The sequence below is a fragment of the Erpetoichthys calabaricus genome, chromosome 12 (assembly GCF_900747795.2).
Source record: "Erpetoichthys calabaricus chromosome 12, fErpCal1.3, whole genome shotgun sequence".
Lineage (NCBI taxonomy): Eukaryota > Metazoa > Chordata > Cladistia > Polypteriformes > Polypteridae > Erpetoichthys > Erpetoichthys calabaricus.
In genome coordinates, this window is record NC_041405.2 from 157,742,165 (window position 1) to 157,886,343 (window position 144,179).

The 144,179-nt window shown below is 42.2% G+C and overlaps 1 protein-coding gene across 2 annotated transcripts; it reads left to right on the plus strand.

Moving 5' to 3' along the window:
* Positions 1-30,803: 30,803 nt before the first annotated feature.
* Positions 30,804-101,766, plus strand: tbxa2r (thromboxane A2 receptor). Of its 2 annotated transcripts, none has more exons than XM_028816608.2 (3): positions 30,804-31,139; positions 66,678-67,523; positions 101,432-101,766. In XM_028816608.2, exons 2-3 carry the CDS (start codon positions 66,735-66,737, stop codon positions 101,672-101,674), a joined length of 1,032 nt encoding a protein of 343 aa, XP_028672441.1. In that variant the 5' UTR covers positions 30,804-31,139; positions 66,678-66,734; the 3' UTR covers positions 101,675-101,766. The 2 variants fall into 2 exon arrangements, with proteins under 2 accessions (XP_028672441.1, XP_051790980.1); XM_051935020.1 differs by lacking the exon at positions 30,804-31,139 and adding an exon at positions 31,156-31,314.
* Positions 101,767-144,179: the final 42,413 nt, after the last annotated feature.

Sequence of the window (144,179 nt, forward strand, 5' to 3'; positions counted from 1 at the left end):
GTGACGCTTACCGGCCCGTTTATTGATAGAACCCATTTTTTCCAATGTGCAGTGGGTTTGAGGCGAAAACCAACCCCGAAAGTGACGTCTGTCTGTCACAAGGCGCTCTCGGGATCGCAGTGCTGATTTAGAGTTGCCGATCTAAACAACGGCAGTGGCCAGGCTGGAATCTGAAACAAGTCCTTAGAATAAAAAAATACACACAGGCAGTGTGCGCAGTGCAGCGAAGTGTCATGCTATTTTATGGGACTTTTCCCCCCTTTGATTACATTTCCTTTGTTTTTAATCCTAGACAACTATGGTGTATTTTTTTTTAACAAATAAGGGCAATGTGTTGGGATTGCTGCCGGCATCTTGCACACAGACAGTTCACTTCGCGCGCTCTGTGGGAGGAATTAGTCACCTAATTATCCTCATTTGTGCGCTATTAAAAATGACGCGGCTTGCTTGAAGCAGTTACCGGCAAAAAAGAAGGAAAAAAAAAAGAAAAAGAAAACTCCATCTGGCAATCACCTGAGGAAAAAGGAGAAATTGAGATTTCTTAAACAGATATGTCATTTTTTTATTTACTTTTTATCTATTTATTTGTTCTGTAGAACCTCAGGAAGTCCATTTATATTGGGACGTGTCCTGTGTGAGAAGCGCCGCTCAGGTAATCTGCCGGCTGTCAGACAGGGCGGAGCCAGCTGGATCAGTCACATGTCAATCTGGCCTGAGGGGCGTGTCTCGTGAAGACTGTAAAGCAGGCACTTATTTGGAGGCGCTTATCTGCTACTACTGTATTGCCCTTTGGCTCTCGGTGTGTCGCTGTCGCTGCCTCGTGAAAGATCTTAGATTAGAGATTAAAGATTAGAGATTAAAGATAGGCATCGTCACTTACTGTACACCGCAAGACAACAGTGAAATTCTTGTGCAGCAGTTTTTAAATACAATAAATATACACGTATAGTTGAAGATAAATAAATGAATAAATCCATCCATTTTCCAACCCGCTGAATCCGAACACAGGGTCACGGTGGTCTGCTGGAGCCAATCCCAGCCAACACAGGGCACAAGGCAGGAACCAATCCTGGGCAGGGTGCCAACTAAATGAATAAATACTTCAGAATATTAGAACACTCCAGCCGAGTACAGGCCATTCAGCCCAACAAAGCTCACCAATCCTATCCACTAATTTCTTCCAGGTTTGAAAGTCCCTAAAGTCTTACCGTCACACTACTTGATCACTTATTCCAAGTGTCTATCATTCTTTGTGTAAAGAAAAACTTCATAATGTTTGTGCGGAATTTACCCTTCACAAGTTTCCAACTGTGTCCCCATGTTCTTGATAAACCCATTTTAAAATAACAGTCTCAATCCACTTCCCTTTATAATTTTAAACACTTCAGTCAGGTCTCCTCTTCATCTCCTTTAAAGGCTCAGCTCTTTGAATCTTTCCTTATAACTCATCCCCTGTAGTCCACTAATCAGCCCAGTCGCTCTTCTCTGGACCTTTTCTAGCTCTGTTATGTCCTTTTTGTAGCCTGGAGACCCAAACTGCACACAAGACTCCTGATGAGGCCTCACCAGTGTGTTATAAAGCTTGAGCAGAACCTCCTGTGACTTGCACTCCACACGTCAAGGCGCTATATAACCCGACATTCTGTTAGCCTTCTTAATGGCTTCTGAACACTGTCGGGAAGTCGATAACTTAGAGTCCATTGTGACTCCTAAATCCTTCTCATAAGGTGGACTCTCGATTTTCGGACCCCCCCATTGTGTATTCAAACCTCACATTTTTACTTCCTTTGTGTAATTCTTTACATTAACTGACATTAAATTTCATCGTTCACAAATCTGCCCAAGCCTGTCTGCTGTCCAAGTCCTTCTGAGATGATATAACGGATTCCAAAATTATCTCCTACTAGCCAACCCGCGGCGTAGCATATGCCGCATAATTATGTATTGCTGGGTGAACACTTCCTGAAAAACACAGTTGTCCAAATGGGGTTGGTTTTGAGGATATGACTGTAGGTGAATGAAAAGATGGAACTCTGGAAAGGGCAACATACAATACAGCATTTTACACGCTGCATACAGTGATTCACATCCACAACAAATATGATTCTTCTTAGATGGTGCTGTCGCATCCACCCTCGCTGTTGAAGCATATACACTGCCTGGTCATGTGCCCACTTGCAAGAGCATCTAAAAGAGACCCGCCCACCAACTGTAAGACCATGGGATACCCCTTGGAAACCGTTATACACGCCGCATACAGCGATTCACATCCGCAACATGATTTTTCTTAGATGGTCCTGTCGCGTCCACCCTCGCACTCGAAGCATACACTCTGCCTGGTCATGTGCCCGCTCGCAAGAGCATCTAAAAGAGACCCGCCCACCAACTCTAAGACCATGGGATACCCCTTGGAAATCGTTATACACGCCGCATACAGCGATTCACATCCGCGACAAACAAACTGTTTTACACGCTGCATACAGCGAGTCACATCCACAACAAATATGATTCTTCTTAGATGGTGCTGTCGTATCCACCCTCGCTCTCGAAGCATACACACCGCCTGGTCATGTGCCCGCTCGCAAGAGCATCTAAAAGAGACCCGCCCACCAACTGTAAGACCATGGGATACCCCTCGGAAACCGTTATACACGCCGCATACAGTGATTCACATCTGCAACAAACAAACTGTTTTACACGCTGCATACAGCGATTCACATCAGCGACATGATTTTTCTTAGATGGTCCTGCCACGTCCATCCTCGCACTCGAAGCATACACACTGCCTGGTCATGTGCCCGCTCGCAAGAGCAACTGACAGAGACCCGCCCACCAACTCTAAGATCATGGGATACCCCTTCGGAAACTGTTTTACACGCTGCATACAGCGATTCACATCAGTGACAAACATGCCTCTTCTTAGATAGTCCTGCCGCGTCCACCCTCGTTCTCGAAGCATACACACCGCCTGGTCATGTGCCCGCTCGCAAGAGAAACTCACGGAGACCCGCCCACCAACTCTAAGACCATGGCGTGTAAAACAGTTTGCGATGGTGGACGCGGTCGTGCGTCATAACCGAAAAGAATACAGTGGAACCTTGGTTCACGACCATAATTCGTTCCAAAACTCTGGTCGTAAACCAATTTCGTCGTGAACCGAAGCAATTTCTCCCATAGGATTGTATGTATATACAATTAATCAGTCATACAGTCAGTTCCAGACTGTATGAACTGTATGTAAATCCATCCATCCATTTTCCAACCCAATGAATCCGAACACAGGGTCACGGGGGTCTGCTGGAGCCAATCCCAGCCAACAAAGGGCACAAGGCAGGAAACAATCCTGGGCAGGGTGCCAGCCCACCGCAGGACACACACAAACACACCCACACACCAAGCACACACTAGGGCCAATTTAGAATCGCCAATCCACCTAACCTGCATGTCTTTGGACTGTGGGAGGAAACCGGAGCGCCCGGAGGAAACCCACGCAGACACGGGGAGAACATGCAAACTCCACGCAGGGAGGACCCGGGAAGCGAACCCAGGTCCCCAGGTCTCCCAACTGCGAGGCAGCAGCGCTACCCACTGCGCCACCGTGCTGCCCCTGTATGTAAATATATATTTTAAGTTTTTAAGCACAAATATAGTTAATTAAACCATAGAATGCACCGCGTAATAGTAAACTAAATGTAAAAACATTGAATAGCACTGAGAAAACCTTGAACAACAGAGAAAACTAACACTGCAATAGTTTGCGCTATAGCGCTACCAACCGCTGGCTAAAAACACTTTTTTTTTAATGAGTTTTAAGCACAGGATAAAAAATGAACATCTGAAAAAATCCGTAATTTAATAAACCACCAAGAAAAGTAACATTGCAACAATGCAGGCTACAAACCGATCGCTGTAAACAGAAGTGAAAACAAAATCAAGCCCAGTGCATTCTTTAACTGCCTTCCTACCTTATGAGTCCAGCCCCCTCTCTCTGGTGGTGCCTGTGTTTGAACCGAGGTTCCACTGAGGTTGACTAATGAAAAGTCAACGTGGCTCAGAGGTGCATGTGGAGTCTAGCAGAGACGAATGTGAATGACGCCCAGTGTTGTGAGTTGCTGCATCCGAGTTGGTGGGCGTGGCTCTGCGAGTTTTCATCGTATCGAATGGTCTTAGAGGTGGTGGGCGTGGCTCCTTCCTGCGTGCTTTCATGGGTGTCTTGCTTGCTCTGGCGGCGGCTTAGTGAATTATATATATATATAGATACGGCGTGTTTTCCGAGGCATCGCGTCCAAGTTGGTGGGCGTGTCTCTGCAAGTTGTCGTCGTATCCAATGGTCTTAAAGTTGGTGGGCGTGGCTGTCTTGCGTGCTTTCCATGGGTAGCTACTTGTCGGTGGCTTAGTGAATTATATATATAGATCTTGGTATTATCTGCAAATTTAACCAGCTAGTTCTGTATTCCAATCTAAATCATTTATAGATATTAAAAATAGCAGTGGCCCCTACACTGACCCCTGCTGGTCACCACTCTTAAAATCACCAAATTCTGATGAGGTTCCTCACACCCTCATCACCCTCTCCTTCCTGTGTCTGAGCCAATTCTGCACCCATCTACACCCCACACCCTGAACTCCCACTTGTTTTAGTCTGATGCAGTAAACAAGATAAGCTACAGTGCAATTCCACATAAACCAGCAGGCGTGTACAGCACACAGTGCAGGGTACATAACATCAGGTGTTCAGTCACATTTTGGATTGGGGGGAGAGGCTGTCTGTGAAGTGATGGAGTGAGTGCTGAGGCTGCGGTGGTGCTTCGTAGAAGGCAGAAGTGAAAACAGGGGGTGAGCTGGATGGCTGTCATCAGAGATGATGGACTCAGCTCTCCTCAGATATCTGGTTAAGCAGATGGCATAAAATTGTCAAAGTTCTGCCCCAATGGTGTTAGAAGCAGTATGGAGATCCTTGTGATCCTTGCGAGTCAGGTTGTTAAACCACACTGTGATGCATCCTGTCAGGATACCTTCAATCTTGTAGCAGTAGAAATTCACTGGTGTTTTGGTTCTTTGGTCTCTTCAGGAAAAAGAGCCTTTGCTGAGCTACTCTGAGTATTCCAGTGGTGTTGATGCACCAGGAAAGGCAGTCAGTGATCTGGACACCCAGAAACCTGAAGCACTAACTGTGTGGACGGAGCACTGACCAGAAAACAGGAGACAGAGCTGGAGGTGGCAGAGTTAAAAATTGCATTGGGTGTGACGAGGATGGATAGGAGTAGAAATAAGGACATTAGAGGGTCAGCTTGGGTTGGACGGTTGGGAGACAAAGTCAGAGAGGCGAGATTATGTTGGTTTGGACATGTGCAGAGGAGAGATGCTGGGTATATTGGGAGAAGGATGCTAAGGATAGAGCTGCCAGGGAATAGGAAAAGAGGAAGGCCTAAGAAGAGGTTTATGGATGTGGTGAGAGAGGACATGCAGGTGATGGGGGTGACAGAGCAAGATGATGAGGACAGGAAGATATGGAAGAAGGTGATCCAATGTGGCAACCCCTAACGGGAGCAGCCGAAAGAAGAAGATTTTAATACAAGGAATGCAGTTTTAAATCCAGTACACCAGGGGTGTCGAACTCCAGGCCTGGAGGGCCGCAGTGGCTTCAGGTTTTCATTCTAACCCTTTTCCTAATCAGTGACCAGTTTTCCCTGCTAATTAACATCTTCTTCCTTCAGTTTAATTGCTCTGTTTTTAAGGATTCAATTCTCTGAATTGATTCGTTTCTTCATGAAACAATAGCCAAACAGAAATGAGGCATGAAATGAGCTAAAAGATGACCATGTAAATTGTAACATCAAACTCCAACCAGTTTCTTAACGAGAAGCCGATTCTTGCTGTTAATTAAACTCGTTATTTAATTCCATGGCCTGTTGCTGCTCTCATTCTGCCACAGCAGACATTTCCAAAACTGTTCATATTTCTGTTTATTCTAAGAACATCGTCAAAATGTTTTGGTGAGCTGAGAGAACCAACTTTACAAAGACTTCCTCCTTCCTTTCTTCGTCTTCTTTCAGCTGTTCCCGTTAGGGGTTGCCACAGTGGGTCATCTTCTACCATATTGTCCTGTCTTCTGCATCTTGCTCTGTTACCCCCATCACCTGCATGTCCTCTCTCACCACATCCATAAACCTTCTCTTAGGCCTTCCTCTTCTCCTCTTCCCTGCCAGCTCTATCCTTAACATCCTTCTCCCAAGATACCCAGCATCTCTCCTATGCACACATCCAAACTAACGCCATCTCTCCTCTCTGACTTTGTCTCCCAACTGTCCAACCTGACCTGACCCTCTAATGTTCTCATTTGCGCCACCACCATCTACTCAAAGCACCATGATGTTCCAACAATGATGGATGGATTAAAAGCCAGAAGTCTGTATGACCATCAGCATCAAGTGACTCCATGAGAACCCTAATTACAAAGAGGACTATTTCATTTATGTTAAGTAGAATGCCCAGAGGGGACTGGGTGGTCTCGTGGCCTGGAACCCCTACAGATTTTATTTTTTTCTCCAGCCGTCTGGAGTTTTTTTTTTTTTGTTTTTTCTGTCCACCCTGGTCATCGGACCTTACTCCTTTCTATGTTAACTAATGTTGTCTTATTTTAATTTCTTATTTTGTCTTTTATTTTTCTTTTCTTCATTATGTAAAGCACTTTGAGCTACTTTTTGTATGAAAATGTGCTTTATAAATAAATGTTGTTGTTTGTTATTTCTAATCCTGTCCATCCTCATCACACCCAATGCAAACCTTAGCATCTTTAACTTTGCCACCTCCAGTTCTGTCTCCTGCTTTCTGGTCAGTGCCACCGTCTCCATCCCATATAACATAGCTGGTCTCATTACCATCCTGTAGACCATCCCTTTCACTCTTGCTGTTACCCGTCTGTCACAAATCACTCCTGACACTCTTCTCCACCCACTCTACCCTGCCTGCACTCTCTTTTTCACTTCTCTTCCACAATCCCCTGTTGATCCCAAGTATTTAAACTCATCCACCTTCACCAACTCTACTCCCTGCATCCTCACCATTCCACTGGCCTCCCTCTCATTCACTCATGTATTCTGTCTTGGTGGTCCTACTGACCTTCATTCCTCTCCTCTCTAGAGCATATCTCCACTAGGGATGGGAATCGAAAACCGGTTCTTGTTGAGAACCGGTTCCCACTCTTTCAATTCCTTGGAATTGTTTTCCATTTTTGCAAACGATTCCCCTATCAATTCCAGTCGCCTCGAATGATGTCACCACGTTGCGTAGCGTCATTTTCCCAGCAGGAAACATGGCGCCTAAGCGACACAAACGCTCAAAAGTTTGGTTATACTTTACGAGAAAGGATGACAACAGGGCAACTTGCAATACTTGCAAAGTAGATATTTCATCAAAGGGAGGAAACTACGAATATGCAAAAGCATTTGCTCACAAAACACGCGATAACCTTAAATGAATGTCGTATTTTTGATCCGCTCCGGACTGGTGAATCTCAACCCAGCAGCAGCGGTAACGTTTGCACTTCCTCTCCCGTTAATACGGCAGGTAACTAATCAACTAACATTGCATATTATGTTAGCGCGATTTGCCTTATTGCAAAACCTGCTATTACTGTGCATTGCATTTAGATGACCATGACGAGAGAGACAGACAGAGTCTGGCTGTCTCAGATGCTGGCAGTTCTCGCTGCAGTCTACCGGTTGCTTCTCCTTTCACAAAGGCGGGGAAAAGTTAAATTTCCTTCCTGAAAAAGCAGATATGCTTATATTTCTGCAAAAGAATTGTTAATTCTCCATATTTGATGGTTGCAGAAATTGTACAGTGCACAGTTCCATTGGACTTGAGTTGATTGTATTTGTTGCTGGCTGATGTAGTTTTATTTTTGAGTGCTCAGCTCATATATACTTTTAAAAAGGAGAGTGTAAATGTTACTGGACATTCTTGTGTAATTGCCACAGAATAATTTATGTTATACTTTGTTATTGCTACAGAAGAATATTTATTTTATTATTATTTTACATTTACAAATTTTTTTCTGGGGACCCCGTGGTACCCCACCGAGGAGCCGTAGGCTGTGGATCTCTTAAGATCTCGCTGTTGGTTTTGTAAGGTCATGCTACTCCTAAATTTCTATCTTGTTCAAAGATAAGATATAAAACAAAGTTCTAAGCTAATCGACCTCTGTGTTCTCCTTTTTTAAAAATAAGAATCGATAAAGAATCGAATTGCTAAACAGAATCGAAAATGGAATCGGAATCGTGAAAATCTTATCAATTCCCATCCCTAATCTCCACCTCTCCAGGGTCTCCTCAACCTGCTCCCTACTCTCACTACAGATCACAATGTCATCAGCAAACATCACAGTCCACAGGGACTCCTGTCTAACCTCACCTGTCAACCTGTCCATCACCATTACAAATAAGAAAGGACTCAGAGTCGATCCCAGATGTAATCCCACCTCCGTCACTCCTACTGCAGACCTCACTACAATCACACTTCCCTTGTACATATCCAGTAAAACTCTTACATACTTCTCTGCCACTCCTGACTTCCTCATACAATACCACAACTCCTCTCAGTCACCCTGTCATATGCTTTCTCCAGGTCCACAAAGACGCAATGCAACTCCTTCTGGCCTTCTCTATTCTTCTATTATTCTTTCCTGGCATGAAGCCACACTGCTGCTCACTAATCATCACCTCACTTCTTAACTGAGCTTCCACTACTCTTTCCCATAACTTCATGCTGTGGCTCATCAATTTTAGCCCCTGTAGTTACTACAGTCCTGCATATCCCCCTTATTCTTAAATATCATAACCAGTACACTTCTTCTCCACTCCTCAGGCATCCTCTCACTTTCCAAGATTCCATTTAACAATCTGGTTAAAAACTCCACTGCCATCTCTCCTAAACACCTCCATGCTTCCAGAGGTGTGTCATCTGGACCAACAGCCTTTCCATTCTTCATCCTCTTCATCTCTGTCCTTACTTCCTCCTTCCTGATTCATTATCTCCACATTATCCAACCTCTTCTCTCTCTCGTTCTCTTCATTCATCAGCCTCTCAAAGTACTCTCACCTTCCTTTATTTTTGGATATTGTGTGGTGGGCACAGGTGAGCTGGTCACGTGGTGGCTTGTTTTATGTCTTATTATTGTTTGGCTGCTCATTAAGGAAGAAGAAACAACACAGGAGTCTGAGTCACGTTAATTAAAATTAAGGCAAAGGAAGTTAATTAGCAGCAAAAGTTGGTCACTAATTAAGAATGAATGAATGGTTAGAATGAAAACCTGCAGCCACTGTGGCCCTCCAGGACCGGAGTTCGACACTCGTATTTTACACAATATAAAAGAAGAGTTACAAGAAAAAAAACAGCATGTTAGAAATAGTTATGCATAACTAAATAATACATAAAAATAATTTACAAAAATCAATATGCAGTTACGTAACAAAGATACACAAGTAGTAGAATCCTAATCTGAAGGTTAGTTATTTTTAAGTCCATTAAGATATGTTCAGATGCCCAGGGAGGACAGAAATGAAAAAACTGCAGGGGTGAGATGCTGGAGAAAGAAAAAAAAAACAAAATCTGCAGGGGTCCCAGGCCAAAAGACCACTCAGTCCCGACCTAACACAATGATGCTAAGGTCAGTCTTGTTATTGTTTAATCTTCATTTTAGACCAGACCTGGGCATTGTATGGGCCACATCCCTGCTCGGCCAGCATGAGGTCAGTGGGTAATTAGGAATTGGACAGTGTGGACACTAGAGGGCACTGTTGCTCCTCAAACCCAGCACAACAGACACAAGGCTGATGTTGAAGGATGTCATGATCTGTTCTTATCTTCAACCGAGTCAGATCCATTACGAAATTGATCAAAGCACTTGGAAACAGTCTTAATTGTCAGGGCAGTGTCACAATAAACCCATTTTAACATCTGATGGGTTTCCTGAGCTTTTTGCAATCTGAAACAAAATTTCATGCTAATGCGTTGCTCGATGTCCATTGTTAACGACAAACTTGAAAACTCAACACTTGAACTCAACAGTGGCTCACAAACGACTGACAGGATCAAACGAGCTGAAACTTGTCACAAACTTGGCTCTAGGATGGACAGGTCAGAACCGGCATTGAATTGTTTGATCTTGGATGGTACTCTTTGATCACACCTCGTTTACTGCTTAAAAATATTAAAGGACCCCTTTTTAATGAGAGTACAGCATCAAGTCAATGACACTTGTGGGCTGTTGATCTGCTCAGTGAAGTAGCAGAGGGGCTTGTTCATCAGTTTCAGCTGCTTTGGTGCACTAGAGGGGCAACACTGAGATGACCCCCAAAACAGGAATGAATGGTTTAACAGGGGGAGGCCACTGACATTTGTCCCTCCTCATCTGTTCTATCACTCGTTTTGCATTTGGCTATGGTCAGTGTCACTACTGGTAGCATGTGGCCATACCTGGGCCCTACAGAAGTGGCACAGGTAGTCGAACATCTCCAGGATGGCACATCAATACCATGTGGCATTGCCAGAAGATTTGCTGTGTCTCCCAGCACAGTCTCAATTGTAGGGAGGAGATTCCAGGAGACAGACAGGCAGTTCCTCTAGGAGAGCTGGACAGGGCCCCTCGTAGAAGGTCCTTAACCCATCAGCAGGACCCACTGGTATCTGTTCCTTTGGGCAAAGAGGAACAGAATCAGCACTGGCACAGCCTACAAAATGACGTCCAGCAGGCAGGCCGGCCACTGGTGTTAATGTCTCTGACCAAACAATCAGAAACTGACTTCATGAGGGTGGCCTGAGGGCACGACATCCTCTAGTGGGCACCGTGGAGCTCGATTGGCATTTGCCATAGAATAGCAGAATTGGCAGGTCCACCACTGGCAGGTGCCCTGTGCATTTCACAGATGAGAGCACATGTGACAGACGTGAAAGGTTCTGGAGAAGCTGTGGAGAACGTTATGCTGCCTGTAACAACGTTCATCATGACCGGTCTGGTGTTGGGTCAGTGATGGTCTGAAGAGGCATATCCATGGAGGGACGCACAGACCTCTACAGGCTAGACAACAGCACCTTGACTGCCATTAGGTATCGGGATGAAATCCTTGGACCCATCGTCAGACCCTGTGCTGGTTCCTCCTGGTGCATGACAATGCCCGTACCCCCACCCCGCTCAATTGCCTGACCTCAATCCAATAGAACACCTATGGGTGGGGCATTATGTTTCAGTCCATCTGACCCCTCAGCCTGTCCAGGACCTCAGAGATGCCCTGGTCCAGATCTGGGAGGAGATCCCCCAGGACACCATCCGCCATCTCATTAGGACGTTGTCAGGCATGGGGGGTTGGGGGGTGGGCATACAAACTACTGAGTACGATTGTGAGTTCCTGCAATGAAATTTCGGCCAAATGGACTCACCTGCCTGTCACTGCACCATTTTGTTCCCTTTGATTTTCGGGGTGTCCCTCTGTCGGTTGATTGTTTTCATTTCCATCCTTTCGTTCCTCACACATCACCATATCAGTCCATAGCAGTAGAGACAGCCAGCAGGATTGTTTTTCCCCATTGAGATCTGATGGGTTTTCAAAGTGGTCCTTTAATTTTTTGGATCAGTTTAAATATTAAAATTTTGTACACCAGTAATAATTCAGTACTAAAGATATAATACAGAGAGACCTCCTAAACCTCCAGCCCGTAGTAGTGCACATTTTGACTGTTTACAGAATTATATGATTTATTTGATTCCGAGTCTATAAGAATACACTGTAAAAAAATTTTTTTTAAATTTACGGTAAAGTACTGGCAGCTAGGTTGCCAGAATTTTACAGTAAAAAAGAAGGTGACAATATTTTTAGGTCTACGGTATAACTTTGTAGTAAATAACTGTTTTGTCTTTACAACACATTCCAACATGTTATGTTTAACCATAACCAGAAATTAATGCAGTGTAATAAATACGCTACTCAATAAACTATTAGAAAGTATTGTCAGGGTCAAACATCGGTGCACAGTTTGCATCAGTAAAGTAACAACAACCAATAGCCAACATGTACCTTTTAATTACACACATTGAAAACAATTCAATTTTTAAGGACATTATGGCACATTGTCTGGTGGGGAAGTAAAGTTTGCATTTGTGGTGTTTGATGTCCTACAGGCGTGCCAGCTTATTGAACACAACCCACCATAAATCAGCTTCCATAACCTCTAAAAACCTTCATCACGCAGAGAAAAATAAGTCTGCTAAGCTTAAGTTTTTTTCCCTACTATTCAAATGTGGGCGGCATGGTGGAGCAGTGCTGCTGCCTCACAGTAAGAAGACCTGGGTTCACTTCCTGGGTCCTCCCTGTGTGGAGTTTGCATGTTCTCTCTGTGTCTGCGTGGGTTTCCACGCACAGTCCAAAGACATGCAGGTTAGGTGCATTGGTGAGCTTAAATTGTCCCTAGTGTGTGCTTTGTGTGTGCCCTGCGGTGGGCTGGCACCCTGCATGGGATTTGTTCCTGCCTTGCGCAATTTCGTTGATCTGTATATGGTTGTGATGACAATAAAGATCGCTTTGACAACTGTCCTTCAAAGTCTTTGAAAGTTTCTGATGAGTTTTTCCATACAATGTAGGTCATTAGACAGGTTGTCTGGGTCAGTCTGAGAGATGCAAACAATCCTCATACTGTATCTGGCCAGAAGACCCATGTCTCTATTCAAACCATGTTGTAAACTATTAAATTTTAGCCTAAGTTCCACTTCCCATTCTTTTCTCTCTTGCTGTGTTCTGAAGTTGCCCATAAGCACTGGGACTTTAAAGTCCTTCTCACAGTGTCCATGGCTATTGACGTGAGCCGCTACAGGAACATCTGTTTTGCCAGGCTTGATAGATAGATAGATAGATAGATAGATAGATAGATAGATAGATAGATAGATAGATAGATAGATAGATAGATAGATAGATAGATAGATAGATAGATAGATAGATAGATAGATAGATAGATAGATAGATACTTTATTAATCCCAATTGGAAATTCATTCAAACCTGTGTAAGTTCATTCTCTGACGGAGTGTTTGTCCAGTTTCTCCCACATAGAGTGCAGTGTCAGGACATTTCATGTAGAAAATTAAGTAGACCACATTAGATGATCTGCGGTGGGCTGACGCCCTGCCTGGGATTTGTTCCTGCCTTGTGCCCTGTGCTGGCTGGGATTGGCTCCAGCAGACCCCCGTGACCCTGTGTTAGGATATAGCGAGTTGGATAATGTCTGACTGACTGACAATTCAAAGGTTCACCTGGAACAATATGGTAAAAGGGGGTGTGTCCTTATGCAAATATCATAACTTCGGTGTTACTGAAACAGCATTTTACATTTTACAGTTGTTTACCATCGCTATTTAACAGTTTTACACTGTGAAATTAATAGATTTTTTCAGTGTAATTGTAATGCATCAGTAAACGGTATTTAGCATATTTTGAAGGTAGAAAAATATCAATTTTACAGAACTTGGCTGTAAAAAATAATGAAATGCATTGTTTAAGATATACAGGTAATTTTCAGCAGAACATAAGGAAATTTTATGTAATGTCCAAACATCCAAGTAGTGTCAGAGTACATTCACCTGAGCCTTTAAGCTGCTTGCCAAGCACACACGCAAAACGGAACAAAAATACCAATGGATCATAAAAATTTGGGGCACCTTCAAGTAATCCCTGTATAAATGAAAAAGAAAAAACAACAAATCAATTTACAGAAAAACACAGTAAAATCTATCTATCTATCTATCTATCTATCTATCTATCTATCTATCTATCTATCTATCTATCTATCTATCTATCTATTATATAGTGCCTTTCACATCTATCTATCTATCTATCTATCTATCTATCTATCTATCTATCTATCTATCTATCTATCTATCTATTATATAGTGCCTTTCACATCTATCTATCTATCTATCTATCTATCTATCTATCTATCTATCTATCTATCTATCTATCTATCTATCTATCTATCTATTATATAGTGCCTTTCACATCTATCTATCTATCTATCTATCTATCTATCTATCTATCTATCTATCTATCTATCTATCTATCTATCTATCTATCTATCTATCTATCTATCTATCTATTATATATAGTGCCTTTCACATCTATCTATCTATCTATCTATCTATCTATCTATCTATCTATCTATCTATCTATCTATCTATCTATCTATCTATCTATCTATCTATCTATCTATCTATCCTGTCTTACTGTTACTCTGTGTGTCGATTGCTTTGGTCTGGAGTGGGAGTGGCCTTTGTGCTAGCAGGAGAGTGAGTGTAGCTTTTCTTTTTCTTTATTTTATTCTTTTTTTTTCTAGTCATTTCTCTTAATTTTTAGCTGTGTTATTTATATATAGTTATTATTTCAAGTTTATATAGTATTTTTTTAAAAAGAAGTGGCTAGGATGGCTGTGTCCCGAGGGATACAGCCAGGCCTTTTGCCACATGGCTTTGAAAACCTTAGCAAAAGAAATGGCATCAAGTTGATTGTTGATCCAGTAGTTTCAGTAGAGAAGTGTGTTACTGAAATTGGAAAAATAATTGGATGTAAAAACATTATTTCTGCTTCACGAATGAATAAGGCAGTTGTGGTATTTCTAAATGAGGAGGCCTTAGTTCACCAACTGGTTCAGGAAGGCCTAGTTATTAATGGAACCCTCATTTCTGTTTTGCCACTTTCAACTTCTGCAAAGAGGATTATAATCTCTAATGTTCCTCCTTTCTTGAAGAATGAACTGCTACGTAATGAATTGCGCAGGTATGGCGAGATTATTTCTGATATTACTATGATTCCTTTGGGGTGTAAACAGCCAGAATTAAAGCATGTGGTTTCATTTAGGAGACAGGTTTTTATGCTCCTCAACAGAGGTTACAATGAGTTAGATGTTTCTCTGAAATTTAAAGTTGATGGATGTGATTATATTGTGTTTATATCTTCTGAATCAATGAAATGTTTTAAATGTGGCCGTGCAGGGCACAAAGCAGTTGATTGTAAGAGAACTGATGGAAGTTATTCTATGGGAGGTAACATACATGTAGTGAGGGAGTCAGATGTAGAGGATGAGTCTGAGGACTGAAGATCAGCAGATTGTTATCTGTGAGGTATCCACAGGTATTCTTAGCTTGACTCCAGGAAGTTCTGAAAATCAGATATCTAGTTATAGCTCCACAGTTGAAAGGAGTGAAATAAAGAAAGCTGAGACAAAAATGCCTGAAGTGGACGGATTGGCTGAGGCCGAGTTGAAGTCCTATAATCTAAATATACATCAGGCTGAAGAAAAGAGTCCAGCTGAGGCTGAGGTTATGCAGCTTATCAGAGAAATGTCACCAACTGAGGTGGATGACATTGAAAATCTAAATGCTGCTGCTGCTGCCTGTGAACCATCTGAGGTGGATGAGCGGGCCGAGGCCAGTCCTGAGTCCACAGTCCACAGTGAAGCTGCTCGCCCTCTCTTGAATCTCAAAGCTGTGGCAGAAACTGAACCAGGCACCACTTCAGGTAGTGCAGTTAGGGAAGAAAAAGCTGGAATTGTTGAGGAAATGACTGTTGCAAAAGAATGGACGACACTCCCCAGAAAGAGGAAAGAAACCTCAAACGGTGGAGTTGGTGCAAAGAGAAGTAACAAAATGAACCTGATAGAGGGGGCTGACGTGTCTTTAAAAAATCGCTTTTTAAATACCAGAGAGGTGACAATTAGCCCAGAGTGTGAGGAGAGTCAGCAGGGTGGTGAGGACAGTGACTCTTGCATGTCAAGTGACAATTTAACTGGTACTCTTGGAAAAACGGAGTACAGCACTGAAAGCATTCTGAGCTTTCTGGATTTTCTTGAAGGCAAAAGGAGGGTCAATGTTGTAGAACATTTTCCTGACCTGGAACTTTTTTTGGTTTCAGCCAAGCGTGTTATGCGTAATGCTGTTCCTTTGGGAATGGAAAGAAAAGAATTTAATCGTTTAAAGAATGTTATCAGTAAAGTTAGAAAGTCTGTCACCTCCAGCACATAATGGCTCCACACCAGTTCCTCTTTGCTTCATTAGTTAAAGTTCTTGTCATTGCTGCTCCATTTCTATTCTTTCTAATGCCTGCTCTCTCTTTGGGCTCTTTGAACGTTAACGGCTGCAGAGACTCCTCTAAGAGAGCCGTACTTTTTCAATATTTAGAACATAAAAAACTTGATGTGATTTTTCTTCAAGAAACTCATACTGACCCAATGAATGAGTCGGAGTGGCAGAGGGACTGGGGTGGCATGACGTTTCTGAGCCACGGCTCCAGTGCCAGCGCAGGGGTGGCAGTGCTCTTCAGTAAAGCATTTCTCCCAGAATCCATCGACTGTATTGAGCAAGTTAAAGGCCGTCTCATGAAGGTTGTTGTTCATATTCAGGGGAAAAATATTATTTTTATAAATGTCTACGCTCCAAATGAGTGCAAACAGAGAATTTCTTTTTTTCTTTTGTTAAAAGACGTACTCGCTGAGTGCAGTTCAGAGGATGTCGTGTTCTTAGCTGGTGATTTTAATTGCACTGACAATGCAGTGATGGACAGGAATGGCGCTGAGCCTCACCCGGGGTCAGTCAAGGTGTTGCAGTCGGTCCTTCATCAGCAAGAACTTGTGGAGGGAGTTGAACCCGACGGTGAGACAGTACACATGGCTCAAGGCCTCCAGTGGCATGTTATCTATGGCACGGCTGGACAGAATTTATACTTTACAGCACAATTTGAACCTCATTTTGGGCTCTTGCCTTCTGCCCACAGGGTTTTCAGACCATAGTTTAGCTCTCACTCGGTTTTCTTTGGGGTCTGAGAGTAATTTTAAATCTTTCTGGCACTTTAACTCTAAACTTCTTAAAGACTCTCTATTTCTTCAACACTTTCGTCTCTTTTGGAATAAATGGAGACTTAGCAAAAGTGAATTCTCATCTCTGAAACAATGGTGGGACGTCTCCAAGGTCCAAATTAAACTCTTTTGCCAGTTTTATTCTGAACATTCTTCTAGAAAGGTCACCATGGCCATTAAAGAACTGGAAGAGGACATTGGGCTAATTCAAGCCAAACTGGATAGCGGTTTTGATGCCACTTTGCTTGAGTCCCTACAAGACAAAAAGGATTCTCTGAGGTCCCTGCTGGATGAACAGGTGAAGGGCGCCATTGTCCGGGGGAGATTCCAGAATATTTCTCACATAGATGCCCCTACGCAGTTTTTCTTTTCTTTGGAGAAAAAGGTTGCTCAGGCAAAAATCATTCACTGTCTGAAAACTGCAGATGGGACTGAAATGACGGAGATCGAGGAGATCAAGGAATTTGCCTTAAAATTTTACAAGGACTTATTCTCTGCAGAAAACGTGGACTTGTCTTCAACCACAGAATTTTTCTTTGATGACTTACCACAGTTGACTCCATCCACTAAGGAAGTACTCGACCTGCCACTATCGCTGGAGGAGCTCACTAGTGCTCTTGGGAGTCTAAATCAAAACAAAGCCCCTGGGATTGATGGACTTCCCATCGAATTCTACAAGTCCTTTTGGGATATCATGGGTAAGGACTTCCTGACTGTGTTCGTGGAGAGCATCAGGGATAAAGAACTTCCTGTGAGTTGTCGGAGAGCTGTTTTGACTCTTTTGCCAAAAACAGGGGATCTTTGCAACATTAAGAACTGGAGACCAATTAGCCTACTCTGCTCGGACTACAAAATCTTTTCCAAAGCGTTGGCTCTTCGTCTGAGGACTTTCATGAACTGCTTGGTGGCTTTCGATCAGTCATACTGTGTCCCTGAACGATGTATTTTTGATAACATTTTCTTTGTGCGGGATTTGGTATCTGCATCTGAGACTCTTGGGTTTAAGGCGGGTCTTATCTCATTGGATCAAGAAAAGGCATTTGACCGGGTAGACCACCAGTATTTATTTAAAGTTCTAGAGAGGTTTGGTTTTGGTGAGACCTTTCTAGGTTATACTAAATTAATGTACACAAATGTGTTTAGTGTTTTAAAAATTAATGGAGGATTGGGAGCCCCATTTTCTGTTACAAGTGGCATCCGTCAGGGGTGTGCACTCTCTGGTATGTTATACTCACTGTCCATAGAGCCCCTGCTCCACAGACTTCGCCAATTACTTCATGGCCTGTCATTGCCTGTGTGTCCCACTGCATCCTTTAAAGTGGTGGCTTATGCTGATGATGTCACAGTTGTCATCACTGAACCCAATGATGTTGTCCTGCTGCAGGACTGTTTACAGGTGTTTCAAACGGTGTCATCTGCCAGGGTCAACTGGTCCAAATGTAACGCCTTTCTGATGGGCAAGTGGGACTGTCCTCCCCCAAGCCTCCCAAGTGGTTTAACATGGAATTCTAAGGTGTTTAAACATCTGGGAATTTACATTGGGAAGTCTGGAGCCACAGCTGATAACTGGGAGGGCTTAATTGATCAAATTCAGGGGAGACTGAAGAAATGGAAATGGGTGGTCACCAAGCTCTCTTTTAGGGGTAGAGTGCTGATTATTAATAATTTAATTGCTTCATTGCTTTGGCATAAATTTAGGTGTGCAGATCCTCCACTTTGGCTATTAAAAGAAATTCAGAGAATTTTGCTGGATTTTTTTTGGGACAGAATTCATTGGGTTAAACGCAGTGTGGTACATCTGCCTGTGGATGAAGGTGGTCAGGACTTGGTGGACATTCTGTGCAGAATTGAAGCTTTTAGGCTGACAGATTTACAGCGTCTTTTGTACGCCCCTCAGCCGTTACTGTGGAGGAGTTTGGCTTTTACTTTTTTTCATAGGGTGGGTAATCTTAATTTTGATTTGCAACTCCTTTTCATTGACGTCAAACAATTGGCGCTGTCTGTACTGCCCGTTTTTTACCGCAATATGTTATTAATTTGGCACAGTAAAGCAAGCAGAGTGGGAATTAATCTGGACTCAGTCTTCTGGTTACTTGAAGAACCAGTAGTATGGAATCCAACCTTGGAGTTTGACTCGGTTAGTTTGAACTCCCTGCTTATGAGCAACGGCTTTACTAAAGTAGCTGACTTTATTGATCCGGTCAGCAACCAGTGGAAGTCTGAGGCAGCTGTGACACATGAGCTCGGGATTAGGTCTGTCCGCTTTGGGGGGCCGATTATTAACAAACTAAAAGTCTCTTTAGTGCAATTGGGTGCAGGTCCCCTGTGTGAGGAGTTTTTCTCTGGTGATCTCATAAAAGAGGCGGAACCTCCTGAATGTGACATTAGAATTAAACCAAATGTAAAAGATTTTATCAGGCCTAAAAACTCAATTTTAAAAATTAATCACATAAATGGAATTTGGTTCCAAGATTTGTCAAAAAAAGATTTGTATGACTGGTGTCTTAAAGTGTCCCATTTTATACATTTGAAGGAGATGACTGATACCCTCTGGAGGAACACTCTGTGTCTGCATGACACGACATCTCCAGCATGGAGGACTTTATATAAACCTCCCATTGAGAAAAGAGTTGGGGACCTGCAGTGGAGGATTCTACATGGAGCAGTGGGCACCAATTCATTCTTAAAAACCACTGGCGCCAGCGCAACAGATCAGTGTCCATTTTGCCTTCAGAAAGAAACAATTTATCATTTATTCCTGTATTGTACCAGATTACAACCATTGTTGAATTTCCTTGATTTATTGTTGTTGAATTTGGGAATTGTACTTAATGAACTCATTTATATTTTTGGAATGTCGGTGTCGAGAATTTGTAAAAGAGAATGTTTACTTGGCAACTTTTTGTTAGGCCAGGCCAAGATGGCAACTTTAAAAACAAGAAGAAATAGAGATAAAGATCTGAAAACCACTGACGCTCTGTTAATGTTTAAGGTCCTCCTTCAAAGGAGATTGAAGATTGAATTTGCATATTTTAAACTAATTAATCAATTAGATGTATTTAGTGAAATCTGGGCTGTAAATGATGTTTTATGTTCCATGGAAAATGAATGTCTGGTACTAAAGTCTGAGTAGGAAAACTTTACTTTTAAATGTTTTTGAATGTTGGCTGTTAATTTGACTGCAGTTGTGTTATAATTGTTAATAAAGGTCATTTTAAAATTAAAAAAATTATCTATCTATCTATCTATCTATCTATCTATCTATCTATCTATCTATCTATCTATCTATCTATCTATCTATTATATAGTGCCTTTCATATCTATCTATCTATCTATCTATCTATCTATCTATCTATCTATCTATCTATCTATCTATCTATCTATCTATCTATCTATCTATCTATCTATCTATCTATCTATCTATCTATCTATCTATCTATCTATCCTGTCTTACTGTTACTCTGTGTGTCGATTGTTTTGGTCTGGAGTGGCCTTTCTGCTAGTAGGAGAGTGAGTGTAGCTTTTCTTTTTCTTTTTCTTTATTTTATTCTTTTTTTTTCTAGTCATTTCTCTTAATTTTTAGCTGTGTTATTTATATATAGTTATTATTTCAAGTTTATATAGTATTGTTTTTAAAAAGAAGTGGCTAGGATGGCTGTGTCCCGAGGGATACAGCCAGGCCTTTTGCCACATGGCTTTGAAAACCTTAGCAAAAGAAATGGCATCAAGTTGATTGTTGATCCAGTAGTTTCAGTAGAGAAGTGTGTTACTGAAATTGGAAAAATAATTGGATGTAAAAACATTATTTCTGCTTCACGAATGAATAAGGCAGTTGTGGTATTTCTAAATGAGGAGGCCTTAGTTCACCAACTGGTTCAGGAAGGCCTAGTTATTAATGGAACCCTCATTTCTGTTTTGCCACTTTCAACTTCTGCAAAGAGGATTATAATCTCTAATGTTCCTCCTTTCTTGAAGAATGAACTGCTACGTAATGAATTGCGCAGGTATGGCGAGATTATTTCTGATATTACTATGATTCCTTTGGGGTGTAAACAGCCAGAATTAAAGCATGTGGTTTCATTTAGGAGACAGGTTTTTATGCTCCTCAACAGAGGTTACAATGAGGTAGATGTTGCTCTGAAATTCAAAGTTGATGGATGTGATTATATTGTGTTTATATCTTCTGAATCAATGAAATGTTTTAAATGTGGCCGTGCAGGGCACAAAGCAGTTGATTGTAAGAGAACTGATGGTAGTTATTCTATGGGAGGTAACATACATGTAGTGAGGGAGTCAGATGTAGAGGATGAGTCTGAGGACTGAAGATCAGCAGATTGTTATCTGTGAGGTATCCACAGGTATTCTTAGCTTGACTCCAGGAAGTTCTGAAAATCAGATATCTAGTTATAGCTCCACAGTTGAAAGGAGTGAAATAAAGAAAGCTGAGACAAAAATGCCTGAAGTGGACGGATTGGCTGAGGCCGAGTTGAAGTCCTATAATCTAAATATACATCAGGCTGAAGAAAAGAGTCCAGCTGAGGCTGAGGTTATGCAGCTTATCAGAGAAATGTCACCAACTGAGGTGGATGACATTGAAAATCTAAATGCTGCTGCTGCTGCCTGTGAACCATCTGAGGTGGATGAGCGGGCCGAGGCCAGTCCTGAGTCCACAGTCCACAGTGAAGCTGCTCGCCCTCTCTTGAATCTCAAAGCTGTGGCAGAAACTGAACCAGGCACCACTTCAGGTAGTGCAGTTAGGGAATAAAAAGCTGGAATTGTTGAGGAAATGACTGTTGCAAAAGAATGGACGACACTCCCCAGAAAGAGGAAAGAAACCTCAAACGGTGGAGTTGGTGCAAAGAGAAGTAACAAAATGAACCTGATAGAGGGGGCTGACGTGTCTTTAAAAAATCGCTTTTTAAATACCAGAGAGGTGACAATTAGCCCAGAGTGTGAGGAGAGTCAGCAGGGTGGTGAGGACAGTGACTCTTGCATGTCAAGTGACACTTTAACTGGTACTCTTGGAAAAACGGAGTACAGCACTGAAAGCATTCTGAGCTTTCTGGATTTTCTTGAAGGCAAAAGGAGGGTCAATGTTGTAGAACATTTTCCTGACCTGGAACTTTTTTTGGTTTCAGCCAAGCGTGTTATGCGTAATGCTGTTCCTTTGGGAATGGAAAGAAAAGAATTTAATCGTTTAAAGAATGTTATCAGTAAAGTTAGAAAGTCTGTCACCTCCAGCACATAATGGCTCCACACCAGTTCCTCTTTGCTTCATTAGTTAAAGTTCTTGTCATTGCTGCTCCATTTCTATTCTTTCTAATGCCTGCTCTCTCTTTGGGCTCTTTGAACGTTAACGGCTGCAGAGACTCCTCTAAGAGAGCCGTACTTTTTCAATATTTAGAACATAAAAAACTTGATGTGATTTTTCTTCAAGAAACTCATACTGACCCAATGAATGAGTCGGAGTGGCAGAGGGACTGGGGTGGCATGACGTTTCTGAGCCACGGCTCCAGTGCCAGCGCAGGGGTGGCAGTGCTCTTCAGTAAAGCAATCCTCCCAGAGTCCATCGACTGTATTGAGCAAGTTAAAGGCCGTCTCATGAAGGTTGTTGTTCATATTCAGGGGAAAAATATTATTTTTATAAATGTCTACGCTCCAAATGAGTGCAAACAGAGAATTTCTTTTTTTCTTTTGTTAAAAGACGTACTCGCTGAGTGCAGTCCAGAGGATGTCGTGTTCTTAGCTGGTGATTTTAATTGCACTGACAATGCAGTGATGGACAGGAATGGCGCTGAGCCTCACCCGGGGTCAGTCAAGGTGTTGCAGTCGGTCCTTCATCAGCAAGAACTTGTGGAGGGAGTTGAACCCGACGGTGAGACAGTACACATGGCTCAAGGCCTCCAGTGGCATGTTATCTATGGCACGGCTGGACAGAATTTATACTTTACAGCACAATTTGAACCTCATTTTGGGCTCTTGCCTTCTGCCCACAGGGTTTTCAGACCATAGTTTAGCTCTCACTCGTTTTTCTTTGGGGTCTGAGAGTAATTTTAAATCTTTCTGGCACTTTAACTCTAAACTTCTTAAAGACTCTCTATTTCTTCAACACTTTCGTCTCTTTTGGAATAAATGGAGATTCAGCAAAAGTGAATTCTCATCTCTGAAACAATGGTGGGACGTCTCCAAGGTCCAAATTAAACTGTTTTGCCAGTTTTATTCTGAACATTCTTCTAGAAAGGTCACCATGGCCATTAAAGAACTGGAAGAGGACATTGGGCTAATTCAAGCCAAACTGGATAGCGGTTTTGATGCCACTTTGCTTGAGTCCCTACAAGACAAAAAGGATTCTCTGAGGTCCCTGCTGGATGAACAGGTGAAGGGCGCCATTGTCCGGGGGAGATTCCAGAATATTTCTCACATAGACGCCCCTACGCAGTTTTTCTTTTCTTTGGAGAAAAAAGGTTGCTCAGGCAAAAATCATTCACTGTCTGAAAACTGCAGATGGGACTGAAATGACGGAGATCGAGGAGATCAAGGAATTTGCCTTAAAATTTTACAAGGACTTATTCTCTGCAGAAAACGTGGACTTGTCTTCAAACACAGAATTTTTCTTTGATGACTTACCACAGTTGACTCCATCCACTAAGGAAGTACTCGACCTGCCACTATCGCTGGAGGAGCTCACTAGTGCTCTTGGGAGTCTAAATCAGAACAAAGCCCCTGGGATTGATGGACTTCCCATCGAATTCTACAAGTCCTTTTGGGATATCATGGGTAAGGACTTCCTGACTGTGTTCGTGGAGAGCATCAGGGATAAAGAACTTCCTGTGAGTTGTCAGAGAGCTGTTTTGACTCTTTTGTCAAAAAAAGGGGATCTTTGCAACATTAAGAACTGGAGACCAATTAGCCTACTCTGCTCGGACTACAAAATCTTTTCCAAAGCGTTGGCTCTTCGTCTGAGGACTGTCATGAACTGCTTGGTGGCTTTCGATCAGTCATACTGTGTCCCTGAACGATGTATTTTTGATAACATTTTCTTTGTGCGGGATTTGGTATCTGCATCTGAGACTCTTGGGTTTAAGGCGGGTCTCATCTCATTGGATCAAGAAAAGGCCTTTGACCGGGTAGACCACCAGTATTTATTTAAAGTTCTAGAGAGGTTTGGTTTTGGTGAGACCTTTCTAGGTTATACTAAATTAATGTACACAAATGTGTTTAGTGTTTTAAAAATTAATGGAGGGTTGGGAGCCCCATTTTCTGTTACAAGTGGCATTCGTCAGGGGTGTGCACTCTCTGGTATGTTATACTCACTGTCCATAGAGCCCCTGCTCCACAGACTTCGCCAATTACTTCATGGCCTGTCATTGCCTGTGTGTCCCACTGCATCCTTTAAAGTGGTGGCTTATGCTGACGATGTCACAGTTGTCATCACTGAACCCAATGATGTTGTCCTGCTGCAGGACTGTTTACAGGTGTTTCAAACGGTGTCATCTGCCAGGGTCAACTGGTCCAAATGTAACGCCTTTCTGATGGGCAAGTGGGACTGTCCTCCCCCAAGCCTCCCAAGTGGTTTAACATGGAATTCTAAGGTGTTTAAACATCTGGGAATTTACATTGGGAAGTCTGGAGCCACAGCTGATAACTGGGAGGGCTTAATTGATCAAATTCAGGGGAGACTGAAGAAATGGAAATGGGTGGTCACCAAGCTCTCTTTTAGGGGTAGAGTGCTGATTATTAATAATTTAATCGCTTCAATGCTTTGGCATAAATTTAGGTGTGCAGATCCTCCTCTTTGGCTATTAAAAGAAATTCAGAGAATTTTGCTGGATTTTTATTGGGACAAAATTCATTGGGTTAAACGCAGTGTGGTACATCTGCCTGTGGATGAAGGTGGTCAGGACTTGGTGGACATTCTGTGCAGAATTGAAGCTTTTAGGCTGACAGATTTACAGTGTCTCTTGTACGCCCCTCTCTGGTGATCTCATAAAAGAGGCGGAACCTCCTGAATGTGACATTAGAATTAAACCAAATGTAAAAGATTTTATCAGGCCTAAAAACTCAATTTTAAAAATTAATCACATAAATGGAATTTTGTTCCAAGATTTGTCAAAAAAAGAATTGTATGACTGGTGTCTTAAAGTGTCCCATTTTATACATTTGAAGGAGATGACTGATACCCTCTGGAGGAACACTCTGTGTCTGCATGACACGACATCTCCAGCATATAACCCTCCCATTGAGAAAAGAGTTGGGGACCTGCAGTGGAGGATTCTACATGGAGCAGTGGGCACCAATTCATTCTTAAAAACCACTGGCGCCAGCGCAACAGATCAGTGTCCATTTTGCCTTCAGAAAGAAACAATTTATCATTTATTCCTGTATTGTACCAGATTACAACCATTGCTGAATTTCCTTGCTTTATTGTTGTTGAATTTGGGAATTGTATTTAATGAACTCATTTATATTTTTGGAATGTTGGTGTCGAGAATTCGTAAAAGAGAATGCTTACTTGGCAACTTTTTGTTAGGCCAGGCCAAGATGGCAACTTTAAAAACAAGAAGAAATGGAGATAAAGATCTGAAAACCACTGACGCACTATTAATGTTTAAGGTCCTCCTTCAAAGGAGATTGAAGATTGAATTTGCATATTTTAAACTAATTAATCAATTAGATGTATTTAGAAAAATCTGGGCTGTAAATGATGTTTTATGTTCCATGGAAAATGAATGTCTGGTACTAAAGTCTGAGTAGGAAAACTTTACTTTTAAATGTTTTTGAATGTTGGCTGTTAATTTGACTGCAGTTGTGTTATAATTGTTAGTAAAGGTCATTTTAAAATTAAAAAAATTATCTATCTATCTATCTATCTATCTATCTATCTATCTATCTATCTATCTATCTATCTATCTATCTATCTATCTATCTATCTATCCTGCCTTTCATGTCTATCTATTATATAGTGCCTTTCATATCTATCTATCTATCTATCTATCTATCTATCTATCTATCTATCTATCTATCTATCTATCTATCTATCTATTATATAGTGCCTTTCATATCTATCTATCTATCTATCTATCTATCTATCTATCTATCTATACTGCCTTTCATGTCTATCTATTATATAGTGCCTTTCATTTCTATCTATCTATCTATCTATCTATCTATCTATCTATCTATCTATCTATCTATCTATCTATCTATCTATCTATCTATCTATAGTGCCTTTCATTTCTATCAATCTATCTTTCTATTACATAGTGCCTTTCATATCTATCTATCTATCTATCTATCTATCTATCTATCTATCTATCTATCATATAGTGCCTTTCATTTCTATCTATCTATCTATCTATCTATCTATCTATCTATCTATCTATCTATCTATCTATCTATCATATAGTGCCTTTCATTTCTATCTATCTATCTATCTATCTATCTATCTATCTATCTATCTATCTATCTATACTGCCTTTCATGTCTATCTATTATATAGTGCCTTTCATTTCTATCTATCTATCTATCTATCTATCTATCTATCTATCTATCTATCTATTATATAGTGCCTTTCATTTCTATCAATCTATCTTTCTATTATATAGTGCCTTTCATATCTATCTATCTATCATATAGTGCCTTTCATTTCTATCTATCTATCTATCTATCTATCTATCTATACTGCCTTTCATGTCTATCTATTATATAGTGCCTTTCATATCTATGTATCTATCTATCTATCTATTATATAGTGCCTTTCATTTCTATCTATCTATCTATCTATCTATCTATCTATCTATCTATCTATCTATCTATCTATCTATCTATCTATTATATAGTGCCTTTCATATCTGTCTATCTATCTGTAGTGCCTTTTTGCGGTGGTATGTGTTTGTGTGTCTTCACCCTGCGCTGAGCTGTTGTCCAGTCTCTTCCCACCTTATTTCTTAAATATTTTCCCCCAGTATGTGGTTTCCTCAGATCGCCGCCCCGCTGTTAGCACAGGCAGCACGTACGTTCAATCGTAAGACGCGGACACTCAGACACATGCACACGACTTGGTGGTCATTAAATGGCTGCTTGAGGACCAGTTTGCAGACGAGATCAGCTATGCGACATGTCAAAGAGGTAAACACTGAATACAAAATTAACAGGTTAGCAGTGACCTTAAGGTGAATTTGAAACAGCAGAGTAATTGATGCAGTTCAGAAGGTCGATTGGTTTGGCGACGTCCAAGTGGAAATCACTAGGATGGATTTAATTAACATTTTTGTAGATAATCAACCTATTTACATTAGCTGTGGCCAAAAATAAATAAATAAATAAAATGAAATGGTCTAGGAATAAAAAAAAACTTTATTTGTTTTAGCAGCTTAGTTCATTCGTTTTAAACTCTGCCAGTGGTTATCTGAGTGCAGATTGATGGGCAAAATATGCATGCAGAAGGTGGAGGGGTCTGGAGACGTCCGATATCCATATAAATTATCCTTCACATGAGAAACTTCTTTTTCCTTTCTATGAACAAAGTGAAAGTTCAGGTCTTACGGTTGTTAAAATGAATGTAAGAATCCTAGCGCAGCGGACCTCCCATCACCCTCATTCTCTGTGTAGTCAGGGCCATCTTAACAGCATCCAAGGTCCTGTAGTGCGCTGGAGCAACACAGAAACACGCATAGGCATCAAAACAAAATAAAAAATCGTGTCCCCTCCAGTGCCCGCTGTGCCCATACTTTAAGACGGACCCGTCTGTAGTTCCTCAGATTAGTGAACTTCAATATGAAGCCTTCATTGGGGTCTCCAAGTCCAATCCCAGGGACAACTGTGGCTGCAGGTTTTCCTTCCTGTGACGTTCTTCTTGACTGACTGACTTCTGTTGTCTTCATTTTCATTGTCGTTTATTTATTTATTTTTTTCTGAATTGCTTTGTTTTCCTTAAACTAGCAGTCAAATAAAACTGAGAGGCGAAGTGAGTCAACAAATGACCAGCTAAGTTGGGGCCTCAAACTCCAACCACTTTCTTAATAAGATGTCCAGCACTCTTGTCATTAATTAAACGTGTTATTTAACTCCCTGTCTCGTCGGTGCAGACATTTCCAGAACTGTTGATTTTCTTTTCTCTCACTGCACCGTCAACATGTTTTGTGGACCTGAGCAGATCAGCATGATGGAGGCCTTCACCTTTCTCTATTATCAGATGTTGCATGATGGACACAGGCTAGCTGGTCACGTGTTTGCTCATTTTATCTCATTATTTTAAGGACAAAATGAAACAATTCAGAGGACGGAGTCTTAAAAATCAAGGCAATTCAAACAAAAGTGAAAAGACTTCAAGTAACAACAAAACTGGTCAATTATGAAGAAAGTGACAGGAAGGAAAACCTGAAGTGCCACTGTCACCCTCTAGAACTGGACTTGGACACCATTGTTCTATAAGAATTAATCCTATGTGAAGACTCCCTGTCACAAACTCACAAATACAGTGGTGTGAAAAACTATTTGCCCCCTTCCTGATTTCTTATTCTTTTGCATGTTTGTCACACAAAATGTTTCTGATCATCAAACACATTTAACCATTAGTCAAATATAACACAAGTAAACACAAAATGCAGTTTGTAAATGGTGGTTTTTATTATTTAGGGAGAAAAAAAAATCCAAACCTACATGGCCCTGTGTGAAAAAGTAATTGCCCCCTGAACCTAATAACTGGTTGGGCCACCCTTAGCAGCAATAACTGCAATCAAGCGTTTGCGATAACTTGCAATGAGTCTTTTACAGCGCTCTGGAGGAATTTTGGCCCACTCATCTTTGCAAAATTGTTGTAATTCAGCTTTATTTGAGGGTTTTCTAGCATGAACCGCCTTTTTAAGGTCATGACATAGCATCTCAATTGGATTCAGGTCAGGACTTTGACTAGGCCACTCCAAAGTCTTCATTTTGTTTTTCTTCAGCCATTCAGAGGTGGATTTGCTGGTGTGTTTTGGGTCATTGTCCTGTTGCAGCACCCAAGATCGCTTCAGCTTGAGTTGACGAACAGATGGCCGGACATTCTCCTTCAGGATTTTTTGGTAGACAGTAGAATTCATGGTTCCATCTATCACAGCAAGCCTTCCAGGTCCTGAAGCAGCAAAACAACCCCAGACCATCACACTACCACCACCATATTTTACTGTTGGTATGATGTTCTTTTTCTGAAATGCTGTGTTCCTTTTACGCCAGATGTAACGGGACATTTGCCTTCCAAAAAGTTCAACTTTTGACTCATCAGTCCACAAGGTATTTTCCCAAAAGTCTTGGCAATCATTGAGATGTTTCTTAGCAAAATTGAGACGAGCCCTAATGTTCTTTTTGCTGAACAGTGGTTTGCGTCTTGGAAATCTGCCATGCAGGCCGTTTTTGCCCAGTCTCTTTCTTATGGTGGAGTTGTGAACACTGACCTTAATTGAGACAAGTGAGGCCTGCAGTTCTTTAGACGTTGTCCTGGGGTCTTTTGTGACCTCTCGGATGAGTCGTCTCTGCGCTCTTGGGGTAATTTTGGTCGGCCGGCCACTCCTGGGAAGGTTCACCACTGTTCCATGTTTTTGCCATTTGTGGATAATGGCTCTCACTGTGGTTCGCTGGAGTCCCAAAGCTTTAGAAATGGCTTTATAACCTTTACCAGACTGATAGATCTCAATTACTTCTGTTCTCATTTGTTCCTGAATTTCTTTGGATCTTGGCATGATGTCTGGCTTTTGAGGTGCTTTTGGTCTACTTCTCTGTGTCAGGCAGCTCCTATTTAAGTGATTTCTTGATTGAAACAGGTGTGGCAGTAATCAGGCCTGGGGGTGGCTACGGAAATTGAACTCAGGTGTGATACACCACATTTAGGTTATTTTTTAACAAGGGGGCAATTACTTTTTCACACAGGGCCATGTAGGTTTGGATTTTTTTTCTCCCTAAATAATAAAAACCATCATTTAAAAACTGCATTTTGTGTTTACTTGTGTTATATTTGACTAATGGTTAAATGTGTTTGATGATCAGAAACATTTTGTGTGACAAACATGCAAAAGAATAAGAAATCAGGAAGGGGGCAAATAGTTTTTCACACCACTGTAACTATAAATTAACATCCATTTTCTAAACTTGCATGCCTATCTAAGGAAGATGGAGCCAACCCCAGCAAGGGCCAAAAAAAAAGCAGGGACATTTCCAGGACAGGGTGCCAGCCCATCACAGGGTGAGCAAGGGCCAGTTTTGTGCAATCCGCACCCAACCTGCATGCGTTTGGACTGAAGACATCCACGAACACGAGGTGGGGTGCAGATTGAATGCTTTGAGCCAGAGGAGGCCTTAGGGGTGTGTAGGGCCAGGGCTGACCAATCCCACGCAGCGCCGGTGACGTCACACGTTGTTACCGTTATGTGTGGACTGTATAAACTTGAGCGCGAATTTAATAAAAAATAATATTCGCATACACCAGATTTTCTCATTGCAGTATTCAGCTACATTTTTGCAAGATAACACGCGGACTTTATCAAAATATAACTGGAGAATATACTCGAACGGACCTCAAAGGTGCGCCCTATACTTGCCACTCTCGTAGTTTGCACTCGGGTTTTGAGCCCCGCGGTCTCCTTTGATGCCAGGCAGCTGTTCCCACCGAGTTTTTTTTTTTATTTTAACTAAATTTACAAGACAAACCACGACAACGCCCTGTCTTCGCGCTGCCCGTGGCGAGGCTGGCACGTTTGCCAGTGTGGGCAGCCGCAGGTTCTGAGAGCGCAGCACAAGCACGCACGCACGCACGCACTCAGACGACTCGTCTTTAAATACAGCGCCGAGTTACCAGTTTGTGAAGTCGGCTCACCCCGGCCATTATGTGGTTTCTAACTGGTAAATTCGTTTTTTTTTTCTTAGGACGGTATAATAAACTGAAATGCGTGACTACGAATAATACAATGAAGTTTCAAACATTGACGATTTGCTTCGGATGCGTGTGTGTCCCCTTGATGTTTGTATGCACGCACACACCACGAGCCCGACAGCTCCAGGAGGAAGTCTGTGGTGTGCTTGTTGAAGAGTGAGAGGGAGGGAGGAAGGAGGGGGGCAGCCCAGAAATGCGAAGGAGGTCAAACGGCGGCTTTCCTTTACAGCTTCTAAAACGGGTCGTGCTTGCTGAGGAGACTAACGGCCGCCGACACCCCTTAAACAGCCGCCTCGCCGTCTGTTCCGGATCTCTTCGCACGGCACTCACTCTCCATGACAGGTAAGTTCACCTTCGGCGGCTGTTCCTTTCGACTTTCTTGTTGCTCTCACGCGATTTCCTGGGTGGGTAACGCTGTAGACTCAGCGGCGGCTCTTTCTTGTCAGTCGGTTAAGCGGTGATGGTGAAGTACCGGACGGGCACTCGAATGACTGGAGGGACCGTCCGGGTTTGACAGGTTTGGTGCGATTTAAATGGGAACTTCGTATATTTCTTCTTTAAAGATTTTCAGCTAATCATTTTTTTATTTCTGTTAATTATGTATTGTATATTATTTTTATTTATTTTATTCGAAAGCTTTAGTTGTGTTGTCACTAAAGTAGAATTTACTACACTACTCATATTCTTATAGGGGGCAAGCAAGCTAGCGCGATCGTAAAACTCGTCCGCAGCCCCGGGGTTCAAATCTTCTGGAAGGAGATGCTAATTATATTTGCACATTTGGTTGACGTCATTAGCCAAGGCGACTTGCAATATTTGAGACAGAATTGGTGGAACACAGGCAGGAAAAGTGACTTGCTCGGGGTCACACCGTATGATTTGAACCCACAGCCTCGGAATTTGAGCTCTAAAGCCTTAATCAGTACGCCCGAGCAGAAGTCTTGACGCCTACTGAAGCTATCAATCCCATTTTTGGCTTGAAAATATGACATTTTGATATTCGTTATTGTGATAACGACTTATTTTGCCACACTCACTCAGAAATAACTAAATGTTTTCTTTATAACGTCATCATCATCATCCATCCCACCCGCTGAATCCGAACACAGGGGTCTGCTGGAGCCAATCCCAGCCAACACAGGGCACAAGGCAGGAACCAATACCGGGCAGGGTGCCAACCCACCGCAGGACACACCAACCACAATTTAGAATCGCCAGTCCACCTAACCTGCATGTCTTTGGACTGTGGGAGGAAACCACGCAGACACGGGGAGAACATGCAAACACCACACAGGGAGGACCCGGGAAGTGAACCCATGTCCCCAAGTCTCCCAACTGTGAGGCAGCAGCGCTACCCACTGCGCCACCGTGCCATCATCATCATCATCATCATCAGTAGTCTAATTTAATGTAATTCAACTTACAATAAACAAGTCTTGTGTGTAGTGTCCTGTATTTGCATAAAGTGCGCTATTTTGCATAACGTACCACCTTTTATTGATGACCACGTGTTGTCGAGTCTTCAATCAGATCCTCGCATCTTTGCATTGGAACGAAAGGTAAAGACTTTTAGTTAACTGATTTTTAAAGTAAGGAGACCTGGGTTCGCTTCCCGAGTCCTCAGTACGCCCGAGCAGAAGTCTAGACGCCTAATGAAACTATCAATGCCATTTTTGGCTTGAAAATATGACATTTTGATATTCGTTATTGTGATAACGACTTATTTTGCCACACTCACTCAGAAATAACTGATTGTTTTCTTTATATCATCATCATCTTCATCATATGTCTAATTTAATGTAATTCAACTTAAAATAAACAAGTCTTGGGTGCTGTGTCCTGTTGGCAGCGCTTTATTATAACGCCACGCAACTCCAACACTCGTTGGTCATTCAAACGTTTTCTCCGTGTGTGTGAATACGCGCGCCGTGCACCCTGCACTTTGGTCCCACGATGTTCTGGCAATATTGCCTACCATGTGTTTAGTCATTCTGACCCCCTAATCATTTCCCGATTCTAATCGGCCATCGTCTCTTGCCCAGTCACCACCTAATAGCTCAGGTGTGGTGAGCGTACTGGCGGAAGAATGGCTGCCGGCGCATCGTCCAGGAGGGTGCAACACAATGGTCTTAACTGACGTTGTTCCTCTGTGTCTGAGTGGAGAGCTCTGAGCAGCGAGAAAAGCACTATATGAATATAACGCATTATTATTAGTAGTAGTAGTAGTATGACACGCTTAAAAACAACGGTTCTAAAATGTCACCGTACTATGTTGTGTGTTTCCCCGTACACCCATTGCTTGTAAAGAAGACTTTAATTCTGCGAAGGCTTCCTTAAGTTGTTTCTTTGGACGTGTCCCTATAATGTGTGGGGCAAAGCCGAAACCTTTAACGTATATAAGAAGCTACCCACTCATTCTTCAAATGCGGGTTCTAAAATGACGCTTTACTGAGTTGTCTGGCTCCATTTTATTCTGCGAGGAGGTCTGTGCTTGTGAAGTGGGCTTTCAAAAGGTTCCTAATGTAAACAGAAACTTCCATCCATTTTCCAACCCGCTGAATCCGAACACAGGGTCATGGGGGTCTGCTGGAGCCAATCCCAGCCAACACAGGGCACAAGGCAGGGACCAATCCCGGGCAGGGTGCCAACCCACCGCAGGACACACACAAACACACCCAGAAACAGAAACTTTGAATGTCCAATCCATTTTGTGTGATAAACTTCTACGTCTTAAATAAATCCGAAAGGTGATTTTTATTAAGCCAATAATAATAATAATAATAATACATTTTATTTATATAGCGCCTTTCCCATGCTCAAGGCAATAAAAGCTGAGTGGTGGCTCTGAGGCTAGGAATCTGCACTGGCGATCGGAAGGTTGTCGGTTCGCATCCCGTAAATGCCAATAGACACTCTGCTCTGTTGGGCCATTGACCTGCAATTGCTGAGCGCTTTGAGTAATGAGAAAAGCACTATATAAATGTAAAGAATTATTATTATTAAAAAACAGGACATGTTAAAGCCCACTGAGGCTTTCTTTGAGTGAATATGGGATATACAGGAGATAAAAAAATGTTATTGTTGTGCTAAGGAATCATATTTTTTTCAGTGCACTGAAGGAGCACATAACATGAACGAAAAATCTTGTGTAAGCCCAACGGGGTACTTGTGTACTAAACGGGCGGCACGCACTGCAGTTCCTACCCATTCTAGTGTTGGGCTCCATGGGGGAGGCGCCCCGGTTGCTTAATTTTTGGAGTTTAAATTATTAGACATGTGGTGGGTTGGCACCCTCCCCGGGGATTCGTTCCTGCCTTGTGCCCTGTGTTGGCTGGGATTGGCTCCAGCAGACCCCCGTGACCCTGCGTTCGGATTCAACGGGTTGGAAAATGGATGGATGGATGGATAAATTATTAGACTTACCCACCCCAACCACAAATACTAACCTTAACGTTAATGGGGGTGGAGCATGCCTATAGGTCCCTAATATTAATGTCAACTTTGCGGGTGCCAAATGTTAAAATCCGATTTGCGTCACGATAATAGAAAAGGGTCGTGCTGTCCGCATTTTTTAAGTTGTCGCGAGTTGGCCACACGCTCATACCAAAGCAGTTTCACCCCTGCGACATTCTGCAGAAGCGGCTGAGCCCGCGAACATCTAAAGGAGGAGAGCGCATATTGGAAAGTCTTCGGGTTTCAGTTAAACATAAAACTACCTTCATTATTTTAGAACCGATTTAATTTATTCATACATTGTTTTGGTATGCGTCTTCAAAAAATGTCTTAACGCCTAATGAAGCTATTAATGCCATTTTTGGTTTGAAAATATTACATTTTTATATTCGTTATTGTGATAACGACTCACTTTCCCACACTCACTCAGAAATAACTGATTGTTTTCTTTATATCATCATCATCATCGTCATATGTCTAATTTAAAGTAATTCAACTTTAAATAAACAAGTCTTGTGTGCAGTGTCCTGTATTTGCATAAAGTGCGCAATTTTGCATAAATTACCACCTTTTATTGTTGACCACGTGTTGTCGAGCCTTCAATCTGATCCCCGCAGCTTTGCACAGTTGGAATGAAAGGTAAAGATTTTTAGTTAACTGATTTTTAAAGTAAAGAGACCTGGGTCCTCCCTGCGTGTATTTTCCACATTCTCCCCGTGTCTGCGTGGGTTTCCTCCGGGGTGCTCCGCTTTCCTCCCACAGTCCAATGACATGCAGGTGATGTGCATTAGCGATCCTAAATTGTCCATAGTGTGTGCTTGGTGTGTGTGTGTGTGTGCCGTGCGGTGGGCTGGTGTCCTGCCCGGGATTTGTTCCTGCCTTGCGCCCTGTGCTGGCTGGGATTGGCTCCAGCAGACCCTCGTGACCCTGTGTTAGGATATAGCGGGTTGAACTGATTTTTTCAAACGCTGTGAAGTTTGTGTGGTTGTGGAAGCTCTAATGCAGAGCCGGTCCTAGAGGTATTTTCCCCTGAGGCAGGAGGATAAATTTGCGCCCCTATGTTTATAGTCTTTTATCATTAACAAGTATTAAATAAAAATAAATAAATGATTTTGAGAACAAAAAACATTTATTAATTTTTAAATAAAAAACCACAGAACGCAGTAATAGTACAATGGTAATAGGAACATAAAATTGCATATATTAAAAATAAAACAGTAAGTAAAACAAAATAAGTATTACACATAAGACGAATTTGAACATTGCAAATTTTTCAGTAATTTAATTTAATAATAGAGACAAAATAATATCGATAATACTTAAGACAAAGCAACATTTAATATAATTACAATGAATAAATAATTAAATAAATTCCCAATATAAAATTTTTTCAACGTTTTACTTTTCTTGCTTTTAGTGAAGCAAATTCATCAGTTTATTTTATCAAAATTAATTTGTTTTGTCAATTCCTGTTCGATTGATAAAGTTGCCATATTTGACCATTTTTCTTGAGCAAGTGACGATTTTAAATATGTTTTGATAATTTTTAGTTTACTAAAGCTTCTTTCACTGGAAGCACAGTAACAGGTAGCGTTAGGAATATTCTCAATGCAACTTCTAAATCTGGAAAGGACTGAACTAAACTACATTCATGAATCGTTTTTAAAAGAGCTAAACCTGTAGCTGCTTTAAGGTCTGGAATTAACGTCATTGCCTGATGTTTGAAACTCTCATTACAAGGAAAAATGGAAAATAACATTCCAATCGTAATATAATGTAACATACAATGAAACATGTTTACAAATTTATATAATTTAAATTTATATAATAGACAGCTTAGGGCAGCACGGTGGCGCAGTGGGTAGCGCTGCTGCCTTGCAGTTAGGAGACCTGGGTTCGCATGTTCTCCACGTATATATTTCCTCCGGGCCCTCCGGTTTCCTCCCACAGTCCAAAGGCATGCAGGGTAGGTGCATTGGCGATCCTAAATTGTCCCGTGTATGTGTGTCCTGCGGTGGGCTGGCCCAGGGATTGTTCCCTGCCTTGCGCCCTGTGTTGGCTGCATTGGCTCCAGCAGACTCCTGTGACCCTGTAGTTAGGATATAGTGGGTTGGATAAAGGATGGATGGATAATAGACAACTTACCTTAAGTTTAACGTATTTAAAATACTACCTTTTTTTGGGCATGTTCATACTATACCGCTTAATAGGGCGATATCATACGAGGAAAAGAGCGAGAACGTCTGATGCATATTGTCAGTTTCCTTAAGATATTTGACGAAAATTGCAGCATACATTTGGCTTTTTTCTATTTTTTATTTTGCTTTTTATTAATTTTCATTTTTCATCAATTTGGCGCCCTTTCCCATTGTTCTCTCAAGGCAAGTGCCTCGTTTGCCTCACCCTTGTCCTGGCCCTGCTGATATGATACTTTTGATAAATATACATACTATATATACAGTACTAGGGTGTTGTACCATGCTAGCCATTATGAATGTAGTGAGAAGTTACATTTCAGCAATGTTTTGTGCACTCATTTTTAAGCACATATAGCTTCAAATTCCAAGCTGGTACTATTTTTAACCGCAGTGAGTCTAAAAAGTATATACTCAGAAAATCAATGTTGGGATTTAATGAATGCGCGCGTGTCAAGTTTCTCCATCTAAATTAAGTCCATCTTATTGAAAAATAATATGATAAATTAAATCACAAGTAGAAGACTCCATTGACGTTGATGTTGAACTCAAGCTCGCTACACACATCGCGTGCAATTAAAGTTAAAACGTGAATTCGGTTTCATTTGTTAAGTGTGAAAGGGTTCAAGCATTTACAGTATGACGGAACGGGATGCGCAGTCATGGCAGCTGTAGTTTATTTCGAGAGCGCTGATAGAAGGGGTGGAGGACATTTGAACAGGAAAAAAGGCGCATTACTTTATAATGTGTAAAAAACAATCACTTTCTAAAAATACCATGTAAAATAAACAAGCTTGATTTTGGTTCATTGAACTTTTTATTTAAACTTAGAACTAATTGCACTGCTGTATTAGAAACAAAGAAAATAGTGTTTTCCTGGTGGGAGGGACGATATAGGTAGCTAAAAATAAAAATTAAATAAATAACAATAATATATATATATATATATATATATATATATATATATATATATATATATATATATATATATATATAATTTTATATATACTGTCAAATAATGCATTAATTTAATGTTGTTTTTTGTATCAGTATGCTGCTGGAGTATGTGAATTTCCCCTTTGGATTAATAAAGTATCTATCTATCTATCTATCTATCTATCTATCTATCTATCTATCTATCTATCTATCTATCTATCTATCTATCTATCTATTATATAGTGTCTTTCATCTATCTATCTATCTATCTATCTATCTATCTATCTATCTATCTATCTATCTATCTATCTATCTATCTATATTATATAGTGCCTTTCATCTATCTATCTATCTATCTATCTATCTATCTATCTATCTATCTATCTATCTATCTATCTATCTATCTATATTATATAGTGCCTTTCATCTATCTATCTATCTATCTATCTATCTATCTATCTATCTATCTATTATATAGTGTCTTTCATCTATCTATCTATCTATCTATCTATCTATCTATCTATCTATCTATCTATCTATCTATTATATAGTGTCTTTCATCTATCTATCTATCTATCTATCTATCTATCTATCTATCTATCTATCTATCTATCTATCTATCTATATTATATAGTGCCTTTCATCTATCTATCTATCTATCTATCTATCTATCTATCTATCTATCTATATTATATAGTGCCTTTCATCTATCTATCTATCTATCTATCTATCTATCTATCTATCTATCTATCTATCTATCTATCTATCTATTATATAGTGCCTTTCATCTATCTATCTATATATCTATCTAAAAATATGCGACACGTGTTTCACCCTAATGTCCGATGTTTGATTCCTGAGAGGGGTGCAGTGAATGAGTACGTCTGATGACCCCAGAATTAGAGCAAAACACATATCGCGTACTCTTTGCATTATTTGACAGTAAACTATGCAACATTCTATGATCTGTTTCTCGCAACTGAAAGAGGGCACTGTGGCGGGTGTTTGCCGACTTGCAGACCAACCACAAGCGTTACCTGGTAGGTAACCACCCACACAATTCAGGTCAGGACTCAGAATACGAATGTCATGATATATATATATTCTGTTATTAAAAAAACGTCTTCTACATGCGCACAGCATTTGGAGAAAACTTCAATTTGCTAAAAGTCCTGACTTTTCTTTCCAACTGGACAAAGCTTTGCGGGTCTTTAGAATGGGTTGTCAACAGGAGGGGCGGGGCTTATGCAAAATATCATACTTTATGCAAATATGGGATAGTCACGTACGTGAAACTTTTTTTTTTTAACTAAATCAATCTAATTAATTTGTGAGGGAATACAACAATACCATGTTTTAATAATTAAAAAATAATAATTTTAAGTAAGATTAACATAAAAAGTGAGCAACGACAGCACTCCCTGAGACTATCTTTTAAAGAAGAATAAATCTGATTTCTTTATTTTAGCACTGATTAATTGTGTCAGTGTGACATGAAACATATTTTGGTGAATGTAAATAGAAAAAGTTAAGTAATTCCAGTCAACATTATTTTCAGTTAAAGTAACATAAATTAAATACATAAAGTGAACACCCCCGTTAGTTCATTTTATTGAGTGAAGAGTCAGCTGGCGGGCATTTCCTATCGTGCCTTATGAGGACATCGCTGCCTTAGTTATGAAGTGTTTTATTTGTTTCTAATACATGTCAGGAGGATGAGCTGCGAAAAAGTCAGACAGAAACTCCGGTGGTAAGCGGACAGGATTATAAAAGCACTTGTTAGTATCAAGCGGTGAAGTGTTAAGTGCAGTTGAGTTTTGCTGTAACACATTTCTTTCTATTAATGACAGGCTAGTAAACTTTTCTACTAAAGTTCACAGTCGCTGAAGAATCATCTGAGCAGAATTGTATTACGCTGTGAAATAAAGCTATTCGGAAAAAGCATTTACCCTCGAGTGGTGGGCTATGATGTGAGTTGGCGCTCTTAGAGTTCAGTTGATATTTCATGTAACGTGATTGGAATTCCTTTATTTGCACTTTTGTCTCATTTAAGAGGCATTATATTAGGAAAATAAAGTGAACGGGATGGAGCGTCGTTATTGATAATCTGACGTAATCACGGACAGTTATTTTTGCCAATACCTCTGGGAGTGCATCCAAATCTCCAGTGAAGTTAAAAACATTAGTTAAGTAAATTAAAGTAAATTAAAAACAATTAAAGGTAGGTGCTAATTTGCGTAAATGGTTAAAATGAAATGTAAGAAAATATTCTCCAGTAAAAATGCCCACCAAAATGTATTTATGCGTCCTGCTCCTGCTAAACTGGATTTTATTTATTTATTTATTTGTTTGCCCTCACTGCCATCTGAACAAATCAATCTTTAAAGACTTACATTATGATTTTGTTGCCAAGCAATATAAATAAACTAATGTTTTAACCTCACAAATGATCAGCTTTATAACCACATTAGACTGTGACACGCCAGAATTCTTGAAAATGCAGATGAAGGCACGGCATACTCTTCTGCAAATTAAGTTACCTTTATTGAAAGAATCTTCATCTTCATCAAGTCTCCAATGGGTCGCTGACTCCTGGCATCAAAGCAGAGACGAAGCTTCCGGGCCATACGTCTGTATGGGATTTGTATTAAATGAGCGTCATCCAGTGGCCCTTACATCACTCTCGGCTAAAGGTCTGGAGCGGCTGGTCCTTGCTCACCTTACTTTACAGGTCGGCTCGTCTTTGAATCCTTTGCAGTTTGCATAAACGCAGAACCTTCCAGTGGAGGATGCGGCGATGACTGTTCTTCTCAAACACATTTGGAGAAACGTTGGTCCTTTGTGAGAATCCAGCTTTATTGACTTTAGTTCGTGCTTTAACTAGATGACATCTAGTGCACTTTCTCCTCAACAGGGGGCACATTATTAAGACTGACAGTTACATTTCTACTCTTCGTCATATTTCAATAGGAGCGTCGCAAGGCACAGTGACCCTTCTCTGCTCTTAATCTGGACTAACAGCCTGAGAGGACCTGACAGCCAACATTTTTGCAGATGATGCCACTTTCATCGACACTTCATTGACAATGTGGTCCATTTCGAAGAAGAGACTGAGAGGTCTGCGGTGGGCTGGTGCCCTGCCCCGGGGGTTTGTTTCCTGCTTTGTGCCCTGTGTTGGCTGGGATTGGCTCCAGCAGACCCCCGTGACCCTGTAGTTAGGACATGGCGGGTTGGATAATGGATGGATGGATGGACTGAGAGGTTGCTGATGTAGTGGTGCTACAAGAATGCGGATGTCTTAAATGTGTTCTGCGCTGAGTCGCGTCTTTTATGACGTTGTCCCGTTTATATGGTCCACGTGTGTCTGTTGAAATGTTGTCCCCTGGAAACAGCAGGGATGAAGGATAACGCTGTGGAACTGTGACCCCTTGTGATAGGTTCCCCTGTCAAATACATCAATTCCATCCGGGCCATTGCTATTTAAACAAAAGAATGAAAGGAAAAAAGGTGAATCGCATACAAACCAACACTTGACCGAAGAGAAAATAACCAAAAGAGACTACCGATACGGATCACTTTACATCTTTTCCTGCTTGCTGCTTTTAACGTCTGACATCAACGACTTCACCATCGCTACACAAAACCCCAGGGTTCCAGATTATATCGACTCGCTAGGATAATACGGTGAGACTGTTTATTGTCGTTTGGGAGAGGAGCAAGTCAACAATTTCATTTGAGTATAATTACCATAGGACACTTTCCAGCTGGGCAGCACAGTGGCGCAGTGGGTAGCACATAATAATAAGTATTTGTTTTTTTGTCTGTGCTGAGTGCGTTTTGCTTTACTCCATGTGTGTATCAGTAAATGTCGGCCCCGTAAGTTAAAAGGGGAAGGATGATGAAGGGAGACCGCAACCCCAAGACGGAAATTACCTGTTGAATCCACCAGTTACTTCCGGGACATTCTGTATTTAAAGAAGAGGAGCGAAAGGCAAAGGAAGAAGGAGAGGAGAGAACGAGAGAAGAAAAAGAATCATTTACACATCCATATTTCAACTCATTTCCATTCATCGTACAAGTCCATTACTTGCTTCTTAAGGATCGGGATCATTACAACGACTGACAGCACCGAGAAACCCCGGGGTTTGGATTCTTATCAACCGTTGCTGAGGACACTTATGCTGAGGTCGTTTTTTGTATTGTCAGGAGGAAGCAAAATATCACATCAGCCAATATTCACCTATCACCGGACTTTATGGGTGGCACGGTGGCACAGTGGTAGTGCTGCTGCCTCGCAGTAAGAAGACCTGGGTGTTCGCTTCCCAGGTCTTCCCTGCGTGGAGTTTGCATGTTCTCCCCGTGTCTGCGTGGGTTTCCTCCCACAGTCCAAAGACATGCAGGTTGGGTGTATTGGTGATTCTAAATTGTCCCTAGTGTGTGTGCCCTGCGGTGGACTGGTGCCCTGCCCGGGCTTTGTTCCTGCCTTACACCCTGGGATTGGCTCCAGCAGACCCCCGTGATCCTGTGTTTGGATATAGTGGGTTGGACGATGACTTACTGACTTTCCAGCTGGACAAGGTTCACATTCACTAATCATCCTCTGCTTAATCTTTTGGACTTTTCTGTGTGTTTTGGGGTTTTCTGTCTGTCATATTTGTTTCATGTTTTGTGTTGGGACAAAAGGAGGGTTTGTGTTGTATATCCATCCATCCATCCATCCATCATCCACCCCGCTATACCCTAACCACAGGGTCACGGGGTCGATGCACTTTTTATTGTTATGTAGTGCCATTCACTGTTGGGGTTGTGTGTTGTGTGGGGGCTTTGGAGGGAGTGAAGTATATATTATTGTGTTGTTTGTTTCTTTTCACTATCAATACATATATTGATATGTATATGTATAGAAAAGAACCCCGCCCCTTTTGAAAAATTCCCATTTTTTTCACTTCATAGCCTTAAATGTAAACACAAAAACTAATTTTTCTTCCCAGCTTTACTTACTCAATGCAACCTCTAACATCCAAGTGAAAGATATCACAGCTACAGTTCAGAAAAATGATAAAAAATCAAAAATAAGACCCACTGAGATTAATAAAGGATCACCCCCCCCCCCCCATGTCAATGTCATTTTGTTGACCCCCCTTTTGCTTTAATGACAGCCTTGAGTCTGTTGAGATTCTTCTCTATCAGCTTTGCACATCTAGATATTTGCCCCCCACTCTTCTTTACAGTTTAACTGTTCAAGTTCACTCACATTGGATGGTGAGCGTTGGTGGTCTGCTATCTTCAGATCTTTCCACAGATTTTCACTGTGATTTAGCTCTGGGCTCTGACTGGCCACACCAGGACTTTCACTTTTTTCTCCTTCAGCCACTGGGTGGTAAGTTTTGCTGTGTGCTTCGGGTCATTGTCGTGAACATTCTGCCCATCTTCAACTTTCTGGCAGAGGGTAGCAGGTTTTCCTTAAGAATTTTACGGGATTTTGCCCCATCCACTTAACCTTCTACCCTAACGAGAGCCCCAGGCCCCCCACAACAGGATGCTGCCGCCTCCATGCTTTACTGTAGGTATGGTGTGTTGTGGATGATGAGCTGCATTGGTGTACCGTTTGGTGTTGAGGCCAAGTAGTTTGATTTTGGTCTTCTCTGACCATAAGACCTTTTTCCACTTGGCATCAGAATCTTCAAGGTGCATTCTGGCAAAGCCCAAACGAGTCTTAGTGTGGCCTTTCTTGAGAAGTGTGACCCTCCCGAACAAGCCACAATGGTGGAGCGCCTGTCAAATTGTTTGCACTTGCACACCATTAATGACCACTCTGTGCCATCAAATCCTGTAACTCCTTCAAAGTGGCCATTGGCCTCTCGGTAGCCTCTCTTACCAGTTTCCTCCTTGCTCTTCCATCCAGTTTGGAGGATCCAGGGAGGGTCCCAGTAGTACCAAACACTTCTTTATGATGGACTTTACTGAGCTCCTTGGGGTTGATAAAGCCTTTGAGATGTTTTTTGTCTCCATCTCCTGCCTTATTTCTGTCCACAACTCTATCCCTGAGATCTTTTGAAAGTGGCCTCCCACCCATAGTCAGTTGTTTGCTGTCAGTTGCACTATCAAGCAAGGGAATGAATGAGCCAGGAATAGCTTCACTAATCACACGAATTACAACTGATCACAGGTGGAAGGAAGCCAGTAACCGCAATGGGAATGGTGGGCACTGACACCTGATTGAGTTTAGGGGGGTGTCCTTTATTAATCTCAGGATTTCTTGTTTATGATTTTTTTAAATTCTTCTGAACTGTAGCTGTGACTGTGGTGGGTTGGCACCCTGCCCAGGATTGGTTCCTGCCTTGTGCCCTGTGTTGGCTGGGATTGGCTCCAGCAGACCCCCGTGAGCCTGTGTTCGGATTCAGCGGGTTGGAAAATGGATGGATGGATGGATGTAGCTGTGATATCTTTCAGATTGCATTGATTGCATTATTATTTTATATACTGTTTGCTTTTTGATTATTTAACCGTCGATTGAGGGAAGTTATTTGGAAGAAGTACGGCTTGTCAGGTCTAACGTTTCCTCAGTTTGCCAGGCCACAGGTCTTGGTGGTGTAGCTGCCGTTCCAGATGAGTGGGTCGGCCATTACACTGAGGTGGTGCCATCTAAATGTGAGGAAGACAGAAGAGGTGCTCATTGACTTTAGGGGGAATGCTGAACAAAGTGCTTCCTCTGGTCCTCAATGGAGAACAAGTTAAGAAGGTCCATTGCTTTAAGTACCTGGGGACCATATTGGATAACAGCTTGAAGTTTAATGAAAACACTCAATACTCCCAACTTCACAGCTGTTGATTGAAAAGGCTGAGGAAAATGAACATCTCAGCTGGCATCCTACAGACCCAGCGTACGTGCCATATTGAGTGCATTCTGACTTTTTCCTTACTGGCCTGGTTTGGGGGTCTGTCAGTTGACTACTAAAAATAAAATATCCTAAAAGGGGTCTATTGGTTTGTGGACAATTGCAACTATGGCTTCAGGAACTGCAGAGCTAAAAGGGCAAAATGAAAAGTGGATAAAAGAGTCAAAGGTGCTTGGATAGTTCATTCCATATGGAGCCGATACGTACTGCCAAAATTTAAGACAAACAGAAGTAGAAATAGTTTTATAGCTGGGGTTCCTCAACCCGGGGTACGAGATGGCATTTCACTGGGCATGATATTTCGCGATTCAGCAAAACCGAGTGAGGTGCGTCATCCGACTTTATGGTGGTGCAGTCGGTGTCTTGCAGTGTGACGGACGTCATTTGAGGGCCTTTTATTATTAGTTGTTGCTCCCGTTGTATGATTTGAAAAGAATCGATCACCACGCGTACATTTGTCACACCTGAAAGAGCCCCAGAAATGTGCCTTTTTTGCGGGTTCCTCGCAGCAAGCCATGCGTTCGTACAATTGAAAAACTTTTATTTTTTCAAAGGGAATGGAATTTGGACATTGCAGTGATCCGTAGAAATAGCTGAGCTCTAGAATCAATTTCTGTGCCAGACAATCTTCACCCACCTGGATTTGGGGATTTTTCTGCCATTCTTCTTTGCAGATCTTCTCAGGCTGAGTCAGGTTGGTTCCCCTATGGTATTGCTCTGAAGGACCAGCCTTTATTTTTAAGAATTCAGGGATGGTTCCTGCCTTATGCCTAATGTTGCCAGAAAACAGTGCATCCCTCAGCATCTCTTTCAGCTGAACTAAACATGTCCTCTTAAAACTTCTGGTTCTTTAATGGCACTTTATGATTCTTTACAGGGTTCTGTGGTTCCTTGTAGAACTTTGGCTTGATCTGCATCATTTAATTCTAGGAAGGGTTCTTAGCATATATTAAATTGAGTCTTTATGCATTGGAGAACTTCTTAATATGTATGAGTGGACTTTAAAGAAGTTTCCTCACTTTTTTTTAACTCTGTTTATTAAAAATTTCATACAGAAAAGATGTAAAACGTGTGCTCACATCTATAATACAGAGCGTATAATTATACAACACTGCTGACTAGAACATCGCATAAAGTGATCATTTTCCTGCAGATCATCTAATGTCCATGCTGCATCCATTATCCACTATATCCTAACACAGGGTCATAGGGGTCTGCTAGAGGCCAATCCCAGCCAGCACAGGACGTAAGGGAGAAACAAACCCCACGCAGAGCGCCAACCCTCCGCAGATCATCTAATGTGGTCTACTTAATTCTCTGCATGAAATGTCCTGACACTGCACTCTATGTGGGAGAAACTGGACAAACACTCCGCCAGAGAATCAATTTACACAGGTGCCACATTAAATATGGCAACACAGATATTCCTGTAGTGGCTCACGTCAACAGCTATGGACACTGTGAGAGGGATTTTAAAGTCCCAGTGCTTATGGACAACTTCAGAACACAGCAAGAGAGAAAAGAATGGGAAGTGGAATTCAGGCTAAAATTTAATACATTACAACATGGTTTGAATAGAGACATTGGTCTTATAGCCAGATATGAGGATTGTTTGCATCTCTCAGACTGACCCAGACAACCTGTCTACTGACCTACATTGTATGGAAAAACTCCTCAAAAACTTCCAAAGGCTTTGTTGGACAGTTGTCAACGCGAACTTTATTGTCATCACAACCATATACACATATACAGATAGACGAAATTGCGCAAGGCAGAAACAAATCACGGGCAGGGCACCAGCCCACCGCACATCATCTAATGTGGTCTGCTTAATTCTCTGCATGAAATGTCCTGACACTGCACTCTATGTGGGAGAAACTGGACAAACACTCCACCAGAGAATCAATTTACACAGGTGCCACATTAAATATGGCAACACAGATATTCCTGTAGCGGCTCACATCAACAGCTATGGACACTGTGAGAGGGACTTTAAAGTCCCAGTGCTTATGGGCAACTTCAGAACACAGCAAGAGAGAAAAGAATGGGAAGTGGAACTCAGGCTAAAATGTAATACTTTACAACATGGTTTGAATAGAGACATGGGTCTTACGGACAGATATGAGGATTGTTTGCATCTCTCAGACTGACTCAGAAAACCTGACTGCAAATCCACATTGTATGGAAAAACTCATCAGAAACTTCCAATGACTTTGTTGGACAGTTATCAAAGTCAAAATGAACTTTATTGTCATCTCAACCATATACAAGTATTCAGAAAGATGAAATTGCGAAGCTCAGGGTCCACAGTGTAACAATATGAAGTGCAAATAAAAAATTAAAATTAATTTAAAAATAGAATTAAAATTTAAATTTAAAATTAAAATAAAAGCACAAATAAGACAAGACATTGTGCAAAGACAAGATTGATGCAATGTATGGTATTATGCAATCTAGATACATAAGTATAGTCAATAAATATGAAATATAATAAATAAATAATAGATATAGTTAGTACAGAAATTATCAGTGTATGATAATAGTTGTTTAAGACGTGTAAACAATGACAGGTTAAAATGTTTCACAGAATGTCAAAGTGCAGTGTGTAAAATCCTTCAAGGTCAGTATGAGATTTTCAGTTCTTCTCTACCTGCACACTCGTCTTTACAGGACAGTGACTTGATGTATAAAAGTTCTGTTTTTAGCGGAGGTTGAGGCCGTGTGGAAGCTCCCAGGGGGCAGCCTGGTGTTAAGGAGTCTGACAGCTTGGGGGTAAAAACTCTCCTGTAGCCTGGCAGATCTGGCTCTGATGCTGCAGTATCTTCTCTTGGATGTCAGAAATGTGAAAAGTCCATGTGAGGGGTGTAAGGGAGTCCTGCTCAATGCTGCAGGCCTTGCGGACACTGCGTTTGTAAAATATGTCCTGTAGTGAAGGGAGAGGCACCCCAATAATGTTCTCTGCTGTCTTCACTATCCTTTGCAGGCGCTTGCAGTTGGATATGTTGCAGTTGCCATACCAGACAGTGATGCAGCTGGTCAGAACACTCTCAATGGTACCTCTGTAGAACATGGTGAGGATGGAAGGGGGAAGACTTGCTCGTCTCAGCCACCTCAGGAAGTGTAGTCTCTTCTGGGCTTTCTTGATTAGTGATGAGGTGTTATGCGTCCACGTAAGTTCCTCAGTTATGTGCACACTGAGGAACTTGGTACTCCTAACAGTCTCTACATCTAAACTGTTGATGCTGAGTGGGATTTGGGCAGGACGTGATTTTCTGAAGTCCACGATTATCTCTTTTGTCTTGTCGACATTGAGATATAAATTGTTGTCTTCACACCATGTGGACAGCTGTTCCACCTCATCTCTGTATGATGTTTCATCATCCCTGCTTATCAGTCCCAGCACCGTCGTATCATCCACAAACTTGATGATGTGGTTGGTGTTGTGTGTGACTGGGTAGTCGTGAGTCAGCAGGGTGAACAGCAGTGGACTAAGCACACAGCCCTGTGGAGCTCCACTGCTCAGTGTGATGATGCTGTAGGTGTTGCAGCCCATCCGAACTGTCAAGAAGTCCAGGATCCAGTTGCAGAGGGTGATGTTCAGGCCCAACCTGCTGTTAAGTTTTACAACCAGCTTTTGAGAGTTGATCTTGACCATACATTGTTCTTCTCTCTTGTTAAAGGAATCTTAGCCTGAAGAGGTCTATTCATTTTTTACATTTAAGATGTCTCACTTAAAGATTTTCCAATGTTGTTATTTGTCCTGGTGTCTATACAAGCAAAGGGAGCTCCAGTTTCTGTATTACAACTCGCCTGAAGAAGGGGCCCGAGTTGCCTTGAAAGCTTGTATATTAGGATTATAATAATAGATATAGATAATACAGAAATTATCAGGGTATGATAATAGTTGTTTAAGACGTGTAAACAATGACAGGTATACAGTATATTGTACAATATTGTATATTGTAATCTTTTTTGTTAGCCAGTTAAAGGGGTCATTTTGCTTGACTTCTCACTACAAAAACAAATGACATCATTTTTCTACACTGTCACCTTCCTGTGCGATGCAATTTTTCCAGCGTCGTACCAACTTTTTAGTACTCCTCCCTCCCTCCTCTCCCGTTTCCAACTACAATATAAAAGTGCGGAAACTTTCTGAACGTCCCTCATAGAAAACAAACTGAAATCCTTCATTTATGGTAGGCCAACTAGCAGGACACTAAAAGATGGAGAAAACCTGAACTGAGCCTGTGCTATTATTTGTCTGCTGCGACAGTCCTAAGAAACATAAGAAATGTGACCAACGAGAGGAGACCTCTCAGTCCATCGAGTCCATTTGTTTAGCTAATAGCTCAGTTGTCCCAACATCTCATCCTGATCCTTCTTTAAGGTTATTAAAGTTTCTCCTTCAACTCCATGTCTCGGTAGTTTGTTCCAGAGTCCCACAACTCTTTGCGTAAAGAAGAGCTTCCTGGCATCAGTTTTAAATTCACTTGCCCTTCATGTCCACTGGGACATGATCCAAAAATGGTTTCCCTATGGCATCGTTCTGTAGAGCCACCATGGCACCCTCATTTTTAAAGAGTGTACTTGATCACTGAAAGGGGGGGATGAAGTGCCAGTCAAAGTCCATTTGAAGCCCTGTGGGGAATTGGCGCCCTTCAGTGCCCATAGTGGGCAGTCTGTATTATTAGATGTAGACCACTGTCCCCCTCAGTGTCGGGCGAGCGCCCCTTCAGTTACATAAATGGTGCCCCTCTGTGTGCATTATATGCCCTATAACTTTACTAATTTATTTTTTTTGGTTCGGGCACCATGTGCCATCCCCAGCAAGATGCCACCCTGCCCATGTCACCCAGTCCTAAATCAACCACTGGGTGGATGGCTGAAATTAGTCTCCTTTAAACCACAACGCTAGACAAACTAACTTATAAGCTCTCAAAAATCCCTTTTTTTCCCTGAAATGCCAGCTTTGGATAATTGAAACATTTCCTGTAACTTCTTCAATTATGCAAAAGTTACATTTTTCATTTGTCCGGGCATTGATTTCTGAGCTGCGAGGCCGTATTCCGATAAATCCTGTTTTATTCATGCCTGACCTTTCTACCTCGGCATGTCGGGCTTCCTGCAGGACGTCATCCCTCCCAGCAAATCCACCCATCCATCAATATGGCAGGAGCGAGACCCATTTTGTATTACAAGAAGTCTTAATGTGGTAAGGGAGCTGGCGGGATTTCACTAATTGTGTGATTTAATTTAGCAGTTGTGGCGAGCGGCTGGGGGAGAAGGACCGGAGGAGGGATTACACCTCCTCCAGACCACGAGGGGGCAACCGTCTTGGTGGCTATGGGGACCACGGGAATGGAGCATGGAAGCTCAACCCTATAGGGGCCCGGGATCACCGCCAGGGGGCGCCCAGATGCCTGAGGAGCCCTGGCCCTCAGCACTTCCACCACACCCGGAAGTGCCGTGGGGAAGAAGACCAGGGAGACCTGGAGTGCTTCTGGGTGCACAGCTGGCACTTCCGCCACACCAAGGAGTGCCGGCAGTAGCGCATTAGGAGGCACCTGGAGCTAGTCCAGGTGAGCATAAAAGGGGCCACCTCCCTCCATTCAATGGCTGGAGTAGGGTGGAAGAAGGACAGAGCTCGGGAGGAGAGGAGTGGAGTGGAGGCAGACCAGAGAGAGAAGCATTGTTGTGAGGCCTGGACTTCGTGGGTGATTGGTGCTGGGGCACTGGGTTGTGTGCTGTCACTTGTGTTTTGGAGCCATCGGTGTCCGCCTATCTGTGTCAGGGCCGTATCCCACACAGTTCACAAATCCAAATGTGGACAAATTTGTTAGTACCCCTCCATGAAAAAAGAAGAACTCCCAATTGTCTCTGTAACAACTTCAAACTGACATCGTCGTTCATTCCGTATTCAACAAAAATCAGACTCTGCTTTAGAGTTTGGATTCAACAGAATATTCCAAATAATAACTCAAATGAAAATGGCACGGACCCTTAACTTAATGTTTTGTTGCACAACCTTTAGAGTTTGCAATCTCTGCCCACAAGCGATACCAGGAGCTCCCCATGAGACTTCTGCCACCTGTCCACAGGTCATGTGGCCCACTCGTCCTGAGCAAACTGCTCCATCTGGGTCAGGTTTGAAGGGTGGTCTTCTCCAGATGGCACACATAGATGTTTGATGGGATTCAAATCAGAGCTCATCGAAGGTCACTTCAGAACAGTCCAGTGTTTCATTCTTAGCCATTCTTTGGTGCTTTTTGCTGTGTGTTTTGGCTCCTTATTCTGTTGGAGGGTCCATGGGCTGTGACTGAGACTGAGCTTTCTGACACCGTGCAGGATGTTTCACTCCAGAATGGCTTGATGGTCTTCAGATTTCATTGTTTCCTGCACAGACTGAAGGCACCCCATGCCAGATGCAGCAAAGCAGCCCCACAACCTCCATGTTTCACAGTAGGTCTGCTGTTCTTTTCTTTGAAAGCTTCATGTATGTCATCTGTGGGCACAGAGCTGATGTGACTTACCAGAAAGCTTCAGTTTTGTCTCATCTGTCCAAAGGACGTTCTCCTAGAAGCATTGTGACTTGTCAATACGCATTTAAGTAAATTCCAGTCTGGATTCTTTGATGTGGAGTACTCCTGGGTCTTCTTTCATTGAGCCCACTGTCACTCAACACGTGACAGATGGTGTGATCAGACCCTGATGGACCTCGACCTTGGAGTTCAGCTTAGACCTCTTTGGAAGTTGTCCTTGGCATTTTTGTCTTCCATTCTCACTCTCCTTCTGCCCATTCTTGGTTAGGGAGGTTGCCTAACACCGGGGTCACCAACTCCTGTCCTGGAGGACCACAGAGGCTGCAGGTTTTCATTCTAAACCTTTTCTTAATGAGTGACCTGTTTTTGCTGCTAATTAACTTTTGAACTAATTTTAATTGATTTGCGCTTGAAGACTCAGACCCCTTAATTGTTTCCTTTGTCTTAAGGGTCTTAAGTAGGAGTGATGGAGGTGGCATTACATCAGGGATCGGCGCTGAGCCCTTTCTTATTTACAATGGTGATGGACAGGTTGACAGACGAGATTAGACAGGAGTCCCCGTCGGCTGTGATGTTTTCTGATGACATTGTGATCTGTAGTGAGACTAGGGAGCAGATTGAGGAAACCCTGGAGAGGTGGAGTTATGAGAGGAGAGGAATGAAGGTCATTGGGACCACCAAGACAGAATACATGTGTGTAAAAGAGAGGGAGATCAGTGGAATGTTGAGGATGAGGGGAGTAGAGTTGGCGAAGGTGGATGAGTTTAAATACTTGGAATCAACAGTACAGAGTAATGGGGATTGTGGAAGAGAAGTGAAGAAGAGAGTGCAGGCAGGGTGGAGTGGGTGGAGAAGAGTGTCAGGAGTGATTTGTGACAGATGGGTATCAGCAAGAGTGAAAGGGAAGGTCTACAGGACGGTAGTGAGACCAGCTGTGTTATATGGGCTGGAGACGGCGGCACAGGAAACAGAGCTGGAGGTGGCAGAGTTAAAGATGCTAAAATTGGCATTGGGTGTGACGAGGATGGACAGGATTAGAAATGAGGACATTAGAGGGTCAGTTCACGTGGGACAGTTGGGAGACAAAGTCAGAGAGGTGAGATTGCGTTGGTTTGGACATGTGCAGAGGAGAGATGAGGGGTATATTGGGAGAAGGGTGCTAAGGATAGAGCTGCCAGAGAAGAGGAAAAGAGGAAGGCCGAAGAGAAGGTTTATGGATGTGGTGAGAGAGGACATGCAGGTGATGGGGGTAACAGAGCAAATGACGAGGTCAGGAGAAGATGATCCGCTATGGCAACCCCTAACGGGAGCAGCAGTTTATTCTGAAAATAAACCTTTTATTTTATTAAGGTTCACCTTGGCCCTTTTTTTAATTCTAGTCAGGGTATTTTGATGGTGTTTCTCCCTCTAGTGGACAACCTTGGAATTGATTTTTTATTTTCTTTTGGTGCCCTGACAGACGCCTCCTTCCAGGACGCCAGGGATTTTATGATGGCTGAACCGGAAGGAGCAGCTGTGGGGAAAACAGGATATGACCGTGTTAGTTGCAGCGCCCCCTCTTGTCTCGGCGGGTTATTACATACCTTGACTGAACCTGCGATGAGGTCCTTCAAGGTGTATGCGTGACAATATTTGTATTAATTGTATAAAAGGAAAAATATACAGTACTGTGCAAAAGTTTTAGGCAGGTGTGAAAAAATGCTGTAAACAAAGAATGCTTTCAACAATGGACGTGTTAATCATTTATTTTCATCAATCAACAAAATGCAGTGAATGAACAAAAGAGAAATCTAAATCAAATCAATATTTGGTGTGACCACCCTTTGCCTTCAAAACAGCATCAATTCTTCTAGGTACACTTGCACACAGTTTTTGAAGGAACTCGGCTGGTAGGTTGTTCCAAACATCTTGGAGAACTAACCCCAGATCTTCTGTGGATGTAGGCTTCCTCACATCCTTCTGTCTCTTCATGTAATCCCAGACACACTCGATGATGTTGAGATCAGGGCTCTGTGGGGGCCATACCATCACTTCCAGGACGTCTTGTTCTTCTTTACGCTGAAGATAGTTCTTAATGACTTTGGCTGTATGTTTGGGGTCGTTGTCCTGCTGCAGAATAAATTTGGGACCAATCATACGCCTCCCTGATGGTATTGTATCTGCCTGTATTTCTCAGCATTGAGAACAGCATTAATCCTGACCAAATCTCCAACTCCATTTGCAGAAATGAAGCCCCAAACGTTCAAGGAACCTCCACCATGCTTCACCATTGCCTGCAGACACTCATTATTGTACCGCTCTCCAGCCCTTCGATGAACAAACTGCCTTCTGCTACAGACAAATATTTCAAATTTTGACTCATCAGTCCAGAGCACCTGCTGCCATTTTTCTGCACCCCAGTTCCTATGTTTTCGTGCATACTTGAGTCGCGTCGCCTTGATCTTGGGGGTGGATGAGATACGCCCGGAGTTCCTCAAGGCCCTGGATGTTGTAGGACTGTCTTGGTTGACACGCCTCTGCAACATCGCATGGACATCAGGGACAGTGCCTCTGGATTGGCAGACCGGGGTGGTGGTCCCCCTCTTTAAGAAAGGGGATCGGAGGGTGTGTTCCAACTACAGAGGGATCACACTCCTCAGCCTCCATGGAAAAATCTATTCGGGGGTCCTGGAGAGAAGGGTCCATCGCATAGTCGAGCCTCGGATTCAGGAGGAACAGTGTGGTTTTCGTCCTGGTCGCGGAAAAGTGGACCAGCTCTACACCCTTAGCAGGGTCCTGGAGGGTGCATGGGAGTTCGCCCAACCAGTCTACATGTGTTTTGTGGACTTGGAAAAGGCATTCGACCGTGTCCCTCGGGGAATACTGTGGGGGTATTCCGAGAGTATGGGGTATCGGATCCCCTGATAAGGGCTATTCGGTCCCTGTACGATCGGTGCCAGAGCTTGGTCCGCATTGCCGGCAGTAAGTCGAACCCGTTTCCAGTGAGAGTTGGACTCCGCCAGGGCTGCCCTTTGTCACCGATTCTGTTCATAACTTTTATGGACAGAACTTCAAGGTGCAGCCAGGGCGTTGAGGGGGTCCGGTTTGGTGGACTCAGGATTGGGTCACTGCTTTTTGCAGATGATGTTGTCCTGTTTGCTTCATCAGGCTGTGATCTTCAGCTCTCTCTGGATCGGTTCGCAGCCGAGTGTGAAGCGGCTGGGATGAGAATCAGCACCTCCAAATCCGAGATCATGGTCCTCAGCCGGAAAAGGGTGGAGTGCCCTCTCAGGGTTGGTAGCGAGATCCTGCCCCAAGTGGAGGAGTTCAAGTATCTCGGGGTCTTGTTCACAAGTGAGGGAAGAATGCAGCGTGAGATCGACAGGCGGATCAGTGTGGCATCCGCAGTAATGCGGGCTCTGCATCGGTCTGTCGTGGTGAAAAAGGAGCTGAGCCGCAAGGCGAAGCTCTCAATTTACCAGTCAATCTATGTTCCTACCCTCACCTATGGTCATGAGCTATGGGTAGTGACCGAAAGAACGAGATCGCAAATACAAGCGGCTGAAATGAGTTTCCTCCGCAGGGTGTCTGGGCTTTCCCTTAAAGATAGGGTGAGAAGCTCAGTCATCCGGGAGGGGCTCAGAGTAGAGCCGCTGCTCCTCTGCATCGAGAGGAGTCAGATGAGGTGGCTCGGGCATCTGATCAGGATGCCTCCTGGACGCCTCCCTGGTGAGGTGTTCCGGGCACGTCCAACCGGGAGGAGGCCCCGGGGAAGACCCAGGACACGCTGGAGGGACTATGTCTCTCGACTGGCCTGGGAACGCCTTGGGATTCTGCCGGAAGAGCTAGAAGAAGTGGCTGGGGAGAGGGAAGTCTGGGCATCTCTGCTCAAGCTGCTGCCCCCGCGACCCGACCTCGGATAAGCGGAAGAGGATGGATGGATGGATGGATGGCTTTGTTTCCACGTCGGAGGTATGGCTTTTTGGCTGCAACTCTTCCATGAAGACCACTTCTGGCCAGACTTCTCCAGACAGTAGATGGGTGTACCTGGGTCCCACTGGTTTCTGCCAATTCTGAGCTGATGGCACTGCTGGACATCTTCTGATTTCGAAGGGTAATAAGCTTGATGTGTCTTTCATCCACTGCACTAAGTTTCCTTGGCTGACCACTGTGTCTACGATCCTCAACGTTGCCCGTTTCTTTGTGCTTCTTCACAAGATCTTGGACAGCACATCTTGAAACCCCAGTCTGCTGTGAAATCTTTGTCTGGGAGAGACCTTGCTGATGCAGTAGAACTACCTTGTGTCTTGTTGCTGTGCTCAATCTCGCCATGACATGAAACTGTCTTCCACAACCTCACCTTGGTAGCAGAGTTTGGCTGTTCCTCACCCAGTTTGAAGCTGTTTCTGTTTCAGTTAATGACTGTGTTTCAACATACGTGTGACATTGATGATCATTAGCACCTGTTTGGTAGAATTGGTTGATCAGACACCTGACTAGAATCCTACAAAATCCCTGACTTTGTGCAAGTGGACCTCTAAGAATTGATGCTGGTTTGAATGCAAAAGGTAGGAACACCAAATATTGATTTGATTTAGAGTTTTCTTTTGTTCGCTCACTTTGCATTTTGTAAATTGATAACAATAAACAATCATTATTTAGATTTCTGAAAGCATTCTTTGTTTACAGCATTTTTTCACACCTGCCTAAATCTTTTGCACAGTACTGTATATTTGAATTAAGATAAAGATGATATTTTAAAATCTCTCCATCATCCCAATCCCCGGTGGTTGGTTGTGTGGTGAATGCTGCAGTGCTCTGTAATTAGCGTATGCTCCCAACATCAATCCCTTATATTTTTGATTGATTTCTGTGATTATTTTAAGGTTAAAGAGAGAAGTTCTGATAGTACTACCAATTTACGTGAGCCATAATACACACTTGCCCCTTTTTCCTTTTAGTTTCCATTATTCGTCAGCTGTTTCATATTGCAAGGTTACAAATCAAGCATCTGAAACAGCAACTTGTATCACGCTGAACTCAATGAGGCATTTTGGAAATAAAAAGTCATCCGTCACCCCAAAGGCTCGCTGCCAAAGGAAAATGGATTTTTATGGCTTCTGGAGGCTGGAGATAAAGGCGCAGACTTGACCGCGGTGAGCGAGCGATAAGCACAGCGGCAGTAAGTGAAAACAGACAGGGGGCTCTTACAGTGCATCCAGAAAGTATTCACAGCGCATCACTTGTTCCACATTTTGTTATGTTACAGCCTTATTCCAAAATGATTCAATTCATTTTTTTCCTCAGAATTCTACACACAACACCGCATAATGACAACGTGAAAAAAGTTTACTTGAGATACTTGCAAATTTAATAAAAATAAAAAAACTGAGAAATCCCAATTATGGTGAGTGTGGACCACCAGGGGGGCGTAGCAGCCACCCTACCCGACACGGACAGGTGGTTACAGTTACTGTTCAGCACACACACTTTTATTTTCTTCTTTTCTGCGTGGGCAACACTTTCTCCCGTTCCCCACCTTCACAGCACAGTCAATACAGCACCAATAAGCAAACAATACAATACAATTTATTTTTGTGTAGCCCAAAATCACAAAAGGAGTGCCACGATGGGCTTTAACAGGCCCTCCCTCTTGACAGACCCCCCCAGCCTTGACTCTCTAAGAAGACAAGGAAAAATAGAAGAAACCTCGGGAAAGGCAGTTCAAAGAGAGACCCCCTTCCAGGTAGGTTGGGTGGGTGTCAATAAAACTGGGATCAATATAATACAATACACAGAACAGAACAGAAGTAATCCTCAATTCAATATAATAGTACAGTGATCACCCACCTATCGCGGAAGTTACGTTCCAGACCCTTCAGCGATAGGTGAAAATCCACGATATAGAAAGACCATAAAAATAAACATTTTTTAATAGTTTAAGCCTTAAAATCCCCCTCCCACACGCTTTAAACACATGTAAACTTATTAAAACACACTGTGTAAACACATATGATATGTGGATGTTGGGCGAAAGATATGAGTAATACAGTAATCCCTCGCTACTTCGCGGTTCACTTTTCGCGGATTCACGACTTCGCGGATTTTATATGTAAGCATATCTAAATATATAACGCAGATTTTTTGCTGCTTCGCGGGTTTCTGCGGACAATGGGTCTTTTTACTTCTGTTATTTGCTTCCTCAGTTGGTTTGCCCAGTTGATTTCATACAAGTGATGCTATTGGCGGATGGCTGAGAAGCTACCCAATCAGAGCACGCAGTTAAGTTCCTGTTTGCTGCTGATTGGCTCAGCGACGGAGTGCTGCATTAACCAGGAAGTCTCATCTCACTCATTCAGCATTAACGTGCTCTTGCTACTGCATTCAGGGGATTATCACCTTCATCGTCATCATTTTTACTGCGCAGCATATTCATCACCATCATCATGTCATATATAGCTACGTGTACTTCGCTATACAGTAAGTGTAAACTTATCTACCAATTTCATATTGCTTAGCAGTTGTCCCTGTTATTAATAGAGTAAAGGATGGGTTGTAAACAATACAGGGAGGGTTTAAAAACGTCCAAATACACGTTAAATAATTAAATAAATATGGTGTCCCTACTTCGCGGAAATTCAGTTATCGTGGTCAGCCTTGGAACCTATCTCCCGCGATAAGTGAGGGATTACTGTATAATAATAACTAGCCAACATGTGGCGTACCATACGCCGCATAATCAGGCCGCTTTTTTAATGATTTTTAAGCACAGGGAGAAAATTAACATTTGAAAAATCGGAAATGTAATAAATCACCAAGAAAAGTAACATTCCATTTGCCCACCCCCAACTCGTCACCTGAGTCATTTTCCTCTTTGCACAGTCCATATGCACGTGTGAGTCACGTAGACTTTTCATTGTTGTTTGCGGTTTTGGCTGCTTTTCTATATATAATCCACCAAGTCATCCGACCATAGTAGTACCGAGGGGGGGTGTACAAAGGGCAGGGACATAATCAGTGTGAGCGTATGAGCCGCTAGCCATGTTTTTGAAAGTTTGGCCCTGTGCATTATCAATTGTCATCGCAAAGGCAAATCTAACAGGAAATTGTCTTTGTGTTAAAGTAAAAGGCAAATTATCCGCGACAAACTGTTTTACACGCTGCATACCAACCCGCGGCGTAGTATACGCCGCATAATCACGCTGCTTTTTTAATGTTTTTTAAGCAGAGGGAAAAAAATTAACATTTGCAAAATCCGTAACGCTGCTTTCAGTAAGTACAATGCACACGCGTTTAATTTGTCAGCCAGTATTTGCCAGCCGTCTTTTCTGGTTTGGGCCGCTTTTGCAGTGTTACCGCTTGTGTATATTAAATCTTGAAATCCTTCGAGTAACTAATTAACTAACTAACACCCACCCACTCAGCTTGTGTGAAAAAAATGCGCCCGTTCTTTCATCATTTTGTTGCAGCCTATCAAAGACTTGCTGATCATGTTTTGTAGACTCAATATATATTGGCTTTTCACTCAGCGCGAGGGCGCGCATTCATCTCGGATTATTACATCCTGCTAGACTAATCTGCTACACGGCTGCGTTTGAAAAACCGACTTATCCCTGATGAGTTTCACCGGCATTAATGATTAGGAATCTGGTTGGAACAAAACTCTGCAGCCGCAGGGATTCACCAGGACCGAGTTTGGCAAACACTGCTGAACACAGACGAAACCGACTCAGGTGAGGAGTTGGGGCGGGCAAAGTAGTTGCAGCTATTGATTATTCAGTGTTGTTTGCCTGGGTGTCTGAACTGCTCAACAGGATCATAAATAAAAGGAAAACAATGTGAAGGCAATGTCACAGGTGATCCTGTGGTATAGCGGGTCCACAGCTCCCCTTCAAAAGGCCATTTTTAATCAGGCGACTGACAGTAGTGGAGTCAGGCACAGAGAAGGTCAGCTGCAGAGAGAGCGTCTCGACTGTTGCAGGGCCTGAAGCAGGTGAGACGCTAATGAAAAAGAGGCACAGGGCTTATTGGTTTTTAAAGACTACTTCCTTCATTGTGTTTTAACTTCAGTTTTAAAGGATTGCGCGACTCTCTCTTGCACTGCCTGTGTGTGCGGCTCTGTCTCTCTTGCGCTGCCTGTGTGCGGCTCTGTCTCTCTCTGGTGCTGCCTCTGTGTGAACCAAGGTTCCACTGAGGTTGACTAATGAAAAGTCAACATGGCTCAGAGCTGCAAGTGGACTGTGGCACAGACAAACAGAAATGATGGCATGTTTTCTGAGGCGTCGCGTTCGAGTTGGTGGGCGTGGCTCTGTGATTTTTTTCGTCGTATCCAATGGTCTAAGAGTTGGTGGGCGTGGCTCCTTCCTGCGTGCACCATTGGCGTCTTACTTGTCGGCGGTTTAGTGAATCCACGCCCCTTCCGGCGTGCTTTCCATGGGTGGCTACTTGTCTCCCGGCTTAGTGAATTATATATATAGATAATAATATACAGTAATAATAATGATGTAGCGTACCATCGATTCATTCAAGCCGTAATGGCAAGCGACGTCCACGTAACCTTTTCCTTCCCAAAGCATATACAGGAGTTTTACCTTCTCCTGAATGGTTAAGGTCTTCCTCTGGCAGGTTAGGCTCACAACTATCAGAAGGCTTTGAAGATGCAGGACGCTCGGGAGCCATCGTAGGGCTTAATACAAAACGAAACGTTCACAAAAAGTTTGCTCACAACAATCGGACCACAAGCAAGATACGCAGAGAACTGAGATGTGTCGGGGACCCACGCTCACTGTTCTTGCGAGATTACACCATGTTAGCAGCAGCCAATCAGAGCCCAAGAGAATGAAAATCCCGCTCTGATTGGTTGAGTCTCCTCTTTCAGCCAATAACGGGCCTTGTAAGAAATCATCTGGGTACTGTAACACGAAACTCCCTCGTCCAGGGATTGCTTCTCACTCGTGCCCAATGCTTGCTGGAATGAACACATCCCTGGATTCCCTCTGATCCTTTTCAGAGATATTGCGGTAAGGTGTCATTGGAATTTAATGGGTGTTCCAGGCAATTCACAACACAGAGAAGCAGAACCTGTTCTCACCGTGATGATATCTCGCACTGCCACCTGGCGGATTCCTCCAGATTTACGTAAAAACAGTATAAACAGTACAACGCTTGCGTAGCAGGAGCGTCCGCTGCAGCATGCATTGCGTTGTGTGAAGTATAAACCCAGCATTAGCAGCACTGAGAGTGACGCGGGGGTGGGACGGAGAGAGAGGAAGTGCGCAGCGGGAGTAACGATTGGGTGAGCGGTGTGGAGGGGCGTGGTCAAGGATGAATAATACTGACACAATGGAAACCTTTTTTAATATAACAGAGTGATAATAATAATATCCTTCATTGTGCAAGTAGCTTTATACAAGTCTCTCAGCCATCAAATTAACCAACGTTAAATAGAACAAAATGAAAACGTACATATTATTATTATTATTATTGTTATTATTATTATTGTTATAAGAAGAAGAAGAAGAATGGAAGTTTCTCTGTCCGTCAGGATCTGGGTTCATTTCACATGTTCCATCACTGGGACATTGAGCCTGTTCAGAGAGCTAAGCTGTAGATGGCATCAGTGACGTAGATAGGGGCGGGCGGAGGAGGCGGTCTGCCCAGGGCGGCACATTTTTGGGGGTGGCATTATTGGCCAAAAGGCTCAGTACAATTCGTGTGTATGCAGCAGGGTTCACAAAAATAATATCACTCATGAATGAAAAAAGTACAATTCTCTCATTTTTATCCACAAACGCTTCATGAAAAATTTTCAGACTGTCCTTCTGTGATGGCATCAGACGGCAATAACAAAAATAAACAGAAACATTACACCGATGCGAATTTCTAGGAAGATAAACAACTCATTTTCAATTTATAATTTCGTTTCGTTATCAATCCGAATGCGTTCTCGCTCATCCCCACCTATCATTTGTTAACTACACTGGTTCAGGTTTTCGCAGTGTAATTATATTAAACTAACAATTAGAACACAGCGTATCAGAGCGTCCATACTATATTCTTGTCTAGTTGATGCTTATAAATAATTATACAGTATGTGAAAAATTATTCCGGTTTCTCTATATATGATTAAAATCTATGCAAAATGTATCTTAATTTTTCTCTGTATGTCATTTTAATTTTCTATTTAAATAGGTTAACATATTCAGATATGTCGGAGGGCGGCAAATTGAAGCAGCGCCCCACTCCGAGCGGCACGAACTTGAGCTAAACCACGGGATGGCATGCCAGTCCACCGCAGGGTACGCTCCCACTTGGCACAGATTTAGATTTGCCCCTGACCCTAAAGCAGCGGTTCTCAAACTGTGGGGCGTGAAGTAACAAAAAAGGGGGCGCAAATGTTGCCATATGTGCCGTGATTTCGCTGTTCATAGGAAAATTTTTAACTTGTAGCGGTGTATCTGAAACAAAAATTATGGGAATAAATTTTATTAGGGTTTCAAAAAAACGTTAGGGGGGCGAGATTAAAACTGTTATGAAAACTCGGGTCGCAAATACTTAAAGGTTGAGAAACGCTGCCCTAAAGCGCCCCTTGTAGATGTGGCAGGACGGCAGAGCCGACACTCAGCGAGCGTTTGGACCCCGCAGAGACCCCTTTGCACGAGGAGGCAGCACTCACCGCCGGGTGTCGTCTCTTACCGTTTGATTGAGTGGCACATAAACAGACGTTTTGGACCTGAGATCACATTCTGCAGCCGAATCCTGTAAACAGGCCCCAAACATAACGTAATTAGCGATGGCGATTACAGCTCGTTAGGCACCAGCAGCTCTGCATTCCAGGCGCCCCTCCAAATAAACTGAGTGGCTTACCAGGTTGTTGCCAGCTGAGGATTTTGGAATTGGATTTGCGTCTTTAGTGTGGGGGGAAAAAAAATCTAAACAAAATCGCCTTTATCAGTGCACTCCTTCATCGGGCCTAAGAGCTCCAGTGTTTACTCAAAAGTTCAAAATCCCAAACAAACAAGGCCTCTGTCAATTTCAGGCCACTTGCGTAAAGCAAAACTTGGCAGATCCAAAATAAACGTCCTGTGGCTTCCAAACGCTTTTCTTACGGGCTGAGGTGGCACAGCGTGACAAACCCGCCTCACACCTCTGAGGACCTGGGTGCAGTTCTCAGTGTGGCACCGGCACGTCCTCCAGGTGTCTTTGTGGCTTTTCTCCTAAAAACATGCAAATGAGGCTAACTGGCATCTCAATAGGCATGCCCGGTGTTGGACTGGCATCTTGTGCATACCTTGTGCCCGATGCTGCCCAGCTTCCCGTGATACCCCAGTAAGCCTGTCTCCTTTTCCATTTCCATTTATCCAAAGCGACTTTATCAACCTTGGGGGCTGACAGGGCAAGGGTCCAAAATTCATCCATCCATCCATTTTCCAACCCGCTGAATCCGAACACAGGGTCACGGGGGTCTTCTGGAGCCAATCCCAGCCAACACAGGGCACAAGGCAGGAACCAATCCCGGGCAGGGTGCCAACCCACCGCAGGACACAAACAAACACACCCACACACCAAGCACACACTAGGGCCAATTTAGAATCGCCAATCCACCTAACCTGCATGTCTTTGGACTGTGGGAGGAAACCCACGCAGACACTGGGAGAACATGCAAACTCCACGCAGGGAGGACCCGGGAAGCGAACCCAGGTCCCCAGGTGTCCCAACTGCGAGGCAGCAGCGCTACCCACTGCGCCACCGTGCCGCCCGGGTCCAAAATTGAGTGGAGGAAATACCCGTGAGCTGTGGTGGGTTGGCGCCCTGCCCGGGATTGGTTCCTGCCTTGTGCCCTGTGCTGGCTGGGATTGGCTCGAGCAGACCCCCGTGACCCTGTGTTCGGATTCAGCGGGTTGGAAAATGGATGGACGGAAAATACCTGTGAGTAACACTTCATTAATGAGAGGAGCTTCTCAAAGCCTTTATCGGGTTACACAGAAATTCACAGAACAAGAGGGTCTTCAAACGCTTCTTAAGCACATTGAGGGGGGTCAGCAGTTTGAATGAAGGTAGGCGGCCTGTTCCAACCACTATGCGCCACACAAGAAAAGGGTCTGGACTGACATTTTAATACCACACCAGGGTGGCATCACTAGACATGGAAGCAGAGGAAAGATCTAGAAGGATGAGGACAGATGACATGTTGGTAGCAACCGTAACGTGTTACTAACAATCAGCAGGGCTGTCTCCGGAGGGCCGGGGGGATTGGCTGCTCTTGATGCCATTCTGATTCCCACCAAGCAGTCTGGTAAGGTAGAGCCTTGTGTTGAGATGGCACGTGTTTTGGATAGAAAGGAGAGGAGCGAGACTTTTGTCTGTGATTCCCTTCTTGAGATGGGTCGATTGTGGGCTTCTTGAAAAGGGGAGTTATTGGGACACTCAGAATAAAGGATGGGTGAGTTGATGGATCCCTGGATAGAGTGGCTTTTCCTACATTTTTTTAGAAGCATCCATCCATTTTCTAATTCAATTCCACAGCATTCAGTGTAATAACACATAACACCTCATCACTAATCAAGAAAGCCCAGCAAAGACTACAACACTTCCTGAGGCAGCTGAAGTGAGTGAGTTGTCTTCCCCTTTCCATCCTCACCATGTTCTACAGAGGCACCATTGAGAGTGTTCTGACCAGCTGCATCACTGTCTGGTATGGCAACTGCAACATATCCGACCGCAAGCGCCTGCATATTTTACAAACGCAGTGTCCGCAAGGCCTGCAGGACCCCCTTACACCCCTCACATGGACTTTACACACTTCTGCCATCCAAGAGAACATACTGCAGCATCAGAGCCAGATCTGCCAGGCTACAGGAGAGTTTTTACCATTAAGCTGTCAGACTCCTTAACACCAGGCTGCCCCCTGGGACCTTCCACACGGCCTCAACCACCTCGAAACTTTTATACATGTGAGCCACTGACCTGTAAAGACGAGTGTGCAGGTAGAGAAGAACTGAAAATCTCATACTGACCTTTAAGGATTTTGCACACTTCACTTTGACATTCCGTGAAACATTCTGTTTACACATCTTAAACAACTATTATCACCCACTGATCATGTCTGTATTATCTATATCTATTATTTATTTATTATATTACATATTTATTGATTATATTTATGTATCTAGATTGCATAATACCATACAGGGCAACACGGTGGCACAATGGGTAGCACTGCTGCCTTGCAATTAGGAGACCTGCTGGGTTCACTTCCCAGGTCCTCCCTGTGTGGAGTTTGCATGTTCTCCCTGTGTCTGCGTGGGTTTCCTCACACAGTCCACAGACATGCAGGTTAGGTGCATTGGTGATCCTAAATTGTCCCAAGTGTGTACTTGGTGTGTGTGTGTACCCTGGCATTGTTTCCTGCCTTGTGCACTGTGTTGACTGGGATTGGCTCCAGCAGACCCTCATGACCCTGTATTTAGGATATAGCAGGCTGGATAATGGATGGATAAATAAAATAGATAGATTGCACTATACATAAAAAAGCATAGTTCTAAAATGGGACTAAATTAGGAATAGACAGTGTAGAAGGAGACAAAGGGTTAGGAGACCACCCTGGTGTCCCTGTGCAATTGAAGGTTTGCGCATGCAACAAGTTCCAGACAGGTGCTCAAAACAGAAGTAACTTGAAGATGGCTGAACTGCTGGTCATATGAATTGGAATGGCTGTCAGTCTTCCATTCTGCAGACGGGAGGAAGAGAAAAGGCGCCAAGCCCAAGCACCAGAGACCTTAAGCTGCCTCACAAGAACACATGTGTGGCAACAGATAGCTAGATATGAAAGGCACTATATAATAGATAGATATGCAAGGTATTATATAATAATGATAGATAGATAGATAGATAGATAGATAGATAGATAGATATGAAAGGCACTATATAATAGATAGATATGCAAGGCATTATATAATAATGATAGATAGATAGATAGATAGATAGATAGATAGATAGATAGATAGATAGATAGATAGATAGATAGATAGATAGATAGATAGTGCCTTTCATATCTATCTATCTATCTATCTATCTATCTATCTATCTATCTATCTATAGATAGATAGATAGATAGATAGATATGAAAGGCACTATCTATCTATCTATCTATCTATCTATCTATCTATCTATCTATCTATCTATCTATCTATCTATCTATCTATCATTATAGATAGATAGATATGAAAGGCACTAAAGTATCATTTTCATATAATGCCTTACCTGTCTATCTATTATATAGTGCCTTTCATATCTATCTATCTATCTATCTATCTATCTATCTAGCTATCTATCTATCTATCTATCATATAGTGCCTTTCATTTCTATCTATCTGTCAGAGGGGGATTTTTTTTGTACACTGGGGGGTGAGAAGTTAAAAGGCTGTCTGCAGGATGTCGGTATTTGTTGTATTGCAAAGGAGTCACCACTTTGAAGTTTCTGGCTGGATGAGATTAAAAACAATGCCAAGTTGTGATAACAGAACTGCTCCTTCCTTGGCGGATGTCTGTATTTACCTGACTTGGAAATATTGGTTTCTAATCAGCAGATCTGTACTCATTAATGGTCGGTAACAATACATTTTTGTTAACTTGTGTTTTCATTAATTGTTAAACCAGGAAATTTAGATGTGCCATTGTTTAATCCGACTGTCCAGAACTGATAATGGCAGGGACTGAAGGAGATTTAAACTTTTGGGCAGGAGATGGCAAGAAGAAGGGACGGTCCACTGAGAATGCTGCCAAGACACTCAGACAGAGCACAGGGGCTCATAGGCAGACGAGGGTACCTGGCTGGCATGACGTGAGGCACAAGGACGGCAACAATTCCAGGGAGGAAGAGACAGCTCCACAAGGGGACGCTGGTTGTGGGTTCAGTGAGAGAGGGAATCTGCATGAAAGGACCAAGCAAAGCTGGCAAATGAGAAATGAGACGTGCCTAGGTCACAGCAACACAAGGAGCCTAGAGTGGGAAAAAAGGAACGACGAACAGACGCCGACAGGGATTCAACAATTTGACACAACTTCTGTTGGGAAACGAGTGTCCGGTGAACAGAGTGCGTCCGGGGACAGTTGAACAATTAAGTGTTGGGGTAACACAGTGCGCAAACTGGACTCTGCACCACTAAAGGTTGCATCCTTCAAACCTTGTTTTGTATGGACTTTTACAGTGTGGACTGTTTGCTTTCCTTTCTAAAAAAGGAATTTTGTTTATGTTCATTTATCTTTTTAATATACTTGTTATTGTCTGGTGTAATAGAAGTTACTGTTGCTTTTCCTGAAATTACTGCTGTGTTTTTCATTGTGTGTTTACTCACCGCCTAATTTTAAAAAACCTGTGTGCTATTATTGGTAAATTTCAGGAGTTCCCAGTCTCTTAATAAAACTGGGTTGTGTAGTCAGATATTTTAATGGTGTCTAAGTTAGAGTACCTGTAAGTGTGACCAGACACCTGTCACATATCTATCTATCATTATCATATAATACCTTGCCTATCTATCTGTTAGATAGATAGATAGATAGATAGATAGATAGATAGATAGATAGATAGATAGATAGATAGATAGATAGATAGATAGATAGATAGATAGATAGATAGATAGATAGATAGATAGATAGATAGATAGATGTGAATGGCACTATATTATAGATAGACAGGTAGATAGATGTGAAAGGCACTATAAGATAGATAGACAGATAAGGCATAATGTCATAAACGGACAGATGTATTCTAGCAGTGTGTTATCTTTTTCTTCATGATCCAGTTGTGAATATCTAAAGACATTTTTTTTTTATTAATTCTGAATTTCATTGTAATTTTGTTTCCTGCTCTTCTTTTAGGTTAAATCAATTTCAAGATTTCCCAACCCAAGCACCTCTTCTTCTCCGCCCACCACCATGAACGTGTCCAGTCTCAGCAGGTGTTTCCTGGTTAATTTACCGCCGTTACCAAAAACCAATTCCACCAGCAGCATCACGTCTCCCTGGTTCTCCACCATTTTCTGCATCATTGGCCTCAGCTCCAATCTCTTTGCATTGTTCGTCCTTCTGAATGCCTACCAACGGACCCAGAGCAGCTCCCGATCTTCTTTCCTCATCTTTCTTTCTGGTCTTGTGGTGACGGATTTCTTGGGCCTGCTGGTGACCGGAGCAATTGTTGTGACGTACCACTTTATGCACTTTAGTTGGGAAACAGTGGACCCCTGGTGCAATCTCTGCAACTATATGGGCATCTCGATGGTCTTTTTTGGGTTGAGCCCGCTGCTTCTGGGAGCCACCATGGCAGTGGAGCGCTACATGGGAATTAACCGACCATTCTCCAGGTCGACCAGCACCTCAAAGCAGCGTGCTGTGCTTACTGTGGGTCTGGTTTGGGCTTTCGCCCTCTTCATTGGCCTCCTGCCCATATTTGGATTGGGCCGCTATGAACTGCACTACCCAAAATCGTGGTGCTTTTTCCGCATTGCGTCTGAGGCTACGGATTTGGCCTTCTCCTTAACGTTCTCCATGGTGGGGCTCCTCTCTGTCGTGATGTCCTTCATCCTTAACACAATCAGCGTGGTGACACTCTTCAGGGTGTGTTGCAATCGTGACACAGTGCAGAGGAGACGCGATCACGAAGTCGAGATGATGGTGCAGCTCGTGGGAATCATGGTGATTGCATCTGTCTGTTGGAGTCCAATGCTGGTGAGTGCTGTCCATGTTGATGATCACTTGAGACCAGGGTGCAGCAGAGTTGTGTGAGCAAACCCACTCGGTCCACCAAGCTAATTTGGTAACCTGGGGCCTCATGTATAAACGGTGCGTACGCACAGAAATGTTGCGTACGAACCTTTCCACGCTCAAATCACGATGTATAAAACCTACACTTGGCGTAAAGCCACGCACATTTCCACGGTAACTCATACCTTGGCGTACGCAATTTCTCCGCTCGGTTTTGCAGACTGGCAGCACCCAGCGTCAAAGCAGTGCTACTGTTCCTGTGTGGTTACTCTTTCTTAGATCCACATACACGGCAGCGGCTTTATCAAATACACTGAAATTAACCGCATATCGTTCATAAATTTAATGCATCTGATTGTAATTAACCTGTAACAATATAATGGTCCACAGAATGGTCAAACTACTGTTCCTGTGTGCTCACCCTTTCTTTCTTAGCTCCACATTCCTGACGCGGCTTTATAAATACACTGAAATTAACTGCATATTGTTTATTAGTGTAATGCATCTGATTGTAATTAACCTGTAGCAATATAATGGTCCAGGGAATAGCCATAGTATTCCAAATACCAGAACTGCTTTAGCGTTGTTACTCTCACTGCATCTTCTTCTTCTTTCAGCTGCTCCCGTTAGGTGTTGCCACAGCAGATCATCTTTTTCCATATTACTCTCACTGCACCACTCGGAGTATTTATATCACTGTATCTGAGTGAGGAATCACAGCAGCAGCTGATCGGAAAGAGAATTATCGGTGTACAGTTTCAAGTACACACTACCTCAACCACGGCAAAAAGCGCCAAAGCCTTTCCTGTACGGACCTCGCGTTTCAGAAACAGTTTCATCCCAAGAACTATAAACGCACTCAATCAGTCCATCAAGTGCTCCTTGTAGAACTGTTTACTTATAAGTACAATCACCTCACTGTAAACTTACACTACAGTTATAATATTGCACAACCTGCGCTACTTTATAAAGCGCGTATAATGACAATATCATTTTTAAGATGAAATGCAGCAAAATATGTTGCTTATAGTATATAGATAAAACTTTAACTTCATTTAAATAATCTGTATTGTTAATAATTAAACATGTGAGGACACGGTGCCGCAGCGTATAGCTAGTTCAAGGATAGCTCCTGCCTTGCGCTGTATTCTTGCTGGTGCTGACGCGACACTGGAAGGATAGACGAATAGAATAATTAAACATGTACTACCAAGATATTTCAATGTTCCTTAAAAGTTTTGAAGAATCGGCGTTCTAAGCTTACAAATGGCTTAACGTCTATTACAGAGCTGATTGTGTGGTGATTGGAGAAAGAAAAGTAAGGACAGGAATTGGAGGTTAGTACGTTTGAAAGAGTCAGTACTTCTATAATAAATTATTTCATCGAAGGTCGCACATGGCGCAGCAAGCCTCTTGCGTGAGACATGACCAATCACTGCACCACCGTGTTCCCATGTTTAATAACATGCTTTCATTCCTATCATCATGAAAAAGATATCACGTATACATCTCAGTATTTTAATTATTCAGAGAGCTGTAATATCACGAATGTAATGGATTCTGTGTCCTGTCGGAGAAAGAGAAAGAACGGAAGCACATAGTGATTCACACACACAGAGCACATAGATGATCAAACATACAAAAAAGCATTTAACGTGCTACTTGAGAAACTAGTAAAATAAACGATTTTAAGATGAAGTTTATGATGTTCTACTTTAATGGCAAAATAAACTACGTGATTAAAGTGGAAATTTCGAGATTAAAGTTGACATTTCGTGCTTTTTTCCCACTGTGTGCCTATGTTTTTTGTTTGTACCCTAATAAGCTTTCATGTGACACTCAGACGGTGGGCTACGACTCGCCTTTTCACGGCGACTTTGATATGTGATTTCTTTTTTATTTCGAGCACTGTGCCACTTTGTGAATTTGATCTTTCAAGTTTTTCCGACACTCTGTCACTTGATCAACTTCCTTTTGTTGATTATACCACTGTTTAAACTAACAAATAGTACGTTTTTCCTTTGCCTCCACTTGGTATTCGCTGAAATTCTTATATTTTCCCCTGTGCTTTTCCCATTGTCTTTTCACAGAAGACTATTTATATTGATTTGCATATTCAAAGAGGCGTAATTCTGGGAGGAGTTGGGACGGGACAGAAGGCGCGTGCACGTGTGTTACTTTTCACGCTGATCGGGATTTATGTAGTGGAAGAACGTGAAAGTATGCGTGCGCACAGATTCCTGCATCTGGATTTTTCTGTGCGTACGCACAATCCCGCTTTTGTGCTTACGCCATGTTATAGTGTGTTATTAGTTTCAGTGTATTTATAACACCGCGTCAGGAATGTGGAGCTAAGAAAGAAAGGGTGACCACACAGGAACAGTAGCACTGCTTTGACGCTGGGTGCCGCCAGTCTGCAAAACCGAGCGGAGAAATTGCGTACGCCAAGGTATGAGGTACCGTGGAAATGCGCGTGGCTTTACGCCAAGTTTAGGTGTTATACATCGCGATTTGAGCGTGGAAAGGATCGTACTCAACATTTCTGTGCGTACGCACCGTTTATACATGAGGCCCCTGATGTTTCAGGTTCTCCAGTCATTCTACAGACCTCTGTTCTCAGACTGCAGTGATATAGTTAGGGACTGGTGAGAAAGGGAAGGGGATAGAATCAGGTGTGAACGATGGGGGGCTCTCCTGACCTGAGTCAATAACGAGAATAAACAACAAGAACATAACAAGTTAGAGAAACAAAAGGAAGGGTAAACAGGGGGTGTGACAGAAAGACCCCAAAAAGAAAAGAGGTCTTAATGTGAGGTTTGGAAATTAGATAGATAGATAGACAGATAGATAGCGTAGTCGGCAGGATTAGATAGATAGATAGATAGATAGATAGATAGATAGATAGATAGATAGATAGATAGATAGATAGATAGATAGATAGATAGATAGATAGATAGATAGATAGATAGATAGATAGATAGATAGATAGATAGATAGATAGATAGATAGCATTAAATAAAACATACATTAGCAGGATGGTTTGTAAAAATGTTTTCACTCATGAGGTGAAGCTGCAGGCCAGTTTTTGACTTTCAGGCTAAAATTAGGACATCACAGCAGCTTCATCTACTTGGATTTCCTTCCTGACCGGAATGGTTTATGACAGAGATGTGAGCCTTACAGCCTCCTCGCCACTTTGTATTCAAGGAACACGGCCTGCTTGGGCCCCACTGATAAGCGTGAGGCTGCTCCTTTATCTGAGCTGAGCAGAGTGCGGTGGGATCACTTAACCCCTCATTCCCCAGTCTTTCTTCAGCTTTGTGTGAGCTGGTTTAACCTTAACCTTCAATCAGTGGTGACTGAGTCAGACATGCAAGTGTAATTTAAATATCTCCAACTGTATACGAGGCTGAGAGCCAATTAGTGGTGGCATCCACTCATGCTTCAGATGTTCTGTTAAAATTTACGTTGACTTGTGTACTGCTGTGTGTGAACTGTTTAATCTGAGTTTCAAATGGTTATCTCGAAAGATGCTAACAACCCTTGGGTGCTGCTTCTGATTATTCAATTACTTTGATATTAAAAAAGTCATTATATCACAAGAAGGACAATTATATGAGATAGGCACCATATATTAGAGGGACAAACCGAAAGGTAAGCTTCTATATGATAGATAGATAGTGTAGTTGGCAGGATTCGATAGATAGATAGATAGATAGATAGATAGATAGATAGATAGATAGATAGATAGATAGATAGATAGATAGATAGATAGATAGATGTGAAAGGCACTATATAATATAATATAATAGATAGATAGATGTGAAAGGCACTATATAATATAATATAATAGATAGATAGATGTGAAAGGCACTATATAATATAATATAATATAATAGATAGATGTGAAAGGCACTATATAATATGATATAATAGATAGATAGATAGATAGATGTGAAAGGCACTGTATAATAGATAGATAGATCGATAGATGTGATAGGCACTATATAATAAATAAAAAGATGTGGGGGCAGCAAGATCGTGCAGTGGTAGCGCTGCTGCCTCGCAGTAAGGAGACCCAGGTTCGTTTCCTGGGTCCTCCCTGTGTGGAGTTTGCATGTTCTCCCCTTGTCTGCGTGGGTTTCCTCCGGGTGCTCCGGTTTCCTTCAATAGTCCAATGACATGCTGGTTAGGTGTATTGGCGATCCTAAAATGTCCCTAGTGCGTGCTTGGGTGCCCTGCCCAGGGTTTTTTCCTGCCTTGTGCCCTGTGTTGGCTGGGATTGGCTCCAGATGACCCCCGTGACCCTGTAGTAAGGATATAGCGTGTTGGATAATAGATGGATGCATATAGATGTGAAAGGCACTATATAATATAATAGATTGATAGATGTGAAAGGCACTATATAATAGATAGATAGATAGATAGATAGATAGATAGATAGATAGATAGATAGATAGATAGATAGATAGATAGATAGATAGATAGATAGATAGGGCCAGGCCAGGTGTCATCTACCAGTGATGGGTCTTTGCTGCGGAGTAAACCAAAGAGACAGCTGGTGGCAGCGCCCCCTCCTGCCCAACAGTGGTATCGTTCAGGTTACCTGAGCCCTTTAGAAGGTCCCTAATTGCAAATGTGTGACAGCAATCATTACGGAAACCGAAGTTTGGTTTCCTTTTTCATTAAACAACAATAATAAGTACCCGCCACATTTCTAATTTCCATCTATTCTTATAATATAACTTTTATTTGAGTTCTCTTCACATGGTCCTATTTTACTTTTACTCAAGCCACTTTCCAGACAGGTAACTCTGTTTTTTACTCAGATTTGATTGTTTGGTACTTCATACAACACAGCCAATGATCTACACCCACTTTGCCAAGGATTAACAAATTAAAACACGTTACCTGCTAGAGCCCACCCCCAAACTTTGACAGAATTCAAGTTGTATTTCATGTTCTGTGCTGTGTAACTGAAATAAATTAATTTAAACTAAGAAAGAAGTAAATATATAAAGAAACTAGCAACAAAATGTCCATTTTCTGACACATTTTTTTTTATTTTTTATTTTTTATATTAGAGAAGTGAAAATCATGAATAATAACAATAAACAGCAGGCAAGTAAATTATAATATGGCAATAATACCCCCCCCCCCCCCAACACACACACACGTAGCACATTTAATCATTTTTACCTCACATATAATAATGCTAATATTTATTTATTTATTTGTTTGTTTGTTTGTTTGTTTATTTAAAGTAATAAGCCATACATTCTTGAAAACACTGAGGTGTAATGAAAAAAAAATAAACAAAACCTTCAGTTTACTTGTATTTTAAACAGGTTGTTGTTTATCAGCTGCCCGTCTGCTCACAGCTGCAGCTCCCGTCTTCTGAGACTTTACTTTAAATGTCGTTTTGTAATTGTTTGTTAATTTAGCAGTTTCCTGATAAACACTCCAACTCTCTGTACATTTTTAGAAGTTGTTTTGAATGAAACTGTCTGCTAAATAAATAATAATAATGAGGAGGAAATACTTCAAGACCTTAGCATTGAGTGCATTCAGTTGTTTCATTTGCAAAACACGCGGTGACTCACAGAGCCTCAGTTTATGTAAAGGAGTGACGTGGAAGGACAGCCGGTCTTCTGGTCCAGAGAAGTAAAAAGAAGCGCGGCTGGGAAAAAGAAAGTTTGCATTTAGTGAATTTGATGAGTCATAAAGCGGGTTTCTTATGTGCATTAAAAATAGAAATCTCCGCTCAAACTCACAAACAGCAAGAAAGTCACAATAAACACCCTAGGAGTGTGTCGTGAGCCGTGAAAAGTCATCATGGAGGGTCTGCAATATCTGCGATTTTGCACTGACACGTTTGCAATGTGGTGGGTTTTACAGCAGGATGAAGTACTAAGTAGAGAGCTCTGAGAGTGCATTTTAAAATAAATGGAAATGCGTTTATGAAACTGTGTTAAAATTACAGACATCTGAAAATCCATCTTCTTTACCCAAGATATCTATGATAGATAGATACATAGATAGATAGACATGAAAGGCACTATATGATAGATGTATAGATAGATAGATGTGAAAAGCACTATAATAGATAGATAGATAGATAGATAGATAGATAGATAGATAGATAGATAGATAGATAGATAGATAGATAGATAGATAGATAGATAGATAGATAGATAGATAGATAGATAGATAGATAGATAGATAGATAGATATGAAAGGCACTATATGATAGATAGATAGATAGATAGATAGATAGATAGATAGATAGATAGATAGATAGATAGATAGATAGATAGATAGATAGATAGATAGATAGATAGATGTGAAAGGCACTATATAATACATCAAAATTTCATTTCATACATTTGGCCTGCAACTTCAGAAGCCAGAGTTTACAGAAAGGGAGCTGCAGCTCACCCGGGCCTCCCCATCTTCTGCGTCATCTCTCAGCCAGGGTTCTGGATCAAATGCTCATTTTGTGTCTTTGTTGTTCATTTCTGATTTATTTGTACGGGTTAGTATTCTTTTGTTTATGAGTTACGATATTCTGTATATCTGTGTTTTGTGGGTGGTCCCCCTAAAATGTGGAGCCACCTGCCAGTCACTGCCAGGTACCACCCTCAGCCCTTTAAATCCTCCCACAGTTCCCGGCTGTTCATTTCCAATGCGCTCCGGAGTTGGTGAGTCTTTTGTGTCTTTGGCTGTGGCTTAGTATTTGTGTGAATTTGTGATATTTTTTGAACATGTTGAACCTGTGAACCCCTCAAGTGGGCCTTTTAGGAAGTGGTTTTGAGACTCGCAGGCTTCGGAACTCCTATTTCGTGACACTCTATCTTGGACTTTACTGGCTCGACTCTAAGGATTCTCCTTAAAAGTCACAAACTTTCTCAGACGGCCATAAAACAGAAGTCAGAATAACAAGTCGGTGTAAAAATATCTCGTGTGTATAACCCCAGCGCTCCGCCGCCAAAATTCCTAAAGTCTCCTGGGAAGTGTGTGGCTTGTTGTTGTGGGGGTTTGTCGGGGTGGAGGGGCTGCCGTGTGTTAATCTGCACTTTGACTGCTTTTATACAAATTCTCATTACAACTTGCATCTCCTGTATTTGATGCACATGTGAACCCAGAAAACGGTTTACCTGGTGGGCTTCTTATATTTCATAATCGATGCAACACAACACAAGTTATCCCTTTCGGCCCTGACATCCTATTACTAGTACATACTGTATATGCAGCCATTTTTGTAAAGCACAGGTACGTTTGCAGCCATTGGAGCTGGGCACGCTACAATGAACGCAGAATGGAGAGAGGTGGCAGTTGCTTTGGGTGCCGCCTGGTGGCATACAGTCCGCAAAACAAGAAAGTGAAAAATGGACCACATAGTAAGTTAGCTCCACTTTCAATTTTATTTTCCTCAAGAAGATGGAAGTATTTGGCAGCTATTGTACAGTGTGAGATATGGCCAGCCGTTCATACCCCCAGGCCATCAGATGGAGCCCTCCCTGCAACATGGAGGTGCCCCGAATTCCAGAAGGGCCTCATGGACAGTGGAGTTTTAATGCACAGCCCTGCTGGATACCATGGGGGCCGCCAGGAGTCGCTGCAGGGAGGCCCAGGGATTTATATTTTCCGTATAGCCCAGAAGTATTTCCAAGTCACAGGAACGGAAGAAATGATATACTTCCGGGCTGAAGAAAAAAGAGAAGTTTTCACCTGACCCGGAAGTGCTGGATAATCACATGGACTGAGGGCTCAGAAGCACTTCCGGGTTGAGGACTATAAAGGACTGTGGGAAATCCCAGATGGATTGAGCTGAGCTGGGTGGAAGGGTGGCAATGCGTCTGGGAGAGTGGAGGATTGTGATTATTGATTTATAAAGTATTGTGGAGTGGAGGGTGCTTTGTGCACACTTATTATTATAATAAATTCATTTTGGACTTTTATCTGGTGTCTGACATCTGGTCTGAGGGTTCAAGGGGTCGACAGTGCTTCTATATTGTCACAACAGTCATATGAAAAAGTTTGGGACCCCCTCTCAGCCTGCATCATAATTGACTCTCCTTTCAACAGTAAAGATATCAGTGGTATGTCCTTCATTTCCTAGGAACATCTGAGTACTGCGGTGTTTTCAGAACAAAGATTTTTAGTGACGCAGTATTTAGTTGTAGGAAATGAAATCAAATGTGAAAAACTGGCTGTGCACAAATGTGGGTCCCCTTGTCATTGTGCTGATTTGAATGCCTGTCACTGCTCAATGCTGATTACTTGGTGTGATGAGCTCATTAAGCCTTGAACTTCATAGACAGGTGTGTCCATCATGAGATATAAAGGGATTTAAGGTGGTCAATTACAAGTTGTGCTTCCTTCCCTTTGACTCTCCTCTGAAGAGTGACAGCATGGGATCCTCAAAGCAACTCTCCAAAGATCTGAAAACAAAGATTGTTGAGTCTCCTAGTTTAGGGGAAGGCTACAAAAAGCCATCTCAGAGGTCTAAACTGTCAGTTTCTGTAACTGTAAGGAACGGAATCAGGAAATGGAAGGCCACAGGCACAGTTGCTGTTAAACCAGCAGGTCTGTCAGGCCAAGAAAAATACAGGAGCGGCATAAGAGCAGGATTGTGAGAATGGTGACAGACAACCCACAGATCACCTCCAAAGACCTGCAAGAACATCTGGCTGCAGATAGTGTATCTGTACATCGTTCTACAATTCAGAACATCTGTATGGTAGGGTGATGAGACAGAAGCCCTTTCTGCACTCACGCCACAAACAGAGTCGCTTGTTGTATGCCAATGCTCATTTAGACAAGTCAGATTCATTTGGGAACAAAGTGCTTTGGACTGATGAGACACAAATTGAGTTATTTGGTCAGAACAAAAAGCGCTTTGCATGGCGGAAGAAGAACACGGCATTCCAAGAAAAACACCTGCTACCTACTGTCAAATTTGGTGGAGGTTCCATCATGCTGTGGGGCTGTGTGGCCAGTTCAGGGACTGGGGCCCTTGTTAAAGTCGAGGGTCGGATGAATTCAACCCAATATCAACAAATTCTTCAGGATAATGTTCAAGCATCAGTCACAAAGTTGAAGTTACACAGGAGTTGGATATTCCAACAAGACAATGACCCAAAACACAGTTGGAAATCTACAAAGGCATTCATGCAGAGGGAGAAGTACAATGTTCTGGAATGGCCGTCACAGTCCCCTGACTTGAATATCAGTGAAAATCTATGGGATGATTTGAAGCAGGCTGTCCATCAAATTGAACTGAACTGGAGAGATTTTGTATGAAGAATGGTGAACAAGACCTCCATCCAGAATCAGACACTCATCAGAGGCTATAGGAGGACAGCGTCTAGAGGCTGTTACATTTACAAAAGGAGGCTCAACTAAGTATTGATGTCATATCTCTGTTGGGGTGCCCACATTTATGCACCTGTCTAATTTTGTTATGATGCATATTGCATATTTTCTGTTAATCCAATAAACTTAATGTCACTGCTGTAATCCTACTGTGTCCATAAGGCATGTCAGATATTAAAAGGAAGTTGCTGCTTTGAAAGCTCAGCCAATGAGAAACAAAATTCCAAAGAATTAAGAAGGGCTCCCAAACTTTTTCATATGACTGTATAATAATACTGATCAATTTTTTTTTTTGTTTTTTCATTTTTGACCTTCCTAGACACCCACAAGGTAGAATATCTCACAACATAATTTTTCCCATAAAAAACAGAAAATACAGGACAGAAAGGGTTAACACAAACAGATGTTTACAATTAGATAAAGAGAGCCCACCTTTGCCCAGCTGGCACCTTGTAGCCTCCCCTTGTGTATGATCGCCCCGTGCCTCCTAAACTTGAAGAAACACACACAGGCAACATTACACACAACGGGTCAAAGTGTGAGTGTGAACTGGATTAAGCTGCTCATTGGCTCAGTTTTGAAGCCGCTCGATTCGCTTCAGGGTCATTGGGGGAGGAGCCTATCTGGGTGGCACTGGGCGAGAGGCAGGAAGTGGTACAAGATCAAGTATTAGTCCACTGCAGGGCTCACTCCTCTGCACACCCACACTTGCACTGGAGCTGCTTTGAAATCGCCAGTCAACCCACCCTTTGGAGATGTGGGAGGAAGGCTGGTGGAACTGAAGGAAAGTCCATTACAGAGCACACTCACACCTGGAGCCGATTTGGAACTGCCAAGTAAAGGATACGTTTGGTATTTTTCTAGGGGAGGTTAGTTCTACACAATCATGGTGTACAAGTAAGGCGCCTCAATGCCCATGATGCACCAACATGGCGCATTGACATACTCTCTACATCACGGACCATCCCAGGATCCCAAATTTGAACCTGTGCTCTGTAAAAATAGGATGTTATTTGATTTGGATTATTAAAGCTATATGGGATACTGTAGTGAACCTAAATTCAGAGAGATTACCCCACAACACTCCAGAGAAATGCACGATACATGAGACTCGGTGCTGCAGTCAACACCTACATTGTTCTACGGTAAACTCTTTTTATTTGTAAGTCGGGAAAGCTCTCATTAAAATATCAATAGAAAATACAGTACGGTACTGGCAGCACAATTGCTTTGTATACAAGAGACATGAGATCTGAACATTGCAAGCAGGAAGCTGTTGCCTCATCCGTCTCTCTTACGGGGAATTCTGAACTCTGTTATAACGTATCGGACCCAGAATGTAAAAGCCAGGGGTGGTCAGTGCCGATCCTGGGGAGCCACACTGGTTTTCTTAGTTAGTGACTAGTTTTGGCTACTCATTAACTTCATTTAATTTATTTGCTGTTTAAGATGCAGACCCTTTAAATCAGGGCTAAGCAATGTTGGTGGTCCTGGAGGGCTGCAGTGGCTTTGGGTTTTTGTTCCAACTCAATTGCTTTCTGAGAAATCATTCAGTGCTGATGAGGACCTTATTGCTCAAGTGACATTTTTCTGCTTCATTTTAGTGGTCTCGCTGGTAGAGATTTTGAACACTGAATGGGTTATTTTGGTCTTAAACAGCTGCAGTCATTGATTTAATGGCTCCTTATTAGCAAAAAGACAAAAGAACTGGCATTTCTCCATCTAGCTTGTTTCCATTTCCACCTGGATATAGTCATTACTCACAATTTGGATTAATTAAATACTCAGAAGGAAAGTGAAGAGAATGCGAACAACTGTAGATTACTAATCCATTTCAGGGTTCTAATGACTTAGATAGATAGATAGAGTGAAAGGCACTATATGATAGATAGATAGATAGATAGATAGATAGATAGATAGATAGATAGATAGATAGATAGATAGATAGATAGATAGATAGATAGATAGATATGGAAGGCATTATATAATAGATAGATTGATATAGACTTGAAAGGCACTATATGATAGATAGATAGATAGATAGATAGATAGATAGATAGATAGATAGATAGATAGATATGGAAGGCATTATATAATAGATAGATAGATTGATATAGACTTGAAAGGCACTATATGATAGATAGATAGATAGATAGATAGATAGATAGATAGATAGATAGATAGATAGATAGATAGATAGATAGATAGATAGATAGATAGATAGATAGATAGATAGATAGATAGATAGATAGATAGATATGGAAGGCATTATATAATAGATAGATTGATATAGACTTGCTTGAAAGGCACTATATGATAGATAGATAGATAGATAGATAGATATGGAAGGCATTATATAATAGATAGATAGATTGATATAGACTTGAAAGGCACTATATGACAGACAGACAGACAGACAGACAGACAGACAGACAGACAGACAGACAGACAGATAGATAGATAGATAGATAGATACTTTATTAATCCCAAGGGGAAATTCACAATCTTACAATACAATCTATTTTTGTATAGCCCAAAATCACACAAGAAGTGCCGCAATGGGCTTTAACAGGCCCTGCCTCTTGACAGCCCCCCCTCCCGGCCTTGACTCCCTAAGAAGACAAGGAAAAACCTCCCAAAAAAAAAATGGAAGAAACCTCGGGAAAGGCAGTTCAAAGAGAGACCCCTTTCCAGGTAGGTTGGGCGTGCAGCGGGTGTCATAAAAAGGGGGTCAATACAATACAACACAATACAATACAAAGAACAGGGCGGAGTGGTGGCTCTGAGGCTAAGGATCTCTGCTGGTATCCAGAAGGTTTGCCAGTTTGAATACCCATCACTGCCAAAAGAGGTCCTACTCTGCTGGGCCCTTGAGCAAGACCCTTAACCTATAATTGCTCTTGGGGTGCTGTACAATGGCTGACCCTGCGCTTTGACCCCAAGGGGTATGCGAAAACTAACAAATTCCTACTACAAGAAATTGCATAAGGCGAAATAAAGAACAAGGACCCGGGTTCCCTGCGTGGAGTTTGCATGTTCTCCCCATGTCTACGTGGGTTTCCTCCTACAGTCCAAAAACATGCAGGTTAGGTGGATTGGCGATTCTAAATTGGCCCTAGTGTGTGCTTGGTGTGTTTGTGTGTGTCCTGCGGTGGGTTGGCACCCTGCCCGGGATTGGTTCCTGCCTTGCACCATGTGTTGGCTGGGATTGGCTCCAGCAGACCCCCATGACCCTGTGTTCGGATTCAGCGGGTTGGAAAATGGATGGAAATAAAGAACAAGAACAGAACACAAGTAATCCTCAATACAATACAATCGTAAAATAAAAATATTACAAGTACGGAGCAGAATTCAACAGTAGATGACATCCCATAATTCGATTTGGATTTGTTCAGAGAGTCCTGGAGACCTCGGCTATCAAGCTGTCTTCCCCTATTGGCCATTCCACAGCTGAGTCAGCGCTGGGCCAGCAAATCTGATGAAAGGGCCTGATGATTCCTGTGATCCTCCATCAGAGATGACTTTACCTTAGGCAGGCAAAACAACTTGGCAGGTGGGCAATGGGCATCGAGTGCCACATTTGAGTACCGAGAATAGGTGAGGGTTAGTAACAAATTCTAACTATCATATTACTTATGTTTTAGTGCTAATGACTAACAACAGAGATGGAGTCTGTACAGTTATTCAGCAGCTCTAGTCAGGGTGTGCTAAACTGAAGTCGGGATTTGAAAGCTGAGAGTGAAGGGGCATCTCTTATAATAGTAGGCAGCCCACTCCACAGTTTAGGGGGGGTCCTGTATCTAAAACTAAAACTATTTAACAAATTAGAAGTGGTCTCCCCTCGACTTTCTCATATACTCAGATATGGTGATGGATATTTGAGGAGTAAACCACAAGACAATGATTCTATTTTTATATTATGTACATTAAAGAACCCATCCGTACATCCGTTATCCAACCCACTATATACTAACTACAGGGTCACGGGGTTCTGCTGGAGCCAATCCAGGCCAACACATGGTGCAAGGCAGGAAACAAACCCCGGGCAGGGTGCCAGCCCACCGCAGGGCACACACACCCACACAGCAAGCCCAATTTAGAGTCGCCAATCCACCTAACCTGCATGTCTTTGGTCTGTGTGAGGAAACCCACGCAGACACCGGGAGAACATGCAAGCTCCACGCAGGGAAGAACCGGGAAGCGAACCCAGGTCTACTTATTGTGAGGCAGCAGCGCTACCACTGCACCACCGTGCTGCCCACATTAAACAACCATCAACAACAAATCAAATCAAATTAACAATACATTGAACAATTATTATAAAAGTAAAGTTGAATAAATTGGACTCTGCAGCTTCATGAATAAAAGGTAAAGTACCACTTCCGGTTAGCGGAAATAGCTGAAAAGTGGATAGAAATGTACATTTTGTACCTAATTCTTGTGTGTAAAATTTGGTTGACTTACAGTAAGTGAAAGCGTACTCAGGTTATCGTGTTTACACACTGTAACAAAGGCGCTATATTTTGTGCCCGACCCGGCACAGATGCACACGGAGGCACACGTATAACACAAAGAAAGTTTTATTTTCTTCACCTGTGGGGCACGTCTTCCCCGTGACCCCCACAGGCACAACACAGTCCCCAGTACAAATAAAGCATCCAAAACACACTCTTCTCCTTTCTTCTTCTTCTTCCACCACTTGTCCTCCTCCTCCTCCCGACTCTGGCCATTGAGTGGTGGTTGCTGGGCTCTTTTATAGTCTCACTCCGATGTGCTCCAGGTGGTTGATTGCCGAGTTCTGGCTGCACTTCCGGGTGTGGTGAATACGCTGTCCATAAAGGCTCAGGAGTTCCAGCTGCAGCACCCCCTGGCGGAGCCTGCAGGACCCAACTGGGCTACACCCAACTCCAATTCCCATGGAGCCCTGCGGGAATCCGAGGCACGCGCTCCAAACCAGAGAGGGCGGCCATCTAGCATCCAGGGGGAAGTATTGCACCATCCAGGGCTGCTCCCCCTGAATACACAGGGAAGGGGCGTCCCGGCCAGGGTCGTGCCACAACACACACACACACACAGACATAATTCCAAATATGGTATTTTTGGATTCGGGGAAGTCTAAAACGTTGAGATTCATCAAAAATTTTGAAATGGAATTTTTGGAGGATTCCAATACTAACCCCATTCTTCGTATATGAGAAAATCAGGGAGGTCTAAACCATCGAGATTCATCAAAATCTCGATATCGAATCTTTGGACGATTCCAATACTTTCCCTATACTTCGTATATGAGAAAGTTAAAAAAAAAACTATTCAACTGCATAAGAGGGAGTATCCAGCAGGGGGCGCTCTTTCTCCCCTGGGGATGTGTTTCTCGATGCAGAACTGACTAGAACCGATACCAATCCCTTTAGCACCCATGGCGGAAAATAAATACAAGAGAGAAATCCGGTTCAAAAAGAGATATATGTATTAAACTTGCTTTAAAAGGTAACATTCATTCCCAGAATACATTGCATAATCCTGTATACAGACATAGTCAGGCCTGAGAGAAGCAAAGGGACATCGCAGCCAAGTGGGAGAACGCTGACACACGGATGTCCCATCCAGCAGCGAGGAATGTCGGTGGCACAGTGAGACGCTTCTCTATTGGTATTATTACTATTATTTTTAGAGAGAAAACATTCTGCCATATTTTATCATCCTCAACTTCACTATGGGATGTTCTATTCCCCTTTGGTTTCATAATTCAATATCGCAGGTTATGAATGATGCCCGTCCTCATACCCCTGTGCCCCTCTTATAATACTTTCAAATATTTATTTGTCTAAACTTACTATACATGCCTTGTCTAACCCAGTGGCTTGTAGATAGAGTCTTTGTAGATTTCTCTCCGAAGCGGATTCTTCATTAAGTGATGTGGCGGTCACAGGAACTAAACAGTCTGATGGCCGTCACAGAGCGAGGAGATGAACACACACACGGTGACTTTTCCATTCAGCACAGGGACACTTCTCGTCCTGCACTTGATACAGCAGTCAGTCATCAGAGTCCAGAGGGAGTTTGGGAAATGCATGACATGCAGCTCCTACGTTACGTATGTACGTCATAAAGTTGCTCCTCCGTCGCTAAGACGTGTCATTTTCTGGAAGCTCAGGTGTTTGGATGAGCCTCTATGTATTGTCCGTTTTTTTGCTGCTGCTCTGAGGGGTGAAGGCGTATAATCATTCCACGTCCCGATAATTCCAAGGGATTGGTGCACCTTCTTGTGTGGATCCTTCTGACATTTCCACACGTGGCATCCCTACCAGGAATTGTTCCTAAAGGCCTACCCTCCAGGATGGAATATACAGGCTGCTGCCATCCTGAACCTGACCACCCTTATTTGGAGAATTTCTGCCCTTTACTGGGCCATGAGGCCCGTCCTCGCAAGATCAAAATTCATCCCGGGCTGGGATGCCATCTTCACGTCGTCACTTTATATTGTTTGTGTCTGTTGGGTGACAAGCAGACACTTGAACTCCACACAGACAGTGGCTAACCGCTGTGCCGCCTTGGGCATGGCCCATATGGTATAATTTATTTTTTATAAAGTGTTAAAATTTTATAACTAAAAACATGTTTTTTTAGAAGCAAATCATAAGTCTCAAATTGTTTTGTGGTTCAGGAGGAACACGCCATGCTTGGAAAAAAAACAATTTTATTGTACTCAGTTTGGGACCTGAGTGTGTTCTTCTGAACTGGCCGCACTGGGTGACTGGAGTGATGACACAAAGACAAGCGTTGTGACAAGAAAGAGGAGGAGAACTGCCATCCCGTTCTAGTGCCAATCACTAAATGTAGACTACCTACCAGGATAAAGAAGGTGCAAAGACATTGACATAGAAACGTTAATATGCTGCAATTCAGCAAAACAAAACAGAACAGAAACAACATACTTTTATAAAGAAATAATCCACTTGAATAAAAGGATAAGTGTCTCACTATCTGTGTATGTTGCTATGTCTCTGTCATTCCAACAGGTGGCGCATCACAAACATCTGCAGTAACAAAATTCAGTGCATTTGTCATTCCGACTGAAAGAACATCACAAAACATTAACGATGCTTTTATGAATTCCATACCAAATGGCACATAACAGAGTCATATGCGATACAGTAATTATTCAAAACAAATGGTGCATGACAAAAATTTGTAGTTTTATATATGTGTATATACAGGGTAGCCCATATTTATGTATATTATTGAAAAGGCGTTATTGTCAAGAAAGTACCAATGTTATTATCAAGTAACATGATGGAACATGAACATTAGAACCTTAAATGTGTTTTCATCCTCTGTTCTCCATGGCGTGGTCCACCAATGTGCCATCCAGATCAATACGTGCCTGAAGAAGAACCCAGCTTTGAAAGGCATTCGTCACAAGAGCTGTGTTGGCATCGGTACACACACTCCTGGGCCTACTTGCTCCCTTTGCTTGCTGATGTCGAATTTTGTGTTTATTATTATGATGGTTGGCACACTAGGGCCACTGCCTCCAAACTCAACTGCCATCCTCCGTTTCACCACCGCATAGTTGTTTGTTGCAAAGTATAAAAGCACACAACTTACACGCTGCTCTAGCGACAATCGATTCACCGTCATTCTGTATTGGAACACAGCAGGGGTTGCCCGTTCCAAGACATCGTTACTACCATTGTCAGGCTACACAGTGATGCCATTTTCAATACTTTTTGCGCAGTAGTTTAAATGTTACAGCCTGTGAAACGTCATATACGTAAATATAGGCCACCCTGTATGTATATATATATATATATATATATATATATATATATATATATACTGCGGTGGGTTGGCACCCTGCCCAGGATTGTTTCCTGCCTTGTGCCCTGTGTTGGCTGGGATTGGCTCCAGCAGACCCCCGTGACCCTGTGTTCGGATTCAGCGGGTTGGAAAATGGATGGATGGATGGATGGATATATATATATATATATACAGTAATCCCTCACTTATCGCGGGAGATAGGTTCCAAGGCCGACCGCAATAACTGAATTTCCGCGAAGTAGGGACACCATATTTATTTAATTATTTAACGTGTATTTGGACGTTTTTAAACCCTCCCTGTATTGTTTACAACCCATCCTTTACTCTATTAAAAACAGGGACAACTGCTAAGCAATATGAAATCGGTAGATAAGTTTACACTTACTGTATAGCGAAGTACACGTAGCTATATATGACATGATGATGGTGATGAATATGCTGCGCAGTAAAAATGATGACGATGAAGGTGATAATCCCCTGAATGCAGTAGCAAGAGCACATTAATGGTGAATGAGTGAGATGAGACTTCCTGGTTAATGCAGCACTCCGTCGCTGAGCCAATCAGCAGCACACAGGAACTTAACTGCGTGCTCTGATTGGGTAGCTTCTCAGCCATCCGCCAATAGCATCTCTTGTATGAAATCAACTGGGCAAACTAACTGAGGAAGCAAATACCAGAAGTAAAAAGACCGATTGTCCGCAGAAACCCACGAAGCAGCGAAAAATCCGCATTATATATTTAGATATGCTTACATATAAAATCCGCAAAGTCGTGAATCCGCGAAAAGTGAACCGCGAAGTAGCGAGGGATTACTGTATATATATATATATATATATATATATATATATATATATATATATACATCTTATATATAAACTTCTATGTGTGGAAGTGTGTGTGCCTGTCTGTCCGGCCCGGAAGTGCAAGGATACAGCACGAAACTTAAAGAGCCAGCAAGGAGGCTTCAAGTTAACAAGTCGGAAGGAGAAAGAAGTACAAGGCTACAGCATGAAGCTGAAAGAAAGCGACTCAAAGTGAGCCAAAGTGAAACCTCCAAGAGGGGAGAGAAACTTGTTGGCCGCTGACAGAGAACGGGGGCGAGCACATCCGCAAAAAACAAAACCTCCAACTCTGCATTTCAATTTTCTTTGTGACGATTTCAATAGTTTCTAGGAATCCGGGCTTTTTATATACAAGTCAAGTCAAGTTGGGGAGCCTGCACTGGTACAGCGTGTTGTCACACCCACCACACAACAAAACAACTCGGAATCCCGGTTGGCAACCCCCCAGGCAGACACACGGTCCAGTCCCACCCTCCGGAAATGACCCTCTGTCTGCCGCAGCCAGGTGTTACGTGGGAGACCCCTTGGCCTGGTACAGCCACTCGGGTCCCCAACAATGAGGATTTTACGAGCCGGATCACCCTCGGGGGAAACGCGCCACATGGCTGTAGTGCCGTAACTGACGCTCCCTCACAATGCAGGTCATGTGCCTCATAGGGCTTAATACAAAATGAAACGTTCAGAAAAAGTTTGCTCACAACGATTGGACCACAAGCAAGGTACGCAAGAGAACTGAGCTGCGTCGGGGACCCACGCTCGCTGTTCTTGCGAGATTACACCACGTTAGCAGCAGCCAATCAGAGCCCAAGAGAATGAAAATCCCTCTGTGATTGGTTGAGTCTACTCTTTCAGCCAATAACGGGCCTTGTAAGAAATCATCTGTGTACTGTAACGCGAAACTCTTTGTCTACCATATTGTACAATGTATGTATATTTAATGATTTACTGTATTGCTTAAATGTTAGATATGTTCCACAGAAAAATCCGCGATATAGCGGGGGCGCGATAGCTGAACCGCGATATAGCAGGGGATCACTGTACAATACAAATATTACAAGTACAGAGCAGAATACAACAGTCGATGATATCACATAATAGAATTTGGATTTGTTCAGAGAGTCCTGGAGACCTCGGCCATCAAGCTGCCTCCCCCATTTGGCCATTCCACAGCTGAGCCAGTGCTGGGCCAACCAATCCGATGAAAGGACCCCTCTTTCCCATGATTCCTGTGATCCTCCATTAGGGATGACTTTACCTTAGGCAGGCAAAACAACTTGGTAGGTGGGCCGTGGCACCAAGTACCACATTTGAGTACCAAGAAGAGAAACAGAATAGGTGAGGGTGAGTAACAAATTCTAACTGTCAGGTTACTTATGTTTTAGTGCTAATGACTAACCACAGAGTTGCAGTCTGTACAGTTAATCAGCAGCTCTAGTCAGGTGTTTTGTCTTGGTAGAGTTCTCTATTCCTCTACTTTCCCCTTTTGTATCATTAGTGTGTAGCCTCTTACAGAAGGCCTCATATCTCACAGACTTACCACCGTTTATAAGGTACAAGGGGGCTCCGCCCCCTGCTCGCTTCGCTCGCCTACCCCTGGCGTTGGATATCCTGAAATACATTAGTCGAGCTCGTTCGTTTTGGAGCCGTGCCCGCTTTGCTTGCGTGATTTCAGACGCGTGTTGTAGGCGCCTGCGTTCATTGATTTTATCCAGGCGGGCTCGTGTTTGTATGTCCGTCAGTCGAGCGGATATTCATCTAAAGGAGGCAGTCTAACCTGACCCTTTTGACAACAACGTGTAAACTCATTAGTTGTATTGCCAGTTGTTTCTTCAGGGAAGTTAAGTGAATGACAATGACTGCAAATGACAATCATTAATCCTAATGAATTTTCATTAATAGTGGACTCATTACAGAAGTTGAGATGTTTCGTTTTGGAGCCGTGACTCCTGTGGTTGCGATGTTTGAGAAACGCGTTGTAGGCACCTGCGTTCATTGTTTTTATCCAGGCGGGCTCGTTTTTCGTTTTTGTAGCTCCGTTAGTTGAGTTGGATCGTTTTGGAGCCGTGACCGTGACTCCATTAGTTATCCGTTGTCTACCGTTAATAATATGGATAATTGCACTTACTGTTAATACGGAGCGTTTTCTGTGGTTGTACTGTTAATAATGCATCACTGTAATGTGATTCACATATGCTATATGGTTTGGACGTGTGAGGATGCCGTACGTTTAATACGGAGAGTTCGTTTATTCTTATTACCCGAACCATGCTGTGTAGTGTGGACGTTTAGTTCAGAAGCACGTTGTAGGCACCTGCGCCTTTCGTACTTTCCCGCAGCCTCCATACTATCTTTGTGGACCTTTGGGGCCTCCGTAGCCTGTTCCGTTTGACTCTGGGGTGCAGCGCAGTATCCTCTTTTCTGTGTGGCTGTGTCATTAGTCGTTAGCTTTGGGTGCATTGTTGCTTCATGTCTTATTTACGTTATTTGAGCTCTTTCATTTTTCAGCCGTGACTCCTTCGTTCGCGGTGGATCAGTCTTCGCTTGCGGTTTATGAGACGCGCGCTGTAGACGCCTGCGCACTATGTCTCCTGCGTCCAACGCCGTGTACCTGCGTCCATGCCATCCGGTTTTTATAACTTCTCCCCATCTTCCCTTCTGCATTTATAACCTCAGGCAATTACACAGAGTTAAAAACAAGCAGGAGTTAAATTACACTTTAAATAATGTATTATTGATAATATTCATAAATAAAAAGCAAAGTACAAGTGAATACTGGTAACCATACAACCTGATAAATGCTGATGTGTCGTTTCAGGAGGCACACAGACTTATTTGCTACTTAAAATGTCTCCAGTTAAGGCCTCATTGGTGGTCAGCTTTCTTCAGAACGGGCCGCATGCCCGTCTCAATATGGCTGCCGAGCTGTGCTCTTCGTTGTGTTGTCCTTTTCAGTCCATGGTGCGCCTTCATGATGATGGTGTGAGAGAGAGAGAGAGAGGGAGGAGTAAAGCAAGCAACTTTATAGACTCTCATATCCAAACCCTACAGCCAATAGGGCGTCATGGTACTTAACTCTTTCAGGGCTGATGTCGACTTTTGTCAAAATTCAGTGGTAGAGGACAGTAATCAGCTGTAAACGGCGACAAAACCCGCCCTTATATTTTAGTTCGACTGTCTTTGCTAGAAGGACAGTTACGTAGCTTTGTTGATTCAACCTCGATTCCCTACGCGTGTATGAGTAGCGAAGAGCAAACAACCGCTAAAATGGCATCAACATCTGGCAGGAGACCGAAGCGAATGTGCAAAGCAAAATACTCCATGGACCTTTTACACAATTTTGTTGAATAGGACTCTTACTTGTCGGACTCCGAGTTTGATGCAAGTGATCTGGAGATGGAGATCGAAAACGAAAGTGAGGTACCAGCATCATCTGATCGTTGTCAAGCTGATCGTGGTGCTCAACAATTTCGTGTAGCTGATGTGCCTACAAAAGTATTTGCCTGGGAGGACCACCACTTATGATGACAAAAGGTATAAACCCCCGCCACCGGCACACACCTGCTGTGCGAAGACAGCCAGGCAGCCGGCCCACCATGGTGCAAAGTTCTGCTCAGCCAATGCTGCCAGAGATACTGAACATGCAACAACAGGAGCCACAGCACATAGCAACAGACATTTTATGTTGACTTATGTGTGAAACCATTGCTTTGTGTGCTTTTCAGAAAACTGAGTTTTTTGGAAAAATATTCAGTCCTCAAAGAGTTAATGGCTTCAGGCAACTTTAGACCAATAGAATTCTGGTGCAACACAATGGGTTTCACACCTGACCCCCCAATACCATTCATTAAGGTGAAGCTTGCCAGTTAGGTAGTTGGCCTCCATGCAGGGGTTGATTGAAAGAGTCCTGCAGAGAATCACCGGCCAAACTGGCTTTAGACCCTTCCCTCTGACCCTGTCATAAAATTACAAAGACTGGTGGTGGTGGGTTCTTAACCATCAAACCATTACTGTTCTTATTAATAACGTAACATTAATATTACATTTGCTTTTTCTAAGTTACAAATAAAGACATACAAAATATTTATCAACTGAAGTCATCAACGGTGCTGGAACTGGAAGTGATGTCATCAGGACTGGAAGTGACATCATCATAGGTGCCAGTACCAGAAGTGACGTCATCATAGGCGCTGGAAGCGAGTGGGATTTCCCGTGAATGTTCTGCAGAGGATTGAGAGAGAAAACGTCGAGTGCAGCTCGCCACCCCCTGGTCTGGCGTGGTACTGCTATTATTCAGGCCGTCTAGCTGCCTCCCAGTCGCACGTGTGTGACACGACTTATATACAAAATTTCACACCACAACAAGTGCTTTGGAGCAGCTGTTCAGAATGGGCCTCACTCAGAGCTCAGAGGGCAGACTGGAGACCCTGCCGTACCCCATATGTTGTGGGCTCGATGGAACAGCTCATGTGATGATAGCTGTTGTGGTGGTGGCAATGGTCTGTTTGCAGGGACCAAGCTTGAAGGACATTCGGTTCTGTGTGTCCACCCTCTCCACCGTACTCCATTTCTCCCACTCCTGCCTCGTCCACGCACTCCATTGTTTCTTTCCTCTTTCTCTTTTTCTCTTTTCCTTTATGGTCGCCAAGTTCTTGGACACTTTCTGGAATGTTACTTCTTTCCTCGATTATCATCGATTGTGCTCACCATCTGTTCTCCATTCTGTTTGCGGTTCACATCCACCTCTGGTTTGAACTCCTTCCAGTTGATTCTTTGTAATCCACGCTATGTTTACGTCACATCGCTCCTCTGTCCCACGACTCTTCGCTCTTTGAGATTTTCCCATCGAAATGTTTTTTTTTTTCCACTGCATCCAGTTTCGTTTTCTGTTCTACCATTTATCTGTTCTTATTTGCTTAAATCTTCATACTTTATGCCGGGGGCATAGCTATGGATGGGTCTGGTTGGGCGAAAGGTCCACCTTGATTGATCTTTCCCAATCCATCCTGCAGCATGTTTGTATTTTACTTTGTCTGAAAATGTATTTTTTAAATGATGCCATGTGATCATAACTTTATATTTTTTTAATTATGTAGTGCAATTCAAAGGCATTTGGCATAGCAGTGCTTGACAGCCGAGGTTAATCCTGTTAAAACCGTATGTGTGCGTGAGAGACAACGAGAGACAGCAGACTTAGGTGGACTTTTTTGTTATCCCAGAGGGAAATTTGTTTGCATCGGGAAAGCACAAAACAAAGGACTTTGTTGCACAGATGCAAGAAAATAATCCAACTGACAACATATGGCATCCATTTTTAACAACTAGCACACACACCCATATGATTTCTATGAATAGACAGGAAAGATCCCCCTTAAGAATTTTGAAACACTTTGAGCGCCGCCAATCAACAAATACTTAAGATTTTTAAGATCATGTAGTAAGTGTGGAAGTAAGATCCCTACCCACACATATAATCAATAGAGATCCACTGCTCTAACTTACACAATTAAAAAAAATAATAATGTGTGGGTTTTGGGATCTTTTAGTAACTGACAAGCAGGGCCAGTGTGTTAAATAATGTCACCTGAGGCACGGCACACACCTCCCTCCTTTAACACATTCATCAACAGGATGCTGCAGTGCAGGTCTATGCATGTGTAATAAATAATAAACCCTATTAAAAGTGGTAAACAATGTAAAGAAATGTCAGTGTTACAAGAGATGACATACATAGAGATAGATAGATAGCGTAGTTGGCAGGATTAGACAGACAGACAGACAGACAGACAGACAGACAGACAGACAGACAGACAGACAGACAGACAGACAGACAGACAGATAGATAGATAGATAGATAGCGTGGTTGGCAGAATTGGATAGATAGATAGATAGATAGATAGATAGATAGATAGATAGATAGATAGATAGATAGCATAGTTGGCAGGATTAGATACATAGATAGGTAGATAGATAGATAGCGTGGTTGGCAGGATTAGATAGATAGATATTCACCCTCACACTTTGGTCTGAACACACCCCATTAGATAGATAGATAGATAGCATAGCTGGCAGGATTAGATAGATAGATAGATAGATAGATAGATAGATAGATAGATAGATAGATAGATAGATAGATAGATAGATAGCGTGGTTGGCAGGATTAGATAGATAGATATTCACCCTCACACTTTGGTCTGAACACACTCCATTAGATAGATAGATAGATAGATAGATAGATAGATAGATAGATAGATAGATAGATAGATAGATAGATAGATAGATAGATAGATAGATAGATAGATAGCGTAGTTGGCAGGATTAGATAGATAGATATTCACCCTCACACTTTGGTCTGAACACACTCCATTAGATAGATAGATAGATAGATAGATAGATAGATAGATAGATAGATAGATAGATAGATAGATAGATAGATAGATAGATAGATAGATAGCGTAGTTGGCAGGATTAGATAGATAGATATTCACCCTCACACTTTGGTCTGAACACACCCCATTAGATAGATAGATAGATAGATAGCGTGGTTGGCAGGATTAGATAGATAGATATTCACCCTCACACTTTGGTCTGAACACACTCCATTAGATAGATAGATAGATAGATAGATAGATAGATAGATAGATAGATAGATAGATAGATAGATAGATAGATAGATAGATAGATAGACAGCATAGTTGGCAGGATTAGATAGATAGATAGATAGATAGATAGATAGATAGATAGATAGATAGATAGATAGATAGATAGATAGATAGATAGATAGATAGATAGATAGATAGATAGATAGATAGATAGCATAGTTGGCAGGATTAGATAGATAGATATTCACCCTCACACTTTGGTCTGAACACACCCCATTAGATAGATAGATAGATAGATAGATAGATAGATAGATAGATAGATAGATAGATAGACAGCATAGTTGGCAGGATTAGATAGATAGATAGATAGATAGATAGATAGATAGATAGATAGATAGATAGATAGATAGATAGATAGATAGATAGATAGATAGATAGATAGATAGCGTGGTTGGCAGGATTAGATAGATAGATATTCACCCTCACACTTTGGTCTGAACACACTCCATTAGATAGATAGATAGATAGATAGATAGCGTAGTTGGCAGGATTAGATAGATAGATAGATAGATAGATAGATAGATAGATAGATAGATAGATAGATAGATAGATAGATAGATAGATAGACAGCATAGTTGGCAGGATTAGATAGATAGATAGATAGATAGATAGATAGATAGATAGATAGATAGATAGATAGATAGATAGATAGATAGATAGATAGATAGATAGCGTGGTTGGCAGGATTAGATAGATAGATATTCACCCTCACACTTTGGTCTGAACACACTCCATTAGATAGATAGATAGATAGATAGATAGCGTAGTTGGCAGGATTAGATAGATAGATAGATAGATAGATAGATAGATAGATAGATAGATAGCGTGGTTGGCAGGATTAGATAGATAGATATTCACCCTCACACTTTGGTCTGAACACACTCCATTAGATAGATAGATAGATAGATAGATAGATAGATAGATAGATAGATAGATAGATAGATAGATAGATAGATAGATAGATAGATAGCGTGGTTGGCAGGATTAGATAGATAGATATTCACCCTCACACTTTGGTCTGAACACACTCCATTAGATAGATAGATAGATAGATAGATAGATAGATAGATAGATAGATAGATAGATAGATAGATAGATAGATAGATAGATAGATAGATAGATAGATAGACAGCATAGTTGGCAGGATTAGATAGATAGATAGATAGATAGATAGATAGATAGATAGATAGATAGATAGATAGATAGATAGATAGATAGATAGATAGATAGATAGATAGATAGATAGCATAGTTGGCAGGATTAGATAGATAGATATTCACCCTCACACTTTGGTCTGAACACACCCCATTAGATAGATAGATAGATAGATAGATAGATAGATAGATAGATAGATAGATAGATAGATAGATAGATAGATAGATAGATAGATAGATAGATAGATAGATAGACAGCATAGTTGGCAGGATTAGATAGATAGATAGATAGATAGATAGATAGATAGATAGATAGATAGATAGATAGATAGATAGATAGATAGATAGATAGATAGATAGATAGATAGATAGCGTGGTTGGCAGGATTAGATAGATAGATATTCACCCTCACACTTTGGTCTGAACACACTCCATTAGATAGATAGATAGATAGATAGATAGCGTAGTTGGCAGGATTAGATAGATAGATAGATAGATAGATAGATAGATAGATAGATAGATAGATAGATAGATAGATAGATAGATAGATAGATAGCGTGGTTGGCAGGATTAGATAGATAGATATTCACCCTCACACTTTGGTCTGAACACACTCCATTAGATAGATAGATAGATAGATAGATAGATAGATAGATAGATAGATAGATAGATAGATAGATAGATAGATAGATAGATAGACAGCATAGTTGGCAGGAATAGATAGATAGATAGATAGATAGATAGATAGATAGATAGATAGATAGATAGATAGATAGATAGATAGATAGATAGATAGATAGATAGCATAGTTGGCAGGATTAGATAGATAGATATTCACCCTCACACTTTGGTCTGAACACACCCCATTAGATAGATAGATAGATAGATAGATAGATAGATAGATAGATAGATAGATAGATAGATAGATAGATAGATAGATAGATAGATAGATAGATAGACAGCATAGTTGGCAGGATTAGATAGATAGATAGATAGATAGATAGATAGATAGATAGATAGATAGATAGATAGATAGATAGATAGATAGATAGATAGATAGATAGCGTGGTTGGCAGGATTAGATAGATAGATATTCACCCTCACACTTTGGTCTGAACACACTCCATTAGATAGATAGATAGATAGATAGATAGCGTAGTTGGCAGGATTAGATAGATAGATAGATAGATAGATAGATAGATAGATAGATAGATAGATAGATAGATAGATAGATAGATAGATAGATAGATAGCGTGGTTGGCAGGATTAGATAGATAGATATTCACCCTCACACTTTGGTCTGAACACACTCCATTAGATAGATAGATAGATAGATAGATAGATAGATAGATAGATAGATAGATAGATAGATAGATAGATAGATAGATAGATAGATAGATAGATAGCGTGGTTGGCAGGATTAGATAGATAGATATTCACCCTCACACTTTGGTCTGAACACACTCCATTAGATAGATAGATAGATAGATAGATAGATAGATAGATAGATAGATAGATAGATAGATAGATAGATAGAAAGATAGCGTAGTTGGCAGGATTAGATAGATAGATAGATAGATAGCGTGGTTGGCAGGATTAGATAGATAGATAGATAGATAGATAGATAGATAGATAGATAGATAGATAGATAGATAGATAGATAGATAGCATAGTTGGCAGGATTAGATAGATAGATAGATAGATAGCGTGGTTGGCAGGATTAGATAGATAGATAGATAGATAGATAGATAGATAGATAGATAGATAGATAGATAGATAGATAGATAGATAGATGTGTGGTCATGAGTGAGCATGATAGGACCAAGAAGAGATGGAAGGGGTGCTCTGAAAAGCATTTGGGAATGGAGACCCATGTGAAGGGCTAGTACTGAGAATAAAAAGGGAGGAAGTAAAGGGGGCACTGAAAAGAATGAAAAGTGAAAAGCTAACATGACCAGATGAAATACCAGAAGAAGCAGTGAAGAGTTTAGGAGAAGATGGAGAAGATGTGTTGAAGGATCTAATGCAGAAGATCTATGAACAGGAGAGAATACCAAATGGAGTGGAGGAACAGTGGAATTGTACCCATTTATAAGGAAAAGGGAGATTGTCAGGATTGTAGAAACTATAGTGGGATAAAGCTGATGACAAACACAATGAAAATCTGGCTATGGGTTTTAGAGAGAAGGCTCAGGAAAGAGAACACCATAAGGGAGGAGCAGTTTGGTTTAATGCCAGGGAGAGGAACAACTGATTGAGTGTTCGCATTGAGGCAGCCCATTGAAGAAGCACAGAGAAAAAGAGAAAGGATTGCATGTGGTGTTGTACCGATGTGGAGAAGGCTTATGATAGACTGTCATGTCAAGAGCTCTGAAGGTGCATGAGAGTGAAAGAGAAGAGGACCAGAGAAGAATGTAAAGATTTTCTAGGATGTGTATGAGGGAGCGAGGACTCTGGTTAAAAGCAGTGTTGGAGTAAGAGACAAGATCCCAGCTAGAGGAGGTCTGCACTGAGGATCATCTCATCATCAGTCCATGCCTCTTTGATCTGCTTATGGATGTGTTGAGTAATGAGATGAAAGACCAGTCCCCACCTAGCGCAGGCTTTTTTTAACATTGGGTAGCACCAGTTAGAAGTTAGAAGAATGGAGAAGAGCATTGAAAGATAGAGAGTTTAAGATAAATAGGAAGATGATGACAGAATACATGAGGTTTAATGATGATCACAATTCAGAAGTTAGTCTGCAGGGACAGCAACTGGAAAGACTGGATAAATTTAAATATCTAGGATCAGTAATAGCACGGGATGGAAAACCACTTGCAGATGGGTTGCTGAGATAACCCACAGAGTGCAGTGTGGATGGAACAATTGGAAGAAGGTATCAGGAGAATCGCGCGATTAAAGAATTAAAATGAAAGTTTAAAGGCAAGGGTTTTAAGACCAGCAGTGATGTACGGAGCTGAAGCATGGGCAGTAAAGGGGCACAGGAGAAGAAGTTGGAGGTGGCAGAAATGAGAATGTTGAGTTACAAAAAAGGACAGAATACGAAATGAAACCACCAGAGGTACAACAAAAGTGGCAGAGACTTCTAAGATCATACAGGAAAGTAGGTTGAGGTGGTATGGACATGTGACGAGGAGAGACAAGGAATGTGAGGGCAAAAGAGTGATGGGAATGGAAGTCCAGGAAAAGAGAAAGTGAGCAAGGCCAAAGAGGAGGTGGATGGATAAAGTAAAAGATGATCTGAAGGAAAAGGGTCTGACTTGGGAGGAGGTGTTGTAGTTCCGAGCTATTTGGAAAAAGGTTGATCAAGCACATCGACCCCAACATAGAAGTGGGAAAAGATGAAGAATAATAAGAAGAAGAAGAATCTCCTAATATACATTGCAGTAATAATCGTACATTCAAATACAGCCAAAGAGAAGCCACTGGAATCAGTACCAATTGTCTTGAAGTTCTTCAGTAGGATATTTGGACAGATGAAGCTCCATCATTCAGCAGGAGCACAAAAGCATCTGTGCCAATGGGGCTTCTATGGCTGCCGGGCACACTTTTTATAGACCAGCTTTCCACGCTGTACAGATTGGGGGTCTAATTTAGCACAGTTCATTGATCTATTTGAAGGTTGATGGCCACGTATGGTTTAGGCTCTCTGAGAACATTCTGCCTTTTTCTGTCAGATTGGAGCAATGCAACTGTTTCGATCACTAGGCTTCATTTACAGCCCTTATTGTAGTTTGCTACAAAAGAAATGTTCTTTCAGTTAAAGAAACACAATACAATACAATTTATTTGTTGTATAGCCCAAAATCACACAAGAGGAGCCGCAATGGGCTTTAACAGGCCCTGCCTCTTGACAACCCCCCAGCCTTGACTCTCTAAGAAGATAAGGAAAAACTCCCAAAAAAAAGGGAAGAAATGGAAGAAACCACGGGACAGGCAGTTCAAAGAGAGACCTCTTTTCTTGGTAGGTTCTGGGGCAAAAAAAGGGGGTCAATACAATACACAAAACAGAACAAATCCTCAGTACAGTATAAAAATAAAAATTTTACAAATACGAAGCAGAATTTAACAGAAGATGATAATGCGCGTATGCTAAAGATAAGTAACAAAAGCCGTGCTCACAAATCAATTTTCATTTTTCAACTCAGGTCACACACACACAATTTTGGAATCGCGCAACGCACTAAAAGATTTTCGGCCACCAAACTAATCCGCCAGACTCTGGGGAGGTTAGAGATCAATTTTTGATATTTTGGCTTTCAGGCTTTTAGGAGGCACAACACATCAGGAGACGTCTGGAGACTGACCTACTGCTCATTATCAGCCTTTATCCCTCCGCTCTTCCTACCTTTAATAGCCAACATAATTGAGTTGATGTTTGTCTTTTATGCTAAGAGGTTTCCAAAGCAATTACATCAATGACCTCTTTTGTGCCCACAGCCTGTTTTGTTGAGTGAGGATCCTCAACCCGAGTATCTGCTGGCTGCAAGATGCCAACGCGTAATTAGGAAGTCATAAATAATGCACACACGCTAATTAGCCATCAGCGACAAATGAGTATTTTTTCCCCATTTCCTCACATCATAAGACTATTGCTTTATTATATTCATAAATGTCTGGCTCAGTAGTTAGCAACCCTCCCTCACAGCACCAAAGACCTGGGTTCAAATCTCAGCCTGGTCAATGCCTCTGTGTGATTCTTCTAAGGTCTCCTATATCAAATTAAGGCAAGTTCAGAAGCCATTTGAATTCCCACGCCTTTTAGTTTGATGCCCAACCTCACATGTGGGATCTTATCAGAGTGTGAGTGTGAAGGTGCATGCAGAATTGGATACAACACAGGAAACAGAAGGTGATGGTGAGAGGAACCTTATCAGAATTGAACATTAGACCATTAGGACAATCTGAACAAGAACAGGCCATTTGGCCCAACAACACTCACCAGTCCTATTGACTTAATTTTTACAAAATTACAGCCATGGCCAAACCTTTTGAGAATGACACAAATACGAATTTTGCTGCTTCAGTGCTTTTAGATCTTTTTGTCAGATGTTTCTCTGGTGTACTGAAGTAGAATTACAGGCATTTCAGAAGTTTCAAAGGCTTTTATTGACAATGACATGAAGTTTATGCAAAGAATCGATATTTGCAGTGTTGGCCCTTCTTTTCTTTTTTAAGACTTCTGCAATTCGCTCTGGCAGGCTGGCAGTCAACTTCTGGGCCCAATCCTGACTGATGGCAGCCCCCCATTCTTGCAGAATCAGAATTTGTAAGTTTTTGTTTGTCCACCTGTTTCTTGAGAACTGACCACAAGTTCTCAATGGGATTAAGATCTGGGGAGTTTCCTGGCCATGGAATCCAAATTGTGAAGTTTTGTTCCCCGAGCCACTTAGTTCTCACTTTTGCCTTGTGGCCCAGTGCTCCATCATGTCACCAAACTGTTCTTGGATGGTTGGGAGAAGTTGCTCTCTAAGGATGTTTTGGTCCCACTCTTTATTCATGGCTCAGGGTCAGGGGGGGCACCACCAGTGCAGAGCTTGCTCAGGAATGGCAGCAGGCAGGTGGGAGTGAGGCAAAGACTTTTGAAGCAATGCCTGGTGGGGGTCAAGAAGGCAGCAAAGAAGCCATGAAAAACATCAGGGACAGACTGCCATTCTAGACAAAATTTACTCTACGCTACTCACGCACATGCAGGGATTTGATGTTAAGTCAACAAGTTTAACAGTCCTCCAAGCAAAGAGGGTCTACCTATAACGTAACAGTCAGATTTATCAACGTTTGCAGCTTTTATAAATACAGTAGCATCCACTTGCAGAGCCAGAGCACCATACGTCACCGCAGTTGTAGACCCGAAAGTGACGTCACCGCCGTTTCAGGACTTACTTCGTAAAATTACTTTTGGAAGGTTTCGGCAGGTCTCAGCAAAGCCCGGAAAGTAACGTCGGGTCAAGGACTCGTTCAATTTAGAATGAACATTTAAGACAATCTAATATTTTAAACATGTATGTGAAGAAAACGGCAATACATATTCTACACCATCTATCTAAATTGATTTAGAACAATATTGCACACATGCATTGTACATTTTAAAAAAAAAAAATCACTTTTATTATTAACGTTTTACTAAACTCCAACGTGGTGTAAACATTGCAGTTATATTGTAAACGAGAAACTCTTTTCAATTAACACAAATCTTATGATTTTAATTTTGTCGACATGTTACATGGTTCCCACAGACCCGAACACAACGTAAATGTTAATAGTGTATTTCACAGAAACGATCTGTATTTTTTAGATAGATAGATAGATAGATAGATAGATAGATAGATAGATAGATAGATAGATAGATAGATAGATAGATATGAAAGGCACTATATAATAGATAGATAGATAGATATAACAGGCACTATATAATAGATAGATAGATAGATAGATAGATAGATAGATAGATAGATAGATAGATAGATAGATAGATAGATAGATAGATAGATAGATAGATGTGAAAGGCACTATATAATAGATAGATAGATAGATAGATAGATAGATAGATAGATAGATAGATAGATAGATAGATAGATAGATAGATAGATAGATAGATAGATAGATAGATAGATAGATAGATAGATAGATAGATAGATAGATAGATAGATAAAGAGTGATAACAATGCAGGTATACAGACAATAACTTTGTTTAATGTTAACGTTTACCCCCCCGGGTGGAATTGAAGAGTCGCAAAGTGTGGGGGAGGAGTGATCTCCTCAGTCTGTCAGTGGAGCAGGACGGTGACAGCAGTCTGTCACTGAAGCCGCTCCTCTGTCTGGAGATGATCCTATTTAGTGGATGCAGTGGATTCTCCATGATTGACAGGAGTCTGCTCAGCGCCCATCGCTCTGCCACGGATGTCAAACTGTCCAGCTCCATGCCAACAATAGAGCCTGCCTTCCTCACCAGTTTGTCCAGGCGTGAGGCGTCTTTCTTCTTAATGCTGCCTCCCCAGCACACCACCGCGTAGAAGAGGGCGCTTGCCACAAACGTCTGATAGAACATCTGCAGCATCTTATTGCAGATGTTGAAGGACGCCAGCCTTCTAAGGAAGTATAGTCAGCTCTGTCCTCTCTTGCAAAGATCATCAGTATTGGCAGTCCAGTCTAATTTATCATCCAGCTTCACTCCCAGGTATTTATAGGTCTGCACCATCTGCACACAGTCACCTCTGATCATCACGGTGTCCATGAGGGGTCTGGGCCTCCTAAAATCCACCACCAGCTCCTTGGTTTTTCTGGTGTTCAGGTGTAGGTGGTTTGAGTCGCACCATTTAACAAAGTCCTTGATTAGGTTCCTATACTCCTCCTCCTGCCCACTCCTGATGCAGCCCACTTTTGGCAGGACTCCGAGTTGTATTGGAAGTCTGATGTATGTTGGCTGAACAGGACCGGAGAAAGTACAGTCCCCTGCGGCACTCCTGTGTTGCTGACCACAATGTCAGACCTGCAGTTCCTGAGACGCACATACTGAGGTCTGTCTATAAGATAGTCCACAATCCATTTTAATTTTAATATTTAAATTTTAATTCTATTTTTAATGTTAATTTTTTATTTGCCCTTCATGTTGTTACACTGTGGACCCTGAGCTTCACAATTTCGTCTATCTGTGTACTTGTATCTGGTTGAGATGACAATAAAGTTTGCTTAGACTTTGACTTTTCCAGCTGAATAATCCTGAAAATGTGTGTTTTAGGAATTGTTTAGTTAACACATTATGGCGTCCTGCTCGGGGTTTATTTCCTGCCATGTGTCCTGTGTTGGCTGAGATTGGCTCCAGCAGACCCCTGTGACCCTGTAGTTAGGATATAGCAGGTTGGATAATGGACGGATGGATGGATTATGGAAAGGCTCCTAAAAAACACATTTTTTTCTGATTAAGGAAATGAAAGTCAAATGCATTGTGTTGAGATTTGGTCATAACAATTGAAGTTATCAGTACTAATGTAATCTCCCGTTTCCATCTCTTTAGATCTTTATTGCACAGACTGTGCTATCAAACAAGCCTGTACAGATCCGTTTCCTTCTCATCTACCTTCGAATTGCCACCTGGAACCAAATCTTGGACCCCTGGGTGTACATTCTTTTCAGACGATCAGTCCTCAAAAGGATTTACCCCAAAATTGGAATTTCACGTTCTTCCATCATGACGTTATATCCGACCCTCACCACGTCACTACGGAGGAAACTGACCCAAGAGTCCGTGCTGGCATGAACTGAACGACGGGTTTGGGAATCGAAGTCAAGCCAGAGGGGAACGAGTTCTGGTGGCTTCTTAGACGAAGAAAAAGAGAATACTTGTGAGCCGTCAGCTCTGTCTACCATGAAGAGGGAAGGCAATGCTTCAACCGACAGAAAAAGTACGCAAACAATTGCCAATAAACTGTGAAACTATTGTGGAAAACAAAACCTTGAAAGACGTGGATTTACTTCTGCATCACTGTCACACGTAACGTACCCAGAACGGAAAATTGTGCATAAATGTTCCCAATTTTCAAGTGAAAAGAAATTCTGAATTTTTGAGCAAAAGTTATTTTACGAGAATAGGTTATAGTCGTTGTTATGCATCAATTTACGGTAACAGTTGGCACAAAATTGATTATTATACTATGAATATATGACCTAAAAGGAAGCCATTTCTTTATTGCAGAAAGAAAGGACACAAACCCATATAGAAGTGGAATTTCACATTTTCAAGTGGATATTTTTGGGCAAAAGTCATTTCATCGGACTCAAACCCCCTTTTAGTCATCAATTTGTGGTAACAGTAATTAAAAATGACCACTACGGGGTGAAATGAGGACAAAGGAGGCCATTCTTTCGGTGTAAAAATAAAGGAGAGGAAACTTCAAGGAGTTCGGATTTCCATTTTTGAAAACAAAAATCTTTTTGTACACCACTGTCACAAATAACATGCCCAGAATGTGAAATTGTGCGTAAAGGTTACCGATTTTCAAGTGAAAACACATTTAGAATTTTTTAACAAAAGTCATTTTGTTAGATTCAAGGATAAATTTTAGTCTTCGGTATGCATCTGTTTAGGGTAACAGGCAGCGAAAATTGCTCTAATACTGTGAAATTATTCCTTAAAAGAAAGCCATTCCGTTATTGTAATAAGACAGGACACAAACCCCCTTAAAGTCTGGATTTCCAATTTTCAAGTGGTAATGATTTCTAATATTTTGAGCAAAAGTCACTTCATCAGACCCAAACTTTATAGTGTTTGTGATCAATCAAAGTCATTCTGGGCCGCCACACCGCTGAACTCGTCTCATTAAATGGACTCCAGGTATGCGAAATTTGGACTGCAATGAGCTTTTTAAAAAGTCATTAGTTTAGGGTTGGGCGGCACGGTGGCACAGTGGGTAGCGCTGCTGCCTCGCAGTTGGGAGACCTGGGGACCTGGGTTCACTTCCCGGGTCCTCCCTGTGTGGAGTTTGCATGTTCTCCCCGTGTCTGCGTGGGTTTCCTCCCACAGTCCAAAGACATGCAGGTTAGGTGGATTGGTGATTCTAAATTGTCCCTAGTGTGTGCTTGGTGTGTGGGTGTGTTTGTGTGTGTCCTGCAGTGGGTTGGCACCCTGCCCGGGATTGGTTCCTGCCTTGTGCCCTGTGTTGGCTGGGATTGGCTCCAGCAGACCCCCGTGACCCTGTGTTCGGATTCAGCGGGTTGGAAAATGGATGGATAGTTTAGGGCTCACTTACTTTATCCAACCTTCAGTTTCACAGTTTGAATGATTTATTCAATATGCTCACAAATTCTCTGAAAATCTGTGTATCTTTAGTTATAGGAGACTGTGTTTGTTCATTATTGGGACTGACATGAAGATATGACCATGTTTTATATGGGCATTAGACATAAATATCGATAATTCCTAGGGGTTCACACACTTTTTACTTTGACTGTATTTTGGACAAAATTCACTTCATCAGACTCAAATCCTTTTTATGCCCCAATTTACAGTAACAGTGTGAAATGAATATGCAAAGTATAAAAAGAAAGAACATGAGACCTTCGAGAATCTGGATTTCCGTTTTTGAAGCCAAAAGTCTACTCGTACGCCACTGTCACGTATAACATGCCCAGGATGTGACAATGTGCATAAAGGTTACCGATTTTCAAGTGAAAACAAATTTTGAATTTTTGAACAAAAGTAATTTTGTTAGATTCAAGGAAAACTTTTAGTCTTCATTATGCATCAATTTAGGGTAACAGGCAGCAAAAATTGCTTTAATACTGTGAAATTATCCCTTGAAAGAAAGCCATTCATTTATTACAATAATAATAATAATAATAATAATACATTTTATTTATATAGCGCCTTTTCCATGCTCAAAACATTATTGTAAAAAGACAGGAAACAAACCCCCCCTTTAAGTCTGCATTTCCAATTTTCAAGTGGTAATGATTTCTAACATTTTGAGCCAACGTCACTTCATCAGACCTAAACGCTTATCATGCCTCAATTTACGGTAACAGTAAGCAAAAATGGCCACTACAGTGTTAAATGAATATGCAAGGTATAAAAAAAAAGGACATGAGGCCTTCGAGAATCTGGATTTCCGTTTTTGAAGCCAAACGTCTACTTGTAAGCCACTGTCACGAATAACATGGCCAGGATGTGACAATGTGCATAAAGGTTACCGATTTTCAAGTGAAAACAAATTTTGAATTTTTGAACAAAAGTAATTTTGTTAGATTCAAGGATAACTTTTAGTCTTCGGTATGCATCAATTTAGGGTAAGAGGCAGCAAAAATTGCTTTAATACTGTGAAATTATCCCTTGAAAGAAAGCCATTCATTTATAATAATAATAATAATAATAATAATACATTTTATTTATATAGCGCCTTTCCCATGCTCAAAACATTATTGTAAAAAGACAGGAAACAAACCCCCCCCCCCTTTAAGTCTGCATTTCCAATTTTCAAGTGGTAATAATTTCTAACATTTTGAGCCAAAGTCACTTCATTAGACTCAAACCCTTGTTATGCCTCAATTTACGGTAACAGTAAGCAAAAATGGCCACTACGGTGTGAAATGAATATGCAAAGGTATAAAAAGAAAGGACATGAGACCTTCGAGAATTTGGATTTCCGTTTTTGAGGCCAAAAGCCTACTTGTACGCCACTGTCACGAATAACGTGTCCAGAATGTGAAATTGTTTATAACATTTTTTGAATTTTCCAGTGAAAACAAATTCAAAACATTTTTGGAGCTGAAGTAATTTTATCGGACACAATGATACATTTTAGTCTTTGTTATGCATTTATTTACGGTAACACTGGGCACAAATTGCTGCTATACTGTGAAATTATTACCTTAAAGGAGACAATTCCTTTATTACAAAAAGAACGGACACAAACCCCTTAAAGAATTGGGATTTTCAGTTTTCAAGTGGAAAAGATTTCTCCAGTTTTGGTCAAGTCAGTTTGTCGGACTCATAACTCTTTGTTATGCCTCAGTTTACGGTAACAGTAAGCAAAAATGACCACTGCAGTGTTAAATCAAATTGTAAGGAAGTCGTTCCTTCAGCATAAAAAGAAAGGACATGAAACCTCAAAGAATTTGGATTTCCATTTTTGATTCCAAAAATCTACTTATCCACCACTGTCACGTATAACGTGTCCAGAAAAGAGAAAATTTGCTCAAACGTTACCAATTTTCAATTGAAAACATGTAAAAGAGTAATTTTTACTAATTCAAAGAGGAATTTTAGTCTTCATTGTGCACCAATATACGGTAACAGTGGGCAAAAATTGCCGTTATACAGTGGAACCTCGGGTCATGACCATAATTCGTTTCAAAACTCTGGTTGCAACCCGATTTGGTCGTGTCCTGAAGTAATTTCCCCCATAGGATAAATACAATTAATCCGTTCCGGCCAAAACACCCTACTTGGGCTCTTTCTCGTGCTCTCTCGTGCTCTCTCGCGCACGTGCTCTCGCTCTCTCTCTCTCTCACTCGCTTGCTCATGCTCTCTCTTTCTCTCTCGTGCGCTCTCGCTCTCTCTCTCTCGCGCGCATGTGTGCTCTCTCTCTCTCACGCGCTCTCGCTCTCTCGTGTTCTCTCGCTCTCTCACTTTCTTGCTCTCTCTCTCTCGCATGCACGCGTGCTCTCCCTCTCTCTCACTCGCGCACTCATGCTCTCTCTCACGCGCTCTCGCTCTCTCACTTTCTTGCTCTCTCTCACTCGCTCGGTCATGCTCTTTCTCTCTCGCGCGCTCTCGCTCTCTCACGTTCTCTCGCGCATGCGCACTCTCTCTCTTTCATTCGCTCGCTCATGCTCTCTCTCTCTCTCTCTCTCTCTTGCTCGCTCACGTCACCCGAGTGTGTGGTCGTGAACAGATGCAAAAGTTTGGCAAACTTTTTTTGGTCGTAACCCGATTTGTACGTGTTCAGAGACGTTTGTGACCTGAGGTTCCACTGTATTGTGAAATTATTACATAAAAGGAGGCCATATCTTCAATGAAAAAAGGACATGAACGACTGAAAAAATTAACAGAGCCAAAAATTTACCCATACACCATTGTCACGTATAATTTGACCAAAATGTGCAATTGTGTATGAAGGTTTCCGATTTTCAGGTAATAATAATTATTTTTTTGGCCAAAAGTTAAAAGGTTTATCGGACTTGAGGAAAATTTTCAGTCTTTGTTAGGCATTCATTCAAATGTTGATATTATTAACCCGTAAACAATTGGATTTCCATTTTTTCAAATGAAAATGAATTCAGATTTTTCGGAAAGGAGAAAAGGTACTCTTTGCTGTGCATCAATTTATAATAACAGTGGACAAAAATTATCATTATCCTGTAAAATTGTTACGCAAATGTGTGTCTTTCCTTTATTGCAGAAAGGAAGGTCATTACCAGTTAAACAAAAGGGAATTGGAAATTTTCAAGTGGAGGTAAATTCACATTTTTTGGGCAAAAACCTTCTTGGACAAAAATTATTTTTCATTGTGCATCAATTTATGGTAAAATGATATCAAAAACCGTGGTGGGCTGCCGCCCTGCCCGGGGTTTGTTTCCTGCCTTGCGCCCTGTGTTGGCTGGGATTGGCTCCAGCAGACCCCCGTGACCCTGTAGTTAGGATATAGCAGGTTGGATAATGGATGATATCAAAAAACGAGAGCTAAACTGTGAAATTATTATGTAAAAGGAGGTCATTTCTTCATTGTATTAAAAAAAAACACACAAACACTTCAAAAAATTGGACTGCTATTTAGGAAGTGAAAAATTGACCTGTACGCTTTTGTCACGTATAAAGTGACCAAGATGTGAAATTGTACGTAAAAGTTTCCAGTTTTCAAATGAAAATGAATTCTGATTTTTTGGGGGGGCAAAATTCATTTTGTTTTACTTAAGGAGAAATTTACTCCAAGTTACATAATCCGGAAGTGAGAAAGGAACAAACGTGAATGTTCCGTGATGAATATCTAAAGGGTGTTTAACTCCCTCTATGCTGAACAGCCCTGCTCTCGTTTATCTGGATTATTACGTACGGTTAGATATTTTAGAAAGCACTCACTGAGCATGACGATGTATAAAATGAAGCCTATTTATAGATTTGCTGGTATTTGTATATTCAGCCGTTACTTAGAGGAGTTTAGAGTTGTCCCTCTCACTGCACCGGGGCAAAGGTTCATCATAGCTGAGATGCCATCAGTCACTCTGTTTGTGTGGGTTGGCATGAAGTTGGCTCAAATGGCAATTATTCCAGTACAGAGTGGTGAAAATGTAAGGGGCAGACAGATATTATGAGAATTACAATCCCGTTGCCCTCAGTGGACCCATCATGCCAAGTCTTGTTCACAGGTTGACACCCCGATTGGCGCCAGTCTCCCATGGGACCAGACTCGCCAGCTGTAGTTTTAATGACAGGAAGTCTCCGTCTGGGAAAGATTTTATGTATCATTACTAAATCAGTTTCAAGCTCTTTAATAATGCAGCAGGCTGGATGGCATGTAGGACCGGTTAATGGCTGCCTAAGCAGATGGAGTCAAACTCTGGAGGGATTTTTTTCCCAAAAATGGCCAATATGCTGAATGGAAAGATTGACTACAATAGAATCTTGAAAATGTGAGCAGTGGAAATCAACAGAAGGATTGTGGAGAGGTGACAGCATGATGAAGTGGTTAGCTCTGCTGCTTGACATCTTCGGCTGACTGGTTTCAATTCTCCACATCCAAAAGGTGTCACTCCGGAATAACTGATAACTCCAAACCAAACTGAGGAGCCAACTGTGCCTCCTTTAGGATTAGTTTCTGCATTGCACCCCACGCTGCCAGATTATATCACCATATGACTTTGAAATTTATGAATCAGCTCAGTCAATGGATGGTGGAGTAGGGGCAGAGGAGTTGAATTGGGAGCTGGGAGGAGACGGACTTCACCCTCCACATCATCACCTTGTGTGAGAAAACTTTAAAAGGCAGAAGAACTGGTGACACTGAAATATGCCAGTCAAACACAAGGCGCCTCCATCCAGTTGGTGGCAGTGGCCAACGAAAATGAACGAAAAACGATTGGTGGGTCACCTTAGCACTCTGGAATGAAGTGTGAGGAGTGCAGAAAGACCCGGAACAGAGGCGGAGACTGTTAATGATTGGACGATGCAGAGAAGGATGACGATACTACAGTGAAGGGATGGCCATGATGAGGCTCAAACGATGTCAGTGATGGCAGGCCATGCCACGCCACAGCCAGACTTTAAGGGGACAAAAGGTCAACTCAGTATGGGACAGATTGTGTCTGCCATTAGATTTAACTTTTAAATGAAGGATGGACAACATGTGGGCCTAACATGGGTTGTTCAATGGTAATGGCTGACAGGGGCAGCTCTTAGGGATTTTTAAACAAACGGCCTGTATATTAATGGTCACTGAATAAAATGTTCTTAATGAAATAAAATCTCAAATATTAAGAGGAAAATAGTTCTGTGTGATTCATTGTGTGGAAGTATAGTGTCCATAGATAGATAGATAGATGTGAAAGGCACTATATAATAGATAGATAGATAGATAGATAGATAGATAGATAGATAGATAGATAGATAGATAGATAGATAGATAGTAAAGGCATTATGATAGATAGAAGACAGGAAGCACCAGGACTCTAAAGACTTGGACCTTCGTCCTTTTTTATAGATATTGGGAGCACCACACACCCCTTTCCAGCAACCTCATGACCCCCCCCCCCCCCCCCCCCCCCCCCCCCCACACCCATACTCTTATAATCCCTCTACTGACTTCACAGGAAGAGTTACCAGAGACATGAATGTCACTGACGAGGTAAGTAAACCTCTCAATAAGGTCGACACTCTCTCCGCAGACAGACACACTGCTGATGGCCGTGCCCAAGAGGTCATTAAAGGCCTGGCTCTTTGGTTTTTATCAGGACCCTCACAAGCCCAGACACTCAGACTCATCACTCGAGACCCCCAATCAGAGCCTCCATTGACTCTGCGAAGATCACAGCATCGTCAGCAAAGTCAAGATCAGTGAATCTTTCTTCACCAACAGATGTCCCACCGCTGCTGGACCCCATGACCCTGACCAAAAACCCAGTCCATACAAGCACTGAACAGAGCAGTTGCTTAAAAATATACACAGAGTGTGTTTAACATGGAATTAAAAAGTCCAGAGTTAAAAAGTCCAAGGAGACTCCAAGTGTTCAAATCAAGTCCAAAGGTGCAGGTTTTCTAATGGCTGGCTATTCACTCTGGGGTCCTTATTATTAACAGGTTAGCTCACACAGTTCACATTCCGAGTTCTTTTCTCTGTTTTAAATCCATTTTTAAATTTTAAATATTGATTAAAGGACAGGTCAGTAGTGTGAGTTTGGATCTTTAAAATGGCTTATTTTTTATACCACTTCAGCCAGTGACCTGCATCATCACCAGAGTCTACAGGTTCCACATCACCCAATTGATTGTCACTATCATCATCAGGAAAATGTTTATCTTGCAGCAAATCTAGATGTTTCAAAACATTGCCAGCGTTGTAAGAGATGATAGATAGATAGATAGATAGATAGATAGATAGATAGATAGATAGATAGATAGATAGATAGATAGATAGATAGCATAGTTGGCAGGATTAGATAGATAGATAGATAGATAGATAGATAGATAGATAGATAGATAGATAGATAGATAGATAGATAGATAGATAGATAGATAGCGTAGTTGGCAGGATTAGATAGATAGATAGATAGCGTAGTTTGCAGGATTAGATAGATAGATAGATAGCATAGTTGGCAGGATTAGATAGATAGATAGATAGATAGATAGATAGATAGATAGATAGATAGCGTAGTTGGCAGGATTAGATAGATAGATAGATAGATAGATAGATAGATAGATAGATAGCGTAGTTGGCAGGATTAGATAGATAGATAGATAGATAGATAGCGTAGTTGGCAGGATTAGATAGATAGATAGCATAGTTGGCAGGATTAGATAGATAGATAGATAGATAGATAGATAGATAGATAGCGTAGTTGGCAGGATTAGATAGATAGATAGATAGATAGATAGATAGATAGATAGTGTAGTTGGCAGGATTAGATAGATAGTGTAGTTGGCAGGATTAGATAGATAGCGTAGTTGGCAGGATTAGATAGATAGATAGATAGATAGCGTAGTTGGCAGGATTAGATAGATAGATAGTGTAGTTGGCAGGATTAGATAGATAGATAGATAGATAGATAGATAGATAGATAGATAGTGTAGTTGGCAGGATTAGATAGATAGTGTAGTTGGCAGGATTAGATAGATAGATAGATAGCGTAGTTGGCAGGATTAGATAGATAGATAGATAGATAGATAGATAGATAGATAGATAGATAGCGTAGTTGGCAGGATTAGATAGATAGATAGATAGATAGATAGATAGATAGTGTAGTTGGCAGGATTAGATAGATAGATAGATCGATCGATCCACGGTTTTCAAACTGTGGTACGTGTATCGATGTTGCTAGAATGCCAATATGTTGCTTAAAATCATATATAGTATAAATATACTACTGTAAATGCATGGAAGACTCCAAGCCGGCTTTTATTAGCACGGGCACCCATTTCCTTAATTAGTTTAATATCACTTTAACGTCATAATTATAGTCATTAGTGATTATAGTGACTTTTTCTTCAAAACAACACGGGCGTAAATTAACGATTCATTGACAGGGGTACTTCAGTTTACTGCTCCTCGCGGAGTGGTACTTGTTCAAAAAAGTTTGAAAACCGTGGAGATAGATAGATAGATATGAAAGGCACTATATAATAGATAGATAGATATGAAAGGCACTATATAATAGATAGATAGATAGATATGAAAGGCACTATATAATAGATAGATAGATCGATCAGGTGTATTGCTGTTGGTATAAAGTCGTTCCTGCGGCTTTTCCTGACACACTTTTGCTGAATGAATTGTTGCCTGAAAGTCCTCAGTTGTTGGTGTGTCACAGAGAGGATGTTAAGCGTTGTTTCTAATGTCCTTCACTAGCATCTTTATTCTCTCCTTCCCTACTCTTAGTGCCAGAGGGTGTCCCATAACTGAACCTGCACTTGTAATCAGGCTGCTGCTTCAGTGGGCCTCTGCACACCACACTGGCCCAAAACACTGTGAAGTAACCCTGAACAGTGACCAGACATGAGGGCTCTGGGGTGTGGCAAAAGTCAACAAGCAGTTCCTCGGTTCTACAGATGTTAAGCCGCAGACAGTTCCCAAAGGTCTACACTGGATGTCAGCAGACAGCAGAGCCAGATTAAGACCTTTAGAAAACCTAAGCACTTAAAAGATTTTGGTGCCCCCAATATATACGAGCTGCACTGACTCTCAGTAGATGACTGAACTGGACAGCCGACATGACCGAGACAAGAATGATATACGTGAACCTTGATGGACTGCGTGGCAGTTACCAGATTCTAATTTTGTTGTATTCCCAAGATTAATGTGTATCATTAACCTCAATTTTTATTATTATTATTATTGCATACTAGCCGTCCCTCGTGGCTTTGCCCACTTAGAAGTGAAACAGGACAGTGAGGAGGCCGCTGCCAGGCTCCCCACTCCTGACGTCACACTTCTCACTCCCCTCAGCCCACAGCCTCTCTCTCGGATTAGCACGACTATATCGCTCCTGCAAGCGAACTCTGAGTCTTAGTGTGATGAGAGAAGTCGCAAAATCAACTGAAATGTTTAAGCAAATTGTAGAAAAAAACCCGATCTAAATCTGTTAAGTAGTTCTCTTCTGAAAAGCGGACAGACATACAGACAGACAGATAGACAGATGTTGGATTTTATATATAGAGAGATATATGTATATATTTTTTTTTTCATTTAATGTGAGAGCCCCATTTTTGTGGAACCTGGTTCAGCTTCACCATTTGCAGTTTTGCACCATATAGTCCACATTAAATCTGGCAATGCAAAATTTCTGTGGTGCCCCCCCCCCTTCCCTTGTTATCCTATGCACTTGCTTCTAGTGCTTAATGGTTAATCCAGCCCTGGCAGACAGACTAGCATGTTAAGGCAGCTGCTCCCTGTCCTCATCTTCAGAACATTGGGTCTTGAGGGGCTTGCCTGCACTCACAGCCCTTGATTATTTTGTGGTGATTTTTTGATCTCCTTCAGCCTCACGCCCATTCACACAGAACCCAGCAGGCATGTGACACCCCGTAGATCATTTTTGTCCCACGGCGCTCCACACAGCCAACTGGCTTAGCTCCTGAATTACATCTGGGGGGATTTTCAAATCAGTTTTCCGGTAACTGTTTACTAGTAAAAAAAATACATTTTAAAGTGCTCATGGGTCTTCTAGTTGGCCCACAAGAACGTGACATCGATAATACAGTGTTGGATGATTCACCACAAAGACAAATGCATCAAGAATGACAAGCACTTTCAAAAAAGCATTCCTATTAGAATGAGGGATTATGTTTTTTCACAATGAAAATATTTTCCAGCCATTACTCACTGAATTCCAGAGTCAGCAGAGGCTGGTGGAACAAAAAGGTGTGGAGCACACCGCCCCCTGCTGGAGGATGGAGAGAGCTCAACAGGTCATTCAACAGCAATACATTCATCACCACCATGGGGACCCTGAACCGGGTGAAGATGGCTCAGTCATGGATGGATGGTTGTGTCTTACATACAGACAGAAATCAATGGAAGGAGCTATGGAAAATGAAAATTAATGCCCTGCAGTGATTTTCTGGTTAAGGGCCTTGTTCAAGGGCCCAACTGAGTAGGATCCCTTCAGTAACGGGTTTTGAACTGGCAACCTTGCAGATACCACCCCAGACCCTTCACCTCAGAGCCCCCAGTCCACCTTATTCTCATCCTTATGTACAGTGCATCACTTTTTCCACATTTTGTTATGTTACAGCCTTATTCCAAAATGGATTCAATTCATTTTTTTCCTCAGAATTCTGCACAAAACACCCCATAATGACAACATGAAAAAAGTTTACTTGAGATTTTTGCAAATTTTTTAAAAATAAAAAAATTGAGAACACACATGTACATAAGCATTCAAAGCCTTTGCCATGAAGCTCGAAATTGAGCTCAGGTACATCCTGTTTCCCCTGATCATCCTTGAGATGTTTCTGCAGCTTCATTGGAGTCCACCTGTGGTAAATTCAGTTGACTGGACATGATTTGGAAAGGCACACACCGGTCTATAGAAGGTCCCACAGTTGACAGTTCATGTCAGAGCACAAACCAAGCATGAAGTCAAAGGAATTGTCTGTAGACCTCTGAGACAAGGATTGTCTCGAGGCACAAATCTGGGGAAGGTTACAGAAAAATTTCTGCTGCTTTGATGGTCCCAATGAGCACAGTGGCCTCCATCATCTGTAAGTGGAAGAAGTTCGAAACCACCAGGACTCTTCCTAGAGCTGGCCAGCCATCTAAACTGAGCAATCGGGGGAGAAGGGCCTTAGACAGGGAGGTGACCAAGAACCCGATGGTCACTCTGTCAGAGTGCCAGAGGTCCTTTGTGGAGAGAGGAGAACCTTCCAGAAGGACAACCATCTGTGCAGCAATCCACCAATCAGGCCTGTATGGTAGAGTGGCCAGACGGAAGCCACTCCTTAGTAAAAGGCACATGGCAGCCCACCTGGAGTTTGCCAAAAGGCACCTGAAGGACTCTCAGACCATGAGAAAGAAAATTCTCTGGTCTGATGAGACAAAGACTGAACTCTTTGGTGTGAATGCCAGGTGTCACGTTTGGAGGAAACCAGGCACCGCTCATCACCAGGCCAATACCATCCCTACAGTGAAGCATGGTGGTGGCAGCATCATGCTGTGGGGAACTGGGAGACTAGTCAGGATAAAGGGAAAGATGACTGCAGCAATGTACAGAGACATCCTGGATGAAAACCTGCTCCAGAGCACTCTTGACCTCAGACTGGGGCGACGGTTCATCTTTCAGCAGGACAACGACCCTAAGCACACAGCCAAGATATCAAAGGAGTGGCTTCAGGACAACTCTGTGAATGTCCTTGAGTGGCCCAGCCAGAGCCCAGACTTGCATCTGATTGAACATCTCTGGAGAGATCTTAAAATGGCTGTGCACCAACCTGATGGAGCTTGAGAGGTGCTGCAAAGAGGAATGGGCGAAACTGGCCAAGGATAGGTGTGCCAAGCTTGTGGCATCATATTCAAAAAGACTTGAGGCTGTAATTGCTGCCAAAGGTGCATCGACAAAGTATTGAGCAAAGGCTGTGAATACTTATGGACATGGGATTTCTCAGTGTTTTTATTTTTAATAAATTTGCAAAAATCTCAAGTAAACTTTTTTCACGTTGTCATTATGGGGTGTTGTGTGTAGGATTCTGAGGAAAAAAATGAATTTAATCCATTTTGGAATAAGGCTGTAACATAACAAAATGTGGAAAAAGTGATGTGCTGTGAATACTTTCTGGATGCACTGTATGTCTCCCTGTGTTCATCCCTCTTGTTTAATTCCGTTATCAGATCACCGGTGACATTCACCTAACATGATAAGAACCTAAGAGGTTTGCTGGTACCCTTTGCGTTAGTGATGTCCGTCTGTCCATCAGTCGGTCAGTCCGTATTAAACAATTTGGCCCCCCATTGGACCAGTTTTGCTGAAATGTAGCCCACTTATTCTTCAAGGTAATTTGTCGAGACAATTTAATTTCCATAGAAATATCTTAAACTGATTGCGTTGTACACAGTTTTAAAATTTCAAAATCTCCCATTGAAAAGCATTGGCGAGTCTGTGAACTCGACTGACTTAAAACAGAGAAACATTCTGTAGGACGGCAACTACACATTAGTTTACGGTTTCAATTTTACCTTCACAGCGGGTTGCGCCAACTTGTATATATTGCTGTTTCCACATCTGAGAGCCACTAGTGCTGGCAAAAAGATTCCCATATGGAAGTCAATGACACACCAGCAGACTGCATTCGCAAGAAAGAAGCCACGTCAACTTCTTTAACAGGTTTGATCACCCTAACGTACTCGCACCTCGGAGTACTGCACCCTCCACCCATCCTTCTGCTGATGCCAGCATAGGAGAGAGCTTCCCCCCACCCACAATAACAGCAGCCCAGGTAAGCAGAGAGCTGAGGAGACTTCATGCCAGCAAAGCAGTGGGTCCAGATGGAGTATCGCCACGACTGCTGAAGGCCTGTGCATTGGAACTGAGGAGTCCTCTACAGCGTACCTTCAACCTGAGTCTGGAACAGGGGAGAGTCCCGAGGCTGTGGAAAACATCTTGCATCACCCAAGTCTCAAAGGTATCACGTCCTGGTGAGCTGATTGACGTTAGGCCTGTCGCCCTGACGTCACATGTGATGACGACCATGGAGCGGCTGCTGCTTCACCACCTGAGGCCAGAGGTCCGCCACACCCTCGACCCTCTGCAGTTTGCATACCAGGAGAAGGTGGGAGCGGAGGATGCCATCATCTACATGCTACACCGATCACTCTCCCACTTATGTTTCTGAATTATGTTTCTAGACTTCTCTAGCGCCTTCAACACCATCCAACCTCTGCTCCTCAGGGACAAGTTGACAGAGATGGGAGTAGATTCATACCTGGTGGCATGGATCGTGGACTATCTTACAGACAGACCTCAGTATGTGCATCTTGGGAACTGCAGGTCTGACATTGTGGTCAGCAACACAGGAGCGCCACAGAGGACTGTACTTTCTCCGGTCCTGTTCAGCCAACATACATCGGACTTCCAATACAACTCGGAGTCCTGCCACGTACAAAAGTTCGCTGATGACACTGCTATCGTGGGCTGTATCAGGAGTGGGCAGGAGGAGGAGTATAGGAACCTAATCAAGGACTTTGTTAAATGGTGCGACTCAAACCACCTACAACTGAACACCAGCAAAACCAAGGAGCTGGTGGTGGATTTTAGGAGGACCAGGACCCTCATGGACCCCGTGATCATCAGAGGTGACTGTGTGCAGAGGGTGCAGACCTATAAATACCTGGGAGTGCAGCTGGATGATAAATTGGACTGGACTGCCAATACTGATGGTCTGTGTAAGAGAGGACAGAGCCGACGATACTTCCTTAGAAGACTGGCATCTTTCAACATCTGCAATAAGATGCTGCAGATGTTCTATCAGATGGTTGTGCCGAGCGCCCTCTTCTACATGGTGGTGTGCTGGGGAGGCAACATAAAGAAGAAGGACGCCTCACGCCTGGACAAACTGGTGAGGAAGGCAGGCTCTATTGTAGGCACGGAGCTGGACAGTCTGACATCTGTGGCAGAGCGACGGGCGCTGAGCAGACTCCTGTCAATCATGGACAATCCACTGCATCCACTGAACAGGATCATCACTAGACAGAGGAGCAGCTTCAGCGACAGACTGCTGTCACCGTCCTGCTCCACTGACAGACTGAGGAGATCGTTCCTCCACCACACTATGTGACTCTTCAATTCCACCCCGGGGGGGTAAACGTTAACATTATACAAAGTTACTGTCTGTTATACCTGACAGTGTTATCACTCTTTAATTTAATATTGTTATTATCAGTATGCTGCTGCTGGAGTATGGGAATTTCTCCTTGGGATTAATAAAGTATCTATCTATCTATCTCTGGACACTATACCTCCATACAATGAATCACACAGAAGTATTTTCCTCTTAATATTTAAGATTTTATTTCATTAAGAACATTAGGCCCACATGTTGTCCATCCTTCATTTAAAACTTAAATCTAATGGCAGATACAATCTGTCCCATACTGAGCTGGCCTTTTGTCCCCTTAACTCTTTGAGGGCTGAAAATTTTTTCCAAAAAACTCAGTTTTCTGAAAAGCACACAAAGCACTGGTTTCACACATAAGTCAACATAAAATGTCTGTTGCTATGTGCTGTGGCTTCTGTTGGCGCAAGATTGGTATCTCTGGTGGCAGTGGCTGCATTGGGGGCACCTCTATGGTCAGCAGGAATGCATGGTGGGCTGGCTGTCTTCGCACAGCAGGTGGGTGGCAGTCGAAGTGTGACACAATCTGGTTTGTACCTCTTGTCATCATAAGTGGTGGTCCTCCCATGCAAACATTGCTGTAGGCGCATCAGTTATATGAAAGTCTTCATCACTTGGGGACCGATCAGATGATGCTGGTACCTCACTTTTGTTTTTGATCTCCATCTCCATATCGCTTGCATCAACTCAGAGTCCTATTCAACAAAATTACGTAAAACATCCATGGAGTATTTTGCTTTGCACATTCGCTTTGGTCTCTCGCCAGATGTCGGTGCCATTTTAAAGGTTGTTTGCTCTTCGCTACTCATGCCTGTGTAGGGTATCGTTCCTCCCCCAAACTATGCGACTCTTCAGTTCCACCCGGGGGGGTAAACGTTAACATTTAACATTATACAAAGTTATTGTCTGTTTTTACCTGCATTATTATCAATCTTTAATTTAATATTGTTTTTTGTATCAGTAAGGTGCTGCTGGAGTATGTGAATTTCCCCTTGGGATTAATAAAGTATCCTATCTATCTATCTATCTATCTATCTATCTATCTATCTATCTATCTATCTATCTATCTATCTATCTATCTATCTATCTATCTATCTCCATCTAAAATCAACAAAGCTATGTAACTTTCCTTCTAGCAAAAAGAGTCGAACTAAAATGTAAGGATGAGTTTTGTTGCAGTTTACAGCTGATTACCATCCTCTACTCCTGAATTTGACAAAAGTCGATATCAGCCCTGAAAGAGTTAAAGTCTGACTGTGGCATGGCATGGCTCACCATCACTGACATCGTTTGAGCCTCATCATGGCCATCCCTTCACTGTAGTATCGTCATCCTGATCTACACCGTCCAATCATTAACAGTCTCCGCCTCTGTTCCGGGTCTTTCTGCACTCCTCACACTTAATTCCAGAGTGCTAAGGTGACCCACCAATCGTTTTTCATTCATTTTTGTTGGCCACTGCCACCAACTGGATGGAGGCACCTTGTGTTTGACTGGCATTTTTCAGTGTCACCAGTTCTTCTGCCTTTTAAAGTTTTCTCACACATGGTGATGGTGTGGACTATCTATCTACTGGCTGTTTACACACGTGGAACGGCACTCCATCTTCGGCACTCCTCTGTATTCATTTCCGCCCGTCCACTGCTTCAAGTCATAAAAGGTAAGTGGAATGATCTAACTAACCATAAAAAGTATAAAATACATGCAAGGATATGAATGATGTACCTTGTGGCGTGTAAGTCGCTGGTTCACAGAGCAAATAAACATGTAGTTAGTGCTATTTAAAGTGCACACGGAGATCTGTATGTGGCGTCTTGTGTGCCCATCTCTTTGAGTTACCAAAATGGCACAAGTCGGTGAAAAATTTAAAAATAAAAACTGCCACCAAGTTGCTTTTTTCCTCCCCTATGTTGACACATAGCATACAGGGCACATGGCTGGTATGGTAGTTAAGGCTTTGGACTTTGAGTGCTGAGGATTGTGGGCTCTCATCCCACTACTGACCCTGTGTGACCATGAGCAAGTCATTTTAATAAGAAAAGAAAGCGCAACTAACAAGTAAGACAAGCAGGTCCCTTTTACCCTTACCTGGCACACTTCTGCTCTTCCGCCACTCCTTTTGACTTCTTGTCCAAACTCTGTGCTGGCTACTTCCCTTTACAGTGGGTTGAAAAAGTACTTGACCCCAGCTGGAAAGCCATCGTATTTCTATCTTATATCATTACAAGCTATAAAAATCACACATGCAGAGTATCACAGTGAACTTTTATTTCTCTGTGTCCATATTTTGACACATTCAGAGCTCGGTGAACTAAACAAATGCAAATTGACAATTATGTTGTGAAAAATGCTGTTGAAAAAGTAATGGACCCCTTCACATGACACCCAGTCAATACATGGCAGCAGTGCCAATCACTTTGGATATCCATCTACAAGCTTAGCACACCTGGATGGAGGCCATTCCCAATCCCCCCCCCCCCCCCCCCCCCCCCCCATTCTTCCTTGCAGAACTGCTTGAACTGGGCAAAATTTGAAGACTTTCGTTTCTGAACTACAATTCTGAGTTCACGCCACAAGTTTTCAAATCAGATTCAGATTCGGACTCTGGCTATAAACCTGGATCTTCTTTTTGTCAAACCCTGCTTTGGTTACTTTTGCACAGTGTTTCGGGTCATTGTTCTGCTGAAAGTGGTAGCGTCATCCGAGTCCCAATTTCATGGCTGACGTTTTGAAGGTTTTCTTCCAAAATCTGGACCTACTACTTACTATCCGTTCTTCCTTCAATATGGAAAAGGGACCCAGTGCCTGCCAAAGCACGATGACCCCCAAACCACCATGCTTTATGGTAGGTATGGTGTTTACCAGATCATTGGCAGTCGCTTCCATCTGCCGGACAGACAAACGCCTTTGTGTTGAGGCCTAAAAGTTCAATTTTGGTCTCATCAGACCCAAGTGCAGGACGCTCCAGAATGCAGGACTCTTGTCAAGATGTCTGTTAGCAAATTCTAATCAAGCTTTCAGACGACATTTTTTTAACTGATGGCTTTTTTCCGACAATTCTGCCATGCAGCCCCCTCTCATACCTTTGATATTGTAGTCTTGTGTACATCCACTCCAGCTGCAGAGAGTCACTTAGAGTCACCTTAGGATTTGCTCGGACGAGTTTTCTTGACATTTTCTTTGTTATTTTAACAGGGTGGCCTGACCTAGGTCGGTTCACTATGCTTCCACTTCGCTATGATGGCCTTCACAGTGGACACACTGAGGCTAAGGAGCTGGGCATTCTTCTTGGCACCATTGCCATCTTTAAACTTCTTAATCACAGTGCGTGTAGCTGCAAAAATATAAGGTGTCATCAGGCACGGGTAACATGCGTGTCAAAAGAATTATCAGAGTCCAAGAGTTCGTTTTTAAAGGTTTTATAGTGAAAGTTAAAAGCGAATAATCCAAACAAGAATAAAAGAAAAAATAGTTACACGCGTAGAATAAAAGGCAAAAAAAAAGGGAAAAATGAATCTTCTATAAACTTAGCTTTTCTTGAAGACTTTAGTATTTTTATACTTAAAGGTTCTTAATTTCTTCTTTCCTACTTAAAGGTTCTTAATTTCTTTTTCTGTACGCTTTACATACGGCACAACACATAAATTAAGTGCTGTTAAGTGCATATTTACTTCACGCACTCTAAAGGCTCGTAAGCCGGTTGGCAGATAGGCAAGTGCCCAGGCACGGTGACGTGCGATCACAGTTAAAAACCGTATGCCTCTACACCTTATACAAGGCAAGGCTGACACTAACTCACTGGAGAATAATGTTTACTCCAAGCTATTAGAAATGGCAAGAACATACCAAAATGATTCTATTCACGGGGGTTATAGGAACCTGCCATAGTTTATGCACTGTCATCTAATAAACATTCATGAATCTTATAGAGCAAGGAAAATGGCTCTTATAGTGCGTCTCAAGTCATTAGAAAGTTTCCTTGTCTTCATGTTTGTCAGTTTTTGATGTTTCACCAAATAAGCCACTTGTACTGATTTCTCAGTTGTGTGTTCTTAAGAACTGGCCTGCATAATCACTTAGAGACCAGTCCACACGCTAGAGGATGAATGGCTTGATTGTGGACACCAGTTTTCATTACCCTTAACAATCGGACAGGCTCCACGCTATTAGAACATTAGAACACTCTAGACAAGAACAGGCCATTCAGCCCAACAAAGCTCGCCAGTCCTATCCACTTATTTCTTCCAAAATAACATCAAGTCCATCCATCAATCCATTAACCAGCCCGCTATATATCCTAACTACAGGGTCACGGGGGTCTGCTGGAGCCAATCCCAGCCAATACAGGGCGCAAGACAGGAAACAAACCCCAGGCAGGGCACCAGCCCACCACAGATAACATCAAGTCAAGTTTTGAAATTCCCTAAGGTCCTCCTGTCTACCACACTACTTGGCAGCTTATTCCAAGTGTCTATCGTTCTTTGTGTAAAGAAAAACTTCCTAATGTTTGTTCAAAATTTACCCTTCACAAGTTTCCAACTGTGTCTCCGTGTTCTTCATAAACTCATTTTAAAGTCACCGTCTTGATCCACTGAACTAATTCCCTTCATAATTTTATACACTTCAGTCCTATTAATCTCCTATAAAGGCTTAGCTCTTTTAATTTTTCCTCCTAACTCATCCCCTGTAGCCCTGAATCAGCCTAGTTGCTCTTCTCTGGACCTTCTCTTGTGCTGCTATGTCCTTTATGTAGCCTGGAGACCCAAACTGCACACAGGACTCCAGATGAGGCCTCACCAGTGTGTTATAAAGCTTTACTAGAACCTCCTGTGACTTGTACTCCACACATCAAGGCGCTATATAACCTGACATTCTGTTAACCTTCTTAATGGCTTCTGAACACTGTCTGGCAGTTGATAGTAATGAGTCCACTATGAATCCTAAATCCTTCTCATAAGGTGAACTTTTGATTTTCAGACATTAGAACATTAAAACATTAGAGCAATCAGGACAAGAGCAGGCTATTCAGCTCAACAAACCTCACCAGTCCTGTCCATGAATTTCTTCTAAAATTACATCGAGTTGAGTTTTGAAGGTCCATAAAGTCCTTCTGTTCACCACACTACCAGGGCACAAGGCAGGAAACAAACCCCGGGCAGGGCACCAGCCCACCACAGATAACATCAAGTCAAGTTTTAAAAGTCTTACTGTCCACCACACTACCTGGTCGCTTATTCCAAGTGTCTATCTTTCTTTGTGTAAAGAAAAACTTCCTAATGTTTGTACGAAATTTTCCCTTCACAAGTTTCCAACTGTGTCCTCGTGTTCTTGATGAACTCATTTTAAAGTCACCGTCTTGATCCACTGAACTAATTCCCTTCATAATTTTATACACTTCAGTCCTATTAATCTCCTATAAAGGCTTAGCTCTTTTAATTTTTCCTCCTAACTCATCCCCTGTAGCCCTGAATCAGCCTAGTTGCTCTTCTCTGGACCTTCTCTTGTGCTGCTCTGTCCTTTATGTAGCCAAAGATGAGGCCTCACCAGTGTGTTATAAAGCTTGAGCAGAACCTCCTGTGACTTGTACTCCTCACATCAAGGCGCTATATAACCTGACATTCTGTTAGCCTTCTTAATGGCTTCTGAACACTGTCAGGAAGTCGATATCTTAGAGTCCACTATGACTCCTAAATCCTTCTCATAAGGTGGACTCTCAATTTTCAGATCACCCTTTGTGTATTCAAATCTCACATTTTTACTTCCTATGTTTAATTCTTCACATTTACTGACATTAAATTTCATTGTCCACAAATCTGCCCAAGCCGGTCTGCTGTCCAAGTCCTTCTGTGATGATATAACAGATTCCAAATTATCTGCTAATTCACCTATCTTGGTATCATCTGCAAACTGAATCAGCTTGTTATTTAGATTCCTTTCCATATCATTTATAGATATTAAAAATAGCAGCAGCCCCCTCACTGCCCCTTACTCTTCACCGCTCTTAATGTAGGCCAGTTCTGATGAGGTTCCTCGCACCATCACCCTCTGCTTCCTGTGTCTGAGTCAATTCTACACCCATCTAAAAACATCACTCTGAACTCCCACTTCTTTTAGTTTGATGCCCACCCTCTAATGTGGCACCTCACCAAATGCTTTCTGAAAGTCAAGATAAATAATCTCATCTGCTCCACTCTGGTCGTATCCTTTTGTTGCCCCCTCATAGAATTCCAGCATGTTAGTAAAACATGACCTCCCTCTTCTGAGCCCATGCTGACTGTTCCTAATAACTCCTGCCCTTGCCACGTGTTGCTTAATCTTATCTTTAATAATTCCTTCCATTAATTTTCCTGTGATGCACGTTAAGTTTACTGGCCTATAGTTGCTTGGATCTACCCGGTCACCCTTTTTATATAATGGGATGATATTTGCCATTTTCTAGTCCTTCGGAATCACTATTTCACTGATATTTTCTTTATCGATGCAGCATAATTTGATTGTCAGGATTTTTTAGTGAGACTTTATTGTCCAAGAGGCCCTCATTTATATGAAACTAAAGATGCATTTTCAAACTCTCCATCTTCTTAAAATAATTGATCACAAAAGCAACCTTGAATGTTGCGGGGTTTTATTGACCCGAACTCACCTTAAGGGGCAGTAGGTAGTCGTGCAGGGTAATTTACAAACAGAGTCCTGCTTCGATGGCGCCGATTACACTTATTTGCAAAGATTTCCACTCTCCCGGGAGCCGACGGGGCACTTGAAGTGTCACAAACAGTGTGAGAAGAGAGGACGCTGCCCAAAACTGCGAAGGTCTCGACCCGGCGGAGCAGCCAGACATTCCGCGCCTCCCAGCGTCCACTTTGTTCTCACGACCCCTCGCTGCTGAAGGCGGTCTCGTCTTCACGTTGTTTACAGCTTGGCGCAGTTAAAAAGTAGAAAGACGCAAAGCTGTTTTCCTCATCTTTTCTACTATCAAGTACTGGCAACTAAAAAAAAGTTACAATTTGGCAGTTTCCGTGACAGTCGCATGGACGAATAAATAAAACTTCTCTGTCAGAACGCGCAGACGGCTCAGCGCTGTAGTCCAGAGAGGAGGCTGGGAGCGGGTGACGCGGGGCGCACTTCTATGGGATAGATCGGCGCGTTTGTGTTTACTTCTTTTCAATATCAGTAAAATAACTCTCACACAAATAATAACAATTCATAAAGACGATATAAAAATGGCGTCCACAAAAGAAGTGAATAGTTCCTGTATTATAATATGTTCTGTGGTCATATGTAATTTCGATATCGCGTGGTCATACATAATTTCCGTTTCATACGTAATTTCCATATCGTGTGCTCATAAGTAATTTCCGTTTCAAACGCAAAAAGAATTTTATATATATAGATTTAAACTTAGTCTAGGGGGTCAAATACTTTTTCAACCCACTGTATTTAATCCAGATAATGACCTTCAGCTTTAATAGGAGGTGCCTCGTTATCCTTCTAGCCAATAGCTGAATTCAACCTTGCCCTTTGTTACCTTCCAATTTCCCATATGCCATATGCTGCTGTAAGTGGCGCCAACCACAGATTTGTGTTTTCTTATTTTTTTCTTGTATATTCCTATTTGACATACTGTAGTTAATTTATGATTTTATTTTTGATAAACACTGCTCAAAAAAAATGAAGGAAACACTTATACAATCCAGTGTAACAGCAAGTCAATGAAGCTTCTGGGATATCAATATGTCAAGTTAGGAAGCACAAGCGAATGTGAATCAACTTCACCTTCTTTGGTGCAAATGAAAGTGACAACAGATGACCTGTGGCCTCATGTATAACGCCGTGCGTAGAACTCACGCTATAACATGGCGTAAGCACAAAATTGGAAATGTTCGTACGCACAAAAAAATCCAGATGTGTAAATCTGTGAGAACGCCAACTTCCACGTTCTTCCACTACATAAATCCCGGTCAGCGTGAAATGTAACGTACATGCACGCGCCCGCTGTCCCGCCCCCAACTCCTCCCAGAATTACGCCTCTTTGAATATGCAAATCAATATAAATAGCCCTTAACCTCAGCCTTCTGTGAAAAGACAATGGCAAAAGCACAAGGGAAAATAGAAGAATTTCAGCGAATACCAAGTGGAGGCAAAGAAAAACGTACTATTTGTTGGTTTAAACAGTGGTATAAACAACAAAAGGAAGTTGATTGAGTGACATAGCGTGTCGGAGAAACTCGAAAGCTCAAGTTCACAAAGTCGCACAGTGCCCAAAATAAAAAAGAAGTTGTCAAATATCAAAGTCGCCGTGAAAAGGTGAGTCATAGCCCATTGTCTGAGTGTCACATGAAAGCTTATTAGGGTACAAAGAAAAAAAAAGGCACACAGTGGGAAAAAAGCTTGAAATGCCAACTTTAATCTTGAAATTTCCACTTTAATCACATAGTTTATTTTGTCATTAAAGTAGAACATCAGAAACTTTATGTTAAAATCGTTTAATTTACTAGTTTCTCAAATCCCATCGTAAATAAAGTAGTGCGTTAAATGCTTTGTTTTGTATTTGATCTTCTATGTGCTCTGTGTGTGTGAATCACTACGTGCTTCTTAAATGGGCTTTCTCTTCCTCCGACAGGACACAGAATCCATTACATTCGTGATATTACAGCTCTCTGAATAATTAAAATACTGAGATGTATACATGATATCATTTTCATGATGATAGGAGTTAAAGCATGTTATTAAACAGGCGAACACGGTGGCGCAGTGATTGTTCATATCTCATGCAAGATGCTTGCTGCACCATGTGCGACCTTTGATGAAATAATTTATTGCAGCAGTACTGTCTCTTTCAAACGTACTAACCTCCAATTCCTGTCCTTACTTTTCTTTCTCCAAATACCCAATCGCCACACAATCAGCTCAGTAATAGACATTAAGCCATCTGTAAGCTTAGAACGCCGATTCTTCAAAACATTTAAGGAACATTGAAATATCTTTGTAGTATGTGTTTAATTATTCTATCCATCTATCCATCCATTGTCGCGTCAGTACCAGCAAGAATACAGCGCGAGGCAGGAACAATCCATGAACGGAGTGCCAGCTCCTTGCTAGCACAGTGACACCGTGTCCTCACATGTTTAATTAACAACAATATAGATTATTTAAATGATGTTAACATTTTATCTGTATAATGTAATTAACATTTTGCTGCATTTCATCTTAAAAATGATATCGTCATCATATGTAAATATGCGCTTTATAAAGTGGCTCAGGTTGTGCAATATTATAACTGTATCGCAAGTTTACAGTGAGGTGATTGTACTTATAAGTACAAACAGTTTTACAAGGAGCACTTGATGGACTGATTGAGTGCGTTTAGAGCTCTTGGGATGAAACTGTTTTTGAACTGCGAGGTCCATACAGGAAAGGCTCTGAAGCGTTTGTCGTATAGGGAGCAGTTCAAATAGACAGCATGGCTGAGGCAGCATGTGCTTGATGCTGTATACTGATAATTCTCTTTCTGATCAGCTGCTGTAGAGCTGTGATTCACACTCAGATACAGTGATATAAATACTCCGAGTGGTGCAGTGAGAGTAATATGGAAAAAGATGATCCGCTGTGGCAACACCTAATGGGAGCAGCTGAAAAGAAGAAAAAGAATGTGCAGTGGGAGTAACAACGCTAAAGCAGCTGTGGTATTTGGAATACTTTGGCCATTTCCTGGACTATTATATTGTTACAGGTTAATTACAATCAGATGCCTTAAACTATTAAACAATATGCAGTTAGTTTCAATGTATATGATAAAGCCGTGTCAGGGATGTGGATCTAAAAAAGAAAGGATAACCACACAGGAACAGTAATACTGCTTTGACGCTGGGTGCCACCAGCTTTCCAAACCAAGCGGAGAACTTGTGTACGCCAGGGTTGGAGCTACAGTGAAAATGTGCGTGGCTTAATGGCAAGTTTAGGTTTTATACATCGCGATTTAAGCATGGAAACGTTCGTACGCAACATTTTTGTGCGTACGCACCGTTCATACATGAGGCCCTTGGAGAAGCAACAGCAAGACACCCCCATAAAGGGAATGATGGCCACAGAGAATTGCTCTCTCCTAATCCTTCATCACTTTTTCCCTAGTTTTGCAGGTTGCACAGGTAGTCCCGCTCCTCCAGTATCATCACAAGAAGGTTTGCTGTGTCTTCCAGCACAGTCTCAAGTGCACTGAGGAGATACCAGGAGATGGGCCATTACATGAAGACAGCTGGACAGGCCCATAGAAGGACATCAGCACAGCAGCAGGACCGGTATCTGCTCCTTTGTGTGAGGAGGAACAGAAGGAGCACCGCCAGAGCCCTACAATATGACTCGAGATGGCTACTGGTGTGCATGTATCTCACCAAACTGTCAGAAACAGACTCCATGAGGGTGACATGAGGGCTTGATGTCTTCTTGTGGGACCTGTGCTCAGAGCCTATCACAACGGGCAGCTCTGCCATTGGTGCCCCATTCTTTTCACAGAGCAGGTTCACACTGAGCACATGTGACAGACATGAAAGAGTCTGGAGAGGCCATGGTGAATACTATGCAGCCCGCAACATCACCATCATTACCGGTTTGGCGGTGGGTCAGTGATGGTCTGGGGAGGCATATCCTTGTTGGGTCCACGTACTAGGCAGCGGTACCCTGATTGCTGTTAGGTACCAGGATGAAATCGTCAGAGCCATTGTCAGACGTTATGCCGTGTGCAGTGGGCCCTGGGTACCTCCTGGTGCAGGACAATGTCTGGTCTCAGGTAGTCAGTGTAGTATGGAAGTTCCTGGATGACGAAAGCATTGATGCCATTAACGGTCCCACAAGTTCCCCAGACCAGAATCTGATTGAGAATCTCTGGGACGTTATGTATCGGTGCATCCAAAGCCGCCAAGTAGCGCCACCGACTGTCCAGGAGCTCACTGATTCCCTGCTCCGGGTCTGGGAGGAGATCCCCCAAGGCACCTGCAGTCTCATCAGGAGTGCATACAGTCACTCGGGGGCCACATACACTACTGAGTCACATTAGGAGTTGCCATGATGAAATTCACACAGGTTGGATCAGCATGTGATTTCAATTTTTGACTTTGATTTTCGGTGTGATGTTGAATCAATCCTTAATGGGTTGGTGATTTTGATTTCCATTGACTATTGTTGCATTATTTTGTTCTCAATGAATTACACAGAATTACTCAGTAAAGATTTTCCACTTGAATATTTCATTCATTCAGGATCGGATGTGTGATTTAAGTTTCCACTTCATTTGTTTGAGCAGTGTACTTTATTAATCTACGGGGGGAAATTGTCTTTCCACATGACCTTGGAGTTCAGAACACAGGGCTTGCTGTAGTACAGTGCAATTTTCCGGTTAAGGCCCTTTGTCAAGGGCCCAACGGAGTAGGATCCCTTCAGTAACAGGTTTTGAACCGGCAACCTTCCAGATACCACCCTGGATCCTTAGTCTCTGAGCCACCACTCCGCCGTATACTCACCCTTGTGTAAGTCTCCCTGTGTTAATCCCTCCTGTTTGTGTTATCAGATCATTGGTGACATTCACCTAACATGATAGATACCAGCTAACCTTATAGGTTCTTTTTATTTTTTTTTTTGTACATGATGTCTGTCTGCCCATCAGTCGGTCAGTCCGCATGAAACAACTTGGCTCCCTTTGGACCAGTTTTGCTGAAATGTGGCTCACTTATTCCTCAAGGTAATCTGTCGTGACAATTTAATTTCCGTAGAAATATCTTAAACAGATCACGCTGTACACTGCAAAGATGTCTTTGCAGAGTTTCTTTGCAGCCTTTGTCGATTCTTGCAAAGCGTTCGACTCAGTTGATCGAGCTGCTCTGTGGGATCGTGAGGGTTCGCGGGATCTGCGATTTTTCCCCAGTTGATTCTAGGGTTCATTCATCAGCGGTGTGTTCTGCTCCTACTCTGTTCAATGCTTGTATGGACTTGACTTACTGTAGGCTACACAGTTTTAAAATGTCAAAATCCCCCATTGAAAAGCATCAGTGACTTTGTGAACTCGCCTGACTTAAAACATTCTGTATGACTGCAACTACACATTAGTTAACGGTTTCAATTTTCCCTTCGCAGAGGGTTACGCCAACTTGTCATCCGATAGCCGCTAGTGCCGGCAAAAAGATTTCCCCTGCAAGTCAAAGAAACTACAGCAGACTGCGTGCGCAAAAAGGAAGTCGCGTCACTGGCTTTTTGCGCGCGCGCGGGACTGCACCCCTTGTCCAGCACGAACCTCTGTATTCATTTCCGCCCGTCCGATGCTTCAAGTCGTAAAAGGTAAGTGGAATGATCTAACTAACCGTAAAAAGTATAAAATACATGCAAGGAGAACAAAACTTTATCTGTTTATGAATGATGTACCTTGTGGCGAGAAAGTCGCTGTGCGCAGAGCAAATAAACTTATAGTTAGTGCTATTTAAAGTGTATATGGAGCTGTGTAAGCGGTGCCCGTCTCTTTGAGTTAACAAAACGGTGTCCTAATCGCGCATTCAAAATTATTAGACTTTAAGTAATTATTAGAAAAACAACCCTTTGTTCCCGATTTACACGTTACCAAAAGGGGTGGGACATTTTGAAGAGGATTCCACAGCGTGCGCCGGTTGAGTTTCATAAACTCCGCTGACTCTAATGACTGCACCTGAGGCGGCCGCCAGTGTCGTGTAATTGCAGGGGGTCTCCAACTCTGGTCCTGGAGGACTACTGTGGCTGTAGGTTTTCATTGTAACCCTTTTCTTAATTAGTGACCTGTTTTTGCTGCTAATTAACTTCTTTTGAATTCATTTTAAATTGACTTGCTTTTTTAAGATGTGATCCCCTGAATTTCTTCATCGTTCCTCAGAATTAATTTCTTTCCTTAAATGACACCCAAACAGAAATGAAATGTGAAGTGAGTGAGCCAACAGAAGACCAACTCAGTCAGGGTCTCAAACTCCAACCAATTTCACTCCAACCAGCTGCTTAATGAGGCTGTGATTCTTGTTGTTAATTAAACCTGTTCTTTAATTCCTTGGCTTGTTGCAGCTCTCTTTGTACCATAGCAGACATTTCTGAAATTACAGATGTTCTCTTTTCTAAGTGCAGCTCAGTTAAAACGTTTTGGGGACCTGAGTAAATCAACATTCCCGAGACCTTCATCTTTCTTTATTTTCAGATACTGTATGATGGTCACAGTTTGCTGGTCCTGTTTTAGCTCATTTTGTATCTTATTATTGTTTGACAGCTAAGTAAGGAAAAAGAAACAATTGAGTGGTCTGAGTCTTCAAGAGCAAGTCAAATAAAATTAATACAAAAGAAGTTAATTAGCAGCAAAAACAGGTCACTAATTAAAAAAAGGGTTAGAATGGAAACCTGCAGCCCTCTAGGACCGGAGTTGGGGACCTCTGGTCTAGTGGATTGACCGGCCTGTTTGACCGTTTACCTTACACTACGCCAAGCTCACAGCGCCATTATCTGCAGATTACAGGGGTGGGCAGAAGTAGGTTTACGGTTGTTTGTATGGAAAAAGACATACATACAATACAATACAGTTTATTTTTGTATAGCCCAAAATCACACAGGAAGTGCCGCAATGGGCTTTAACAGGCCCTGCCTCTTGATAGCCCCCCAGCCTTGACTCTCTCAGAAGACAAAGAAAAACTCCCAAAAAAACCTTGAAGGGGAAAAATGGAAGAAACTTTGGGAAAGGCAGTTCAAAGAGAGACCCCTTTCCAGGTAGGTTGGGCGTGCAGTGGGTGTCAAAAGAAGGGGGTCAATACAATACAATGCATTACACAGAACAGAACAATTTCTCAATATAGTAAGAAATAAAAAATATAAATTTTAGAAGTACAGAGCAGAAATTAACAGTAGATGATATATCCCATAATAAGATTTGGATTTGTGTAGAGTCCTGGAGACCTCATCCTTCAAGCTGCCTCCCCCATTTGGCCATTCCACGGCTGAAACAGTGCTGGGCCAGCCAATCCGATGAAAGGACCCCTCTTTCCCATGATTCCTACGATCCTCCATCTGGGATGACTTTTCCTTAGGCAGGCAAACAACTTGGCAGGTGGGCCGTGGCACCAAGTGCCATATTTGAGTACCGAGAAGAAAAACAGAATAAGTGAGGGTTAGTATACAGTTATAACTGTCATGTTACTTATGTTTTAGTGCTAATGACTAACAACAGAGATGCAGTCTGTACAGTTAATCAGCAGCTCTAGTCAGGGTGTGCTAAACTGAAGTAGTGAGTCTTCAGCCGGGATTTAAAAGCTGAGACCGAAGGGGCATCTCTTATAGTAGCAGGCAGACCAGTCCACAGTTTAGGGGCCCTGTAACTAAAAGCTTGACCTCCCACTGTTATTTTATTAATCCTTGGAATCATAAGTAGACCAGCATCTTGAGATCTTAATGTGCGCTCAGGTTTGTAAGTCATGATAAGTTCAGACAAGTAAGCCGGACCTCGACCATTTAATGCTTTATATGTTAAAAGAAGGATTTTGAAATCTGCCCTGAACTTAACCGGGAGCCAGTGTAAGGATTTAAGAACTGGAGTTATGTGTTCGTATTTTCTTGTTCTTGTAATAATTCTTGCAGCCGCATTTTGGATTAACTGGAGGCTGTATAAAGAACAGTTTGAACATCCAGTGAACACCGCATTGCAGTAGTCAATCCTACTAGAGATAAATGCATGAATTAGTTTCTCGGAATCCTGTTAATTTAGAAAGCGCCTTAATTTCCTAACATTTTTAAGATGGAAGAAACATGTTTTGGACAACTTTGTAATATCCATCCATTATCCAACCCGCTATATCCTAACTACATGGGGGTCTGCTGGAGCCAATCCCAGCCAACACAGGGTGCAAGGCACCAGCCCACTGCAGGGTGCACACACACACACACACCCACACCCCAAGCACACACTTGGGACAATTTAGAATCGCCAATACACCTAACCTGCATGTTTTTGGACTGTGGGAGGAAAGCCACGCAGACACGGGGAGAACATTCAAACTCCACGCAGGGAGGACCAAAAAGACATACAGGTTATGATTATTATTATAGCTTTATTAATTCAATAGCTTTAAGAAGAAGACAAATTATACAAATAAATTATACAATAATAAATAATAATAACACAAAAATAAACTCTGAACTTCACATACTCAAACCTGTAAACCTACTTTTGTCCACCTCTGTATAATAACTTACTGTTTTATTGTCAGTGTAATTTACTAGTGGGGCCAGATGATCAGGTCAAAGGGACTGTCTCGATTTCGGGGTAAACAAAGAAAAATATCAAAATTCCTATTTTAACAGGCTGACTATTTAATAAAATAGTACTCTTGTCGAAACAAATATCCTCACAATATATTTAGAATCTTGCATATGGAATTCCAAATGGGACTTGCCTCATGCCTCAGCTCCCAAAGTGATGTAATATACTGTAGTGATGGAAGGCTTTGACTTCCCAGGATGCTCTGTGGTGCTGCACCTAAAAGTAGGCTTTTAATTATAATTTAAATTAAACAGTATGTTTTGTTTAATTTTATTTTGTACATTTTGGCAATGAGAGTGTTCTATTGAAGTTTGTGTGTGTTGTTTGGGTGACGTGGAGGTTGTTGAATTTGCCTGCCTCCACTAACTGATGACACCTGATGTACAGTTGTGCTTAAAAGTTTGTGAACCCTTTAGAATTTTCTATATTTCTGCATAAATATGACCTACACATCATCATATTTTCACTCAAGTCCTAAAAGTAGATAAAGAGAAACCAGTTAAACAAATGAGACAAAAATATTATACTTGGTCATTTATTTATTAAGGAAAATGATCGAATATTACATATTTGTGAGTGGCAAAAGTATGTGAACCTTTGCTTTCAGTATCTGGTGTGACCCCCCTTTGCAGCAATAACTGCAACTAAACGTTTCCACTAACTGTTGATCAGTCCTGCACACCACACACGGCATGGAGGAATTTTCGCCCATTCCTCCGTACAGAACAGCTTCAACTCTGGGATGTTGGTGGGTTTCCTCACATGAACTGCTCGCTTCAGGTCCTTCCACAACATTTCGATTGGATTACGGTCAGGACTTTGACTTGGCCATTCCAAAACATTAACTTTATTCTTCTTTAACCATTCTTTGGTAGAACGACTTGTGTGCTTAGGGTCGTTGTCTTGCTGCATGACCCACCTTCTCTTGAGATTCAGTTCATGGACAGATGTCCTGACATTTTCCTTTAGAATTCTCTGGTATAATTCAGAATTCATTGTTCCATCAATGAAGGTAAGCCGTCCTGGCCCAGATGCAGCAAAACAGGCCCAAACCATGATACTACAACCACGTGTCACAGATGGGATAAGGTTCATATGCTGGAATGCAGTGTTTTCCTTTCTCCAAACATAACGCTTTTCATTTAAACCAAAAAGTTCTATTTTGGTCTCATCCGTCCACAAAACATTCTTCTTCTGGTTTGTCCACGTGATCTTTAGCAAACTGCAGACGAGCAGCAATGTTTTTTTTTGGAGAGCAGTGGCTTTCTCCTTGCAACCCTGCCATGCACACCATTGTTGTTCAGTGTTCTCCTGATGGTGGACTCATGAACATGAACATTAGCCAATGTGAGAGAGGCCTTCAGTTAGTGCTGGGCGGTATACCGGTTCATACCGAAAACCGTTTTTTATTTTTTTTATGATATGGATTTTTCTTATACCGCAACACCGGTTTAAATTGCCTAAACGACATTCGGAACGTGGCGCAGCGGGAAACTATTCAAGTGGGGACCTTTTTCACTGCTACACTGCTAAACACAGATTTGTTGCACTAGGGCTCTTTTTCACTGCTACACCACCAAATAGTGGGCGGTAGCATAGGTATACCGCGTGGTGAAAATGGACAGAGAGCCGAAAAAAAGGTGTCACGTCTGTCGCCTGGAGATGCTTTAGTTTTAAAAGGTCATGTGTAAACACTGTTTCTATACTACTGGATAATACTGCAAGCCAAGTTGTACTTGTTTTATTTGTTTTCAATACAGTGTAATGTACCTGGGTACTGTGTAATATTGTGACGACATGTTGACTTTATTCTCGTACTTTGTCATTAAAGTAGAACATCGTAAACTAAACTTCATCGTAAAATGAATATTTAATTTACTAGATTTTCTCAAACCCCGTCATAAGTTATATAGCACATTAAATGCTTTGTGTTAAGTGTTCCCCGAGCTTCTTAAACTGACTTCCTCTGCACTAAGAGGAGGCAACGGCAGCAATCGCCGCACAGAATCCATTCACATGATATTCATGCTCTCTGAACATTTAGAATGCCAAGATAAATACTTGATATAAATAAATACTTGATATAAATTCTAAATTTTCAGAGAGCAGGAATGGATTCTGTATGATGATCGCTGTCTCTTAGTGCGGAGGAAGTCAGTTTAAGAAGCGTACTGATTAACAACTGGGTCGGGGAACACAACACAAAGCATTTAATGTGCTGCATTAACTTATGACGGGGTTTGAGAAAATCTAGTAAATTAAACAATGATTTTAGGATGAAGTTTAGTTTACGACATTCTGCTTTAATTATAAAGTAAACTATGAGAATAGAGTGGAAATGTCGACTTTATTCTCGACGTATAGTTTTTTTTTTCTTCCGTGTCCGTATTTTTTTTTTTCTTCACCGTGGCCCTAATACGATTCCGTAGGGCTATACCACAAATACAATTATAAATGCAAGTTGCAGTTGTATTATTTATGTATATAGCTTAGCTTGAAGCAAGGTCCATATTAATGCAGTTTGCCTAAATGATAGTTCAGTTGGTAAAGATGTCATCACCAAGATTGCACTTGTTTTATTTTATTTTAATTTGGTGAATACTGTGTAATGCACCTGGGCTTTTAAAGCCTTGAAGTAATAGTGCAACTATCAGTAATAATACAATTATTTATTTTATTGTTATTATTTATTAGTTTAAATATTTTGCAGTTTAATGATGGCAAAGTTGTTTAAAAAGTCACTTTAACGTGTCAGTGGACAGAGATTGTTAACATTAACAGAAAGTGTAGTTGTTTTACAAAAAATATTTATTTATTCCTTTTCTAAGACATGTTCAGTGCAATACAACTTTTGACAAGCACTTCTGGATATTTTCCTAAGTCTAAATACCTCTTTGGATGGTTGAAAATATGTTGTAAAAATTATAATTTAAGTTTTTGCAAAATTTGTTAAATAAAAAGGTTCTATATTTTGACTGCATCTGTCATGCAATGTGATTTCCTTCTCTTCATTAGTGCCACCCCCTTGAAAAGTATCACTTTATGGGGCAATGCAAACCTGTATTAATACTTGTGTGCACATTAAAATGTTTTTTTTGTACATTGTACAATGCTCTTGACAGTGGAATAGGTTATTCTTAGCCAGTAATTGCAGCGGAAAATGTGTTTAACATCCACTCATGCATGGGAAAAAAATACCGTCAAATACCGTGAAACTGGGATAATTTAGAAAAATACCGTGATATAGAATTTTGGTCATACCGCCCACCCCTACCTTCAGTTGCTTAGAAGTTACCCTGGGGTCCTTTGTGACCTCGCCGACTATTACACGCCTTATTCTTGGAGTGATCTTTGTTGGTCGACCACTCCTGGGGAGGGTAACAATGGTCTTGAATTTCCTCCATTTGTACACAATCTGTCTGACTGTGGATTGGTGGAATCCAAGCACAGGTACGAGAATGCAGTCAGACTTTCTTTTTAGGGCACATACACCGTCCAGATGTGAACACTAGCTTGGAGAGTCGCTTGTGAACTGAAGAGTCTATAGCTGCAGGTGGAAGCTGCCGTCACTGTACTTTGTATATAAGAGCCAGATCGAATGTTATTTACCTTGGTTTATTTACTTTCTTTTGTTATACTATGTTTTATTAAGTTTAATGTCACTGTTCTTTGTGCCCACTGTTGTAGACTCATTCATACAGGCAGACCAAGTATGGTACACAGGGGCACAGCACCAGCATTTAGATTTGCTGAGCCAAGCACAGAATTAGAGAGCCAAAGACAACTGGAGAATTGAATAGTCAGCCTAAAGACAGACTAAGTATATTTCTGTCTTCTGTCAGCACACCATCTCTTGCCTTGTTGGGAGAATGAGAACTGTATGTAGGCATTGTGCTAATTCTGTATTTTTGAAGGTGGGATTTGAGTCCCGTCCTGTCCTTGTTTGCCAAGAACCTGCACATGGAGCAACCCGAATATAAGAATGGATCTACGGCCAAAACTTTGAAGCTTCCGGGCGGAAGAGTATGTCTTCCGTCCGAGGCCGGGCAGAAGATTATGTCTTCTGTCCGGTTAAAATCCTTTCAGCGTGGCGACGAAAGATGGCAGACGGAGTAGGTCGAGTCTCCCACATGCTTGATATGTCTGTCATAAGCTTCCCATTTGTAATACCGCATGAACCCGTCAATAAAGAGCTAGATTATCCTTTTTACTTCTCGTGTAAATCTTGTAACCGTCTAATTGCATGCTGGAGGGGGATAATACCTTTTTTATTTAAAATTATTTAAATTCAGGTTAATTAAAACGCCGCAATTGAAAAGAACACATTTCCAGAGAGCTAATGCCTCTTAAGGAAACAACTTCCTACAGCGTAAAGTCACAAGTAGACTGCAGAGCTATAGTGCGTCTTTATGTGAAAACAGTAGTGTCAGATGGGGAGGGGTGCAGGGTAGGATCGTGAACGCGACCGTGAGAATGAAACTGAATAAATAAAAAAAAAAAACAAAGCTAATCTTTACAAGTATTATATTTTTACACCGGCTGTTACAGACTGAAATCAAATGTATGTTTTTATTCTAAAATAGTAAGAATACTAGCAGCTCACTTCTCAAAACAGACTGGTCAGGATTGAACCCATGAAGTTTTGATTACCAGTCGACAGTTGATACCGTTGCACCACTGAAGCGGTTATAGCAAATGCGCGTCAATGTCGCTCCTTAATGTGGGTTCTTTTTCTGCAGTTATATTTTTGAATAAAAGTGCACTTGTTCTGTTATATTTGTACCTTTTGTGAAAGTGTTTCTTTGATATTTGGACTTCAGGCTTCACACATTATACACTTCATGTCTACATTTTGTCAATTATTACTAAAACATGAAAACGTTTCTGTTTTAACAATGTGTTTACATAGATCAGGGGTCCTCAATCACAGTCCTGGAGGGCCGCAGTGGCTGCAGGTTTTTGTTCTAACCTGGTTACTTAATTAGAAAGCAATTCTTGCCAATAATTTAATTTCATGGCTTGTTAGTGCTTTAACTCTGCTATGTCTGGTAATTCTTATATCCTGGATTTTCTTTCCCTTTCTAAGGATATCATCCAAATGATTTGAAGGCTAAAATGGAAGAGAAATTCTCAGTCCTTCACTTTTTCCTCTTCAATTTCCTTCCAAGTACTTAATTTAACCCAATAGTGCATGATAAATACACACAGAGGTGTAAATGGTAACAAGCTAAATGGAGAAATGCTGGTCTTTTTTGTCATTTGTATGTTATTGCTAATTAGGAGCAATTAAAAGCCAAGAATATGGCTATTTAAGACTAAAATAAGCAATAAGGTTCAAAATCTTAACGAGCGAGACCACTAAAGTGAAACAGAAGTGTTACGTGAGCAATAAGTGCTTCTTATTAAGCAATTGGGCAGTTGGAGCAAAAACCTGCAGCCACTGCGGCCCTCCAAGACTGTGATTGAGGACCCCTGACATAGATCGTTGTAGACACGGAACACACATGAAATGCATGAGTTCCAAATAACGATCTAGTATTTATAAAAGGTGTCAGTTTGCTTGACTTCTCACTCTATACAACTCCAAGCAACTGACATGCAGGTAAACAGACTTGAGCTGAGAAAACTGTGCGGCGGTGAGGGATGTGATAGTAGGCTGCTTGCTGCTTATCAACATATTTACAGGACAAAAGACGCTGATGTAGAAGTGTGAAGTGATTTAAGGTGGGACGGATCTACGAGTTTTTTCATAGGCTCTGGTAATTCTAGTGTTAAATAGCAAATAAATGTAGTTAATTAGTAGCAAAAAACTAGTCGCCAATTAAGAAAATGGTTAGAATGAAAAATCTGGATCCACTGTGGCTCTCCAGGATCGGTGTTGCCCACCCCTGAACCAGAATGACAAAGTGAAGACAGAAAGGTTTTGCAAATTTATTACAAATCAGAAAAATGAAATCTCTCATTCCTAGACATATTCAGACCCCCTTCGTTCAGCACTTTGTAGAAGCTTCTTTGTCAGCAGTTCCAGCTTTGAGTTTTCTTGGTAAGCCTGTACATGCTTTGCACATCTGGATTTGATCCCATTCTTCCTAGCAAATTCTCTCAATCTCCATTAGATTGAATGGGAAGTGTCTGTGAACTGCCATCTTCAGGTCTCTCTACATATCTTTTATGCCGTTTTAAGTCTGAGCGTTTACTGGGCCAGTCAAGGACATTCAGAGACATCCAGTGTCGTCTCATGCTGAAAAGTGAACTGTCACCCAGCCCCACCGTCTGAGGTGGTGTGCACTCTGGAGCAGGTTTTCATCAGGGACCTCACTTTATTTGGCCTCATTCATCCTTGTCTTGATTCTGAGCAGTCTCACTGTCCCTGCTCCCTATGGCAGGATGTCCCCACCACCGTGCTTCATCGTATTAAGCAGGTGATGAGCAGTGCCTGGTCTTTGCCAGACACAGTGCTTGGAGTTCTGCCCCAAGAGTTCAGTATTTCCCTAATGCTCCAGAGTCCTTTAATCTGTCATTTGCCTTTCACTTGAAAATGGCTTCCATTAATGCCTGATTGATGTGGGGCTGCTGAGATGGTCATCTTCTGGCCGGTTCTCCCATTTCAGCAGAGGTCTGTTAGATTGACCATTCGGTTCTTGGTAACCTCTCTGACCATGGCTATTCTTGACCAGTTACCCAGTTTGTCTGGACTACCAACTCTAAGAAAAGTCCCAAATAGCTCCAAACTAATTTCATTTCACACTTTAAGGGGGCACTGTGCTCCTGGGACCACTCAAAGCTTCAGAAATAGGTTTGATCCCTTTGCCCTGATCTTTGCATCGCCACAATTTGATTATGGAGGTCTACTGAGAGTTCCTTGGACTTCATCCATGTTTTAAATGTAATATTTTTTCCAACTTTTTGTATAAACACACCTAGTTTGTTTTTTTAAGTTCCTATCATTTCCATATATCAGTAGGCCCCCTAAAAGTGTTCTTGCAGGGGTCTTAATCCAGCATCAGTAGACTGACTTTGGCAGTTACTGAACCCATCCAAATTTCTCATGACTTCTTTGTATCCAGGCAGTTGATTTATTTGTATTCATTTTCTTTTTTATTAAAACTAGGGGGGCTTTGCCCCCTGCCAGTGCTATGCGCCGTTGTGAAGAGGGGGGCTGAACGCACCCCAGGGAGATGCAGCCGCTGGTGATCCAAAGGGAGACAAATACAGTTTCTTTTTTACCTCCTCTTTGCTCGATCAGCTGCTGGCTTGCTGCTGTCGCTGCCGTGTGATCTGCATGTCGTGTGGCACTTCGAAAATTTAAAAGCCTGTACAGCAGCTGTCCCTTTGTCTCACTGCCTTGTCTCTCTTCTCCCCCAGACATCCTTAAACACTATTCGATTTCTTTTCGCTGTTCCGTTATTTCACCGAGTAATATTTTCCGTTAGTTTGCACTAAGTCCTAAAATCCACCACCAGTTCCTTGGTTTTGCTGGTGTTCAGTTGTAGGTGGTTTGAGTCGCACCATTTAACAAAGTCCTTGATGAGGTTTCTATACTCCTCCTCCTGCCCACTCCTGATGCAGCCCACGATAGCAGTGTCGTCAGCAAACTTTTGCACGTGGCAGGACTCTGAGTTATATTGGAAGTCCGATGTATATAGGCTGAATAGGACCGGAGAAAGTACAGTCCCCTGCGGCGCTCCTGTGTTGCTGACCACAATGTCAGATCTGCAATTCCCGAGATGCACATACTGAGGTCTGTTTGTAAGATAGTCCACGATCCATGCCACCAGGTATGACTCTACTCCCATCTCTGTCAGCTTGTCCCTAAGGAGCAGAGGTTGGATGGTGTTGAAGGCGCTAGAGAAGTCTAGAAACATAATTCTTACAGCACCACTGCCTCTGTCCAAGTGGGAGAGGGATCGATGTAGCATATAGATGATGGCATCTTCCGCTCCCACCTTCTCCTGGTATGCGAACTGCAGAGGGTCGAGGGCGTGTTGAACCTGTGGCCTCAGGTGGTGAAGCAGCAGCCGCTCCATGGTCTTCATCACATGTGATGTTAGAGCGACAGGCCGGAAGTCATTCAGCTCACCAGGATGTGATACCTTTGGGACTGGGGTGATGCAAGATGTTTTCCAAAGCCTCGGAACTTTCCCCTGTTCCAGGCTCAGCTTGAAGATGCGCTGTAGAGGACCCCCCAGCTCTGATGCACAGACCTTCAGCAGTCGTGGCGATACTCCATCTGGACCTGCTGCTTTGCTGGCACAAAGTTTACTCAGCTCTCTGCTCACTTGCGCTGCTGTAATTGTGGGTGGGGATGTCTCTCCTATGTTGGTATCAGCAGAAGGATGTGTAGAGAGTGCAGTAATCCGAGGTGAGAGTGGGTTAGGGTGGTCAAACCTGTTAAAGAAGATGTTCATTTCGTTTGCTCTCTTCACGTCTCTCTCGATGGTGGCACCCTGCTTCGAGCTGCAGCCAGTGATGATCTTCATCCCATCCCACACTTCCTTCATGCTGTTGTTCTGCAACTTCTGCTCCATCTTTTTCCTGTACTGCTCCTTTGCCGCCCTGAGCTGGACTCGGAGTTCCTTCTGCACGCGCTTGAGCTCATGCTGATCACCGTCTTTAAAGGCCCTTTTCTTCTGGTTCAAAAGGCCCTTGATGTCACTTGTAATCCATGGCTTGTTGTTAGCATAGCAGCATACTGTTCTTACTGGAACTAAAGTGTCCATACAGAAGTTGATGTAGTCAGTAGTGCAGTCAACAACCTCCTCAATGTTCTCACTATGTGATCCCTGCAGGATATCCCAGTCTGTAGTTCCAAAACATTGTCTCAGAGTATTCTCAGCCTCCGGGGTCCACTTCCTGAATGATCGTTTGGTTACAGGTAGGACTCTCACTTTTGGTTTGTAGTGAGGCTGAAGCAGAACCAGGTTATGATCTCCTTTCCCAAGCGCAGGCAGCGGGGTGGCACTGTATGCGTCTTTAACGTTTGCATACAGTAAATCAATAGTCTTATTTCCCCTGGTGTTACAGTCCACATACTGGGAGAATGCAGGTAATGTTTTGTCCAGCGTCACATGGTTAAAGTCTCCAGCGATTAGCACAAGCGCCTCAGAGTGCTGCGTTTGTAACTTAGCAACAGCAGAATGGATGATGTCACTCGCTATCTCCACGTCCGCCCGAGGAGGTATGTACACGATGACAACAATGACGTGTCCAAACTCTCTGGGCAAGTAATAGGGATGCAGACTTATGGCCAACAGTTCGATGTCCCTGCAACAAGTGGAGATTTTGAGTTTAACATGTCCAAAGTTACACCACCGTGTATTAACATAGAGAGCGAGTCCTCCTCCTTTGTGCTTCCCACAGGTACTTGCATCTCTGTCCGCTCTAACGGTGCTAAACCCGGGTAGCTCCACATTAGCATCTGGGATGGTGTTAGTTAGCCACGTTTCGCAGAAACACAACAAACTGCATTCTCTGTAAGTTCTGACATTTTTCACCAGCGCAGCCAGTTCGTGATCATCAGAGGTGACTGTGTGCAGAGGGTGCAGACCTATAAATACCTAGGAGTGCAGCTGGACGATAAATTAGACTGGACTGCCAATACTGATTCTCTGTGCAAGAAAGGACAGAGCCGCCTGTACTTCCTTAGAAGACTGGCATCCTTCAACATCTGCAGTAAGATGCTGCAGATGTTCTATCAGATGGTTGTGGCGAGTGCCCTCTTCTACGCAGTGGTGTGCTGGGGAGGCAGCATTAAGAAGAAGGATGCCTCACGCCTGGACAAACTGGTGAGGAAGGCAGGCTCTATTGTTGGCATAGAGCTGGACGGTCTGACATCCGTAGCAGAGCAACGGGCACTCAGCAGGCTCCTATCAATTATGGAGAATCCACTACATCCATTAAACAGTGTCATCTCCAGACAGAGGAGCAGTTTCAGTGACAGACTGCTGTCACTGTCCTGCTCCACTGACAGACTGAGAAGATCATTCCTCCCCCAAACTATGCGACTCTTCAATTGCACCAGAGGGGGTAAACGTTGAACATTATTCAAGTTATTGTCTGTTTTTTTTATCTGCATTTTTTATTACTCTTTAATATTTTTGCTGCTGGAATATGTGAATTTCCCCCTGGGATTAATAAAGTATCTATCTATCTATCTATCTATCTATCTATCTATCTATCTATCTATCTATCTATCTATCTATCTATCTATCTATCTATCTATCTATCTATCTATCTAATGCAGGGATCTCCAACCAAGTAGCTCGCCAAAGGGTTAATGAATCCTACATAAATTTGAAAACTTGATTAGTCAAATTAGGGGTGGGCGATCTTTCCAAAAAATCATATCACGATCCACAATCTGAATTTTCAATGTGGCAGACACTTAAGAGAATATCCATCCATCCATCCATTTTCCAACCCGCTGAATCCAAACACAGGGTCACGGGGGTCTGCTGGAGCCAATCCCAGCCAACACAGGGCACAAGGCAGGGAACCAATCCTGGGCAGGGTGCCAACCCACCGCAGGACACACACAAACACACCCACACACACTAGGGCCAATTTAGAATCACCAATCCACCTAACCTGCATGTCTTTGGAATGTGGGAGGAAACCGGAGCACCCGGAGGAAACCCACGCAGACACGGGGAGAACATGCAAACTCCACGCAGGGAGGACCCGGGAAGCGAACCCGGGTCTCCTAACTGCGAGGCAGCAGCGCTACCACTGCGCCACCGTGCCGCCCTTAAGAGAATATCCGGACTCAAACTCATCCATATTACTAACCGAGAATGGTAAACCGGAAGGCACAGACACAGGTACACGGCGATGGACCCAGGAGACATAGTGCACAGGCGCCTACAGCGCACGTCTCATAAACCGCAAGCAAAGTCTGATCCACTGCGAACGAAGGAGTTACGGCTCAAAAACGAAAGAGCTCAACTAACGTAGATAAGACATGAAGCAACAACGCTCCCATAGCTGACGACTAACAACACAGCCACACAGAAAAGACGATTCTGCACTGCACCCCAGAGTCAAACGTAAGACACTACGGAGTCCGCAAAGGTTCACAAAGATAGTACGGAAGGAGCAAGCGAAGTCTGATCCACCGTGAACCTACAACGCGTGTCTAACACACCGCAGGCAAAACCCCGAGATGGTACAGAAGCCCCAGAGATACGGACTCCACAGCATATGTGAATCACATTACAGTAATACAATAATATGAGTACTCACAGAAAAAACAAAGAGAAGACGCCTCGGCGTCCCGCCCCACAATCAAACCGGAGAGAGTACGGAGTCCCCAAACGTCCACAAGACACAGCATAGTCAAACCCGAGATAGTACGGAGGGCGCATGCGCGTACAACGACAACCACATAAAACACACACACGGCACCGGAGGTATAATATTAATAAACGAACGCTCCGTATTAAACGGACAGATGATCCACCGCGAACCTACAACGTGCGTCTAACACACCTCAGGCAGAACCCTGAGATGGTACAGAAGCCCCAGAGATACGGACTCCACAGCATATGTGAATCACATTACAATAATACAATAATATGAGTACTCACAGACAAAACACACACAAGACGCCTCGGCGTCCCGCCCCACAATCAAACCGGAGAGAGTATGGAGTCCCCAAACGTCCACAAGACACAGCATAGTCAAACCGGAGATAGTACGGAGGGCGCATGCGCCTACAACAACAACCACATAAAACACACACACAGCACCGGAGGTATAATATTAATAAACGAATGCTCCGTATTACACGGACAGAATCCCCAAACGTCCAGAGTACACAGCATATGTGAAGCACATTACAGTGATACATCACTAACAGTACAACCACAGAACACACAGACACGAGACCAGATGGAGGAGTACGGAAGGGTACACGCCTACACTACATGGCATAGTCAGACCCAACATAGTACGGAAGGTGCAGGCGCCTACAACGCACGTCTAAAACACCGCAGCCAAACACCCAGGATAGTACAGACGCCCCACAGATCCGGGCTCCACAGCATATGTGAATCACATTACAGTAATACAATATTATAAGTACTCACAGAAGTAACAAACACAAGAGGCCTCGGCGTCCCGCCCCACAGTCAAACCACAGAAAGTACGGTGTCCCCAAATGTACACAAACCACAGCATGGTCAAACCCGACATAGTACGGAGCGCCTACAACGACAACCACAGAGAACACACACACGACACCAGAGGTATAATATGAATAAATGAATGCTCCGTATTATACGGACGGAATCCCCAAACGTCCAAACTACACAGCATATGTAAAGCACATTACAGTGATACATACAGACCATGGACAGAGTCGGCCTTTACCTCTCTGAGCCTGTATTTAGACATGGACAACTTTATGTAGCCTTCTCAAGAGTTCGGCAT

What these genes read in the sequence shown, in the direction of transcription:
- tbxa2r (XM_028816608.2), top strand. Translation starts at nt 66,735, where the DNA reads ATGAACGTGTCCAGTCTCAGCAGGTGTTTCCTGGTTAATTTACCGCCG. An exon ending in TCTGTTGGAGTCCAATGCTG is followed by an intron (nt 67,524 to 101,431) that starts GTGAGTGCTGTC and finishes CCATCTCTTTAG; the next exon opens with ATCTTTATTGCACAGACTGT.